We start from the raw sequence: 140379 nt of genomic DNA, 5'->3' as shown, positions 1-140379 counted from the left end.
CCACTGCTCCAAAACTGCCATAAAAAAGCCAGACTACAGTTTGCAACGGCACATGGGTACAAAGATCGTACTTTTTGGAGAAATGTCCTCTGGTCTGATGAAACAAAAATAGAACTGTTTGGCCATAATGACCATCGTTATGTTTGGAGGAAAAAGGGGGACGCTTGCAACCTGAAGAACACCATCCCAACCGTGAAGCCCGAGGGTGGCAGTATCATGTTGTGGGGGTGCTTTGCTGCAGGAGGGACTGGTGCACTTCACAAAATGGATGGCATCATGAGGAAGTAAAATTATGTGGATATATTGAAGCAACATCTCAAGACATCAGTCAGGAAATTAAAGCTTGGTCGCAAATGGGTCTTCCAAATGGACAATGACCCCAAGCATACTTCCAAAGTTGTGGCAAAATGGCTTAAGACAACAAATTCAAGGTATTGGAGTGGCCATCACAAAGCCCTGACCTCAATCCCATAGAAAATGTGTGGGCAGAACTGAAAAAGCATGTGTGAGCAAGGAGGCCTACAAACCTGACTCAGTTACACCAGCTCTGTCAGGAGGAATGGGCCAAAATTCACCCAACTTATTGTTGGAAGCTTGTGGAAGGCTACCTGAAACGTTTGATCCAAGTTAAAAAATTTAAAGGCAATGCTACCAAATGCTAATTGAGTGTATGTAAACTTCTGACCCACTGGGATTGTGATGAAAGAAATAAAAGCTGAAATAAATCATTCTCTCTACTACTATTCTGACATTTCACATTCTTAAAATAAAGTGGTGATCCTAACTGACCTAAGACAGGGAATTTGTACTAGGATTAAATGTCAGGAATTGTGAAAAACTGAGTTTAAATGTATTTGGCTAAGGTGCTGTTCTCCGTGCACCTGACTTTTTGTAGCAGGTTAGGAGAATTAGGAGTTAGGAAATTGGTTAGGGTTAGGGTTAGATAAAATGCTAAAATTGTCCCCGACACAACTCGAACATATAACCCTGAGAACGGCTTGTTTCCACTAATGCGATTCTGCTAACAAACTTGGAAAGACCCGTAGAGATAGATAGATAGAGGACTCATCATGGATATTACCATTGAGGTCTTTCACCGTTTTAAAGTAGTCCACTGGATGAATTTGGAGCAATCAGCCAAACAAGAAGAACATTTTTTACTTTAAAAACAAGATAGCTTCAATGGCGCTGCCCATGCTGTCACAGACACCATGATGGCACAGATACAAAGATGAGTCCTCTATCTATCTCTATGTAAAGACCCTGCCAGGTCCTTTGAATCCACCTGTACACTCATGTTCTACAAATATAATCAAGGTTTGAAATCATTCCGTTTTAGTCAAATATTATATCTGTTTTTATATCTTCTGGCGGTTCATTTTCTGTCTAAAAATGATTTGTGATTCTGTTCCGGTCCCCCAACCATCCGCTGAAGAAAACATTCTGCTCGCTGGCTGAATCCCTGGTCTACATTAATCTACCTCCTTACCTCCTGACCTCCTTTCCTAGAAAACACTATGTTCATGTTTACCTGAGGTGTTTGAGTGTAAATCCTACATCTGATTTCACCCACCCATTGAGGGTTTAAGGCCAACTAATATTAAAATATTGTAAACTTTTTAATTCTCTTGTTAGGGGGGTGTTGAACCTGTAACATTGCATTTATATAAGGGAGTTTGGGGGGGGGCTAGCTTTAGACTGTATATTATTATTAGACCAAAGTTGTGGGTGTTATGAAGAATCTGTCAGTAATTTATATAAAATGTTGATGGTCGTGAGTGAGAAACCATGTTAGCTACCTTGTGTTGAAATATATGAATATTATATTTTGGAGTGTAAATAGAGGACAGACTACGTCATCGACACTCTCAGAATAGCCCTACTTGTTTGTACTATGTTCACATAGAAACATGAATATCTGTTTTACTCTTGTTTTACTTTTTTAAATTATTTATGTACATTATTTTTGTGTTTTTCTTTCTCACCTTTTATTATTTTATTTGCTATGCACTTTGAACTGCATTTTTTTTTTAAATAACTTTACAAATAAAGTTTGATTTGATCGTTTCTGACCTGCGTAAGTGTAGTGGACATGAGTCGGTAATGATTGTTCGTAGTAACGTGATGAGGTAGCAAGCCCTGCATGGGATTTTATGTGGCCCTTTGTCAACAAGGGATTTCCTCTTGGTCTAATGGTTTACACGTTGGTTTCTACTGCGGCAGACCGGGGTTCATAACCCGCCTGGTACATATTTGTCTGTGTTATTGTGTCAGTCCAACACAGGTGGTACAGCATGTGAGCTGTTAACATTTTCATGAAGAACCCCTCCACTGTATTCTAACTAGACTGTAGCTATATGAAGAACCCCTCCACTGTATTCTAACTAGACTGTAGCTATATGAAGAACCCCTCCACTGTATTCTAACTAGACTGTAGCTATATGAAGAACCCCTCCACTGTATTCTAACTAGACTGTAGTTATATGAAGAACCCCTCCACTGTATTCTAACTAGACTGTAGTTATATGAAGAACCCCTCCACTGTATTCTAACTAGACTGTAGTTATATGAAGAACCCCTCCACTGTATTCTAACTAGACTGTAGCTATATGAAGAACCCCTCCACTGTATTCTAACTAGACTGTAGCTATATGAAGAACCCCTCCACTGTATTCTAACTAGACTGTAGCTGTATGAAGAACCCCTCCACTGTATTCTAACTAGACTGTAGTTATATGAAGAACCCCTCCACTGTATTCTAACTAGACTGTAGCTATATGAAGAACCCCTCCACTGTATTCTAACTAGACTGTAGCTATATGAAGAACCCCTCCACTGTATTCTAACTAGACTGTAGTTATATGAAGAACCCCTCCACTGTATTCTAACTAGACTGTAGCTATATGAAGAACCCCTCCACTGTATTCTAACTAGACTGTAGCTATATGAAGAACCCCTCCACTGTATTCTAACTAGACTGTAGTTATATGAAGAACCCCTCCACTGTATTCTAACTAGACTGTAGCTATATGAAGAACCCCTCCACTGTATTCTAACTAGACTGTAGCTATATGAAGAACCCCTCCACTGTATTCTAACTAGACTGTAGCTGTATGAAGAACCCCTCCACTGTATTCTAACTAGACTGTAGCTATATGAAGAACCCCTCCACTGTATTCTAACTAGACTGTAGTTATATGAAGAACCCCTCCACTGTATTCTAACTAGACTGTAGTTATATGAAGAACCCCTCCACTGTATTCTAACTAGACTGTAGTTATATGAAGAACCCCTCCACTGTATTCTAACTAGACTGTAGCTATATGAAGAACCCCTCCACTGTATTCTAACTAGACTGTAGCTATATGAAGAACCCCTCCACTGTATTCTAACTAGACTGTAGCTGTATGAAGAACCCCTCCACTGTATTCTAACTAGACTGTAGTTATATGAAGAACCCCTCCACTGTATTCTAACTAGACTGTAGCTATATGAAGAACCCCTCCACTGTATTCTAACTAGACTGTAGCTATATGAAGAACCCCTCCACTGTATTCTAACTAGACTGTAGTTATATGAAGAACCCCTCCACTGTATTCTAACTAGACTGTAGCTATATGAAGAACCCCTCCACTGTATTCTAACTAGACTGTAGCTATATGAAGAACCCCTCCACTGTATTCTAACTAGACTGTAGTTATATGAAGAACCCCTCCACTGTATTCTAACTAGACTGTAGCTATATGAAGAACCCCTCCACTGTATTCTAACTAGACTGTAGCTATATGAAGAACCCCTCCACTGTATTCTAACTAGACTGTAGCTGTATGAAGAACCCCTCCACTGTATTCTAACTAGACTGTAGCTATATGAAGAACCCCTCCACTGTATTCTAACTAGACTGTAGTTATATGAAGAACCCCTCCACTGTATTCTAACTAGACTGTAGTTATATGAAGAACCCCTCCACTGTATTCTAACTAGACTGTAGTTATATGAAGAACCCCTCCACTGTATTCTAACTAGACTGTAGCTATATGAAGAACCCCTCCACTGTATTCTAACTAGACTGTAGCTATATGAAGAACCCCTCCACTGTATTCTAACTAGACTGTAGCTATATGAAGAACCCCTCCACTGTATTCTAACTAGACTGTAGTTATATGAAGAACCCCTCCACTGTATTCTAACTAGACTGTAGTTATATGAAGAACCCCTCCACTGTATTCTAACTAGACTGTAGTTATATGAAGAACCCCTCCACTGTATTCTAACTAGACTGTAGCTATATGAAGAACCCCTCCACTGTATTCTAACTAGACTGTAGCTATTTGAAGAACCCCTCCACTGTATTCTAACTAGACTGTAGCTGTATGAAGAACCCCTCCACTGTATTCTAACTAGACTGTAGTTATATGAAGAACCCCTCCACTGTATTCTAACTAGACTGTAGTTATATGAAGAACCCCTCCACTGTATTCTAACTAGACTGTAGCTATATGAAGAACCCCTCCACTGTATTCTAACTAGACTGTAGTTATATGAAGAACCCCTCCACTGTATTCTAACTAGACTGTAGCTATATGAAGAACCCCTCCACTGTATTCTAACTAGACTGTAGCTATATGAAGAACCCCTCCACTGTATTCTAACTAGACTGTAGTTATATGAAGAACCCCTCCACTGTATTCTAACTAGACTGTAGCTATATGAAGAACCCCTCCACTGTATTCTAACTAGACTGTAGCTATATGAAGAACCCCTCCACTGTATTCTAACTAGACTGTAGTTATATGAAGAACCCCTCCACTGTATTCTAACTAGACTGTAGCTATATGAAGAACCCCTCCACTGTATTCTAACTAGACTGTAGCTGTATGAAGAACCCCTCCACTGTATTCTAACTAGACTGTAGTTATATGAAGAACCCCTCCACTGTATTCTAACTAGACTGTAGCTGTATGAAGAACCCCTCCACTGTATTCTAACTAGACTGTAGTTATATGAAGAACCCCTCCACTGTATTCTAACTAGACTGTAGCTGTATGAAGAACCCCTCCACTGTATTCTAACTAGACTGTAGTTATATGAAGAACCCCTCCACTGTATTCTAACTAGACTGTAGCTATATGAAGAACCCCTCCACTGTATTCTAACTAGACTGTAGTTATATGAAGAACCCCTCCACTGTATTCTAACTAGACTGTAGCTATATGAAGAACCCCTCCACTGTATTCTAACTAGACTGTAGTTATATGAAGAACCCCTCCACTGTATTCTAACTAGACTGTAGCTATATGAAGAACCCCTCCACTGTATTCTAACTAGACTGTAGTTATATGAAGAACCCCTCCACTGTATTCTAACTAGACTGTAGCTATATGAAGAACCCCTCCACTGTATTCTAACTAGACTGTAGTTGTATGAAGAACCCCTGCACTGTATTCTAACTAGACTGTAGTTATATGAAGAACCCCTCCACTGTATTCTAACTAGACTGTAGCTATATGAAGAACCCCTCCACTGTATTCTAACTAGACTGTAGTTATATGAAGAACCCCTCCACTGTATTCTAACTAGACTGTAGCTATATGAAGAACCCCTCCACTGTATTCTAACTAGACTGTAGCTATATGAAGAACCCCTCCACTGTATTCTAACTAGACTGTAGCTATATGAAGAACTCCTCCACTGTATTCTAACTAGACTGTAGCTATATGAAGAACCCCTCCACTGTATTCTAACTAGACTGTAGCTATATGAAGAACCCCTCCACTGTATTCTAACTAGACTGTAGCTATATGAAGAACCCCTCCACTGTATTCTAACTAGACTGTAGCTATATGAAGAACCCCTCCACTGTATTCTAACTAGACTGTAGCTGTATGAAGAACCCCTCCACTGTATTCTAACTAGACTGTAGCTATATGAAGAACCCCTCCACTGTATTCTAACTAGACTGTAGCTATATGAAGAACCCCTCCACTGTATTCTAACTAGACTGTAGCTATATGAAGAACCCCTCCACTGTATTCTAACTAGACTGTAGCTATATGAAGAACCCCTCCACTGTATTCTAACTAGACTGTAGCTATATGAAGAACCCCTCCACTGTATTCTAACTAGACTGTAGCTATATGAAGAACCCCTCCACTGTATTCTAACTAGACTGTAGCTATATGAAGAACCCCTCCACTGTATTCTAACTAGACTGTAGCTATATGAAGAACCCCTCCACTGTATTCTAACTAGACTGTAGCTATATGAAGAACCCCTCCACTGTATTCTAACTAGACTGTAGCTATATGAAGAACCCCTCCACTGTATTCTAACTAGACTGTAGCTATATGAAGAACCCCTCCACTGTATTCTAACTAGACTGTAGCTATATGAAGAACCCCTCCACTGTATTCTAACTAGACTGTAGTTATATGAAGAACCCCTCCACTGCTATTGCTGCCATGATATCACACAATCAATGTATAAAAGGCTCATTATTTGTTCTGTCTAAAAGCCTGAAGAAATCCAAGACATGAAACATGTTGGTTTTGCTTTTAACAATTAAGAAGCTTTCTTATTAACTTCCACTGTCTTCTAAGAGTTGCTGGATCTCCTTTCTGTCACACAGTCACTGCCACAAGAGAAAAATATGATTAAATGAAGAATCCGAGGTGAAATCAGGTCAGGTTTAGTCTCTTTATTTGGGTTAGGATAGAAGAGGGTGCAGGGTCTGAGTACAAGCTTTTACAGTGACTGTGGCAGAGGTACGCTGCACGTTTCCTTGAATCCTAGAACCCTTGAATCCTAGAACCCTAGAAGTCTAGAACCCTAGATTCCGTTCCCTCTTCTAGCCACGACAACAGACCCACACACACACACACACACATCCGTACCCCCGTAGATCAGAGTCAAAGGAGAAGCACTAGTCGTCTCGTTTTGGGCTGAATTTAGGTTTGAAGAGAAACAGGATGGTTGGATGAAAAATCAATTATGCGAGGGGGAAAAAGAGAGAGAGAGAGAGGGGAATGGAGGGGGCTGAAAATAACAGAGACGGAGAGAGAGAGAAAAAATAGAGAGAATATCTAGCTATCTACCTATCAACCCACCACATCTGGTCTTTGTTGATCTGTGAGTTGTTGTCGTTGTTTATTTACATCAATAGTCTTAGAATCCATTGTTGTTTCGTGGTGTTGACGTATCTGTCCAATCAGGGCGGCTGTACGCCACCAGTCTTACATCTCTCAAACAGGTAGAGGGCGCCGTCTCAAGAGGGGAAAAAACAATTACCTCCCTCCATCCCTCGCTCGCTCTCTCCCTCGCTCTAAAAAAATGTATCTAACCGCGGAGAGGACCACCGGGGGATGAGGGGTCGGATGGAGGGATGGAGGGAGCTGTCTATCTTCCTATAGATAGGGTGCTTTCTTCCTGTCCCTTTTAGCCTTCCCCCCTCCTCCTCCTCCTCTACTATGCCCTTCCTCCGTCTCTCCTCCGCTCACTCTCTTTCTCGCCCTCTGGGACCCTCACTTGCTGGACAAGGTGTAGCAGCCATGCTGGTGCCACTGCATGTCGCGGATACGCCTCACAGACTGGAACTGGGGGTGACGGGCGCCGAACTCGTTGAAGTGTTTGTAGTCACCTTTCTCCAGGAGGTACTGGGAACCACGGTATCCAGGGAACTGGTAACCCACCCAGCTGGAAGAAAACAGCGGAGGAGAAGGGGGATGAGTGGAGGGATGAAGGGATGGAGGGAGAGAGATAGATGGGGGAAGAGAGAGAGAGGAGAAGGGGGAAAGGGGTTTGTGAATGAGAGTTGAAATGGGGGAGAGAGGGAGAGAGATGGGAGAAAGAGAGAGAGGAGAAGGTGGAAAGGGCTGAGTGAATGAGGGCTGGAATGGGGGAAGAGAGGGACATAGATGGTAGAAAGAGAGAGGAGGAAGAAGAGATGAGCAGAGGCTGAGATAGAAAGACGGGGAGAGAATCAATAGTGTGAGACAGAGAGAGGGCAGAAGGGACACGGAGGTAGAGAAATTAACAAAGAAGAGTAAAGTAGAAAAGAAGGCGAGAACCCGAGGGAGAGAACCGACGGAGACAGAGAGAAAAGATGAGAAGCCGACAGCATCAGAGGAACAGGCAGGGGAGTGGGAAGCTGTGAGGGAGAGATATGTCTTGCTAAATAGAGGTATTGATCTGTTTGTCACGTTTTGCCTGTAGTGCCACAGGTACCAGTCTGTCCATTTGATGTTTCAACCAGAGGGGAACATGTCTACTCACTGTGGGCCAAACCCATCTATGAAGGAACTGGACCTATCTCCTCTCTCACTGTGCAGATACACTGGAGAGACAAAGCTCACATGCACACAGATACATACACACACATGTACATGCACGCATGCATGCAGGAACGAACACACACAAACAAACCGTGCTATATAAAACCCTTTGTTCTGATTCTGAAGAGGCTGTTTAAAACAGGAAAGACATCCTGACATCATTCCTGCTGCATTTCTGAAAGTGAATCATAGATCTTCAGGGATGCGTCCCAAATAGTGCCCTATTCCCTATTTAGTACACTACTTTTGACCAGGGCCCATAGTTCATATGAAGGGAATAGGGTGCCATTTGAGAGGCAGACTAGATTCTATTTGAAGTATGTAGACACAGGAAGCCAGAGGGAAACAGAGAGCCTATATATTAAATGATCTTCTAAATGGAACCCCTCTGACAATTAAAACTATTGTGGAAACTTTCGTCATTCCGAACTATTTTTGGAACAGTTGGTTCTGAATTCTATTATTTACATAGAAACGATGGAACGACTCAGCCATTTGAAATGAATGAATAATTTGTACAGTAGATTACAAACGATCTAAGGTATCTAGGTTTGGTGATGCCTGGTTGTTTATGTCATAATGACATCACTGTCTCATCCACTTCCTGCTCTATCGCATCCTATGGCATGTTTGTCTGCGATGTGGGAGTGTCCTGTTGCCGCAGCGAGGACCACTCACGTTCCGCAGCTGACCATGATGCTGCCGACCCTATCGGTGAATCCATAGGAGAACAGAGAGGGAACATCATCATCCATGATCTCCATCTTACGACCCTTGAACTCTCCAACCTCGAACAGGCAGATCTTGTGCTTCTCAGGGTCCTGAGAGAGAGTGTAGAGGGGAGAGGGGGAAAGAGGGGGAAAGAGGGGGAAAGAGGGGAGGGAGGTGGGGGAGAGAGAGGTGGAGTTAAAAACTAACATAACATAACTAACAGATAACAGGCCAAACTGATCAATTTGGATAAATGAATGGATGGATGGATGAATGAATGAACAAATGGATGGATGAATGAATAGATGGATGGATGGATGGATGGGTGGGTGGGTGGATGGATGGATGAACAAGTAGATGGAACGTTACATGAGTAGATGGATGGATGGATGAATGGATGGGTGGATGGATGGATAAATGAATGAATGGATGAATGAGTAGATGGATGGATGGATGGATGAATGGATGGATGGATGGATGGATGGATGGATGGATGGATGGATGGACGGATGGATGGATGAGGAGGTGGATGGATGGATAAATTAATGAATAGATGAATGAATATGGATGGATGGTAAGAGAGATGATTACTAACAGCAGAAATACATGATAATCAGATAAGTGTATGTAAATGTACTCTGGCCAATGACAGAGATGTAGTACTAGGACAGATGGAAGGACAGAGTGATGGGGAGAGACAAAAGTGTGTGACATACCATGCGGATGGGCCTGAAGGACAGCAGGTAGTCGTTCTTCTGACAGTTGCTCCAGGAGTCCCAGCGAGGGTACTCTCCCTTCTCCAGGATGAACATCTCACCACAGAAGTTCATCTGCTCATAACCCACAAAACTGATAGAGGGAGAAAGGGGGAGAGAGAGGGGAGAGAGAGGGGGAGAGAGAGGGAGATGGGAAGAGGAGGGGTAAGGGAGGGGGGAGAGAGAGGGAGAGGGGAAGAGGAGGGGTAAGGGAGGGGGCGGAGAGAGGGGGAGAGAGAGGGAGAGGGGAAGATGAGAGGAAAAGGAGGGGGGAGGAGAGGGGGAGAGAGAGAGGCAGAAACACATTGAGAACCACGGTTGCAGCAACGTTTGATAGGAATAAATGTTAGTTTGTGTGAGATTGACAAACAGGTATGGGTGTGTCATAGTAACGTTAGTGTAAGGAAAAGATTTCACTACAAGTGCATGTGGGGATTACAGTGAGGGAAAAAGGTATTTGATCCCCTGCTGATTTTGTACGTTTGCCCACTGACAAAGAAATGATCAGTCTATAATTTTAATGGTAGGTTTATTTGAACAGTGAGAGACAGAATAACAACAAAGAAATCCAGAAAAACGCATGTCAATAATGTTATAAATTGATTTGCATTTTAATGAGGGAAATAAGTATTTGACCCCCTCTCAATCAGAAAGATTTCTGGCTCCCAGGTGTCTTTTATACAGGTAACGAGCTAAGATTAGGAGCACTCTCTTAAAGGGAGTGCTCCTAATCTCAGTTTGTTACCTGTATAAAAGACACCTGTCCACAGAAGCAATCAATCAATCAGATTCCAAACTCTCCACCATGGCCAAGACCAAAGAGCTCTCCAAGGATGTCAGGGACAAGATTGTAGACCTACACAAGGCTGGAATGGGCTACAAGACCATCGCCAAGCAGCTTGGTGAGAAGGTGACAACAGTTGGTGCGATTATTCGCAAATGGAAGAAACACAAAAGAACTGTCAATCTCCCTCGGCCTGGGGCTCCATGCAAGATCTCACCTCGTGATGTTGCAATGATCATGAGAACGGTGAGGAATCAGCCCAGAACTACACGGGAGGATCTTGGGACCATAGTCACCAAGAAAACAATTGGTAACACACTACGCCGTGAAGGACTGAAATCCTGCAGCGCCCGCAAGGTCCCCTGCTCAAGAAAGCACATATACATGCCCGTCTAAAGTTTGCCAATGAACATCTGAATGATTCAGAGGACAACTGGGTGAAAGTGTTGTGGTCAGATGAGACCAAAATTGAGCTCTTTGGCATCAACTCAACTCGCCGTGTTTGGAGGAGGAGGAATGCTGCCTATGACCCCAAGAACACCATCCCCACCGTCAAACATGGGGATGGAAACATTATGATTTGGGGGTGTTTTTCTGCTAAGGGGGCAGGACAACTTCACCACAACAAAGGGACGATGGACGGGGCCATGTACCGTCAAATCTTGGGTGAGAACCTCCTTCCCTCAGCCAGGGCATTGAAAATGGGTCGTGGATGGGTATTCCAGCATGACAAAGACCCAAAACACACGGCCAAGGCAACAAAGGAGTGGCTCAAGAAGAAGCACATTAAGGTCCTGGAGTGTCCTAGCCAGTCTCCAGACCTTAATCCCATAGAAAATCTGTGGAGGGAGCTGAAGGTCGAGTTGCCAAACGTCAGCCTCGAAACCTTAATGACTTGGAGAAGATCTGCAAAGAGGAGTTGGACAAAATCCCTCCTGAGATGTGTGCAAACCTGGTGGCCAACTACAAGAAACGTCTGACCTCTGTGATTGCCAACAAGGGTTTTGCCACCAAGTACTAAGTCGTGTTTTGCAGAGGGGTCAAATACTTATTTCCCCCATTAAAATGCAAATCATTTTATAACATTTTTGACATGCGTTTTTCTGGATTTTTTTGTTGTTATTCTCTCTCCCTGTTCAAATAAACCTACCATTAAAATTATCATTTCTTTGTCAGTGGGCAAGCGTACAAAATCAGCAGGGGATCAAATACTTTTTTCCCTCACTGTAGGTGTGTGTTGGTGAAACTGAGGTGTGTGTGTGTGACACAAATGAGGTGTGTGTTTGTCGAGGGACAGGCTGGTACTCACGGCCCGCAGTCGACACGCAGGGAGCGGACCCTGTCCATGCCCATGTCACACACATTCATGCACTCATTGGTGATCTCCATACAGCGGCCCTGGAAGTTCTCCTGGTCGAAGACGCACATCTGAAATGGAGAGAGAGAGGGAGGAAGGGAGAGAGAGGGGGGAGAGAGAGAGGGAGAGAGAGGGAGAGAGAGGTAGAGAGAGGGAGGGGGGAGGGGAGAGAGAGCGAGAGAGAGGGAGGGTGGGTGGGTGGGTGGGTGGGAGGGAGGTAAAGGGGGGAGAGAGAGAGAGAGAGAGAGAGAGAGAGAGAGAGAGAGAGGGAGAGGGAGGGAGAGAGGGAGGGAGGGAGAGTGAGAGAGAGAGATGTAAAGGACAGAGGGGAGAGGGAGAGAGAGAGGTAGAGAGGGAGGTAGAGAGAGAGTGAGAGAGATGTAAAGGACAGAGGGGAGAGGGAGACAGAGAGGGATGGAGGTAGAGGGGGAGAGAGAGGTAGCGAGAGAGAGAGAGCGAGAGAGAGAGAGAGAGAAGGGAGAAAGAGATTGGGAAAGAGACAGAAATTACAGTTTAATTCTCACATCTTTTTCTTTGAGGCTGAACTGTGTAATGTAACAAAACAAACACTTTTTGAATCCCAAATGGTCCCCTATTCCCTATATAGTGCACTAGGGCTCTGGTCAAAAGTAGTGCTCTATATAGGAAGTAGGGGGCCATTTTGGATGCAGACACTGTCCTTGTGTGATTCTCTTAGAACGCCTCCACACACACATAGCTATGGCAACTGTGACTTACCACCACAGGCAACTAGAGGCATTGTGTGGAAACAGTGTGTGAGTAGTTACGTACGAGTGTCAAAGTACCAACAATTATATAACATATATGTGTGGCCATCTGCTTTTGTATGCGTGCATTATGTGTGTGTGTGTGTGTGTGTGTGTGTGTGTGTGTGTGTGTGTGTGTGTGTGTGTGTGTGTGTGTGTGTGTGTGTGTGTGTGTGTGTGTGTGTGTGTGTGTGAAGGCGTGCATGTGTGTGTGTGTATATGTGTGCATATGTGTGTGCGTATATGTGTGCGTGTGTGTGTATATGCATGCATATGTGCGTGCGTGTGTGCGTGTGTGTGTGCGTGTGTGTGTGCGTGTGTGTGTGCGTGTGTGTGTGTGTGTGTGTGTGTGTGTGTGTGCGTGCGTGCGTGCGTGCGTGCGTGCATGCGTGCGTGTGTGTATATGCATGCATGTGTGTTACCTTGTAGGCGTTCATGCCCATCTCAGATCTCTTCCCCTGGGCGGCCTTGCCGTCGGTCTGGGAAGCAGATTTAGACTTTTCTCCAGACATGATGACTGGAACAAAAACAGAGGAGGTAAAGGTACGAGGGTTCAACACACTGCTGTTTAATGCTGTTTAAACTGACACAGCTCATTTACCACTTTATCCCATTGAAGTCTACAACTTTTACCCAAACATGTACTGTGTTCTAGACAGTAGACCGTACCCCTGCTTTACTCCTTAGCAGAGCCTGTAATTGATCAACGAAACACAAAAATATGAGTAGCCATCTTGGATGAGGTTTAACCACATGACCGCTACTGGCCACTTAAAATTTTTCCTCGAGTTCCCTTACGATCCAAACATCAGGAAGAACAGAAATTAAGAGTTTGTTGGTTTTTTTTGCCCATGTACATAGCATGTCCACTGAAAAGTAAATGAATCTCCAATGTAAAATAGTCAACCAGATCTTATAGATAACAAGAACCTATAGATTCATTAGACAATCCTTGTGGAACTAGGTAAAACACGTCAATGAAGGAAAATAAGTTATTCATGTGTTCTTTCTAGTTACTATGATGCCGTTTAGAGTGACCTGTATTTGAATTTGACGTTTGAGATACCTAATCTATCCCCCTCTATCCCTCTCTATCCCTGAGATACCTAATCTATCCCTCTCTCATCCCCCATTTTCCCTCATCCCCATCTCTCTGTATCTCTGTGTGCCCGTCTCTTACCTCTGCTCAGTGTGTGGGTACAGGAGTGGGCTCAGGCGGTCAGTGTGTGAGTGGAGAGGGCCCTCCCGCACCTTTTATATGCTGGCGCCCAGAGAGGGGGGATTAGAGTGACAGAGAGAAACCCGCTGAGCTCACAGCCAGGGAAGAATAGAAATCCCCCCATCATCAAAGAGAGAGAGAGAGAGAGAGAGAGAGAGAGAGAGAGAGAGATGTAAATACTGCATGAGTACAGAGGTATGGTGGTTGGTGATTGAAGTGTTGTCATGATGCACAGATCTGTTTGTGAAGTTCTTAAATGTTATTGATTTTGTAAGTGTTTTATTTATTTATTTATAATTAACCTTTATTTAACTAGGCAAGTCAGTTAAGAACAAATTCTTATTTACAATGACGGCCTACCAAAAGGCAAAAGGCCTCCTGCGGGGACGGGGGCCTGGGATTAAAAATAAATAAAAAATACAGTAGAAATATAGGACAACATTTTGGACCTGTTGTTATCAGAAACATGTTTTCATGGAACACTGTCATTTCCTAAACTTTAATACTAAGTCCTTATTCCTTCTCATCAGTTTTATACATCTTTGGATCTACCGTTTCTGTTTGACTCCCACTGGATAGCCAGGTATCCAACAGACTTAGTAGAAACGTGGTAAATATGGCCCCTGGTAATGGAGTAAGGAAACCTGGGCCCATATTCATAAAGCGTGCTGATCTAGGATCAGGTCCCCCGGTCCATCTAATCTTATTTATTATGATCTAACAGGAAAAACTGATCCTAGATTAGCACTACTTTGAGACACTTTATGAATACCGGCCTAAATCCTAGATCTGAGCTAATGGTTATGATTGATATTTGTAAATGTATTTATTATGGATCCCCATTAGTTCCTGCCAAGGCAGCAGCTACTCTTCCTGGGTTCCAACAAAATTAAGGCCGTTTATACAATTTTAAAAACATTACAATACATTCACAGATTTCTCAACATACTGGAGTTGGGGTGGGGACATTTGATCCTAGATTAGTGCTTAGAGGTAACATCTGTTTGGAGAAAGAGATTGGTTGAGAGAGCAAAGATAGAGATAGATGGATCTCATTTGATAAGATTTGATGGATAATAAAAGTGTCTTATGGACATGGAGATACATGTTTGAAAATCATATGGTCTATGGTAGTATGGTAGTATGGTAGTATGGTCTATGGTAGTATGGCAGTATGGTCTATGGTCTATGGTAGTATGGTAGTATGGTCTATGGTAGTATGGTAGTATAGTCTATAGTAGTATGGTCTATGGTAGTATGGAGTATGGTATTATGGTCTATGGTAGTATGGTAGTATGGTCTATGGTAGTATGGTAGTATGGTAGTATGGTATATGGTAGTATGGCCTATGGTAGTATGGTAGTATGATATTATGGTCTATGGTAGTATGGTAGTATGATCTATGGTAGTATGGTCTATGGTAGTATGGTAGTATGGTCTATTGTAGTATGGTCTATGGTAGTATGGTAGTATGATCTATGGTAGTATGGTCTATGGAAGTATGGTAGTATGGTCTATTGTAGTATGGTCTATGGTAGTATGGTAGTATGGTCTATGGTAGTATGGTCTATGATAGTATGGTAGTATGGTAGTATGGTCTATGGTAGTATGGTCTATGGTGGTATGGTAGTATGGTCTATGGTAGTATGGTCTATGGTAGTATGGTAGTATGGTCTATGGTAGTATGGTCTATGATAGTATGGTAGTATGGTAGTATGGTCTATGGTAGTATGGTCTATGGTAGTATGGTCTATGGTAGTATGGTAGTATGGTCTATGGTAGTATGGTCTATGATAGTATGGTAGTATGGTAGTATGGTCTATGGTAGTATGGTAGTATGGTCTATGGTAGTATGGTCTATGGTAGTATGGTCTATGGAAGTATGGTAGTATGGTCTATGGTAGTATGGTCTATGGTAGTATGGTAGTATGGTAGTATGGTCTATGGTAGTATGGTAGTATGGTCTATGGTAGTATGGTCTATGGTAGTATGGTAGTATGGTCTATGGTAGCATGGTCTATAGTAGTATGGTAGTATGGTCTATGGTAGTATGGTCTATGGTAGTATGGTAGTATGGTCTATGGTAGTATGGTCTATGGTAGTATGGTAGTATGATATTATGGTCTATGGTAGTATGATCTATGGTAGTATGATAGTATGGTCTATGGTAGTATGGTCTATGGTAGTATGGTAGTATGATAGTATGGTCTATGGTAGTATGGTCTATGGAAGTATGGTAGTATGGTCTATGGTAGTATGGTAGTATGGTCTATGGTAGTATGGTCTATGGTAGTATGGTAGTATGGTAGTATGGTCTATGGTAGTATGGTAGTATGGTAGTATGGTCTATGGTAGTATGGTAGTATGGTCTATGGTAGTATGGTCTATGGTAGTATGGTAGTATGCTAGTATGGTCTATGGTAGTATGGTAGTATGGTCTATGGTAGTATGGTAGTATGGTCTATGGTAGTATGGTCTATGGTAGAATGGTCTATGGTCTATGGTAGTATGGTCTATGGTAGCATGGTCTATAGTAGTATGGTAGTATGGTCTATGGTAGTATGGTCTATAGTAGTATGGTAGTATGGTCTATGGTAGTATGGTAGTATGGTCTATAGTAGTATGGTAGTATGGTCTATAGTAGTATGGTAGTATGGTAGTATGGTCTATGGTAGTATGGTAGTATGATCTATGGTAGTATGGTCTATGGTAGTATGGTAGTATGATATTATGGTCTATGGTAGAATGGTAGTATGGTCTATGGTAGTATGCTCTATGGTAGTCCCCCTGTTATTTTGTCATTGTAGCTACACCAACAAGAACATCATGTGAATATACTTCACCAAAAGTAGGCCTACTATCTATAATGGGGGTGTAGAAGTCACTTTACCTACACTAAGGAGCCATTTCTGAGAATCCAGGAAGAATATGCTGACAAAAACAACAGCTGAAAAGCTACGTTGTTATGTTCTAACACTAAATATTTAATTCCAACATATTCTAAACCTCAATTTAACCCTGATCTTGATCCACACAACATAAATCATCTCACTGCCCAAGTAGCATCGCCAGTAAATGTACAGCTATTGAGTGAATTGTCATCTCACCAACATGGAAATGTTCATGTTAAATTGATTGTCTTTTTACATTCGATAAAACAATGTAATGACACATTATCAAGTAGCAGGCCTCATGTTAGACACCGCTGAACTATACCAACATGCCAAATATACAAAATACTTCACGACTCTGTGACATGGAGAAGGACCAATTAGACCCTAAATGCTGATCTAAGGTCAGTTTATATGATTTCCCTCCTAATGCTACAGCTTAGAATACGGAGAGGGTAAGCTGATCCTAGATCTGCCTAGAGACAGTTATCTGAATCCTAAATGGCACCCTGTTCCCTATTTTAGTGCACTATTTTTGACCAGAAGCCCATAGGAAATAGGGTGCCATTTGGGACATAATCCCAGTTTCCACCTCATACCGGAGGTTCATGGTGTGTACAGTAGCCATTTTGGATCTGTGCACTCATCACTTCTGAACAGTAGTATGTCTGGATGGGAGGAGTCTGTGGGGCCATTGAACAGGGAGCCGAGTTCAGTGCGATGCCACACAACAGCATGTTCAGATAGATATGTATCAAGTAGAACAGTTGCATAGAATAGGGATTAGAGCAGTGGTTCCCAAACTTGGGGGTCAGGACTCCATGTGGGATCCCTTAAAATTGAAATGGGGTTCCCTGAGAAAATCTGTAATCTCATCAAACAAATGAACACTTTTTCTCTCTTTAAATGGGTATAGAACCTATTATTGTCAGCTAACAGCCTTTTACACTATTAGAATACGCTTTCATGTCATTATTATGTGTTGGGCCAGGCTGCAGGACCTAACATTGGAGTGAATATGATCCATAGAGATGGAAAGAGGTCTCATCTTTGTATCTGTGCCATTATGGCGTCTGTGATAGCATGGGCAGCGCCATTGAGGCTATCTCCATTGTAAATAGTACATTTTCTACTTTTGTGTTTGATAAAACTGTCAAGCTTATAATAGTGATTTATCCTCACCTGCAATGCTGGAGTCCTGAACCAAATCTTGTGTGTCATTCCTTCATTGTGGCCACTAAATTGCGATGATATAGCAAAAGATATTAACAAACCATAGGCAACCCAATTTGAAGAAGACAATGCTCTGATCCCTCCAAACCCATAGGAATCCCCACCCAGGTGACTACTTTAAAATGGTGGAAGCCCACAATGGCAATGTCCATGCTTAAATGGGTTATATCCAAGTTGAGTCCTCTAACTATCTCTATGATATGAACCCACAGCGATAACTTCGGGATAAAACATTTCTAAATGGGGTCCCCTCCATTTTCTAGTGTCAATTTGGGGTCATGTGCAGTAAAAGTTTGGGAACCCTTAGATTACACGTTTTGCGTGTTCCCAACCAATTGTGTTTTTTTGTTCATTTCTTTGCATTGTTTGTAACTTATTTTTTTACTTATTTGTACATAATGTTGCCGCTACCGTCTCTTATGACCAAAAATAACTTCTGGACATCAGGACCGCGATTACTCACCACGGATTGGCAGAATCCTTTTTTTCCCTTAACGAGTCTGACAAGCCCAACATGAATGATATACTGCTCTCCCAGGAACAGGCCCAGATTCCTGTGATTTGCATGAAGAGAAGGCGGAGAAAATGGGGCTAAAGTGCGAGCTGCCTTCTGAGAATTCGTAGGTGATCGAATAAAACCCCACTTCCTTCCATTCTGCTAGCAAACATGCAATCTTTGGAAAATAAAAAATCGATGACCTACGCGGAAGATTAAACTACCAACGGGACATTCAAAACTGTAATATCTTATGCTTCACGGAGTCGTGGCTGAACGACGACACTATCAACATACAGCTGGCTGGTTATACGATGTACCGGCAGGATAGAGCAGCGGTGTCTGGTAAGACAAGGGGAAGCGGACTATGTATTTTTTTAAATAACAGCTGGTGCACAATATCTAAGGAAGTCTCGAGCTGTTGCTTGCCTGAGGTAGAGTATCTCATGATAAGCTGTAGACCACACTATCTACCTAGAGTTTTCCTCTGTACTTTTCATAGCTGTTTACATACCACCACAGACTGAGGCTGGCACTAAGACCGCATTGAATGAGCTGTATTCTGCCATAAGCAAACAAGAAAATGCTCACCCAGAGGTGGCGCTCCTAGTAGCCGTGGACTTTAATGCAGGGAAACTTAAATCCGTTATACCAACTTTCTATCAGCATGTTAAATGTGCAACCAGAGGGAAAAAAAACTCTGGACCACCTTTACTCCACACACAGACGCGCACAAAGTTCTCCCTCACCCTCCATTTGGAAAATCTGACCATAATTCTATCCTCCTGATTCCTGCTTACAAGCAAAAATTAAATCAGGAAGCACCAGTGACTAGATCAATAAAAAAGTGGTCAGATGAAGCAGATGCTAAGCTACAGGACTGTTTTGCTAGCACAGACTGGAATATGTTCCGAGATTCCTCCGATGACATTGAGGAGTACATCACATCAGTCATTGCCTTCATCAATAAGTGCATCGATGACGTTGTCTCCACAGTGACCGTACGTACATACCCCAACCAGAAGCCATGGATTACAGGCAACATCCGCACTGAGCTAAAGGCTAGCGCTGCCGCATTCAAGGAGCGGGACTCTAACCCAGAAGCTTATAAGAAATTCCGCTATGCCCTCAGACGAATCATCAAACAGATAAAGCGTCAATACAGGACTAAGACCAAATTGTGCTACACCGGCTCTGACACTCGTCGGATGTGGCAGGGCTTGCAAACCATTACAGACTACAAAGGGAAACACAGCCGAGAGCTGCCCAATGACACGAGCCTACCAGACGAGCTAAACAACTTCTATGCTCGCTTTGAGGCAAATAACACTGAAACATGCATGAGAGCACCATCTATTCTGGAAGACCTTGTGATCCCGCTCTCCGCAGCCGATGTGAGTAAGACCTTTAAACAGGTCAACATTCACAAGGCCGTAGGGCCAGAAGGATTACCAGGACGTGTACTGCGAGCATGCACTGACCAACTGGCAAGTGTCTTCACTGACATTTTCACCCTCTCCCTGTCCGAGTCCATAATACTAAGATGTTTTAAGCAGACCACCATAGTCCCTGTGCCCAAGAACACTAAGATAACCTACCTAAATGACTACCGACCCGTAGCACTCACGTCTGTAGCCATGAAGTGCTTTGAAAGGCTGGTCATGGCTCACATCAACACCATTATCCAAGAAACCCTAGACCCACTCCAATTTGCATACCGCCCAAACAGATCCACTGTCCTTTCCCACCTGGACAAAAGGAACACCTATGTGAGAATGCTATTTATTGACTACAGCTAAGCATTCAACACCATAGTGCCCTCAAAGCTCATCAATAAGCTAAGGACCCTGGGACTAAACACCTCCCTCTGCAACTGGATCCAGGACTTCCTGACAGGCCGCCCCCAGGTGGTAACGGTAGGTAACAACACAGGGGCCCCTCAGGGGTGCGTGCTCAGTCCCCTCCTGTACTCCTTGTTCATGCATGACTGCATGGCCAGGCACGACTCCAACACCACAATTAAGTTTGCCGATGACACAACAGTAGTAGACCTGATCACCGACAACAACGAGACAGCCTATAGGGATGAGGTCAGAGACGTGGCCGTGTGGTGCCAGGACAACAACCTCTCCCTCAACGTGATCAAGACAAAGGAGATGATTGTGGACTACTGGAAAAAGAGGACCGAGCACGCCTCCATTGTCAACGACGGGGCTGTAGTGGAGCAGGTTGAGAGTTCCAAGTTCCTTGGTGTCCACATCACCAACAAGCTAACATGGTCCAAGCACACCAAGACAGTCGTGAAGAGGGCACGACAAAACCTATTCCCCCTCAGGAGACTAAAAAGATTTGGCATAGGTCCTCAGATCCTCAAAAGGTTCTACAGCTGCACCATCGAGAGCATCCTGACTGGTTGCATCAGTGCCTGGTATGGCAACTGCTCGGACTCTGACCGCAAGGTACTACAGAGGGAAGTGCATACGGGCCAGTACATCAATGGCGCCAAGCTTCCTGCCATCCAGGACTTCTATACCGGGCGGTGTCAGAGGAAGGCCCTAAAAATTGTCAAAGACTTCAGCCACCCTAGTAATAGACTCTCTGCTACCCCACCGGAGCGCCAAGTCTAGGTCCAAGAGACTTCTTAACAGCTTCTACCCCAAAACTGTAAGACTCCTGAACATCTAATCAAATGGCTTCCCAGACTATTTCCATTGCCCCCCCCTCTCCCCCTCTTTTACACCGCTGCTACTATCTGTTGTTATCATCTATGCATAGTCACTTTAATAACTCTACCTACATGTACATATTACCTCAACTAACCGGTACCCCCGCACACTGACTCTGTACCAGTACTCCCCCTGTACAGTTGAAGTCGGAAGTTTACATACACTTAGATTGGAGTAATTAAAAATCGTTTTTCAACCACTCCACAAATTTCTTGTTAACAAACTATAGTTTTGGCAACACGGTTAGGACATCTACTTTGTGCATGACACAGGTAATTTTTCCAACTATTGTTTACAGACAGATTATTTCACTTATAATTCATTGTATCACAATTCCAGTGGATCAGAAGTTTACATACACTAAGTTGACTGTGCCTTTAAACAGCTTGGAAAATTGCAGAAAAGTATGTCATGGCTTTAGAAGCTTCTGATAGGCTAATTGAAATCATTTGAGTCAATTGGAGGTGTACCTGTGGATGTATTTCAAGGCCTACCTTCAAACTCAGTGCCTCCTTGCTTGACATCATGGAAAAATCTAAATAAATCAGCCAAGACTGCAGAAAAAAAATTGTAGACCTCCTCAAGTCTGGTTCATCCTTGGGAGCAATTTCCGAATGCCTGAAGGTACCATGTTCATCTGTACAAACAATAGTACGCAAGTATAAACACCATGGGACCATGCAGCTGTCATACAGCTCAGGAAGGAGACACATTCTGTCTCCTAGAGATGAACGTACTTTGGTGCGAAAAGTGCAAATCAATCCCAGAACAACAGCAAAGGACCTTGTGAAGATGCTGGAGGAAACAGGTACAAAAGTATCTATATCCACAGTAAAACGAGTCATATATCAACATAACCTGAAAGGCCGCTCAGCAAGGAAGAAGCCACTGCTCCAAAACCGCCATAAAAAAGCCAGACTACGGTTTGCAACTGCACATGGGGACAAAGATCATACTTTTTGTAGAAATGTCCTTTGGTCTGATGAAACAAAAATAGAACTGTTTGGCCATAATGACGATCATTATGTTTGGAGGAAAAAGGGGGAAGGCTTGCAAGCCAAAGAACACCATCCCAACTGTGAAGCACGGGGGTGGCAGTACCATGTTGTGGGGGTGCTTTGCTGCAGGAGGGACTGGTGCACTTCACAAAATAGATGGCATCATGAGGAAGTAAAATTATGTGGATATATTGAAGCAACATCTCAAGACATCAGTCAGGAAGTTAAAGCTTGGTCGCAAATGGGTCTTCCAAATGGACAATGACCCCAAGCATACTTCCAAAGTTGTGGCAAAATGGCTTAAGGACAACAAAGTCAAGGTATTGGAGTGGCCATCACAAAGCCCTGACCTCAATCCAATAGAAAATTTGTGGGCAGAACTGAAAAAGCATGTGCGAGCAAGGAGGCCTACAAAGCTGACTCAGTTACACCAGCTCTGTCAGGAGGAATAGGCCAAAATTCACCCAACTTATTGTGGGAAGCTTGTGGAAGGCTACCCGAAACGTTTGACCCAAGTTAAATAATTCAAAGGCAATGCTACCAAATACTAATTGAGTGTATGTAAACTTCTGACCCACTGGGAATGTGATGAAAGAAATAAAAGCTGAAAGAAATAATTCTCTGTACTATTATTCTGACATTTCACATTCTTAAAATAAAGTGGTGATCCTAACTGACCTAAGACATTTTTACTAGGAATACATTTCAGGAATTGTGAAAAATGGAGTTTAAATATAGTTGGCTAAGGTGTATGTAAACTTCCGACTTCAACTGTATATAGTCTCACTATTGTTATTTTATTGCTACTCTTTAATTACTTGTTACTTTTATTTATTCTTCTTATCCATATTTTTTTTAACTGCATTGGTGGTTAGGGGCTCGTAAGTAAGCATTTCTCTGTAAGGTCCCCACCTGTTGTATTCGGCGCATGTGACTAAAATTTGATTTGATTAAGGAATCACATCAGGTCTATAAAAGGCATTTTCATCTGCAACGTCTAAGTAGGATGCCCCACTACAGCACGTTCAGATAGAAATATATCATGTAGAATATACATGCTACTCATTCACATAGGAATCATGTCAGTTTCAAGACATTTCTATCTGCAACATTTGGAAAGAAATAGGCTCGAGGCTCGACTCTCGACTCTCTCGACTCTCGACCACAATTAAAATCTTGACATTTCAGACGTCAATTTGCGGCCTTCATCAACATGATTTAAAAATGGGCAACGTTTCAGAATGTTGCACCCACCTGAACATGAGCCAGGTTGTGAATATAGTGATCTGATATATTGTCCAAAATGAACTCCTAGACCCTTTCCATAGATCTCAAAGGATTGGACTGTCTGGTACAATGGGGGTAAGCAGTATGGTAATATCTCTCTACCTTCCTAGCCCCTCTGGTATGATGGATGTAACCAGTATGGTAATATCTCTCTACCTTCCTAGACCCTCTGGTATGATGGGTGTAACCAGTATGGTAATATCTCTCTACCTTCCTAGCCCCTCTGGTATGATGGGTGTAACCAGTATGGCAATATCTCTCTACCTTCCTAGCCCCTCTGGTATGATGGGTGTAACCAGTATGGTAATATCTCTCTACCTTCCTAGCCCCTCTGGTATGATGGATGTAACCAGTATGGTAATATCTCTCTACCTTCCTAGCCCCTCTGGTATGATGGGTGTAACCAGTATGGTAATATCTCTCTACCTTCCTAGCCCCTCTGGTATGATGGGTGTAACCAGTATGGTAATATCTCTCTACCTTCCTAGCCCCTCTGGTATGATGGGTGTAACCAGTATGGCAATATCTCTCTACCTTCCTAGCCCCTCTGGTATGATGGGTGTAACCAGTATGGCAATATCTCTCTACCTTCCTAGCCCCTCTGGTATGATGGGTGTAACCAGTATGGCAATATCTCTCTACCTTCCTAGCCCCTCTGGTATGATGGATGTAACCAGTATGGTAATATCTCTCTACCTTCCTAGCCCCTCTGGTATGATGGGTGTAACCAGTATGGTAATATCTCTCTACCTTCCTAGCCCCTCTGGTATGATGGGTGTAACCAGTATGGTAATATCTCTCTACCTTCCTAGCCCCTCTGGTATGATGGGTGTAACCAGTATGGGAATATCTCTCTACCTTCCTAGCCCCTCTGGTATGATGGGTGTAACCAGTATGGTAATATCTCTCTACCTTCCTAGCCCCTCTGGTATGATGGGTGTAACCAGTATGGTAATATCTCTCTACCTTCCTAGCCCCTCTGGTATGATGGATGTAACCAGTATGGGAATATCTCTCTACCTTCCTAGCCCCTCTGGTATGATGGGTGTAACCAGTATGGTAATATCTCTCTACCTTCCTAGCCCCTCTGGTATGATGGATGTAACCAGTATGGTAATATCTCTCTACCTTCCTAGCCCCTCTGGTATGATGGGTGTAACCAGTATGGTAATATCTCTCTACCTTCCTAGCCCCTCTGGTATGATGGATGTAACCAGTATGGTAATATCTCTCTACCTTCCTAGCCCCTCTGGTATGATGGGTGTAACCAGTATGGTAATATCTCTCTACCTTCCTAGCCCCTCTGGTATGATGGGTGTAACCAGTATGGTAATATCTCTCTACCTTCCTAGCCCCTCTGGTATGATGGGTGTAACCAGTATGGTAATATCTCTCTACCTTCCTAGCCCCTCTGGTATGATGGGTGTAACCAGTATGGTAATATCTCTCTACCTTCCTAGCCCCTCTGGTATGATGGGTGTAACCAGTATGGTAATATCTCTCTACCTTCCTAGCCCCTCTGGTATGATGGGTGTAACCAGTATGGTAATATCTCTCTACCTTCCTAGCCCCTCTGGTATGATGGGTGTAACCAGTATGGTAATATCTCTCTACCTTCCTAGCCCCTCTGGTATGATGGGTGTAACCAGTATGGTAATATCTCTCTACCTTCCTAGCCCCTCTGGTATGATGGGTGTAACCAGTATGGTAATATCTCTCTACCTTCCTAGCCCCTCTGGTATGATGGGTGTAACCAGTATGGTAATATCTCTCTACCTTCCTAGCCCCTCTGGTATGATGGGTGTAACCAGTATGGTAATATCTCTCTACCTTCCTAGCCCCTCTGGTATGATGGGTGTACCAGTATGGCAATATCTCTCTACCTTCCTAGCCCCTCTGTTATGATGGGTGTAACCAGTATGGTAATATCTCTCTACCTTCCTAGCCCCTCTGGTATGATGGATGTAACCAGTATGGTAATATCTCTCTACCTTCCTAGCCCCTCTGGTATGATGGGTGTAACCAGTATGGTAATATCTCTCTACCTTCCTAGCCCCTCTGGTATGATGGGTGTAACCAGTATGGTAATATCTCTCTACCTTCCTAGCCCCTCTGGTATGATGGGTGTAACCAGTATGGTAATATCTCTCTACCTTCCTAGCCCCTCTGGTATGATGGGTGTAACCAGTATGGTAATATCTCTCTACCTTCCTAGCCCCTCTGGTATGATGGGTGTAACCAGTATGGTAATATCTCTCTACCTTCCTAGCCCCTCTGGTATGATGGGTGTAACCAGTATGGTAATATCTCTCTACCTTCCTAGCCCCTCTGGTATGATGGGTGTAACCAGTATGGCAATATCTCTCTACCTTCCTAGCCCCTCTGGTATGATGGGTGTAACCAGTATGGTAATATCTCTCTACCTTCCTAGCCCCTCTGGTATGATGGGTGTAACCAGTATGGCAATATCTCTCTACCTTCCTAGCCCCTCTGGTATGATGGGTGTAACCAGTATGGTAATATCTCTCTACCTTCCTAGCCCCTCTGGTATGATGGATGTAACCAGTATGGTAATATCTCTCTACCTTCCTAGCCCCTCTGGTATGATGGGTGTAACCAGTATGGCAATATCTCTCTACCTTCCTAGCCCCTCTGGTATGATGGGTGTAACCAGTATGGTAATATCTCTCTACCTTCCTAGCCCCTCTGGTATGATGGGTGTAACCAGTATGGTAATATCTCTCTACCTTCCTAGCCCCTCTGGTATGATGGGTGTAACCAGTATGGCAATATCTCTCTACCTTCCTAGCCCCTCTGGTATGATGGGTGTAACCAGTATGGTAATATCTCTCTACCTTCCTAGCCCCTCTGGTATGATGGGTGTAACCAGTATGGTAATATCTCTCTACCTTCCTAGCCCCTCTGGTATGATGGGTGTAACCAGTATGGTAATATCTCTTTAGCCTCTCTGGTATGTCATGTGGAATTCCTTCCACAATGTTCTCAGTCTAAAATCTGCAACCTCACTGTTCAAATAATGTTGTTGCACATGCAATATACCAAATATGAAGTGTGTGTGTTTAAATGTGTGTGTGTGTGTGTAAACGATCAGCTAACAGCCTGCCATAACCTCCTCAAATGTTCTAGCTCAGAGGTCAAGGGTTAAATGAGGTCAGCAGGGACTGTGTGTGTGTGTGGGGGGGGGGGGGTGCTACCATGACAACAGTGTGAACTCACCAGTACTATGGGCTTGGATAAACAGAACATTCTATTGGTCTAACATCTCTAGTATAGCCTAGCCTACTGCTGAAACCTACTACAATTTTAGTTCACTTTAAAAAAAATTATGGCTATGACTTGACATTTTGCTTCTATAGAATAGGCTATATACACTAGGGTTAGTATATTATGTTATATCAATACTAACATCTAATTTGATTGAAGTCATTGTGATAGGCAAGGCAGCTATTTCATAACATTATCTCTACATTTAACTGAAGTCACATTCTTTGACACTGATTTCTAGTTTCCATAATTTCCAGAAATGTTTTACTCTAAAAGCACACAGTGGTCTGACCACAGCACAGGAGAGGTAAATCCTTGTCATTCTCTACCTACAGCCCGGCCATTGTTAACGCTCTACCTACAGCCCGGCCATTGTTAACGCTATACGATGGCACTGCTGACCTATACGAATATAACGGCGTTCGGTCCAACACTGGGCCCCCCATTCACTCTGAACGGACCGCGAACATCACTGTCCCACCATGCATTCAACCGGCTTAGAACGCCAACGGGGTTGGTACTATATTATCTGCTGAGTCAACAAGGCGCACACCCGACCGCATAGGAAACAAATAAAGTGAGAGAGAGAGCGAGAGAGAGAGAGAGAGAGAGAGAGAGAGGTGGGCGGACTGGTGTATTGCTCACACGGCCGCGCGCACCCATAGGACACATTTACGCACGGACACACAGAATGGTGCCGACATCGAAACACGCGCATGAGCGTGCTCAATTTACCCCCAACTCACTCACACCTCACTCACACAGACATGATGAAACGCGCACACGCACGCACGTTGTCGCCAGTGGAGACGCGCGGGCCACCGTGGACTGTGGTATAAAACAGAAGCGCCAGATTCTCACAAAACTCTATGTAAAAGGATTGGCGCGTGAGAGAGGAGAGGAGACGAACCAGGTAAGCCCCCGGTCCTGGTTGAACCGAATAGCCCATGGTGTTTCAACAGAACGGATTAAGGCCTAGGCTGCCCACCAGCGTAACACTCATAATTGGATAAACATTTTGAGAAGTATTTCTTAGCCTACATTTATAAAAATGTTAAATATCATTGTAGGCCTAGTCCAAATAGGGTTCGTTGTTGGTGATGGAATAAATATTGGCTGTTATTAGAAATTGATAACGTCTAGTTATTGTTTTTGGTGATGGCTTATGTTACAGTACGTTTTAGAAAACGGTTTTAACCAGTTTAAACAAACTTTTTAAGTTTTTGTAAGGATTGTCACAATTTATTTGAGGCTATGCTACAATATGCTACCATGACCTTTTATTAGAGTTGTTGGATGCTGGCAGTAATGTTGGTTGTGGAGGAAGCTGGAAAGGCCCACATCACAATGGAAATAATATCAGAGACATCAGGAACATGAGGACATTTCTAGATATCATCATTAACATAGTTCATAGATTACTGGGAATGCATAAACAATATTAAAGGATTTTAATCCATTGAACTGTAATCTATCCTAGTTTAAATGATGAAACGTCCCTCTCTCTCCCGCTCCATCTCTCTCACATGCCACCTCTCTCTCCCTCCCCTCTATCCCCCCCTCTCTCTCTCTCCCCTCCCCTCTCTCTCTCTCTACAGACATGAATAGAGCTACTAAAACCCACATGACCTCCCCCATGTTTTTCCCTGGCATGGGTATGGCTCCTTTTTTCAAGGTGATCTCTCTCTCACACACACACACACACACACACACACACACACACACACACACACACACACACACACACACACACACACACACACACACACACACACATTTAAATAATGTATTATATGATTAACACAAACACACTAATATCTATCTATCTGTCCCTGTAGGTGACTGTGTTTGAGCAGGAACACTTCCAGGGCAAGTGCCAGGAGTTTACCTCTGAGTGCTGTAACATCCAGGACTGTGGTCTGGACAACATCCGCTCTATCAGAGTGGAGAGTGGAGCGTGAGTCTCTTACCACCCTGGTTGTCTGTGGAGGCTGTGTGTGTGTGAGTGGGGGTATCGGTGTGTGTGTGTGTGGGTGGGTGGGTGTATGATTCTCTGTGCTGTAGCATGTTGTCATGCACGGTCAACCATTGACCACCAGGGTGGGGTGTTGTCCCTTTGTCCTGCTATTGTCTCACTGTATTTTAATCTGTCTCCTTCTCTTTGAATGAAATACAACATGTCAGTAACTCTCTCCCCCTCTATCTCTGAATGTAACATGTCAGTAACTCTCTCTCTCCCCCTCTCTGCCCCCTTCTATCTCTGAATGTAACATGTCAGTAACTCTCTCCCTCTCTCTGTCCCCTTCTATCTCTGAATGTAACATGTCAGTAACTCTCTCCCCCTCTCTGTCCCCTTCTATCTCTGAATGTAACATGTCAGTAACTCTCTCTCCCCCTCTCTGTCCCCTTCTATCTCTGAATGTAACATGTCAGTAACTCTCTCCCCCTCTATCTCTGAATGTAACATGTCAGTAACTCTCTCCCCCTCTATCTCTGAATGTAACATGTCAGTAACTCTCTCTCCCCCTCTCTGTCCCCTTCTATCTCTGAATGTAACATGTCAGTAACTCTCTCTCCCCCTCTCTGTCCCCTTCTATCTCTGAATGTAACATGTCAGTAACTCTCTCCCCTCTCTGTCCCCTTCTATCTCTGAATGTAACATGTCAGTAACTCTCTCTCCCTCTCTGTCCCCTTCTATCTCTGAATGTAACATGTCAGTAACTCTCTCTTCCTCTCTCTCCCCTTCTATCTCTGAATGTAACATGTCAGTAACTCTCCCCCTCTCTCTCCCTCTCATCTCTGAATGTAACATGTCAGTAACTCTCTCCCCCTCTCTCTCCCCTTCTATCTCTGAATGTAACATGTCAGTAACTCTCTCTCCCTCTCTCTGTCCCCTTCTATCTCTGAATGTAACATGTCAGTAACTCTCTCTCCCCCTCTCTCTCCCCTTCTATCTCTGAATGTAACATGTCAGTAACTCTCTCCCTCTCTCTGTCCCCTTCTATCTCTGAATGTAACATGTCAGTAACTCTCCCCCTCTCTGTCCCCTTCTATCTCTGAATGTAACATGTCAGTAACTCTCTCTTCCTCTCTCTCCCCTTCTATCTCTGAATGTAACATGTCAGTAACTCTCCCCCTCTCTCTCCCTCTCATCTCTGAATGTAACATGTCAGTAACTCTCTCCCCCTCTCTCTCCCCTTCTATCTCTGAATGTAACATGTCAGTAACTCTCTCTCCCTCTCTGTCCCCTTCTATCTCTGAATGTAACATGTCAGTAACTCTCTCTCCCCCTCTCTCTCCCTCTCTCTCCCCTTCTATCTCTGAATGTAACATGTCAGTAACTCTCTCCCCTCTCTGTCCCCTTCTATCTCTGAATGTAACATGTCAGTAACTCTCTCTCCCCTCTCTGTCCCCTTCTATCTCTGAATGTAACATGTCAGTAACTCTCTCCCCTCTCTGTCCCCTTCTATCTCTGAATGTAACATGCCAGTAACTCTCTCTCCCTCTCTGTCCCCTTCTATCTCTGAATGTAACATGTCAGTAACTCTCTCCCCTCTCTGTCCCCTTCTATCTCTGAATGTAACATGTCAGTAACTCTCTCTCCCTCTCTGTCCCCTTCTATCTCTGAATGTAACATGTCAGTAACTCTCTCCCCCTCTCTGTCCCCTTCTATCTCTGAATGTAACATGTCAGTAACTCTCTCCCCCTCTATCTCTGAATGTAACATGTCAGTAACTCTCTCCCCCTCTATCTCTTAATGTAAATTGTCAGTAACTCTCTCTCCCTCTCTCTCCCCTTCTATCTCTGAATGTAACATGTCAGTAACTCTATCTCCCCTTCTATCTCTGAATGTAACATGTCAGTAACTCTCTCTCCCTCTCTGTCCCCTTCTATCTCTGAATGTAACATGTCAGTAACTCTCTCTCCCTCTCTGTCCCCTTCTATCTCTGAATGTAATATGTCAGTAACTCTCTCCCCCCTCTCTGTCCCCTTCTATCTCTGAATGTAACATGTCAGTAACTCTCTCCCCCTCTATCTCTGAATGTAACATGTCAGTAACTCTCTCTCCCTCTCTGTCCCCTTCTATCTCTGAATGTAACATGTCAGTAACTCTCTCCCCTTCTATCTCTGAATGTAACATGTCAGTAACTCTCTCTCCCTCTCTGTCCCCTTCTATCTCTGAATGTAACATGTCAGTAACTCTCTCTCCCTACCCCTGTAGCTGGGTGGGCTTTGAGCACCATGACTTCCAGGGCCAGCAGTTCATCCTGGAGAGAGGAGAGTACCCCCACTGGGACGCCTACAGCGGCTCCCTGTCCTACCACGTGGAGCGCCTCATGTCCCTGCGCCCAATCTACTGCGCTGTGAGGACTGTGTGTGTGTGTGTGTGTGTGTGTAGGGGGTGAGTGTGTATATGTGTGTATGTGTGGGAGAGAGAGAAATACAGCGAGAGATGGATACATAGAGAGCGTGTGAAAGAGGGTCAGTATTCTATGTTAGTGTTTACAGAAGACAGTGGGTCAGTATTCTATGTTAGTGTTTATAGAAGACAGTGGTCAGTATTCTATGTTAGTGTTTATAGTGGTCAGTATTCTATGTTAGTGTTTATAGAAGACAGTTCTATGTAAGTGTTTATAGAAGACAGTATTCTATGTTAGTGTTTATAGAAGACAGTATTCTATGTTAGTGTTTATAGAAGACAGTGGTCAGTATTCTATGTTAGTGTTTATAGAAGACAGTATTCTATGTTAGTGTTTATAGAAGACAGTATTCTATGTTAGTGTTTATAGAAGACAGTATTCTATGTTAGTGTTTACAGAAGACAGTGGGTCAGTATTCTATGTTAGTGTTTATAGAAAACAGTGGTCAGTATTCTATGTTAGTGTTTATAGAAGACAGTATTCTATGTTAGTGTTTATAGAAGACAGTATTCTATGTTAGTGTTTATAGAAGACAGACAGAGAGGATAGAGTACTGTGTGTCAGTGTGTATGAGAGAGAAAGCAAAAAGGAAACAGTGAGATTGTTTCCTAGCATTGTGTTTAACCCTCCCACTCTCTCCCTCTATCCTCTCCCCCTCTATCCTCTCTCCCCCTCTATCCTCTCTCCCCCTCTATCCTCTCTCCCCCTCTATCCTCTCTCCCCCTCTATCCTCTCTCCCCCTCTATCCTCTCTCTCCCTCTATCCTCTCTCCCCCCCTCTATCCTCTCCCCCTCTATCCTCTCTCCCCCCTTCTATCCTCTCTCCCCCCTTCTATCCTCTCTCCCCCCCTCTATCCTCTCTCTACCCCCCTCTATCCTCTCTCCCCCCCTCTATCCTCTCTCCCCCCCTCTCTCCCCCCTCCCCCTCTATCCTCGCTCCCCCTCTATCCTCTCCCCCCTATCCTCGCTCCCCCTCTATCCTCTCTCCCCTCTCTATCCTCTCTCCCCTCTCTATCCTCTCTCTCCCTCTATCATCTCTCCCCTATATCCTCTCTCCACCCTCCCCCTCTATCCTCTCTCTCCCTCTATCCTCTCTCCCCCTATATCCTCTCTCCACCCTCCCCCTCTATCCTCTCTCTCTCTCTATCCTCTCTCCTCCTTCTCCTCCCAGTCCCACCAGAGCAGTCGTATGCAGATCTTTGAGACAGAGAACTTCATGGGCCGCAGCGTTGAGCTGTGTGATGATTACCCCTCTCTGAGGGCCATGGGCTGGTGCATGCCTGAGGTCGGATCCATGCACGTTCAGTGTGGCGCGTAAGTCAACATTAAGCACAAACTCACTCACAGATACTGTACAAAAACAATGGCACACACCTCAGGAGGTTGGGCTCGTGGTAACTGCTGGATCAAAATAAGTGGAATGGTATCAAACACGTGGTTTCCATTTGCTCTGATCCAGCCGTTATTATGAGCCGTCCTCCCCTCAGCAGCCTCCACTGACACAACCACACTCCAATCTTGCTATAGTGAGACAATAAAAAGCAAAACATTGAGTGACACAATTCAGTGTCAAGCAAAAGTCCACTCTAAGCCAAACATGTTTCTCCCTCCCTCTATGTCCCTCCTCTCTCCCTCTGCACCCCACCTATCACCTTCTCTCCTTTCCCCCCTCTGCTCCCTCTCTCCTCTCCTTTCCTCCCTCTGCTCCCTCTCTCCTCTCCTTTCCCCCCTCCGCTCCCTCTCTCCTCTCCCTTCCCCCTCCACTCCCTCTCTCTCCATCCCTCTACCTTCCCCCCTCCGCTCCCTCTCTCTCCTCTCTCCCTCCATCCCTCTCCCTTCCCCCTCCGCTCCCGCTCTCTCCTCTCTCCCTCCATCCCTCTCCCTTCCTCCTCCGCTCCCGCTCTCTCCTCTCTCTCTCCCTTCGCTCCCTCTCCCTCTCTCTCCCCACAGCTTTGTGTGCTACCAGTTCCCCGGCTACAGGGGCCAGCAGTACATCATGGAATGTGAGAGACACAGTGGAGACTACCAGCACTGGAAGAACTGGGGCTCCCACTGCCAGACCCCCCAGATCCAGTCTATCCGCCGTATCCAGCACTAACCGGGCCCAGAGCGGACCGTACCCCTAACAGAGCCTCAGGCTTCGGCCTAGGGCTGGGTCTACTGGGGCCTTGTCACAGCACGGCCACCACAAACACAGTCAGTCAGAACCATCCCACCGTTTCTACTAACACATGTCAACTCCGTCACTGACTTCCTCAGACACTCTGGTTGATAACACAACAGGGTGTCAGTCCTACGAGAGGCGACTCGTATGTCAGCGCCGTAACAGCAACGTGAGACGAGTTAAATCATCACCGTAACACATGTTATAGAGGACCGTTATAGTGTAATAACGGTCTAGCAGGTTGTAGTATATATCACAGATATATATCAGGGACTTTGGTTCACCAGCACCAATAACAGCAATAGACAGTAGTGGTGAGAGAGGAGGGAGATCATCACTGACCAATAAACTCATGCTCACCTCAAACCTGGGTCCTGTGTTCTTCTTGGGTACTATATGTTTGTACACATTCACTATATACCGTACTATAAACTGGGTAGTTTGGATACTGGATGCTGATTGGCTAAAACAGCATTCAGCCGTGTGTATGTGAGACCGTATACCATGACTATGACAGTTAGCCTTTTCCCCTTTATTAAAATGGCCACATCAACAATAGTTTGGCATGCCGATGTAGAAAAAAAGCGTTAGATGAATTTGAGGGAAAACAAAACGAAAAGAACACCGTGAAACAAACAAAGTGGGCACTTACCTGATTCACTGACTGGTGTGTAGAAAACGGGATACATTGTGAGTTTGGGAACACAACAAAAACGGAGATGTACTATACATATGTCTTCATACACATATCTACTATATACTGTACTATATGTCTTCATACACATATACTGTACTATAGTCTTCTATATACATATCTACTATGTACTGTACTATATTCTTCTATACACATATCTACTATATATTGTACTATATGTCTTCATACACATATACTGTACTATAGTCTTCAATACACACTACTATAGTGTACTATGTCTTCATACACATATCTACTATATACTGTACTATATATATATATATGTCTTCTATATAGAGACATCGAAATGTCTTCATACACATATCTACAATACATCTACTACGTATATACTTGTATTATACTGTACATCTGTACTGTGTACTCAACATCTATTGTACTATACATAACTTTTGCCTCTGGGGGGTGCTCTTGAGCCAAAAGAGGTCCCTTAAATCAGGGTTTCCCAACCCTCTCCTTGGGTTCCAACAGACATTTCACATTTTCATTTCAACCTTAAACTGGCACGCTGATTTAATTAGTCAACTAATCATCAAGCCTTTGACTAATTGAACCAGGTGTGCCAATTTAAGGTTAAAACAAAAATGTGAAACGTCTGGAGAGGCCCAAGGAGAGGGCTGGGAAACTCTGCCTGAACTCAATGGACAGAACTAGCCCAGGAATGACCTGATTGGAGCACACACAAAGGGGCATACCTCCCCACAGCCATGACTTACAGCTTTTCTTACTAGCCTACTAACGGCTGTGTGGTTTAACGAGAAAAAAATGGATTCATATAATACCATATGTGTCTATGAAACAGTCACCTCTCAAACCAAAATTTGAGTTAAAAATAACTTTTACACTCAGTGTACCTTTAAATGTATGTGTGTGTGTGTGTTGACTGTATGCTTGTATACACATTTAGCTGTTGTCATGGCGTCAGCTCATGGGGATCCAAATAAAGATCAAGTCTTATAAAAAGTTAATGTTTTTTTGTGAATTTTATATATCTTTACGGCTTTCTTACAGTGTAGGAGTGACTTTTTTAATGTTTTATTTAACTAAGCATATAAGGTGTTCACTTTTATGAACTAAGTTTCCATGGTGATATTAGTTGGTCTTCGATAACAGAACACCCACATTAAGAGGCACAAAACCAGCTTTATACTCAGAAAACAACTTCAAAACTCACTTCAGTCATAAGAAAAACAATTACAATCAATATATTCTCATTATAATTCATGACTATAATTACATTTTTTCAAAATCATTGATTGAATAAATTCCTTACAAAAAAAACAACATAAAATGTAGGCCACTCAAAACAGCTGAGCTAGGAACCATGACAACACAGCTGGTTAACAATACAATACAGTGATACTGTTGAAATACAAAGGTTGTGTCCCAGATGGCACCTTATTCCCTCTATAGTGCACTACTTTTGATCAGAGCCCTGTATGTGCCCTGTGACGTACTTAACTGCACATATGTTTCAGGTGTCTATACAGTACGGGTGAGTCCGAAATGGCACCCCATTCCCTATATAGTACACTACTTTTGACCAGAGCCCTAATGGGCCCTGTTCAAAATGAGTGCACTATATAGTGAATAGTGTGACATTTGGGCCACACCCCATGTGATCATGCATCGGAAGGAAACGGGTTCATATTTGAAGTGGAGTAAATAACTTCTTCCCTTTTCAGTTGTGTTATGAGAAACCTTCTAAACTGAATTCCTGTCCTCTCTTCATCCTCTTTCTTTCTGTGTAAAATCCCCCGTTATTCTCTTTCCTCCTGTACAGCTCTGTTTTATCCTCCTGTACCCTTGTTTTATCCTCCTGTACCGCTCTGTTTTATCCTCCTGTACCGCTCTGTTTTATCCTCCTGTATCACTCTGTTTTATCCTCCTGTACCGCTCTGTTTTATCCTCCTGTACCGCTCTGTTTTATCCTCCTGTACCGCTCTGTTTTATCCTCCTGTATCACTCTGTTTTATCCTCCTGTACCGCTCTGTTTTATCCTCCTGTACTGCTCTGTTTTATCCTCCTGTACCGCTCTGTTTTATCCTCCTGTACCACTCTGTTTTATCCTCCTGTGGATGAACCTCTTCAATTATGACTGGGTTTATTATCTATATATGTCAATCCCCCTCTAGGTGCGTGTCAATAGCCTAGACATACAGTATTGTCTGCGTTCCAAATGGGACCTTATTCATAGTGCACAACTTTTGACCAAGGTTAAAGTTCGGGGTCAAAAGTAGGGCACTATGAAGTGAAAAGTGTTACATTTGAGACACACCCGTTTTGTCTCTTCTTCTGATTCAGCTCCTTTCCTTAATCTGCACTGATGAAAGAGAGCTGGACTGGGGAAAGTACCTAGAGGATACCTAGAGCACAGCTAGAGGACAGCTAGAGGACAGCTAGAGGTCAGCTAGAGGATACCTAGAGGATACCTAGAGGATACCTAGAGGTCACCTAGAGGACAGCTAGAGGGTACCTAGAGGACAGCTAGAGGACAGCTAGAGGGTACCTAGAGCACAGCTAGAGGACAGCTAGAGGACAGCTAGAGGTCAGCTAGCGGATACCTAGAGGATACCTAGAGGATACCTAGAGGTCACCTAGAGGACAGCTAGAGGATAGCTAGAGGACAGCTAGAGGACAGCTAGAGGATACCTAGAGGATAGCTAGAGGATAGCTAGAGGACAGCTAGAGGATAGCTAGCGGATACCTAGAGGATAGCTAGAGGATAGCTAGAGGACAGCTAGAGGATACCTAGAGGTCAGCTAGCGGATACCTAGAGGATAGCTAGAGGACAGCTAGAGGATACCTAGAGAACAGCTAGAGGATACCTAGAGGACAGCTAGAGGATACCTAGAGGACAGCTAGCGGATACCTAGAGGATACCTAGAGGACAGCTAGAGGATACCTAGAGGACAGCTAGAGGATACCTAGAGGACAGCTAGAGGATACCTAGAGGACAGCTAGAGGATACCTAGAGGTCAGCTAGCGGATACCTAGAGGATACCTAGAGGACAGCTAGAGGATACCTAGAGGACAGCTAGAGGATACCTAGAGGACAGCTAGAGGATACCTAGAGGACAGCTAGAGGATACCTAGAGGACAGCTAGAGGGTACCTAGAGGACAGCTAGAGTAGAGGATAGCTAGAGGACAGCTAGAGGATACCTAGAGGACAGCTAGAGGATACCTAGAGAACAGCTAGAGGACACCTAGAGGACTCGCGCTCTCTCTGTCTCTCGCTCTCTCTCACTATTTTTCACTCTTTCACTCTTCTTTAAATCTCCTCCCTCTTTCTCTATCCCTCTCCCTCTCTCTATCCCTCCTTCTCTCTCTCCTCCCTTTCCCCTGCTTGCTCGTAATCATCGTCTCGCCTCCTGCGCTGACCCCTAGCCCCTCCCCTCCTCTCCCTGGTCGAATCAGAGCCCTGCGACCCTGCGTCTCCGCCGAAGTCCTCCCTGATCACCTCCTCCTGCTGCTCTTCATCCTCATCCTCATCACTCTCCTCCGAGTTCGACTCGTCTGAATTTTCCTCCTCCAGGTAACGATAACCTTTGACCTGAGGAGGAAGTGACATGGTCAAAATTATATTACATTACAGACCAAACATGTCAATTGATGACTTTGTGTCATTATCGAAGACACTTGATATTGCTCTTTAATTGTCTTTATTGCCAATGCCAAACTTTAAAGAAAGACTTTCATTTCGATGTTCTGTTTGCTTGTCTTTATCGCATTACTAGTGAAGGTGATATGTGATATTTGCTCTTTTCTCTCCAGCCAAATGGTATTTTAAAGAAAAAAAAGCAAAAACATAGCAAAAAGTGAACAGATTGTGATAGGTTACCTTGTGTTTGGGGCGGGGAATGCGAGGCAGTCTGAAAGGCATGTTCTTGGACAGGTGTCGCTCCATCGTCCAATAGCAGAAGCATGCCAGCAGCAAGATGACCAATAGAATGGAGAGTTTGGCCTGAGGAGGAGGGACCAGGAATGAGAAGGAGAGAAAGAGAGGAGTGAAATAGCACTTTAAATTAATCATTTTTACACTTTTTCTAACACACATGGACACACACACGGACACACACACGGATACACACACGGACACACACACGGGAACACACACGGACACACACACGGACACACACACGGGGTCACACACACGGGAACACACACGGACACACACACGGACATGCGTACACACACGGGGACACACACGGACACAGGGACACACACACACCCTCATGATGAGTCCAGTCCACAGGTAGACTATGAAGATGGCGATAGCCTGCCACCAGTGGTAGATGGTGTAGACAAAGTCCAGTCTCTCTTTATCTTCATACAACATACCCAGGAGAACTGACAGACACGGAGAGAGAGAGAGAGAGAGAGAGAGAGAGAGAGAGAGAGAGAGAGAGAGAGAGAGAGAGAGAGAGAGACAGTGGAGAGTGGGGGGCAGGGGGGGGGGGGTGCGGTGGAGAGGGGGGTAGATAGAAAGAGAGCAAGAGAGAGAGGAGGGCAGTGGAGAGGGGGGGTAGAGAGAGAAAGGGGAGGTGAAGAAGGAGATAGGTAGAGGGGAGGAAGGTATGGGAGAGAGAGAGGAGACATAAATGTTTGAAATGATTAAGTCTGAACTGGAAAAGAACAACACTTTTCCAACTAGGAAATAAAAGAGTCCAGTGTGTGTGTGTGTGTGTGTGTGTGTGTGTGTCTAATCAGAGTACTAAAACTCACTGCTGAGTCCAGTCTTATTCAATGCAGACCCCATTCCCCAGAGGGCGATCACCACCAGCAGGTAAGGCAGTTGATCAGGTGAGCGTGGCGCCGGGGACCAGAACAGCAGGAACACCAGCAGAGGACCGTGGATCACAGCGCCCCCTAGCAGAGAGACGTAGCGTGGCAGCCTGAGGAGGGACAGGGACAGGCAGGAGAACAGGGAGCAGGACAGACCATAGACCATCACCAGGAGATACAGCCACTCCAGACCCACCGTACACACACCATACGACTGGGAGGGAGGGGAGACATGAGGGTAGGTTAGAGGAGAGAAAAAGACAGGGAAAGTAGGAGAATGGGGGGGTGAACAGGACAGAGAGAGAGATTGTGAGTGAGTGAGTGAGCAAGAGAAAGAGAGAAAGAGAGAGGAAGAGCATGAGCGAGAGGAGAGAGAGAGAAAGAGCATGATCGAGAGAGAGAGAGAGAGAGAGAGAGAGAGAGAGAGAGAGAGAGGAGAGAGCGAGGAGAGATCGAGCATCATGAATACAGCTTCCCTCCAACAGAATCTAAGTCTACACTAGGTAAAGTGACGCAGTAGGTCTGTGAAAGCTACATGGACAACATTCAGACTCCAGCTACTACAGTTATTAAAGGACTTCCTGTAATGACTACCAGAGTGAGTCCGGTGACAGAGAAGAGTGTGTCCAGTCCACTGTAGATGAAGAAGGGGATGAGGAGTCTCAGTCTGTAGTCTCTCAGGTGTTTGAAGGGCAACTGGAAGATGTTCCCCCAGCCGATACTCCTCAGATCGATCTCCTCTGTAGGGCGGTACGCAGCCCCGCACACCGCCAGGAACTATGGGTAAAACACAGTGAAGGACTGTGGGACAGCAAGCAATGGACTCTGGGTAATCTCGGAGGGTGTTGTATTGATTGTTGGGTGTAATAAAGCTAGGTTTTTAGGATGATCATTTTAGGTAGGTGTGTACAGACGTGTCTTTGCCTGTGTGTGTGTGTCTTACGATGATCATGGAGAGGAAGGCGGCCCCCATGAGAACACTCTCCACCTGGATCAGCGCCAGGGAGCGAGGGAGGCGCTTCAGGACGGTCCTGTTGAAACCCTCGATCATACCACTGCCCTCCGCACCTGGAGGGAAGGGGGAGGAGTTATTAAAACCACCAATCATAGCACTGTCCTCTGAACCCAATAAAGAGAGAGGGATAAAGAAAGTGATGAAACAAAAACCTGTATATTTTTTAAACCATTGATCAGAGAGAGAGAGAGAGGAGGGGGGAGTGGGGAGGGGGGATGAGAGAGATTCAGGTGCATGAAAACAGTGCTATTAAAACCATTGATCAGAGAGAGCGAGAGAGAGAGAGAGAGAGAGAGGAGTGGGGAGGGGGAGTGGGAGGGGGGATGAGAGAGATTCAGGTGCATGAAAACAGTGCTATTAAAACCATTGATCAGAGAGAGCGAGAGAGAGAGAGAGAGAGAGAGAGGAGTGGGGAGGGGGAGTGGGAGTGGGAGGGGGGATGAGAGAGATTCAGGTGCACGAAAACAGTGCTATTAAAACCATAGATCATGCTTCTCCTCTGAGAGTCAGGGTAAGGAAATGGAAGTTAATAACAGACTACTGGTGAGTTTACCACAGTGTTTAACATTGTACAGTGTGTGGTTGTAGTCACTAAGGTACTGGTGGAGGAAGATGCGCTGGGGGAACTCTGCAAACACCAGGCTGAGCTGAGAGACACAAAGAGAAACACAGCCAGACATCAGAATCCTCACACACACGAACACACACACAAACACACAAAAGGCTTAACCGATATCACTCACTGACTGACAAGTGACTCGACCAATGGCAACATACATGGAAGATGATGAAGAACACGGATTGGAAGACGATGACATAGCGATGACACGCCCCCTTGGGTAGTTTCTTCTGTTCCTGAACGTGATCATCCTTATAGTTGACATACTCATAGTACTGTTGGGCCATCCTGAGTGAGTGAGAGAGAGAGACAGAAAGATAAACACAATAAAATACAGTGTGATTAACACTACACAGCAAAACACAACATATCACCGCATAACAATGCATAACACAACAAACACTGCAACCCATACAAGCTAGCTCTAAATGTATTCTGGTCTGTGTGACGATGTGTGTGTGTCTCAATTCTCCACTTCCTAACCTTGTGATGTAGTTCCCTAATGACGCCCACAGCGGGACAATGGCTGCACCAATGGCCACAGCCGATGGTACCAGGGTGTAGTATCGCTCCCAGTAATTGGTTGAGACGAAGAGAGCGTAAATTCCACTGGCCAGAAACATCATCCACTTGGTGCCCAGAAACCTGAAAGAGAGAGACATAGGATGGAGAGGAGAGGGGAGAGGAGAGGAGAGGAGAGGAGAGGAGAGGAGAGGAGAGAGCGATAGCGAGAGAGGAGCGAGAGAGAGCGAGAGGATAGAGAGCGAGAGGATAGAGAGCGAGAGCGAGGAGAGAGGAGAGAAAGAACGAGAAGAAAGTAGGAGTATGTGTGTAGACCTGATTAGTATGGAGGTGTATAACAGGTGTATGTATGTATGTATGTATGTATGTATGTATGTATGTATGTATGTATGTATGTATGTATGTATGTATGTATGTATGTATGTATGTATGTATGTATGTATGTATGTATATAGTATACCTGATGAGTATGGAGGTGTATAACAGGCCTATGATGGGTGTATGTATGTATGTATATATATATATATATATAGTATACCTGATGAGTATGGGGGTGTATAACAGGCCTATGATAGGTGTATGTATATATATATATATAGTATACATGATGAGTATGGGGTGTATAACAGGCCTATGATAGGTGTATGTATATATATATATAGTATACCTGATGAGTATGGGGTGTATAACAGGCCTATGATAGGTGTATGTATATATATAGTATACCTGATGAGTATGGGGGTGTATAACAGGCCTATGATGGGTGTATGTATATATATATATAGTATACCTGATGAGTATGGCGGTGTATAACAGGCCTATGATAGGTGTATGTATATATATATAGTATACCTGATGAGTATGGGGGTGTATAACAGGCCTATGATGGGTGTATGTATATATATAGTATACCTGATGACTATGGGGGTGTATAACAGGCCTATGATAGGTGTATGTATATATATATATATATATATATATATATATAGTATACCTGATGAGTATGGGGGTGTATAACAGTGCAATGATGGGTGTATGTATATATATATATATATATATAGTATACCTGATGAGTATGGGGGTGTATAACAGGCATGTGATAGGTGTATGTATATATATAGTATACCGGATGAGTATGGGGGTGTATAACAGGCCTATGATAGGTGTATGTATATATATATATATATAGTATACCTGATGAGTATGGGGGTGTATAACAGGCCTATGATAGGTGTATGTATATATATATATATATATATATATATATATATATATATATATATATATATATATATATATATATAGTATACCTGATGAGTATGGGGGTGTATAACAGTGCAATGATGGGTGTATGTATATATATATATATATAGTATACCTGATGAGTATGGGGGTGTATAACAGGCCTGTGATAGGTGTATGTATATATATATAGTATACCTGATGAGTATGGGGGTGTATAACAGGCCTATGATAGGTATATATATATATATAGTATACCTGATGAGTATGGGGTTGTATAACAGGTCTATGATAGGTGTATGTATATATATATAGTATACCTGATGAGTATGGGGGTGTATAACAGGCCTATGATAGGTGTATGTATATATATATATATATACACTATACCTGATGAGTATGGGGTTGTATAACAGGTCTATGATAGGTATATATATATATATAGAATACCTGATGAGTATGGGGGTGTATAACAGGTCTATGATAGGTGTATATATATAGTATACCTGATGAGTATGGGGGTGTATAACAGGCCTATGATAGGTATATATATATATATAGAATACCTGATGAGTATGGGGGTGTATAACAGGTCTATGATAGGTGTATATATATATATAGTATACCTGATGAGTATGGGGGTGTATAACAGTGCAATGATGGGTGTATGTATATATATATAGTATACCTGATGAGTATGGGGGTGTATAACAGTGCAATGATGGGTGTATATATATATAGTATACCTGATGAGTATGGGGGTGTATAACAGGCCTATGATAGGTGTATGTATATATATATATATAGTATACCTGATGAGTATGGGGGTGTATAACAGGCCTATGATAGGTGTATGTATATATATATAGTATACCTGATGAGTATGGGGGTGTATAACAGGCCTATGATAGGTATATATATATATAGAATACCTGATGAGTATGGGGGTGTATAACAGGTCTATGATAGGTATATATATATATATAGTATACCTGATGAGTATGGGGGTGTATAACAGGCCTATGATAGGTATATATATATATATATAGAATACCTGATGAGTATGGGGGTGTATAACAGGTCTATGATAGGTGTATGTATATATATATAGTATACCTGATGAGTATGGGGGTGTATAACAGGTCTATGATAGGTGTATGTATATATATATAGTATACCTGATGAGTATGGGGGTGTATAACAGGCCTATGATAGGTGTATGTATATATATATATATAGTATACCTGATGAGTATGGGGGTGTATAACAGGCCTATGATAGGTGTATGTATGTATATATATATATATATATATATATATATATATATATATATATATATATATATATATATATATATATATATATAGTATACCTGATGAGTATGGGGGTGTATAACAGGCCTATGATAGGTGTATGTATATATATATATAGTATACCTGATGAGTATGGGGGTGTATAACAGGCCTATGATAGGTGTATATATATATATATATAGTATACCTGATGAGTATGGGGGTGTATAACAGGCCTATGATAGGTGTATGTATATATATATAGTATACCTGATGAGTATGGGGGTGTATAACAGGCCTATGATAGGTGTATGTATATATATATATATATAGTATACCTGATGAGTATGGGGGTGTATAACAGGCCTATGATAGGTGTATGTATATATATATAGTATACCTGATGAGTATGGGGGTGTATAACAGGCCTATGATAGGTGTATGTATATATATATAGTATACCTGATGAGTATGGGGGTGTATAACAGGCCTATGATAGGTGTATATATATATATATAGTATACCTGATGAGTATAGGGGTGTATAACAGGCCTATGATAGGTGTATGTATATATATAGTATACCTGATGAGTATGGGGGTGTATAACAGGCCTATGATAGGTGTATGTATATATATATAGTATACCTGATGAGTATGGGGGTGTATAACAGGCCTATGATAGGTGTATATATATATATATATATATATAGTATACCTGATGAGTATGGGGGTGTATAACAGGCCTATGATAGGTGTATGTATATATATATAGTATACCTGATGAGTATGGGGGTGTATAACAGGCCTATGATAGGTGTATATATATATATATAGTATACCTGATGAGTATGGGGGTGTATAACAGTGCAATGATGGGTGTAACATTGATCCCCATCAGCATCTTCTTGTCGATGTCCTCCAGACCCAGGTTACCGTACTTCACCTCCCTGTACGTCTCATCATAGTGGAGGATCAGCTGCATCTGCAACAGGCCTGCAGACACACACACACACACACACACACATATAAATGAATGAATACATTACATACACAAAACATGCACAAAATGGAATACAGGCATATATGAATAGAACTGACAGACAGAGACACACAGACAGGCAAGACAGTCAAAGACAGTCAGTCAGTTAGACAGACAAGACAGTCAAGACAGTCAGTCAGACAGTCAGTTAGACAGACAAGACAGTCAAGACAGTCAGTCAGTCAGTCAGTTAGACAGACAAGACAGGCAAGACAGTCAGTCAGACAGTCAGTTAGACAGACAAGACAGGCAAGACAGTCAGTCAGACAGTCAGTTAGACAGACAAGACAGGCAAGACAGTCAGTCAGACAGTTAGACAGACAAGACAGTCAGTCAGACAGTCAGTTAGACAGACAAGACAGGCAAGACAGTCAGTCAGACAGTCAGTTAGACAGACAAGACAGGCAAGACAGTCAGTCAGACAGTTAGACAGACAAGACAGTCAGTCAGACAGTCAGTTAGACAGACAAGACAGGCAAGACGTCAGTCAGACAGTTAGACAGACAAGACAGGCAAGACAGTCAGTCAGACAGTCAGTTAGACAGACAAGACAGGCAAGACAGTCAGTCAGACAGTCAGTTAGACAGACAAGACAGGCAAGACAGTCAGTCAGACAGTCAGTTAGACAGGCAAGACAGTCAGTCAGTCAGATAGACAGAGAGACAGACAGGTGTTACCCATGTAGACGCTGTATATGATCATGCCCCCGACGCTGGCCCCCAGGACATTCTTCACCACGCCCAGCTTCTTCCTCCTGTAATACTTCTTCTCCTCCTCTTCCTCATCGTACTCCGGCTGGGGGCCCAGGAACTCCTCCATCTGGGGAAGGGGTGAGGAGAGAGAGAGGTGAAGGGAGGGGGATAGGGGGAGGACAGGGGAGGGGAGAGGGGTGAAGGGAGGGGGAGAGGGAGAGGACAGGGGAGGGGGAGAGGGAGAGGGAGAGAGAGAGGTGAAGGGAAGGGGAGAGGGAGGACAGGGGAGGGGAGAGAGAGGTGAAGGGAGGGGGAGAGGGGGGACAGGGGAGGGAGAGAGAGAGGTGAAGGGAGGGAGAGAGGGGGGACATGGGAGGGGAGAGGGAGAGGGGAGAGAGAGGTGAAGGGAGGGGGAGAGAGAGAAAGAAAAAGAGAGAGGGGTGAGGGGAGGGGGAGAGGGGGTACAGGGGAGGGGAATGGGGGAGAGGGAGAGAGGTGAAGGGAGGGGGAGAGGGAGAGAGAGGTGAAGAGAGAGAGAGAAAGAGAGAGAGGTGAAGGGAGGGGGAGAGAGAGAGGTGAAGAGAGGGGGAGAGAGAGAAAGCAAGAGAGGGGGAGAGAGAGGGGTGACGAGAGGGGGAGAGGGAGGACAGGGGAGGGGAGAGAGAGGTGAAGGGAGGGAGAGAGGGGGGACATGGGAGGGGAGAGGGAGAGGGAGAGAGAGGTGAAGGGAGGGGGAGAGAGAGAAGTGAAGGGAGGGGGAGAGAGAGAAAGAAAAAGAGAGAGGTGAGGGGAGGGGGAGAGGGGGTACAGGGGAGGGGAAAGGGGAGAGGGAGAGAGGTGAAGGGAGGGGGAGAGGGGGTACAGGGGAGGGGGAGAGGGAGAGAGAGGTGAAGAGAGAGAGAGAAAGAGAGAGGTGAAGGGAGGGGGAGAGAGAGAGGTGAAGAGAGGGGGAGAGAGAGAGAAAGAGAGAGAGGGGGAGAGAGAGGGGTGACGAGAGGGGGAGAGTGAGAGGTGAAGGGAGGGGGATAGGGGGAGGACAAGGGAGGGGGAGAGGGAGAGAGAGAAGTGAAGGGAGGGGGAGAGGGAGGACAGGGGAGGGGAAAGGGGAGAGGGAGAGAGGTGAAGGGAGGGGGAGAGGGGGTACAGGGGAGGGGGAGAGGGAGAGAGAGGTGAAGGGAGGGGGAGAGGGGGTACAGGGGAGGGGGAGAGGGAGAGGGAGAGAGGTGAAGGGAGGGGGAGGGGGAGAGGGAGAGAGAGGTGAAGAGAGAGAGAGAGAGAGAAAGAAAAAGAGAGAGAGGTGAGGGGAGGGGGAGAGGGGGTACAGGGGAGGGGAAAGGGGGAGAGGGAGAGAGGTGAAGGGAGGGGGAGAGGGGGTACAGGGGAGGGGGAGAGGGGGTACAGGGGAGGGGAAAGGGGGAGAGGGAGAGAGGTGAAGGGAGGGGGAGAGGGGGTACAGGGGAGGGGGAGAGGGAGAGAGAGGTGAAGAGAGAGAGAGAAAGAGAGAGAGGTGAAGGGAGGGGGAGAGAGAGAGAAAGAGGGGGAGAGAGAGGGGTGACGAGAGGGGGAGAGAGAGGGGTGAAGGGAAGGGGAGGACAGGGGAGGGGGAGAGAGAGAAAGAAAAAGAGAGAGGGGTGAGGGGAGGGGGAGAGGGGGTACAGGGGAGGGGAAAGGGGGAGAGGGGGTACAGGGGAGGGGAAAGGGGGAGAGGGAGAGAGAGGTGAAGAGAGAGAGAGAAAGAGAGAGAGGTGAAGGGAGGGGGAGAGAGAGAGGTGAAGAGAGGGGGAGAGAAAGAGAGAGAGGGGGAGAGAGAGGGGTGGAAGGGAGGGGGATAGGGGGAGGACAGGGAGAGAGAGAGAGAGGTGAAGGGAGGGAGAGAAAGAAAAAGAGAGAGAGGTGAAGGGGGGAGAGAGAGAGAGAAAGAGGTAAAGAGAGGGGGAGAGAGAGGTGAAGGGAGGGGGAGAGAGAGAGAGAGAGAGGTGAAGGGAGGGAAATACAGGGTTGTTAGTGTTGTAGTTATCATTTTTTTATAATTTCATTTTTAATAATTTCAGAGAATAACTAATAAAACAAGAGAGCACACTATCATAACAAACCAAAAAAGTGTGGAATGCTCCTTAAAAATCACAGGATATTGCATTGTAAACATCGGTAGCAAAGTTGAAAAAACATTGTATTTTCATGTTTTTTGTCACACAACACCTGTCCTTGAATATTCCCCTGAGGACCGTCGGGTAACAGGTCATCAATGTTAATGTCGCCATTAGGGGGCGCAACAGGCGACTCCGCCACAGCCTCACGGTACACGTTCTCTTCCGTGTCGGCCTCCGCCATCTGTCGGACGATACAGTGAACAGCAGTAAGCACATGAAGATTGAATTTCTTTTGACACTTTAATGAAAATAGACTACTAATGAAGTACGGTGTAATAAACGTTTTAGCCATGGGGGAATATGGTTGAGTTGAGCACAGTGGCTTGCTGCTTCTTGATCAATCATTCAAAGATCAAAGAAATAAGAAATACAACTATTATTCCATTATCAATGAATACATATACGTTGATAATTAGATTGCATTAAAACGTTTTGACTTCTAAAACAGTGTGACCAATAAGAACACCATTTTAAATAGTGACCATCTACAATGGCGGACAATACAACTATCTTGAATATATAAATATTTATGAAAACAAACATTTAAATCAATGTCGTATAAAATACGAGTGCGCGATTCAATACATGGAAAGATGCAATACACTCACCATTATTATGTCAGGATCGGCGTCGTTCGGTCGCACTTCAGGTCTATTGTATTGTCATGTGCACGAATAAAACTGCGTATTCTTTCTTGGTACCCCGTCGCGTACTACTGTACTTGCGCTTCTCCTTTCTAGTGTTAAAGCTCAGATCCCAAATTAAAACTTTCATTAGGGAAACGAAACTCCGCTGTGTGGCCACTTCCTCTTTTTAACCCCATCCATAACGTTTGTCTTAAAGCTACAGAGCATGTTTAGTTTCACGTTGTATTAGATTGTCTTAAAAGCGACAGAGTATATTTAGTTTTAAGTTGTGTCAGTTGTATGTACGGGATACGCATGGTATACATCGTCCTACGAAATGTAGGTTCCATCCCGAAAAAGCAACGTACAGTGCATTGACTGCGCTTGTGTGTTGTAAAGTCAATATGACCCTAGAAATTGACAGTTGATTTTATTTGCAATGGGAGGGTGGTTTCAAGAAACTGTGGGAAAAGTCATACAAGTCTACTAAGTAAAACATGTTTGAGATTGAACACCTTATTTTCCTGCAATGTTTAACATTGAATAAGGCATATACATCCCAAATGGCACCCTATTCCCTATATAGTGCACTACTTCTGACCAAGGACCATAGTGTTCTGGTCAAAAATAGTGCACTACATAGGAAAAAGGGTGCCATTTGGAACATAAAAATAAGTACAGTGTTATTGTATTACTGTGAAGAAAATACAGTGTAGATTGCATAACTAAAAACTAAAATATATACCATAACAATATTTATTCAGATTTAAAACGACAAACAAAAAAAGGTTTCTAAAATGTCACAAAAGAAAACTTTGTACAACATTTGTACAGTTTCAACATGAAGAAAATACAAAGCCAATGAACAAACAGACTGATCAAAATGTAAAGAAATAACACTCATATAGGCATGGTCCTCGTATTGACTACAGCAGTGTCTCCATCTATTCCTATGGGACAAGGGCCCGTATTCATAAAGCCTAGATCAGCACTCCTACTCTGAGACACTGAATATGAGCCCAGGGGTGCCCTTCATCAGTTGAGACAGGCATTAGTCCAGGGCTAGAGAAAAAAGGAGCACCTCCCAGGGTCCCCCTAAGGAATGGCTTGAAGAATACTGCACTATGGAACACTGAAAGCGTTTTGATAAACATTATTGGGGGATTTCTCAATTCATCATCACCTTTGATACGCCCACATAACTAAAAAGGGCCAAGCAGCAACCAGTTTACCTAGTTACACACGATGCTGAAAGAGCACTGATTGGCTGAACATAAAATAGTTAACTATGCATATTAGTGTCTTTGCTGTGGTAAAAAAAAGAAATGATCTTGGCTCAAACCACAAGTACAACCAGTGTTCACACAAAATAGGCTTCATCCATCCCAATGTCCGCTCCACAACGTAACCACAAACAAACCTTCCTTACAAGCACCTTGCTCTTTAAACACACCCTACCCCACCCACTGTGGACAGCAACTCCATCCCCTCCATAAGAGTCATATGTTTTTTTAAACCCACCCCATCGCTCCATCCCACCCTATCGCTCTCCCACTCCACCCCCCCTGCACAGAAAGCATGGTAACCCTAGCACTAACCCACCCCCATCACTCCCTAAAAAATATATATTATTGTCCAATAGCGTTCTTCCTCATCATCTCCTCGTCCTGAACGGAGAGCTCGGTGAGCTTGCGGCCCAGCCTCTCGTGTAGATCCAGGTACTTGGCCACACAGCGGTCCAGACAAACCGCCTCCCCTTTAGACAGCTCCGCCTCCTTGTAGTGGGGGGGCACGCACTTCCTGTGGCACGCGTTGGTCATCCTGCGAGGAGGAATATGGAGAGAAAGGTCGTTAAGACATTGTAGGTTACGATAAAGATGAGGGTTGTATCTCAAGTGTGTTCCTGTTTTCCTTGTCAAAACCTTACAAGGCAAGAGAGGAAGGTCAGGAGAGCATTGGGATGAGATCTCCAGTGCTCTCGTCGCTTCCCTCTGATGTTTTGAGAAAAAGGAGAGGAGACAGGAGGCCAGGAATCAAAATCTCCATGTATGTGCAAGGTCATAGAACAGGTCATTCTGATTATGTTATGAAAAGTCAATGTGTGCACTCCTAGCTGGCAACATAGCTAGCTAGCTAAATCAGTTCCATTTGAATGAGCTCTCAATAACATGACTTACTTAGCTAGCTAACTAGGGATGGTCTTCCCTTTGTTTTTGCTTATGCATGTACAGCAATGTAGTCGAGCGCGTGCGTTATAAAAGAGTACTCTATTCTAAATCGATTGATTTGGTCTGACGTTCAGTAGCACGACTGCTAGCTAACGCTATGAAGCTAGCTAGCCTGATAATCCATCTAACATGCTGCTTTTACCTGACCACCAAAAAGCTAAATACGACAGTCAAAATTTGCTGGCTAGCTACATGCAAATGCAGCGTGTTACACTGTAATTAGTACATTCTAGCATTTCAGTGGAGAAAGGACGTTAACAAGCTAGCTAACATTCCATTGCTAGTTAGCCATTCTTACCGATTGTACATATCAGCCATCATTTCCACTTCTAGTTCCGCCGCCAGTTGCTGTGCTTTCTCGGGGTCCATGTCTGCGTTGTGTCCGCTCCAGACCGTACTCTCTCCAAAATCGAACCGTCCAAACGACCACTCTCAGCGGCCAACAAACACACCCGACCACCGGCTAATTTAACCTTCAGATTGAGGAATACACGTGTGTTGTTCCTTCGCTCTCAAGAACCCCTTCCGCTGTCAATAAAGTTGCGCATTCAAACCATTCAAACAGCTGTCAAATCAATGGGACAGTTTTGAATATTTTTTCCAATACATCCTTGATCCTTCACTTTTACCTCATGATTGACACAATAAATCTGACAAGAAAAGATTGCTGTAATCTATTTACAGGAACCCTACTTATCCTGCCATGTTCAGTGAGCAATTTTTCAAGGGAGGTAGAAAATAAGGATGCATTGTTAAAGTATTGGGACTAGTCCTCATAGACAGCATGTGACAGTCCATTCTCATTATGGCCCCAAACGAAAATCAAACAAACTCCTTTTTGTTTGAACAAGGATGGCTTGACTGGGAGGCTAGAACATTGTAATTGAATGTGAGCAAACATTGAGCATAGTAGGCAAAGTTAAATGTTTACTTCAATAGCTAGGTTTAAGCAAATAAAAAATGACCATGCTTGAGAAAACAAATCTACTGGACAGCTGTGGTCAAGAAAGCCGTTTTAATACAACAAAATTATTATATTTAAATGACAGGCCTTAGAAAGAAGGCCTAATTTACAAAGTTATACAAACAATGAAGCTACAAATAAAGAACTTGTCAAAAGTGGCAGATATAAACATATTTAAGTGCTTCTGATTGGACACTGACTGACTGATTCTGAAGGTACAACAAATAACCAGCATGACCACCAGGGCCCAGTATTCACCAAGCGTCTCAGAGGAGGCCGTTATTCATTATGACTTAAAAGGAAAAACTGATCCTAGATCTGCACTCGTACTCTGAGAAGCTGTCAATACGGGCCCTGAAATGTAACAAAAGAGTAGCTGCGTTTGCCGAGTCTCTAGTCTAGGGCTCATAAGGCTGAACTGTACAACAAAAACAACAACAAAATCACAATCAACAAAGGTTTTTTTTTTATATAGCGAGACTCACCCTCATTTTGTGAGTTAGTCTCATCAAGTAAGTGTGGTAGGTCGGGGCTGCTCCGATAGTTAACAGTGTGGAGAGGAGGAGCAGGGAGGTTGCTTAGGAACGGTAGCCTTTCTTCTCAAGAACACACTGTTTAGAATCTGTTGCAAATAATAAACGTTTCCAATGAAGAACACACACATGCAAAGCTAGCCTTTATGTCGAAGAATACACATTTGCGTTCTCCAATGGCAACGTTGTATTATTTTTTATTATTTTAATGGATTCTAAATTATCACGTCCCTAAGAGTACACCCTCCCACTTACTCAGTCCGTTTCCTCTCCCATCACGTCTATCTCGTCTTCCTCGGTCAGTTCTGTGACGCCTTGCTCAAGCCCCGCCCCCCACACTCTTGGTCGCAGGTCCGGCGACCACTCAATAACGTCCACCTCCACGTCCTCTTCCTCCTCTGGCTCCCAGCTTCCTGTTGACCCTGTGGTGACCCTTCGTGATGTCAGCGTGGAAGGCTCTGCCTCCCGAGGGGTCGGGATACTCACGTCGGCAGCGGTCGCCATTTTGATTTTCTGAGGGAGGTGGATGTGGGTGATGCCTCTGAAGCTGGCCATGGTGGAACTCGCTTGGTCCACTTCTCTGGCGCCGGGAACCTCCTGCCAAGCTACGAATAAAGAAACCCATAGTAAACATTTAAAAGACGTAACATAATTGAGACTATTTAAGCTCAAACTAGATTAAAATACGAAAAACAACTGCCAGTAGCTATCTACTACTACACTGACTGTACAAAACATTAGGAACACCTGCTCTTTCCAAGACAGACTGACCAGGTGAATCCAGGTGAAAGCTATGATCCCTTATTGATGTCACCTGTTAAATCCACTTCAAAATCAGTGTAGATGAAAGGGAGGAGACGGGTGAAAGAAGGATTTTTAAGCCTTGAGACAATTGAGACATGGATTGTGTGTGTGTGCCATTCAGAGGGTGAATGGGCAAGACAATATAAGTGCCTTTGAACGGGGTATGGTAGTATGTGCCAGGTGTACCGGTTTGAATGTGTCAAGAATTGTCAAGCTCAACAGCTTCCCGTGTGTATTAAGAATGGTCCACCGCCCAAAGGACATCCAGCCAACTTCACAACTGTGGGAAGCATTGGAGTCAACATTGGTCTAGCATCCCTGTGGATCGTTTGACACCTTGTAGAGTTCATGCCCTGACAAATTGAGGCTGTTCTGAGGGCAAAAAGGGTGCAACTCAATATTAGGAAAGGTGTTCCTAATGTTTTGTACACTCAATGTACGTTTTCCACAAAATTTAAAATTAATTCAGGTTCAAATTGATTTACCTGCATCAGGAGACATTGTTGGACCCATCTCCTCTACATCTATCTCCTCCTCTTCACCACTCACTTCCTCAGTCCCTGCGTAACCCAACGTCTGGTGGACCTCGTCAACCACATCCAACTCCTCGCTGGAGATCTCCATCTCCAAATACCCATCCTCCATTTTCTCCTCCACCTCTTGGATGATCACACTTCTCCTATATGCCTCCACCACGGATCCTTTTCCTTGTTCGGTCTTCTTGTTTGTCTCTGTAGACGAGTCTGTTTCCCTCTCTCTGTTCTCCTTGGTAACCAGATCTCTTCCTTCCTTGTTGCCTTTGTCGGTCCGTTGAGGATCCACCATTTCCTTTGTCCTTGTCATCGATAACATTGACAAGGTAGCCAGCTCCTCTTGGAGTTCGAAAAAGTCTCCTGACGCATCCACGTTTTCCCCGCCTAAAACGTTTTCTGTGTTCTCAAAATGTTCTCTATCCTCAACGTTTTCTCTTTCAGTCTCTTTGTAGATGAGATCGTGATACTCCGTCTCCTGTCCACAAGTGCTGCTGTTGTGTCCTCCATCTTTCTCCTCTGGATGGTCGCTCTCCGTTCGGTTGGTCTGATCGTAATTTTCAACGGTTGGTCTAATGGCTGACTCTCTTTCTAGAGACTGGGAAGGACTTATGTTTTTGTTCATCAGTCTTGATTCATTTTGACCGCTGTCACTTTCATTGGGTTTCAATAATTTTCTTTCACTTTGTTTCTGTCCTTCAGTTTCACTTTTTTCTTTTGTCTCCTTGCTTTTGGTGGACTTCCTCGTCTTTTGGTGCCTGTGCTTCAGGAGTTCTTGGAACTTCTTGAGAGACACAGTGGGTGCCCGACCCTTGGAGGGGGTCCGCTTGACAGCAGGGGGTCTCAATTGGTCTCTGTCTGATTCAGTCTCTCCAGATCTTTCTGGACTGGAGTTCTGTGGCTGACCAGACGGCTGGGGTTGCAGAATGGTTCCTGTTCCTGAACAGTTGGAAGGAACTTGCTCTTCATGGGTACTGGGGGAAGTTGTCTGCGAGCTAGGCTTCTGAGCAACTGTTTTAGATTTAGACAGCACAAGTAGTCTCTGGAACAACTCTGCTCTCTCTCCTTTGCCATGTCCCTCCCTGAGCCTGACCCTTTTCCTGTACTTCTTTTGCTTGTCGTCCTTTACCTGTGGTTCCCCTCCTCCTTTCTCCTTTACCTGTGGTTCCCCTCCTCCTTTTTCCTTTACCTGTGGTTCCCCTCCTCCTTTTTCCTTTACCTGTGGTTCCCCTCCTCCTTTTTCCTTTACCTGTGGTTCCCCTCCTCCTTTCTCCTTTACCTGTGGTTCCCCTCCTCCTTTTTCCTTTACCTGTGGTTCCCCTCCTCCTTTTTCCTTTACCTGTGGTTCCCCTCCTCCTTTTTCCTTTACCTGTGGTTCCCCTCCTCCTTTTTCCTTTACCTGTGGTTCCCCTCCTCCTTTTTCCTTTACCTGTGGTTCCCCTCCTCCTTTTTCCTTTACCTGTGGTTCCCCTCCTCTTCTTCTGTTTTCTCCTTTACCTGTGGTTCCCCCTCCTCCTTTTTCCTTTACCTGTGGTTCCCCTCCTCCTTTTTCCTTTACCTGTGGTTCCCCTCCTCCTTTTTCCTTTACCTGTGGTTCCCCTCCTCCTTTTTCCTTTACCTGTGGTTCTCTTCCATTTTTCTTTCTCTGCGGTTCTCTTCCATTTTTCTTTCTCTTCGGTTCTCCTCCTCCTCTTTCCTTTCTCTTCGGTTCTCCTCTTTCCTTTCTCTTCGGTTCTCCTCTTTCCTGTCCCCGCGGTTCTCCTCTTTCCTGTCCCCGTGGTTCTCCTCTTTCCTGTCCCCGCGGTTCTCCTCCTCCTGTCCCCGTGGTTCTCCTCTTTCCTGTCCCCGCGGTTCTCCTCCTCCCTTTCCCCGTGGTTCTCCTCCTCCCTTTCCCCGTGGTTCTCCTCTTTCCTTTCCCTGCGGTTCTCCTCCTCCCTTTCCCTGCGGTTCTCCTCTTTCCTTTCCCTGCGGTTCTCCTCCTCCCTTTCCCCGTGGTTCTCCTCCTCCCTTTCCCCGTGGTTCTCCTCTTTCCTTTCCCCGTGGTTCTCCTCTTTCCTTTCCCCGTGGTTCTCCTCTTTCCTTTCCCCGTGGTTCTCCTCTTTCCTTTCCCTGCGGTTCTCCTCCTCCTCTTTCCTTTTTGTGCTCAACAGCTTCCGCGTCATGGATGCCCGTTGTCATGGCACTGGTGGGAAATAAACCACCAGCCTGGGAAACCTGTTTTTTTCCTGGTCGTATCTTACGGGGTCTACCACGTTTCCGTTTCGGGGGTGGTGTTGGTGGGATTTGGAGCAGTCCAACTGCTTTGACCAGAGCTTGAAACCTGGAGAAGGAGGGACTGGGAGTTTCAGAAGACATGTTCGACTGCTTGTCTTCTTGGTGAAGTTTTACTGGAGAGCAGCTCCTGGTTGTGGTCCAAACGTTAGGAGGGCGTTTCACATCTCGATCCCTGGCTCGGAGCACCCTTACTGGGTTCCCCGTTTCCCTTCCCAGCATCTTTGTTCCTTCTGGAGGTCGGTTGGCTTCCTCACCAAGGCTGGACAAAGACTGTGTGGAGGTGTTGGAAAGGTACCGTCCTAATCTTTCGCTCGCTAAGACATTGTTGGTTGACAGACTGACAGAGCAGAGACTTATTTTCACTTGTCCATTCTCAGTCTTCGTTCCGTCGTTGATTTTCACCCTTTCAGTCCTCACTAAAGGACTATCTTCTATCTTTGTAGAGACGTTGTGTTTCCTCTTTTTCTGAGGAGGCTCTGGGGTCTCACTGTCCTCTGATTGTTCCTGCTCCACTTTCAAACCCTCTGTTCTCCTCACACAGATTCTCTTCCTGTGGTGACTCCAGGTTTCATCCTCCTGTCTCCTCTGGGTCTTTGCATTTGGTTTCTCTATCCTTGGCCCCTGCTCCGGCTCCAAACCCTCCTTTCTCCTCACACAGATTCTCTTCCTGTTACTGTGGGGCTTCCAGGTTTCATCTCCCTCTCTTCTCTTCGCCTTTGGTTTCTCAAGCCTTCGCCCCGTAGTGGTGGTCGCGACCTTCTTCCTTTTCCTCTCCTCCTCGTCCTCTTTTCCGGTCAGTCTTGCGTTGTTGCTAATGCTAGCCTTGTCTTGACCATCAGTCATCTGCTCGGAGTTGTTGTTGGATTCCCACGGCAGACCAAGGCATTTTTTAGATTCACACAGATTTCCTGGGGAGCGTGGAGAATGTATCATGGAGCTCAGTGGAAATTGTAGTCTTCTCGGAGTGTGGCAGAGCCAAGGTGGTAGCTTTGACAGCGGAGGAATTCTATGGAATGGAGTTACAGGATGCCGGAATGGGGATTTAAGGAAGGGTTTCGCCGGAGATGGTGGGGGTGAATTTAAGGGTGAGAGACATTTTGGCAGGCGTAGCTCTTCCCAATGTGGAGGAGGAGATTGGGAAGGCTGGGTTTCACTTCCTCGAGACAGCAGTGAAAGGAGTTCTGGGAAACGTAGTCCTCTCCCGGGAGAGACATCTGGTGGGCATGCTGGGTGTTGTGGTTCAGAAGCATCAGTTTCAGAGGGGGGGAGGAAACCGGGGGTGACAACCATTGGTTCCTCTTCTTGTGGAACTTCCTGATTCGTACTGGCCTGACTCGGACTCTGACTTGGAATGGCCTCTCCATTCACATGACTTGGGGTGGTCCCTCCATTCACCTGACTTGGGGTGGTCCCTCCATTCACATGACTTGGGGTGGTCCCTCCATTCACCTGACTTGGGGTGGTCCCTCCATTCACCTGACTTGGGGTGGTCCCTCCATTCACCTGACTTGGAGTAGTGTCTCCATTCACCTGACTTGGAGTAGTGTCTCCATTCACCTGACTTGGAGTAGTGTCTCCATTCACCTGACTTGGAGTAGTGTCTCCATTCACCTGACTTGGAGTAGTGTCTCCATTCACTTGACTTGGAGTAGTGTCTCCATTGGTTGACAGACAATCCGCAGAGGACAGATTACAAACATGTTCTCTGTATGTCGACGGAACGCCCGTCTGGGCAGAAAAACCCTTCCAGCACCCTGGATTTGGGTCCTCTTCCCCTGTGTAAAATAGAGAGGCCTGGCTCTGAGGAAGGGACTGGTGGTGGTGGGGAGGCCTTGGTGAAGAGCCTGAGTGGACTGGTATGATGCTGCTGCTGCCACCACATCCAACCACCAGGCTCTTGGAGTTCCGGTTCTGGAGTTCCTGGTTTTGAGAGTTCTGGAACTGTATCAGGAGCTCCTGGTGGTTCTTGGCGTTCTCAGAGGAGCACTGGAGTACACCTGAACAATAGGAGGCCCAGTCAGAGGAGTAATCATTACAGGAGAAGTGGGGGTGAGGATGAAAGAGGGGGGTGAAGGGGTGATAGGTGGAGCATTGGTGAGGGGTCAGAGGTTGTGGGTCCAGGTAAAGGTCAGGGGTAACGGTGCAGGAGGTTATCGTGGTGACGAAATGGGAGGAGGTGATGGAGTGGAAGGCTTGAGAGAGAAAGACAGAGAGAGAGAAAGACAGAGAGAGAGAGAGAGAGAGAGAGAGGTCAGGCTGGTGGTAGCTAAGTGTAGGTGCTAATAGCGATCTATTGTAATGGATGACACTGTGAGATAAGTGCAAGCAATGCCGTGAGGAGTTGAGGAAGGGCAGGCATTTAAAATGTACATGACTTATCATACATTGACTAAGTCAGTGTTTCCCAACTCTGGTGAGTTGGGCTGCTGGGGGTACTGGAGGACCAGAGTTGGGCTGCTGGGGGTACTGGAGGACCGGAGTTGGGCTGCTGGGGGTACTGGAGGACCGGAGTTGGGCTGCTGGGGGTACTGGAGGACCGGAGTTGGGCTGCTGGGGGTACTGGAGGACCGGAGTTGGGCTGCTGGGGGTACTGGAGGACCAGAGTTGGGCTGCTGGGGGTACTGGAGGACCGGAGTTGGGCTGCTGGGGGTACTGGAGGACCAGAGTTGGGCTGCTGGGGGTACTGGAGGACCAGAGTTGGGCTGCTGGGGGTACTGGAGGACCAGAGTTGGGCTGCTGGGGGTACTGGAGGACCAGAGTTGGGCTGCTGGGGGTATTGGAGGACCAGAGTTGGGCTGCTGGGGGTACTGGAGGACCGGAGTTGGGCTGCTGGGGTTACTGGAAGACTGGAATTGGGCTGCTGGGGGTACTGGAAGACTGGAGTTGGGCTGCTGGGGGTACTGGAAGACTGGAGTTGGGCTGTTGGGGGTACTGGAAGACTGGAGTTGGGCTGTTGGGGGTACTGGAAGACTGGAGTTGGGCTGTTGGGGGTACTGGAAGACTGGAGTTGGGCTGTTGGGGGTACTGGAAGACTGGAGTTGGGCTGTTGGGGGTACGGGAAGACTGGAGTTGGGCTGCTGGAAGACTGGAGTTGGGCTACTGGGGGTACTGGAGCACCGGATTTGGGAAACACTGACCTAAGGCGCTAGAAAGCCTTACAACATAGTTAACAAGGAGCCTGGTTCAGATTCAAGGCAGCAGGTAGCCTAGGGTTAAGAGCGCTGGGCCAGTAACCCAAAGGTTGCTGGTTCAAATCCGCAAGCTGACTAGATGGAAAATCTGTTGATGTGCCCTTAAGCAAGGCACTTAACCCTAATTGCTCTGGATAAGAGCATCTGCTAAATGTAAAGATAAAGTCTTCTCAAATGTAGATACAACAGTAGAGAACGGTGGTCAATCACATAACATGTTACAAAACATACCTGTTTCAGTCGACGACGCATCATCACTTCCTGTCGCGTAGCCATGGGAACACACGCAACGAGAAGCCGAGCCAACGGCGCTGTGCATCCCACAATGCCTTGCGTGGACGGGATGATGCGAGCAGGAGCAGGCCGACGGTCTGTCGTGGCTTTGGAGATGGTGGTCGCAGTCCCTATCCAGAACCACAGGGGGCAGTATGTTCAACCCCATCATGATGTCTTCCAGCATCTTCTCAATCTGCTCGTCCGATTCCTCTACCTGCCGGCCAAAACAAGAGAATCACAACGGAAATACGTTGTTAAACGTTTTCTGTGTTAACCTGGATCATTTTCAAATGTGTGGTTGAATTTTTTTTATATATTTTTTTAATCGTCAAATAAATGAAGATACCGGAGGCTGGGGCAAGGCGAGCTGCGGTTCATGTGCTGGGTGTGGGGTCGGATGGTGGGCGGAGCTGCAGTGGTTGAGGGAGGTTGACTGGGCGGTGGTGGTTTTGGAGGTGGGGTGGGGGCGGGATCGGGGTGGAGGGGGGAGGTGGAGGTCTGGTGGAAGGGTGAGGAAAGCTGTGTCGAGGGGAGAGCACCGGGGGAGGGCTAGGGACTGGGGTGGGGGGAGAGGCTGGCGTGGTAGTTGTCTTGTCCTCATGCGATCTGTATTCTGTCACGACAGGAAAAAAGGAGACATTTTAGAACCCTTAGAGAAGACGAGCCGCATGGCTCCGATACATTTATATACCAACGTTTACACACCTATTCTGTCTTCAGCAGGGTTTCATCTGAACAGGGTTTCAAAAGTCATGTTTAGGAAATATATATTTTAACTGTTGTGCTGCTGTTTTGACAGCTCAGATTAACTTGAATAATGGACAGGGTATTCAGAAACCCCTCAATGGCTTACTAACATGGTAATGGATATTCACTGTATCAAAACTAATGGGCAAAAATGTTCTAGAGTGAAAACGTAGCCCTCAAATTCATCACTTATTTTGCTGACAACAATCAGTCAGAATGGAATTGGAAGTATTAGAACGTTCATCGTTACTGTGCCACTCACCTTCTTCAGAGCAGCGAGGACCAACTGCCTCTGACCAGGTGAGACGGTTCCGTCCCTCTCCTGCCTCTGACCAGGTGAGACGGTTCCGTCCCTCTCCTGCCTCTGACCAGGTGAGACGGTTCCGTCCCTCTCCTGCCTCTGACCAGGTGAGACGGTTCCGTCCATCTCCTGCCTCTGACCAGGTGAGACGGTTCCGTCCATCTCCTGCCTCTGACCAGGTGAGACGGTTCCGTCCATCTCCTGCCCACTGACCAGCTCCCAAACCTGTTAAACAATCAGTCAATCAAATGTATTGATAAAGCAGTTTTTAGATCAAAAGAGTGAGAATAAGGGTTTTTACAGTAACCCGGCCTGGACTCCAGACTGCAAGCAGAGGCACACATTAGCAAAGAAAAACTCAACATCCAAAATGGCACCCGATTCACTACACAGTGCACTACTTTTCACCAGGGTCCAGGTCAAAACTAAGGCACTATTTAGGGAATCGGGTGGCATTTTGGACACCCCACCTACCTGTCCCCTGGTCCTCCTCCTCAGCTTGACCTTGATGGAGATCTGAGTGTTCTCCAGCCTCTGTCCGGTCAGCCACTTCCTCCCAACCACACCTCACAATCACATCACATCTTATTTACAACGCAGTTAAAAATGTCAACACACTTTACAGTACATGACACAGATACAAATAAACAACATGCTAAATATGAGGTTCATAAAATAACTATAAAACCCCAAAGGATGTGAAAAATAAGTCAAATGGTTGATTCAAGGCCCCAGGGTTTGAAAGATGACTTAAAAACCTCAACTGTCATCCCCTCATACCTCTCCTCTCCAGACACTCCCCTGTTCCTCCTTCCTCTGCTCTCCCAGAGTGTGGTGTCAGCTGCTGCTCCCTCATCTTCTCCATCCTCTCCGTCACACCGTTCTCCGCCACAGAGCATTCTGGGACGGCACTCTTCTCCCGGGGTGTCGTGGGGTGGTCCGAATCGTCACTCGGGGCGACTATGTCACCGCTCAGGACAACAGAGGACGATGAGAGGTTTGTGACCTCCGGTTCGGAGGTCCGAGGGTGGGTTCTAAAGGGAGCTGTTCCACAGCTGACCGTTGCTTTGACGCTGGGTGGGGTGGAACTGGGGGTCATAATCTGGGGACTCTGGGAAGGAGGTGCCGTGTGAGTTGTGTGCTGCTGCCCTTCACTGCTGCTCTGGACTAATAGGAGGGGTGGAGGTGAGGGTGTGGATGTAGGGAGAGCATCAGGGAGGGGACTGAGGAAAGTCATGTAAATACCTCCATTACAGTCCACAGTCTGTGTCCCCGTCTCCACCAACGCCCCCACGTCCACCTGTGTCTCTCCTCCCTCCGTCTGCACCCCCACGTCTCTAAGACTGCACCTCCTCTCCCCCTCTCCCTCCCTCCCCCGGTCCTTCCACCCCTCCACCAAGCGGCCTATGCCCAGCTTACAGGCAGCGGCCATAACCTCTTCTTGTTCCATGGTGCCCTCTCCCTCCAGCTCTCCGGAGTACAGGAGATCCACCAGCTTCAGCAGGGTCTGGGCCTTCACAGCCTGGAGCTTGAGTGGCCATCTCTGCCCAGTCGGGAGGGGGGATGACTGGTTGGACAGGGCCTTGGACAGGTAGGGGCTCAGGGCAGCCAGGACGCAGCTGTGGGCCGGGACTGACAAACCTGTGGGAAGAGAGAAATGTGACATCATTAGCTACATGTATAATGCAGGTTAGGAAATGTGATGTAGGCTTAATGGGGTTTAGGTTTGAAATAAGGGCATGTGGAAGGAGAGGAAGAATGGCAGTTGGATTTGATTGATCCCTTTACTATCCTCAATCTAAACCTCATTATGTCTCCCTAACTTACATCAATCATTTGGCTACTTTCCATCATGTCATTACTGTCCGTCCCCCCCCCCCCCTCCCACCATCAGTCTACAGCAGGGTATCCCAGTAGAGACCAGTGGAGGCTGGTGGGAGGCTAATTGTAATGACTGGAATGGAATGAATGGAACGGACTCCAACATGTGGTTGATACCGTTCCATTGATTCCAGAGTATGTGAGCGGAGCGGACCCAATGTGACTGGAGCGAGATTCCCAGCGGCTGGAGGGTCGGCCTCCTCGCCCGCTCCACTTTCTCTCCAGTAGCGCTCACTTCACCAGCTCACGCCCCGCCCCGCCCCGCCCCGCCCAGCATGCATTTGTAGTCTACTTGTGTGCTGCTATAGCCCCTTGCTTTAGCTACTGTCATGAAGTTCACTAAATATTGTCATAAAGACACTGATAAAACACACAGGTGCTAAATCAAGTTGACTTACAAAGATGAAGAGCAAGAGCAGAGAGGGAGAGCGATGACGTTCTGTCCACAACTAAAGAATCATTGTGGAATCTGAAAAGACACATATCCTGAAAGCATGATGGTGTACTTACTACGAGCACATGCTAACAGAAAGGAACGAGGTGGGTAGCTAATTACGTGTGTCATTGTAGTGAAATATTTATAAACTACAAATCACTGTTGGGTAAGGGCTTGTAAGTAAGCATTTCGCGGTAAGGTCTACACTTGTTGTATTCGGCGCATGTGACAAATAAAGTTTGATTTGAGTTCTCTTAAAAGTTTAGTTCATTTTGGTTCTATTATCTATACAATAGGCCATAACTGATTTTGGCAGAATAGGCCTGGCATATTCCCACCTTCAAAGAGCTTTCCATTTTGATTGCGTTATTTTGCCTAAAAACCTTTAAGCTTACCTATAGAAAAATGTATAAAACAACTCTGCCCAGCCTGGAAAGAGTGGCCAAAAGGGTGTTTATCATCCCCAGTGGCTCTGCAGGTGTGGAGAGGATGTTCTCCACTGCTGGTCTGCTCTCCAGGCACCATCGCATGAGCCTGAAGCCACAGACTGGCCAAACTCAACATTTTCAAAAGGCTCTAATAAGTCAGTTATCATTTCATTTGTATTTAATTCTAAGTAATTCACAGCCGATATGCACAGTTTATGGACTATAATTATTTAATACAATAAAATGTTGATTAAATGCTTTATGTCCATACCAGCCTATTGTGTCACACTCGCAAATGCTTCACAATGTATTTCTATGTAGACTATAGCCTTGAAATAATATAGCCTAATTCATTCATTTCCGTTCCTTCTTAGGCTCCCGGTCTGGCTCCTGACCTATTTAGAGTGTTTAGATGACATGTAGCCTATTTGAAATGTTTATTCAAATACTTTTCATTTAAATCCATATGGTTTGGTTTCAATACTTAAAAACCAATTGGTAGGTCCAGGTAGTCACAAAAATAGATGGACGTTGGTTAAATTGTGATTTTAACGAATGGAACGAATTTGGAGCGGCAGTTTTTTTTCTTCCTGTGAGTGCGGAGTGGTTTTTAGCTGAGCGGTAGGAAAGGACATGGCGCGCTGGAGCGCTGCGCAACATGAGCGATGAGCGGGATTTTCCAACCGCTCATCTCTGCTCATATGCTCTGATTGATTCCATCCCCCCTCCTCCCTCAGTCTGTAGTAGGGTATCACAGTAGACTGCAGTCTCTCCATCACTCCCCTCCTCCCTCACCATCAGTCTGTAACAGGGTATCACAGTAGAGACTGTTGTGCTTCTGTCTCTGTAGTTCCTCTAGGAGCCTCAACTCATAGCCAGGCAGACGGTACCTCCACATGCTCCTCTTCTTGGCCTCCACCCTGAGAGAGAGGGAGGGGTGGGTTGGGTAGAATGGAGGGGGATAGAGTGGAGGGGAGACAGAGGGAAAATGGATGTGGGGAAAAGGGGGGGGGCAGTGGGTAGCAAGGAGAGAGGGATGGAGTTGTGGGGGTTAGAGGACAGAAAAGAAAGGGATGTAGGGGAAAATGGGGGAGAGATTTAAATGACTGCAGATTGATCTGACGGTATACAGCATTTGACGAAGTGAAACAATAGTAAAACCTGATTTTCATACATTGTCTCAAAATGTCGTGCTTGGAGAAGACGGCTGAAAAGACAAGGTGTGAAGTTGGTTTTGAGATGCTACGGGCAGCAACAATGTCATACTCGTTTGGACCAGACAGCATCAGATAGATGGCCTACACGTAGAGAGACAGAGGGGCGCTGTTTCGCTCGCTCGGATGCTTTCTCCTGTCAAAAACATTCAGCCTCTTGCGAATTGAAAGAAAATTAAGAAACAGAGAAATACGAAAATGTTTATTTAATTTTTTCTTGGTACATTTTTTGGGTAATCCTGGCTTCCCTTGGCATCCATAAATACACACCACTGGGGTGAGTGGCTAGTACTTTACATTTGGGACTCCGTGAAAACCTGCCAATTGTCATGTATTAGTGAACACATTCGTCCCATGACTAGAAGAAAAAGGTTCAGCCAGTCGTATCACTTGTTAGTCAGTGCTTTCGTTAGAAAAGACAGCTTGTTCCGTTGGAACGCTCGCAAGAGCCATGCAATTCAAAGCGTGTTGTGGACGACCTCCACTTATCAATAAGACACACTGACAATAGGCCTACAATCAAACACACAAATGTTCATGTGTTGCATTAGTGCACATTAATTTAGTTTTCAAATAACTGCAAGTGTGGTACAGCTTTCTAATTAGTTTCATTTGTATACTTTTCAGCACACTCGTGCTGGGGGAGGAACTGGAAACGAAAGTCTGGTGACGTTAGCTAAATGTGTTAGCTAACGTTAGCTGGACGGCTAGCTGATGCACATGCTTACCTTTTCGATGCCAGTCAGGGCTTTTTCTTGTCTATTGGCTTGCTTTGTCAAAAATCAGTATATCGCCAACCAATTTGTTTCAAATAGTTAATGTTGACATATTCCCTACTTGATCGATTCCCACAACGTGGCCAAATGCACGGACTGACGTCACACTTCAGAAAGGAACTCTCAACGTCAAAATCGCGAGGGGCGATCGTGCGCGCGCATGCGTAGTTAACGTGGGAAAAGCCGAGATGGAATCAACTGCATAATCGAATCATGGGGTCATTTCGGCTCGTCGTTGATCGACTTGTTGTTCCGCAGCCAGCGGCAGAGCCATTTGATGTGATCAGTTGCAAACCTGTTGGGAAGTATTCTGTTGACTTTAGCCAATCAGAGGCGTGCGTTACTTCACCCATTGATTTCAGCGTCTCAACACTGCATGACACCGTATGATGACTTGTGTTTATGAAGAGTACAACTGTACAGCGAGAACAACTAACATTTACTATAACACATGCATTTCTCAAATCACACAGAGCTAGAGAGAAAAAGTCAAGGCCAGTGTTGAAAAAAAGCACTTTTTAATTATAAACCGTATTGCTTGTTACATATTCCATTCATGAGAGAAATGTGCAACATTAAGAGCCAAGGCATAGAATTAGAGATGAAGGTTTTCACCCAGAATCACATTTTAGATCAGCGTTCCAATAATAAACTGATGACAGAAATTGAGAGTTGGACTGTCTCCTAAATGGCCCCCTATCCCCTATATAGTTAACTACTTTCACCCATAGCCATATCGGGCCATTTAGTAGTGTACTATATTGGAAATAGGGGACCATTTGGAACGTAATATTGATTTTACATTGCGTTTTGCTTGTTTTATCTTTACTTAAAATATATAAACCATAAATGTTTCTCAATTAAAAAATAAACCGATTGCATATGTGTTCACCCACAATACCTGCAAGACGAATAAACCCAAATCATAAAATATAAAAAGAAAAATACATAAAACCATTACAATTAACAAATATTTATCTTGTATATAGTTAAATTTGCTTTTTTTATTATTTTTTAAAATAGCATCTAGAATCAATCTGGTCTTTGCACTCATTCAAATCTTGCTAATTTAATTTTATGCTCCGCCCCTCTTTAGTCCCACATTCCCATTGGATTCCACTCCCACAATTTCCTGTATCAGTTCTAGGTCTATATCTGGTTACAAGACAACTATTTACATTTTTCTGAGACTGACCATTTGTAGTGTTGGATTGGCATGAAAATAATCAAAGGAACCAAGAACCGCTTTTACCCCTAGTGCTTTAATCTACTCAGAAAATATCTACATCTTACTCTGCACTGAGAATAATAATGCTGTCTACGGTACTAAAGGAACTCTGTCTGGGGGAAAACAACCAGCTAAATGTGTCCTCTCCCCTCTTAGTGTTCTGTGGTCTCCATGGACACCAGCCAGGCCAGCAGGGTAGATGGACACCCAGGCGTAGGTTCAGTAGGCTGGAACACTCCAGTCTGATGTGGAATGTATGGCACTAGAATGGTTCTCTCTGTTCCATATGCAGAGCATCAATCATATCAACTCTATACATTCCATTGTGTTATTATGCGGAACACAAAAAAAACAACTGTTCTAAACATTCCATTTGGATGCAATGTTCTGGAATGTTGCTGCTAGTGAATGATATCCCCAGGGCAAACCCCCATCCCACCTTAAAAACACCAATCAACGAACGAGGCACTCCAGTTAGCCATAAGCCACACAGACGTAGTTGAAGGCGATCACATATTTACACATTCATATATATATATAGAGAGATTTGCAGATTGAAAGAAATGCAGTCACTGGATCAACAATCAAATCTGTGGTTTCTCCCATAGCTTCAGGAGAACCATTAGAACCAGAGGGAGTTGAGAAAGGGGGTATAACAATGACGCTAAAGAGCCACACAGATAGAAATGTATTGAATAGAGCCGAAACGGTTCACTGGTCTATTATACACGGCTGAAAATCATAGAAATATACTCTACAGAACAGACTATCAACAATGTTCTGTGACGCAAGACCCATGTGTAAAATGTTAGGGGTCATCAAGCTACTTACTTTCCCACAATCCTTTGCCACAACACTGCCCAATGGCACACCAGTGCCTGTCTGACATCACCCAATGATGTCATATACACTATAACATCACAACAGATGGCTGTGAGAAGAGAAGTAGTGTTCAGAAAGACTCTGTAGTAGAAAGTTACTGCAGTAGTGGTGTGTAGTTTGGCACGTGTTCATCAGTGTAGTCAGAACCACAACTCAGCAATCACACTTCAAACAAAGACCAAAGCAACACCGGCAGTAGATCAACAAACATGGATTCTTTGTTGGGAAACAGAAGTTTAGTGGTAATTAGTTATCACAAGAAAAAAAAAAACATTGACCGGAAATCTTCACAATCACTTCTAGAAATGCAGTTTTAACCATTCCAGTAAAAAAGGGGATTTGTCAGTTTAAGTTCAGTTACAGTTTGAATCCCATTCCAACAGTTCCCTTTTGATTAGCTTTGCTACTGTGGTGGTGAACGTTCCCAGTTCCCAGATGAAGTCACAACTGTCCCTATTGTGGTGGGAGGAGTTAGTAAATTAGAAGTGGTTTATGTCATAGTAGTGTGGACAGGTAGAAGAGGGATGTCAGTCATAGTAGTGTGGACAGGTAGAAGAGGGATGTCAGGAGGATGTCAGTCATAGTAGTGTGGACAGGTAGAAGAGGGATGTCAGGAGGATGTCAGTCATAGTAGTGTGGACAGGTAGAAGAGGGATGTCAGGAGGATGTCAGTCATAGTAGTGTGGACAGGTAGAAGAGGGATGTCAGGAGGATGTCAGTCATAGTAGTGTGGACAGGTAGAAGAGGGATGTCAGGAGGATGTCAGTCATTGTAGTGTGGACAGGTAGAAGAGGGATGTCAGGAGGATGTCAGTCATAGTAGTGTGGACAGGTAGAAGAGGGATGTCAGGAGGATGTCAGGAGTCCATAGTGTTCCTTTAGTGGCTAAAAGTCTGTCTGAATAGAGGAATGAGGGAGAGCTAGGGAGGGAGAGATAGGGAGGTGAGGAAGGCTGAAGGTCATGCAAGTGGCTTATGTCACAGAACCCGAGAGATAAGAGGGAAAGAAGATTAAGAAATTGAAAGATAGAGCGAGGAAAAAGAGAAAGAGGAGAGAGGAAAAAGAGAAAGAAAAGAGAGACAGAAGGAGAGCGAGTCCAGTCCTAGTGGAGTCAGTGGTCCCTCAGTGAGTGTCCAGAGGTTCAGCAGGGGCAGTAGGCCGGTAGAGGCTGCTCTCTTCTAGTGATGCACACTATCAGTTTCTCTGTGGGAACACCAGGACAGAGAGAGAGACAGAGACAGACAGAGACAGAGAGAAGGGTTACTACCATGTGCAATATTTGTTGTAAGAGTGCAACTCATAAAACAGCCGTATAAACTTAAAGGATTGAGAGGACACAGAGCCTGCTAGTGAAGACAATATCGGTCACAGCCTAAACATTACCAATCAATACATGAGACACACAGACAACATGAACACACACAGACGCTTGAAAAGAGATCAAACACACACGACAGAATTCCATATGTATACAGACATGAAACAACGAAACAAACATCAAGACCAACAACATACTACATCAAATATACAAATCCCCAGCAGAGGGAGCAAGAAAAACACCAATACAATGGGGGGGACACACAGAGAGAGAGAGAGAGAGAGAGGTTAGTCAGGCCATGCGGTTTAGTGAGAGAGGCAGGTGTTCAGTCGGTGGACACACATACCATGCGCTCACATGCAGTGTGTGAGGGGGTGTGGCCTAACCGTCATAAGAGTCCATGAGAGGAACAGAGTCCCGCCTCTCCTCATACAGCCCTCCCTGAGAGGGGGAAGAGAAGAGGGGAGGACAGGAAGAGAGAAGGGGGAGAAAAGGGTGGTAAGGAAGACAGGAGAGAGAAAAGGGGGAGGGAGAAGAGGGAAGAAAGGTGGTGGGTTAAAGCAGAGTGAGAGAAAAAAGAGAAAGAGAGAAGGGTGTGTTCAGAACGAACAATATGAAAACCAGTAGAATCAGATAATAGAGAGAGGGGGGACGAGAGAGAGAGAAGGGGACGAGAGAGAGGAAGAGAGACAGAGGGGAAGAGAGAGTGTTGATAAAGTGGGTTAGTGTCAGAAGTTAAGTGAGAAATCGTTTGTGAGAAAAGAAGCTAACCACAGTAGTGAGACATGCGAGAACATGCTCTGTGTGTGTGTGTACCTGTGCTGTGTCTTTGTCAGCAGGCTCGAGTGTTCCATCCAGAGTGTTCTTCCTCCCCCTCTGGTCCAGTGTGGAGTAGGCATCTGGAAGACAGCCAAGGCCTGTTAATAACTGTGTGTAGGCGTGTGTGTGTGTGTGTGCGTGTGTGTGTGTGTGTGTGTGTAGGTGTGTGTGTGTGCACAGACATACCTGGTCCCATATCATTTAGTGGAATCATGTCTCTCTTGTCTCCCCCTCCTGACAAACAAACACAGTCACAGGATGAGAGACAGCTAGTGTGTAGGTCATAGTGTGTGGGTCATAGTGTGTGGGTCATAGTGTGTGGGTCATAGTGTGTGGGTCATAGTGTGTGGGTCATAGTGTGTGGGTCATAGTGTGTGGGTTACAGGCCAGTGGTCGGGGATTGTAGTGAGGTGACTGGGTCCCCACATAAACAAATACAGCTTTTTTGGTTTTAATTAAGATTACAGATTGGGAGAATATATAAACTCTGAGAAATGTTATTTTATTGTGTAAATGTATTTATCAGAGAGATGAAAATGTAATGAATAAAAGGTTGATGTAAAAATCTAAATTGACAAATTTCAGGGTCGTGTCATTATATTGGTGGTGGGGGTCGTGTCATTAGATTGGTGGTGGGGTGGGGGTCGTGTCATTAGATTGGTGGTGGGGGTCGTGTCATTAGATTGGTGGTGGGGGTCGTGTCATTAGATTGGTGGTGGGGGTCGTGTCATTAGATTGGTGGTGGGGTGGGGGTCGTGTCATTAGATTGGTGGTGGGGGTCGTGTCATTAGATTGGTGGTGGGGTGGGGGTCGTGTCATTAGATTGGTGGTGGGATGTGGTTGTGTCATTAGATTGGTGGTGGGGTGGGGTTGTGTCATTAGATTGGTGGTGGGGTGGGGTTGTGTCATTAGATTGGTGGTGGGGTGGGGTTGTGTCATTAGATTGGTGGTGGGGGTTGTGTCATTAGATTGGTGGTGGGGTGGGGTTGTGTCATTAGATTGGTGGTGGGGTGGGGTTGTGTCATTAGATTGGTGGTGGGGGTTGTGTCATTAGATTGGTGGTGGGGTGGGGGTTGCGTCATTAGATTGGTGGTGGGGTGGGGTTGTGTCATTAGATTGGTGGTGGGATGTGGTTGTGTCATTAGATTGGTGGTGGGGTGGGGTTGTGTCATTAGATTGGTGGTGGGGTGGGGTTGTGTCATTAGATTGGTGGTTGGGGGGTTGTGTCATTAGATTGGTGGTGGGGGTTGTGTCATTAGATTGGTGGTGGGGTTGTGTCATTAGATTGGTGGTGGGGTGGGGTCGTGTCATTAGATTGGTGGTGGGGTGGGGTTGTGTCATTAGATTGGTGGTGGGGTGGGGTTGTGTCATTAGATTGGTGGTGGGGTGGGGTGGTGTGTCATTAGATTGGTGGTGGGGGTTGTGTCATTAGATTGGTGGTGGGGTGGGGTTGTGTCATTAGATTGGTGGTGGGGTGGGGTTGTGTCCTTAGATTGGTGGTGGGGTGGGGGTTGTGTCATTAGATTGGTGGTGGGGTGGGGGTTGTGTCATTAGATTGGTGGTGGGGTGGGTGTGTCATTAGATGGGGTGGGGTGGGGTTGTGTCATTAGATTGGTAGGGTGGGTGGGGGTGTTTGTCATTAGATTGGGTGGTGTGGTGGGGTTGTGTCATTAGATTGGTGGTGGGGTTGTGTCATTAGATTGGTGGTGGTGTTTGTGTCATTAAGATTGGTGGTGGGGTGGGGTTGTGTCATTAGATTGGTGGTGGGGTGGGGTTGTGTCATTAGATTGGTGGTGGGGTGGGGTTGTGTCAGATTGGTGGTGGGTGGGGGTTGTGTCATTAGATTGGTGGTGGGGTGGGGTTGTGTCATTAGATTGGTGGTGGGGTGGGGGTTGTGTCATTAGATTGGTGGTGGGGGTTGTGTCATTAGATTGGTGGGGGGGTGGGGGTCGTGTCATTAGATTGGTGGTGGGGTGGGGGTTGTGTCATTAGATTGGTGGTGGGGTGGGGGGTTGTGTCATTAGATTGGTGGTGGGGTGGGGGTTGTGTCATTAGATTGGTGGTGGGGTGGGGGTTGTGTCATTAGATTGGTGGTGGGGTGGGGGTTGTGAGATATTCTGGGGGGGGGGGGGGGGTCCTATCACAGAAAACCACTGAATACAACCGCTATAGGCTATTCAGAGCCATGGTCTGGTCCATCAACTGTAGTTATAGACCAGAGACCTGTGGCAATCAAACATGGATCCAACCCAGACCCCAGGGACAATTTTACACTCAGACACTTAGTTCCAGAGTCAGGTCTCAGATATTGGGGTAGACCTGTGAAGACCTTAGGTGTGTGTGTGTGTAGCTAGATGTTATTGTCTGTCTCACCCCTGTCTATGAGCGGTAGCGTACTGTCTTCATATCCTCCGTTGACCCGGGGCTGGGTGCTGTTGGGAGGGTTGAGGTTCACCATGAAGTCAGTCTTCTTCCAGCCATCCTTCTCCAGGGTCTTCCTCAACTCCTTATAGCCCCAAACTAACTGGAGTATCAGCCCTGCACCACGCACCTCTCGCTCTGACCGGTTCCTATCAGGAGACAGAACTAGAGGACTCAGAGAGAGAAACAGCATCAAACAGAAAGAGGTGATTCAACTACACACCCCCAGTCCACCCCAGGGGAGGTCAACTTCACACCCCCAGTCCATACCAGGGGAGGTCAACTACACCCCCAGTCCACCCCGGGGGGAGGTCAACTACACACCCCCAGTCAACCCCGGGGGGAGGTCAACTACACCCCCAGTCCATACCAGGGGAGGTCAACTACACCCCCAGTCCACCCCGGGGGGAGGTCAACTACACACCCCCAGTCCAGGGGAGGTCAACTACACACCCCCAGTCCACCCCAGGGGAGGTCAACTACACACCCCCAGTCCACCCCAGGGGAGGTCAACTTCACACCCCCAGTCCATACCAGGGGAGGTCAACTTCACACCCCCAGTCCACCCCGGGGGGAGGTCAACTACACACCCCCAGTCCACCCCGGGGGGAGGTCAACTACACCCCCAGTCCATACCAGGGGAGGTCAACTACACCCCCAGTCCACCCCGGGGGGAGGTCAACTACACACCCCCAGTCCACCCCGGGGGGAGGTCAACTACACACCCCCAGTCCAGGGGAGGTCAACTACACACCCCCAGTCCAGGGGAGGTCAACTACACACCCCCAGTCCAGGGGAGGTCAACTACACCTCTGGAGGGACGTGGCTCTTTTGGTTTTTCTTTTCAATTAGTGTCTAACTGATCAGTAAAAGGGAGAAACCCTGCAGGCCCTCAGCCCAGAAGAGACTGAGTTTGACCCTCCTGTTCTACATCATCCTTACTGATGGATAGACACACATGCACCTCTTTTTGTCACACACACACACCAGCTTACCCGTCCTTATTGATGAGCACCAGTCTCTCGATGCCCTGCGAGGCTCTGAGGATCTTGGCAGCGTCCAGGCTGGAGCCCAGAACCTCATGAAGGGTGCTCAGTACAGACACCACCGTCTCCTCTGACAGAGCCCTCACAGGCTGGCTCTGACCCCCACCAGGCAGGTTGGATACCAGGTGGGGAACTGCATGTTTACCTACAGAGACAAGAGGTAGAGATATATAGCTATAGTATTTAATAACACAGGTCGGCTCAAAGAGAGCGCGAGAGAGGGAGAAAGAGAGGGAGTGGTAGAGAGAGAGAGCGAAATAGGGAGAGGGAAAAACAGTTCCACAGAAACAGGACTAACCGAGCAGGTCTCTGTTGCGAGCGTCGATAGCCAGGTTCCTCAGAGCTCCAGACATGGCCCTGACCACCCGGTCGTTACCATGGGCCAACAGCTCTGTCATCATGGGAAGACCCTTCTCCTGACGCAACAACGCACGGATATACCGCCCATACTGAGACAGAGGGGGAATACATACAGATCAATGGTTATTCTAGTGTATCTGCGTTCAGGAAATGGACAGACTGTTTTGAGTAGTAGACTGTGGTTTAATAAGGGTCTAGAAAGGCAGTGTCTTGGTTGGAGGTGGAGTTTGTGATTATACTGTGGTTGACTTACAGTCCAGGTGTAAAGGGTTTCTGTTAGAGGTCAAGTAAGGAGGCTGAAAGGGATGTGTGGACCCGATGGTGGTTGTGTTAAACTAACAGGCCGTGCTGTCTCAAGGTGTGTGGTGGTGTTGGGCCTGGTGGTGGTTGTGTTAAACTGACAGGCCGTGGTGTCAAGGTGTGTGGTGGTGTTGGGCCTGGTGGTGGTTGTGTTAAACTAACAGGCCGTGCTGTCTCAAGGTGTGTGGTGGTGTTGGGCCTGGTGGTGGTTGTGTTAAACTAACAGGCCGTGCTGTCTCAAGGTGTGTGGTGGTGTTGGACCTGGTGGTGGTTGTGTTAAACTAACAGGCCGTGGTGTCAAGGTGTGTGGTGGTGTTGGGCCTGGTGGTGGTTGTGTTAAACTAACAGGCCGTGCTGTCTCAAGGTGTGTGGTGGTGTTGGACCTGGTGGTGGTTGTGTTAAACTAACAGGCCGTGGTGTCTCAAGGTGTGTGGTGGTGTTGGGCCTGGTGGTGGTTGTGTTAAACTAACAGGCCGTGGTGTCTCAAGGTGTGTGGTGGTGTTGGGCCTGGTGGTGTTTGGGTTAAACTGACAGGCCGTGGTGTCTCAAGATGTGTGGTGGTGGTGTGGTTGACTCACGGTCCAGCGTCCGGCACACAGGTTCTGCACAGCTCCGGCGGAGGCTTCCAGCACGGTGGGGTTCTTACTCTCCTTCAGCAGAGAGGTGTAGACACGCACCACCTCCGGCTGGAACAACAACTCATAACCTGGACGGACACACACAGAGGGAGAGGTGTTAGACACGTCTCCTTGTCTTCTCCTTTTCACCTGCACTGTTGCTGCATTCATAAATCTGTGGGGGGGGGGGTCACCTTGAACGGTCATCCAACTAGGAATTCCAAGTCCGAAACTCGGGCCTCCTCATAGAGCTCGGAGTTTCAGACCTGAAGATCACTGACATGATTTGACCTCGTTTCCCAGTTGTCTTGAAAGCACCATGAGTGAAAACAATGTGATGGAAGCTCATCAGGCTGGCTTAGCTTCACCTGGTCACTTGTTTCAGATCAGTACAATAGAGGAGTGGACAGGAGAAACATCATATTCCAGTCTACATGATGCCACTTTATACTGTGTTACCTTTGGCAGGTGTAGTCCTCTTTGGAATGTCAATCATATCTGTTCCGTCCTCATTTCTCCCTGCAACAGAACATCAGAACACTCAGGAACAGACGCAAAGGACACTCAATAACCCCCCGCCCACACTGCGGCGCTCTAGAACCCCCTGCCCGCTATGGCGCTCTAGAACCCCCTGCCCGCTATGGCGCTCTAGAACCACACACCTCTGTGAGCCACTGAAAAAGCCGCTAGGTAGGAGCACACATGCTAACAAACACTCTCTCACACACATGCTGCACACTGCCTCTCTTACACACATCGTCCTCTAGGAGACGGCAGAGAGCATGACAATGCATGCACAGAGTTAGGAGACTGACACATCATTAGCCAGTCCTAATCAATGCTCTAACCAGCAGACAAGCAGAGGTCAGAGAGTCAGAGCTTACCTTTAGAACACCAGTCATCTGTTCCACAGCAGAGAGAAGGAGAGCAGAACGAGGGAGGAATAAATGATAGGAGAGAGGAAGATGATTTGAGTCAAGCGAGAACAGCAGCAGTGACCCAGCCACCCAGACACCTCCTCCACCAAAGCACCAGCATTGATCAAATGTAGGATTAGATTAGAAACTATCGCAGAAAACACACACCAACATGCACGCCAGCACAAAGACAAACCATCAAAAACAAAATGTCTGTTCACAAATAGAGAAACAAATCATTTCCATCACAGACTGACATCAGACATTAAGGAGTGAGACTGAACATTCTTTAGGATGGGGGTAAATAGTATTCAACATCCCAGGCCAACCACTAGTTCTCTGCTGTCTCTCTTTCCTGCTACACTGTCACTATACTGTGTACACACACACACACACACACACACACACACACACTAAAGTCAACAACTGCATCACTCTCACTCTGCCTTCCTTCCACTGACAGATAATATAAACACTCTCTCACACACAAACCAGACAGACAGACAGGCACCCGCGCACACACACACACACACACTGACCTTTGCCCCTGCGGGAGCTGAAGCGGTTGGTCTTTCCAGTGGAGGGGGCGGGGCCCTGGTTGAGGGACATGGCTTCCTGGTAGCGCTCAGCGCCCGGCACCTCCCGGTGAACCTAAGGTCAAGTCAAGTTAAATCATACAGTATAATATTGCTTATTTAAAGACATGCTGCAAAACGTTGGTGCCTACTAAGTATTTCCTTTACCCCTCCGGCTTTGGGCTGATGTGTCAACATGTTGTTCATACAAACATAATCTAGGAGCAGAACTACTGTCTTACATCAATTAGCCACGAAATCCCTAGTTTGAAAGCAACTTTTTCTGGGAACTATACTGCTTCATTTTCCCCCGTGTGGGCCAGCCCCTAGCAATTCAAGTTCTAGCCAGTGAGCTTCAGCCCCTCGCCATTTGAGTGACAGCTAGCAAGATGCAGAGTGAGCACTGACGTTGTGTGCATATCTATACATATGTGACGTAGTACGCAATTTTCAGGGACCACTTTTGGCTCGTGAGCACTACTTTCAGAACTGTGAACAGTGTTGTCACGATGGTAGAATTTCGACTTCGATACGGATACCAGGTTAAGTATCACAATACTCAATACAGTACTAAAACAATACCATGGCCAAAGTCACAGAATGGCACTTGATCCAGACAGATCTTTGAGGTTTATTTTAAATGTATGCGTTAATGAATGAATTATACAATCAATTTGACTTCATTTTTTTACTAATCTAACTACATAACATCATGATAATAATGTATTTGAACAATAAATCTCAATTGATAAACTGGGTAAATCAAGATGTAGCCTAGGTGTATTCACAATGCAGGTGAAGGCATATTCAACAGCAGCGTGAGCATGAATTGAGTTCGAGCTTTCTGGCTGATTTCATGGTGCTACAGATGAAAAACAATTGTTTCCCTTCCATTTGAGACTTATTTTATTGTACTGATCAACAACATTTGCATAGAAGAAGTAATCTCTTATTTTATAAAAGTGTGTCTCTTTAAGACCCATGACATTATTCACACACACAGCCAGTTCAAGGCTCGAGCAAATAGGATCTTGACTGGGACAGACGTGAGGCGGGAGAGACAAAGTGAATGAATAAAGGTTTTGGTCACAATCAGTGTTTCCTCAGAACAGGCGAGTGCTAGCCATGGGGAAGTGGAGCAGGCACCGTGCTCTCACGCCATAAGGGGACCTCAGCTGTGCTGATAAACAAACTCGATCCTCTCTCAATCAGTAGATGACGTGACACTCATTTGACAGAAGCACCAAACGTTTTTTTTTGTTTTTATCTAGTACCGAACCGTTTGTCATGTGCTGGTATTGGAAGAAGTACAGAAGTTTGGGTATACCATGCAACACGAAGAACTACCGGCTAAAAAGTCTACAGAAATACCAGAGAATCTCTTTAAAGTACAATTCAAAAGGTCACAACACATTACTAAAAGGCAGGATGAAACACTGTAGAAAGAAACAGAAAGGAGAACAATGTCAACTACAACAATACCTGATAGGACAGATTCCTCAGCAGACACATACTGTTCTCTATCAGCTGGAGACAGAGGGCGAGAGAGAGGCAGAGAGAGGGGGCGAGAGAGGGGGCGAGAGAGGGGGCGAGAGAGGGGGCGAGAGAGGGGGATCAGACGAAGGAAAAGGAGAACAGGATTAAAATACATGCGGACACACAATCAAAGTTCAGGATCACATGAAAAACAGCAGTGTGTGCGTGCACACCTTGTTGTCCACGTCTTTCAGGTTGATCTGTGATTGGACAATGTACATGAGCGAGTCGACCAATCCTGTGCACTCTCTCAGCTTCCTCCTGGCCTCACTGCGCTCTGAGCTCACGTTCCTGTTTTAGAGAGAGCGGGAGAGAGGGGGGGAGGGGAGGGAGAGAAGGGGTGTGAGAAAGTAAAAAAAACAAGCAATACAGAAACAGAGGAGGACAGAATAAAATGGGCAGAGAGAGAGAGAGAGAGAGAGAGAGAGAGAGAGAGAGAGAGAGAGAGAGGGAGGAATGAGAGTGGCTACAATCAGTGGCCACATAAGGATTCCAGCACACAACCATTAGTAATAAAACACTGAGTGGTCCTATGTCAGTGTGTTGCTTTCAGAGACTGAAAGACTGAAAGGGTATGGCCACGTCCCAAAAAGCACCCTTTTCTCTATGTGGTGCACTAATGTTAGGGATGCCCATATAGGGGATAGGGGGCCATTTAGGACGCAGCCTGTGGTTGTTAAACTCCAGTATAGTGAGGGGACAGTGAGATCGTAGATCAGGTTACTGGGCCAGTCATTGTGTTGTAGCCTGCCTTTAACAGAGACAGACACACCCACTGGAGAACACAGCACATTCCCACTCTGCCCTACCTTCTGGGAATTCCTCAGGCACACCTGTACAGACATGCACATACACACACAGCACTGCAAGACCAACACACAACACACCAGTCACTCATGGACTATACATTACTGTTTTAGGGCTGGCCGATACATCTTCAATACTGGTATGTATTTTTACAAAATCTTCTATCATGATATTTTCATACAGTGCTAAGATGAATGAAAAGTTTGACAAACTGGACGACATCACAGTCAGTTTGGTCCTAGCTTGGTTGAGTATAAAACCATCAGAATGGAAAAAGACCCATAAAATCATTAAGAATTCATTTGTTGCAATTCTACAGTCAATGTTGAAACATATTTACAACTTTTATTATTCAGAAACTTTAAAATACCGTAAAAAATGAGAAACATATTGTGATATGATATTATGGCCATATCACCCTCCTCGTTTTCCTCTCACTGTACAATCCATCCCTCTCCCTCTCTCTCTCCCTCCCCCTCTCCGTACCTCAGGCAGCCAGCGGTGTTGGTGAGGGACGTCTCCCACTCCAGGTGTCGTGGTTTGAGGTTCTCCTCTCCTCCTGCCTCGTTCGCTCTCTCCCAGCCCGAGTGAGCTACCATCACCTCGTCTGAGAGGGCGTGCAGGGCGTGGTCAACGATCTCCATCTTCACTGAGTCGTGAGACGACAAGTTCCACAGCGTGCCTGAGAAAGAGGGTGACGGATCATCATCACACACTACCATCTCCCACTTACCGCAGCAGTACACTGGTAGTAACCGCAGCAGTACACTGGTAGTAACCGCAGCAGTACACTGGTAGTAACCGCAGCAGTACACTGGTAGTAACCGCAGCAGTACACTAGTAGTAACCGCAGCAGTATTACCTGTGATAGTATCGGTCAGGTCCTGGTCTCTGGTCTTCCTCAGCAGTCGGACCAGGGCCGGTACTCCATCACAGTTCTTGATGGCGATCTTATTGTCAGGGTCTCGTCCGTAAGAGATGTTTTTGAGCGCTCCGCAGGCGGCGTGGTGGACCTCCTTCTTAGGGTTGTCTAACATGGACACCAGGGATGGGATACCTTTCATACGACGGACATCTGTCTTCACCTGGAGGGGAGAGAGAGGACGAGAGGAGAGGGAACGAGGGCGAGAGGAGAGGGAACGAGGGCGAGAGGAGAGGGAACGAGGGCGAGAGGAGAGGGAAAGGGGAGAGAGGAGAGGGAACGAGGGCGAGAGGAGAGGGAAGGGGGAGAGGGAAGGGGGAGAGAGGAGAGGGAAGGGGGAGAGAGGAGAGGGAAGGGGGAGAGAGGAGAGGGAAGGGGGAGAGAGGAGAGGGAAGGGGGAGAGAGGAGAGGGAAGGGGGAGAGAGGAGAGGGAAGGGGGAGAGAGGAGAGGGAAGGGGGAGAGAGGAGAGGGAAGGGGGAGAGAGGAGAGGGAAGGAGGGAGGGAGAAGGTGTTAGTGGTTGTGTGTTGCTCTCATTCTGACATGAAAGACAGTAGCTAGGTAGCCTGCAGCATGGCTGTGTTTATGACTAGATAAAGGGTGTGTGGGTAATCAAATCTAATTTTATTCATCACATGCTTCGTAAACAACAAGTGTAGACTAACAGTGAAATGCTTACTTACGGGCCCTTCCCAACAATGCAGACAGAGAGAAAATAGAAAGAATGATAGAAAAGTAACAACACTTAATAACAAAAGTATATAAACACATAAAAATGATAACATGGCTATATAAACAGGGTACCAGTACAGAGTCCATGTGCAGGGGTACCAGGTAATTGAGACAGATATGCAAGGGGCTTTAAAGCTGTCGGTGTGAAGGTGAGGTGCTGCAGGTTCTGTTTGTATATATAAAGTAAGTGTGTATAGATAAAGATATGACCTTGTTGTTCTTAAAGATGAGGTGCTATAGGTGTATATATTACCTTGTGTGTATTAAAGCCAAGTGTGTGTGTGTGTGTGTGCACACACGAGTGAGTGAGTGAAGTGGGGGATGTTCTGCCCATCCAACCTAGATTGCTATGTAGCTAGTAGTGTTTGTAGTTGAGTGAGTGACTGACTGACCATGAAAGAGAAGTGGGAATGTATTTCCGTGTCAAATAAAATAAATGTTTATTAGTCACATGATTGGGGTAATGTCACGTCTACTCGCGCTCCTCCTCTCTGGCGCTCGTTGTCACCAGTGTAGTCATCATTACGCACACCAGCCACCATCGTTACGCGCACCTGCGCTTCATGAGACTCACCTGGACTCCATCACCTTCCTGATTACCTCCCCTATCTGTCACTCCCCTTGGTTCTTTCCCCAGGCCTTATTGTTTCTGTTTATGTTCCATGTCTGTACACTACTCCTGTTTCTTGTTTTGTTCCATGTTTGTTTATTTATTCAATTCACTCCCTATACCTGCTTCCTGATTATTAGCGTACACGTTACAGGTAAACAGCAGGTGTAGACTAAGTGACATGCTTACGGCCCTTCCCAACAATGTAGACAGGGGAAAAATAGAAATAATACAAAAATGTGTGCTTATATTTGTCCAAGACAGGTTACAAAAATACATGACATGGCCGTCTATAGTTATCAAATATCTTAATATCAAACATGATCCATTTACAATACTAGTAAAAGTGTGTGTGTGTTCACGCATGCATTTCAATGAGTGCAGGTTGTGTGTGTTATAGAAAGTGTGTTGATATTAGTTGAACATGTATTGACTAGAGTAGATTATGACGATGACTGACTTCAATTATTATTTATTGCTATTCGTCTTTTCTGATGAAAAACATCTAGTGCTCATTGTCAAGATCTGCAAGGAAACAGTCAGCTCAAAAAGGAGCTTGTAACCAACATGGGAGAAGGCGTGTTTGCAGAAGAGCATGGTTTATATAGCTAGATAGCTACTCTACTGGTGCCAAAATGTGACTGTAGGTTTTCAGCAAATATAATTAGAGTTTAACCTATTCATCTATGGCAAAGATACTTATACGTTTCCCCTTTCATCCGTGTCTGGTGTTCGCTAGTTACTGGCTAGCTGGGTCTTCAGTCAGCATGGAACAAAGGGGGGGGGGGGGGTCCTCTTTCAAACATCTGTCAGTGCTGCTGTGAACCACATCACAAAATACATTCTAAACAGGAGATGTATATAAAAATATATATATAAATATATAATTGATGCAATATTGTTTGAGGTTCTTTGTGTTTCACCACATTTGCTTGAGGTGATTTTACTGCAACACTGCATCCAAGTTGCTTGACAAAGGCTTTTCAAAGAGCTGTCAGTCAAGGCCAGCTCATGAATATAAGCTCCACGCCCACTCAGCCTGTCTTTTCAAACTTCCTGGTATTTAGCCAGGAGAGAAAAAGTGCTTTTCAGAATGACCGTTGAAGACCTTTAAATAATTGACTTTCTGGTTTCAGAATTTCTGCAGACAAGCTGACTGCAGTGCTAACGTTCTAGAAGGTGTGGCTCCAAGGAAGAAGAGGTGTGCTGGTTGTATCGCCAGCAAACAGGTGCCGTCCTACGACGACATTCAGCGAGTCATCCAATACATCAACAATTTGGCAAATGTCCACACGATGCCGCTCCCAGGATGGAGCCCTGGATTTGAGGCCAGACATCCGAGTGATACCGACATTTCAGACCTTCTGTGTGGCCCAAGTGCAAAACTTTGATACGTGATCATGGAGAGTGCTTTCCTAAATCTTGATACTTATATTTGTATGGAACGTTCAACAGCTCAAACCAGTGGACCAGCAGCAAAGACTAACCAAAGCCCACATGAATCAGACCCAGAGAGATGGTCAGTCCATACTTTGGTGACGTGCGGTCATATTGTCTTTAACGTTTCTCCTTTTAGTTGCTGCTTAGAGAGACCAGAGATTACTCTGACCCGTATTACCTCTCACACCCCCCCCCCCCATCCCCTTCTCTGGTTTAGCTATTTTCATATGTTTACTCTGTGTGACTGTCATGGGTGTCAGGTCCTTGGTTTGTGAGAGGGTCGTTTGGACACATCGGCATGTGCTGTCCCCAGGGACGTGTCACACGGGGAAAATGTGTTTGAATATAGCCTATACACATTCTCTGTGAAATGAAACTATAAGAGATATTATTTAACGTGGTAACTGATTCATTATTTATCCTCCCAAGCCGCTCCGAATGGAATCTGACTTGGAAAGACTACGGGTCACAACCATAATATGTGCAGGGACTACATGGGATGTGCACATGTTCAAACACGTGCACACCACATGTAGTCTTTGCACATATGGTTGTGACCTTTAGTCTTTCCAAGTGTTTTTTCTCTGTCATGCATGTACACATGTGAACATAAGTGAATGCAGCCAATGCATTCTGTTGCTTGTATGTGTACAAATGTGGCCACGTATACATGTGTATGCAACACCGATGCAGACACTGTCTGTAGAGTTACTGGATTTCATGTTATGCGTTTCCGTATTCCTTATTTGAATAAAGGTCTTAAACAGTAACTACAAACTTTGACCTAGTTTCTCTCAAAAACATGGTGTGGGGACTCAACATGTAATGACATGTAACTCGTTGGATATTTGGAGTAGAGAGATCATGTTGGCCTCATTACAAAGCTACCATTCTCTTCTTTCCAGCACTGTCTAAAACTCCAAATGGTTTTGGGGTCAATGTGACTGATTATCATAGAGCAAGTCACATATTACCTTGTAGTTCTTAAAAGGGGCGGCAGGTAGCCTAGCGGTTAGAGCGCTGGACTAGTAACCGAAAGGTTGCAAGATCGAATCCCCAAGGTGACAAGGTAAAAAACAAATCTGCCGTTCTGCCTCTGAACAAGGCAGTTAACCTTTCGGTTACTAGTCCGTCATTGAAAATAAGAAAAATTTGTTCTGACTTGCCTAGTTAAATATTTTTTTTTTTTTTAAAAGAAGTTAGTGTATTGGTCGCATTCCCCTGCTCAGACGTCGCTTCCATCAAACAATGGTTATGTGCCACGTCATCGACTGACAGATTGCTATAACATATTATGTGGTTAACCGATACATAAAATATCCAGTCGTTGTAAGATCTGTCAGGCCTCAGCAACACCTGGTAAGAAGAATGCGCCCATTACCTTGTCGTTCTTAAAGGTGAGGTGCTGCAGGTGTATATATTACCTTATCGTTCTTAAAGGTGAGGTGCTGCAGGTGTATATATTACCTTGTCGTTGTTAAAGGTGAGGTGCTGCAGGTGTATATATTACCTTATCGTTCTTAAAGGTGAGGTGCTGCAGGTATGCGGCAGCGTTGCTCTTGACGGGGTCCAGTCTGTAGTTGAGCATGGCGATGACCTCTGGCAGCTCAGGCTGTCTCCAGGAAGTGGCAGGGCCTTTCCTCAGGGTGCTGGCCAATCAGGTAAGAGAATATATACAACACTTTCATCCAAAGCGACATACAGTAGTGCAGGCAAATTCCAAATCTGGACCTTGAATCCAGTACCACTGTTGAATATCATTCTTCCCCCTCTAATTAGGGACTGACTTAGACCTGGGACCCCAGGTGGGTACAATTCATTATCAGGTAGAACAGAAAAACAGCAGTGGTCCGGACCAGTCCTAAAATTAACTTTTTTGTCCACCAGCCACTGTGGCAGGTAGATTTAAAGCTCTACCAGCCACTCAGTTTTTTTTACAATCCAAAATATTTCCTTCCCTAAAATTACACTAACAAAACAAAAAAACAGATGAGCATGCTTTGTAATGTTTCTAAAACAAATGTATTACTGTTAAGAAGTAATGTGGTATATTGTTTAATTTAATTTTTTGTGACCTGAAACTTAACAAAAATGATCCCCTGCCCCTTTAAGGATGGGAGGTTACCATGGTAACGTGACTCGAGTCATGTTTATCTTGTGAGACAAGCAGCAGGGTTGTCTTCTCTTCCCTAGCAGTTGAAACTCAAACATTGAAAAACAACCTAACTTGTGAAGAAAACAAATATAAATAGCCAAGAAACACAAGGACAAAGGCTTACTTCAGTGGACTTCATCTTCAAGTAAATTAGACCAACTTTTATGTCTGTGCACAAAGCTTCTAAAAATGAATCTTTCACTCAACTCCAGACACTGTGCGAGGTGGGATAGGCTATAGGATTCCTAGTTCTTTGACTTTGTGGGATTAATTTACCAGCTATGAAACAAAAACTGCAGAAATACTTTGAAAATAGCTACTGCAGCATTTAATCACACTTGATTATTTTTATTCACAAATGTGAGTGAAATGCTGGCACTGTGGAGCCCTGGCCACCCACCAACATGGCTGGTGAAACAGACATCTGACCCACCAATGACAAAATGTACCCGCGTTTGGCAGGTGGTGGGTGTTCATTTTAAGCCCTGGTCTGGACCTGCAGGCTTGGATGTGAATACCCCTGATATATCTACAGTACGCCACCAAGGAGTCTCACCTGTCCAATGAGGCCATGCTACCCCTCTCTCCCTGGGCCAGGGGTGCACCTCCCCAGTAGTACATGTCCCCTGCTCCACTCATGTCTCCATCTAGAGTCCCTTCATAGCTCCTGGGAGGGGAGAGAACAGGTAAGGGGTTAGTATGGAGTGAACACTACTCCTGTGATGGAGTAGACACTACACTGGTAGGGGTTAGTAGGGAGTGGACACTACACCGGCAGGGGTTAGTAGGGAGTGGACACTACACCGGCAGGGGTTAGTAGGGAGTGGACACTACACCGGCAGGGGTTAGTAGGGAGTGGACACTACACTGACTGAATAAACAATCAGGGATACAGAGAAGGAGACCAGAAATTACTGCACAAATATACCAACAGAAATGTCACACACACAACCTCGTCCCCCTCACACACTCCCTCCACACACACTGGGGCATGTACCCTGTCCTGCGGGGCGGTCCGTGGTTGAAGGCTTGTTGGTTGCGTGGTACTGTTCCGTAGTGGATGGCCGGTCCCATGCCGTAGTCTGCCTCGTCATATCCCACACTCCTCTGGTCATCCTCCAGACCGTACGGCTCCGGGACAAACCTCTGCATCCCAGACAGCTCCAACGCACTGCCCATACGACCCACCTGACAATACAATATCATCACGTTAATACACTCTGCAGTCCTGACAGCAACACACTGCCCATACGACCCACCTGACAATTCAATATCATCACGTTAATACACTCTGCAGTCCTGACAGCAACACACTGCCCATACGACCCACCTGACAATACAATATCATCACGTTAATACACTCTGCAGTCCTGACAGCAACACACTGCCCATACGACCCACCTGACAATACAATATCATCACGTTAATACACTCTGCAGTCCTGACAGCAACACACTGCCCATACGACCCACCTGACAATACAATATCATCACGTTAATACACTCTGCAGTCCTGACAGCAACACACTGCTCATACGATCCACCTGACAATACAATATCATCACGTTAATACACTCTGCAGTCCTGACAGCAACACACTGCCCATACGACCCACCTGACAATACAATATCACCATGTTAATACACTCTGCAGTCCTGACAGCAACACACTGCTCATACGACCCACCTGACCAATACAATATCATCACGTTAATACACTCTGCAGTCCTGACAGCAACACACTGCCCATACGACCCACCTGACAATACAATATCATCACGTTAATACACTCTGCAGTCCTGACAGCAACACACTGCCCATACGACCCACCTGACAATACAATATCATCACGTTAATACACTCTGCAGTCCTGACAGCAACACACTGCCCATACGACCCACCTGACAATACAATATCATCACGTTAATACACTCTGCAGTCCTGACAGCAACACACTGCCCATACGACCCACCTGACAATACAATATCATCACGTTAATATACTCTGCAGTCCTGACAGCAACACACTGCCCATACGACCCACCTGACAATACAATATCATCACGTTAATACACTCTGCATCCCAGACAGCTCCAACACACTGCCCATACGACCCACTATATTTAACACACACGCCATATGACCCACCTGTGGCTGTGCTACGTATGGGTCCAGCTGGTTCCTGCTGATGGCTCTGTATCCTGAGTCCAGGGTCCGGTACCCATCAGCTGGCCTGGAGGAGAGAAGTAGAGAGGAGAAGAGGGGGGAGAGTTGAGGAGGGAGAAAGGAGAGAATATACCCGTTGTCTCCCAACTCTACGTCTATGGATAAAGAGACAACAGATCCATCTGTTCTACCTGTAGCGGTCGTCCATGCGTGCTCCCCTGCTCAGGCTGGCGTAGGTCTCCCCTATGGAGGGAGGGCCCTGGCGGTAGTCCTCGTACCCCCCCGGGGGTCCGTAGTGGTAGTTTCGGGGCACGGTGTTGGTGGGGTAGTCCATGGGAGGACCAGGCTGTCTGTAGACCCGCTCCATGGGGGTGGTGTAACCCCCTACACCTGTCATAGACCCCCCTCCATCCAGGGAGAGGTTGTCAGACACAGAGGGGATGACTGTACGAGTCATGGTAGTCTTCACTACCTTCTTTACCTGGGGAGAGGGAGATGACATGAGTCAGGGGAGAGAGGTTAGTGTCAGACATGGAGGAGGTGACATGAGTCAGGGGAGAGAGGTTAGGGTCAGACATGGAGGAGATGACATGAGTCAGGGGAGAGAGGTTAGTGTCAGACATGGAGGAGATGACATGAGTCAGGGGAGAGAGGTTAGGGTCAGACATGGAGGAGATGACATGAGTCAGGGGAGAGAGGTTAGTGTCAGACACGGAGAAGACATGAGTCAGGGGAGAGAGGTTAGTGTCAGACATGGAGGAGATGACATGAGTCAGGGGAGAGAGGTTAGTGTCAGACATGGAGGAGATGACATGAGTCAGGGGAGAGAGGTTAGGGTCAGACACGGAGGTGACATGAGTCAGGGGAGAGAGGTTAGGGTCAGACACGGAGGTGACATGAGTCAGGGGAGAGAGGTTAGTGTCAGACATGGAGGAGATGACATGAGTCAGGGGAGAGAGGTTAGTGTCAGACATGTAGGACATGACATGAGTCAGGGGAGAGGGGTTAGTGTCAGACATGGAGGAGATGACATGAGTCAGGGGAGAGAGGTTAGGGTCAGACATGGAGGAGATGACATGAGTCAGGGGAGAGAGGTTAGGGTCAGACATGGAGGTGACATGAGTCAGGGGAGAGAGGTTAGGGTCAGACATGGAGATGACATGAGTCAGGGGAGAGAGGTTAGGGTCAGACATGGAGATGACATGAGTCAGGGGAGAGAGGTTAGGGTCAGACATGGAGATGACATGAGTCAGGGGAGAGAGGTTAGTGTCAGACACAGAGGAGATGACATGAGTCAGGGGAGAGAGGTTAGTGTCAGACATGGAGGTGACATGAGTCAGGGGAGAGAGGTTAGTGTCAGACACCGAGGTGACATGAGTCAGGGGAGAGAGGTTAGTGTCAGACACCGAGGAGATGACATGAGTCAGGGGAGAGAGGTTAGTGTCAGACATGGAGGAGATGACATGAGTCAGGGGAGAGAGGTTAGTGTCAGACATGGAGGAGATGACATGAGTCAGGGGAGAGAGGTTAGTGTCAGACATGGAGGAGGTGACATGAGTCAGGGGAGAGAGGTTAGGGTCAGACATGGAGGAGATGACATGAGTCAGGGGAGAGAGGTTAGTGTCAGACATGGAGGAGGTGACATGAGTCAGGGGAGAGAGGTTAGTGTCAGACATGGAGGAGATGACATGAGTCAGGGGAGAGAGGTTAGTGTCAGACATGGAGATGACATGAGTCAGGGGAGAGAGGTTAGTGTCAGACATGGAGGAGGTGACATGAGTCAGGGGAGAGAGGTTAGGGTCAGACATGGAGGAGGTGACATGAGTCAGGGGAGAGAGGTTAGTGTCAGACATGGAGGAGATGACATGAGTCAGGGGAGAGAGGTTAGGGTCAGACATGGAGGAGGTGACATGAGTCAGGGGAGAGAGGTTAGTGTCAGACATGGAGGTGACATGAGTCAGGGGAGAGAGGTTAGTGTCAGACATGGAGGAGATGACATGAGTCAGGGGAGAGAGGTTAGTGTCAGACATGGAGGTGACATGAGTCAGGGGAGAGAGGTTAGTGTCAGACATGGAGGTGACATGAGTCAAGGGAGAGAGGTTGGAGAGGAAAAGGAGGAGGTGACATGAGTCAGGGGAGAGAGGTTGGAGAGGAAAAGGAGGAGGTGACATGAGTCAGGGGAGAGAGGTTGGAGAGGAAAAGGAGGAGGTGACATGAGTCAGGGGAGAGAGGTTGGAGAGGAAAAGGAGGAGGTGACATGAGTCAGGGGAGAGAGGTTGGAGAGGAAAAGGAGGAGGTGACATGAGTCAGGGGAGAGAGGTTGGAGAGGAAAAGGAGGAGGTGACATGAGTCAGGGGAGAGAGGTTGGAGAGGAAAAGGAGGAGGTGACATGAGTCAGGGGAGAGAGGTTAGTGTCAGACATGGAGGAGGTGACATGAGTCAGGGGAGAGAGGTTAGTGTCAGACATGGAGGAGGTGACATGAGTCAGGGGAGAGAGGTTAGTGTCAGACATGGAGGTGACATGAGTCAGGGGAGAGAGGTTGGAGAGGAAAAGGAGGAGGTGACATGAGTCAGGGGAGAGAGGTTGGAGAGGAAAAGGAGGAGGTGACATGAGTCAGGGGAGAGAGGTTGGAGAGGAAAAGGAGGAGGTGACATGAGTCAGGGGAGAGAGGTTGGAGAGGAAAAGGAGGAGGTGACATGAGTCAGGGGAGAGAGGTTGGAGAGGAAAAGGAGGAGGTGACATGAGTCAGGGGAGAGAGGTTAGTGTCAGACATGGAGGAGGTGACATGAGTCAGGGGAGAGAGGTTGGAGAGGAAAAGGAGGAGGTGACATGAGTCAGGGGAGAGAGGTTGGAGAGGAAAAGGAGGAGGTGACATGAGTCAGGGGAGAGAGGTTGGAGAGGAAAAGGAGGAGGTGACATGAGTCAGGGGAGAGAGGTTGGAGAGGAAAAGGAGGAGGTGACATGAGTCAGGGGAGAGAGGTTGGAGAGGAAAAGGAGGAGGTGACATGAGTCAGGGGAGAGAGGTTGGAGAGGAAAAGGAGGAGGTGACATGAGTCAGGGGAGAGAGGTTGGAGAGGAAAAGGAGGAGGTGACATGAGTCAGGGGAGAGAGGTTGGAGAGGAAAAGGAGGAGGTGACATGAGTCAGGGGAGAGAGGTTGGAGAGGAAAAGGAGGAGGTGACATGAGTCAGGGGAGAGAGGTTGGAGAGGAAAAGGAGGAGGTGACATGAGTCAGGGGAGAGAGGTTGGAGAGGAAAAGGAGGAGGGGAGAAAAAGATAAGTGAGAGAAAGTAAGGGGTGTGGAGGCAGAAAAGATCAGTCAATTAGCTAATGTCATTCACAATCCTCAAGTGTCAACTGTGTGTGTGTGTGTGTGTAAGTAAAGGAAGTACCGTAGTTTCTGTGCGGCGCGTGGTGCCATCTTCGCTGGTTTCCACAGAGATGACGGGGGGCACCTCGTGAGGGTCCTCCTCCACGGTAACCGTCTCCTGGACGACTTGACCAGGCTCCATCCTGTACTGAAGAATGGAGACAGACACCGTTACAGACAGACAGACACCGTTACAGACAGATAGACACCGTTAGACAGACACCGTTACAGACAGACAGACAGACACCGTTACAGACAGACACCGTTACAGACAGACAGACACCGTTACAGACAGACAGACACCGTTACAGACAGACAGACACCGTTACAGACAGACAGACACCGTTACAGACAGACAGACACCGTTACAGACAGACAGACACCGTTACAGACAGACAGACACCGTTACAGACACTGTTACAGACAGACACCGTTACAGACAGACAGACAGACAGACAGCTTACATGTGTCCCGTTGACGTATCCCTCGTTCAGTGTGAGCCTCTCTATGTCCGCATCACAAACACGCCCATTCTGTAGAGCGGAGGGGAAGACAGGAGTTGTTTACACAAGTGGGCAGTGTATGTGTGTGTGTGTGTGTGTGTGTGTGTGTGTGTGTGTGTGTGTGTGTGTGTCAACCGCAGGGCCAGTGGCCAAGGAGGAGCAGAGTTATTCCAAACATTCAGAGGAGCAGGTTAACGCAGGACACAGAGAATGTCATGACATCACAGCCCCAGGCTCCTTTCACACACACAGGCAACACCACTATACCATTCAGTCAACCCCAGACATTTAAGCAGAAATACACTAAGTACAGAGTAGACAAATAATTCAACAAATGAAGAAGCGAATGAAAAAACCATGAATGGATGGACAGAATGGGTGAGTCATGGAGGAGGATGAGAGACCGGTTCTGAGCAACAGGGCTGCCAGCAACACAGAAAGAGCCTCAGAGAGAGCAGGGCGTGTGAGAACCTGTCAGTGGCTTGTCAGTTGGCTGTGTGTGTGTGTGTGTCTGTCTCAGTGGGGTTCTCAGTGTGTGTGTGCCTGTCAGCTATGTAAACAGGGTGAAGACCAGGCACATTCCAACCCTGTCTGTTCTCCAGAGATACAACACTGACCGACCAGACCAACCATGTCTGTTCTCCAGAGATACAACACTGACCGACCAGACCAACCCCGTCTGTTCTCCAGAGATACAACACTGACCGACCAGACCAACCCTGTCTGTTCTCCAGAGATACAACACTGACCGACCAGACCAACCCTGTCTGTTCTCCAGAGATACAACACTGACCGACCAGACCAACCCTGTCTGTTCTCCAGAGATACAACACTGACCGACCAGACCAACCCTGTCTGTTCTCCAGAGATACAACACTGACCGACCAGACCAACCCCGTCTGTTCTCCAGAGATACAACACTGACCGACCAGACCAACCCTGTCTGTTCTCCAGAGATACAACACTGACCGACCAGACCAACCCTGTCTGTTCTCCAGAGATACAACACTGACCGACCAGACCAACCCTGTCTGTTCTCCAGAGATACAACACTGACCGACCAGACCAACCCTGTCTGTTCTCCAGAGATACAACACTGACCGACCAGACCAACCCTGTCTGTTCTCCAGAGATACAACACTGACCGACCAGACCAACCCTGAGAGAGGAGAGGAGACTACGTGTTTTACGTGTAGTGTGTTTCTAAAATGCCTGAGGGTTGTAAAATGACACACCTCAGTGTGTTTGCTTACCAGACAGTGTGTGTGCGCGTGCGTTCACAAGTAATCTAAAGCTATGCGGTCACTACGTCCAGATAGGGAAGCCTGACACAGTCAGACACTAAGCAGGAAGTAGACATGGTAAACAGTAACCTAGACCAGGGATTGGACAAAACCCAACCAAGCGGTATACTATTTGTAAAAATAAAGTTTATTTTTCCTCCTCTGTTCTCCCTTCTGCTCAGTGTACACATGCTGCTCTTCCTTGAGAAAAGCACCAAAAATGACATTCAGTAGCTACTAGCAGTGCTTGTATAATGTTGAGCTGGATTTGCCTCTTTGCAATTGGTTTATGTTCATTTTCACACGTTAGCATTTAGCTAACATTCTCAAACTAAATACTGCCATTCTACTATCTGAACGATCTGTAATATTCTGAAACCTTCCTGAACTGACCAGAACACAGGATCAGCCATGGACTGGGATCATTAACACTGAAAATAAGGTAGAATGTTTTATCACATATGAGCCTTAGGAATGTCTTCTAGCCAGATTTATAATATGACATTTCTCTCTAGCCTATATGAGAATTTCACATGTCAACACCGAACGGCCACAAAAACAATTGTACCACAAGTCTGCTGCAATGCGTAACTGCAAAAACAACCAGATGTGGCACCAGGCTACCTTGACATGGCATGCACATCCACAGAGATGACCTGGGGGGAGTTAGACAAGGCTGTTTCCACCATGGCCTGGGACAGAGGCCAGGCTGACAGCATGAGGGATGGAAGTGGACGGTCATGATCGGGCAGATCAATGATGGCTACAGGAAGGGTTGCCCAATGATGGCTACAGGAAGGGTTGCCCAATGATGGCTACAGGAAGGGTTGCCCAATGATGGCTACAGGAAGGGTTGACCAATGATGGCTACAGGAAGGGTTGACCAATGATGGCTACAGGAAGGGTTGGCCAATGATGGAACGAGACGGGACGACGGTAAGCCGGTTTGTGTGAGGCAATGGGTGACACCGTGGGGGCTAGGATTGCAAAATTCTGTGAATTTCATGAAAAATTCCACAGGTTTTCCGTAAATCCTCCAATTTCCTGCTTATTCCCTCCTGGAAGATATCGGAATGTTGCAACCCTACCAGCAGCTATGGAGGTGACGGCATGGATAGTTACAAGGACGGTTGAACGGTGATGAAACAAGGGAGGATGAAATGATGGCTATGGGGGTGATCCCATGATGGCTATGGGGGTGATCCCATGATGGCTATGGGGGTGATCCCATGATGGCTATGGGGGTGATCCCATGATGGCTATGGGGGTGATCCCATGATGGCTATGGGGGTGATACCATGATGGCTATGGGGGTGATACCATGGGGGCGAGGCGTTACCTGTAGATTGGGGGGAGGGCGTGGGAGGGTGCCTCCGCACCTCCTCTCCTCCTCCAGAGCGCGAGTCAGACGCTCAAACTGACGCTCCTGCTCCCGCACGGAGGCCAGGAGAGAGGCTGCACTCTCACACTGCTCCATTCACACTGAGTAGAGAAGACAGGACAGGGTTCAACCACCCAGCCCCACACTGAGTAGAGAGGACAGGGTTCAACCACCTAGCCCCACACTGAGTAGAGAGGACAGGGTTCAACCACCTAGCCCCACACTGAGTAGAGAGGACAGGGTTCAACCACCCAGCCCCACACTGAGTAGAGAGGACAGGACAGGGTTCAACCACCTAGCCCCACACTGAGTAGAGAGGACAGGGTTCAACCACCTAGCCCCACACTGAGTAGAGAGGACAGGGTTCAACCACCTAGCCCCACACTGAGTAGAGAGGACAGGGTTCAACCACCTAGCCCCACACTGAGTAGAGAGGACAGGGTTCAACCACCTAGCCCCACACTGAGTAGAGAGGACAGGGTTCAACCACCTAGCCCCACACTGAGTAGAGAGGACAGGGTTCAACCACCTAGCCCCACACTGAGTAGAGAGGACAGGGTTCAACCACCTAGCCCCACACTGAGTAGAGAGGACAGGACAGGGTTAAATCACCTAGCACCACACAAAGAGGAAGGACAGAGTTAACCTGGCACACACAGAATAAACCGTTTTTAAACCACATTCCATACTCTGTTATATTCACACACACAGAGACACAGACAGAGACAGTTAACCCACAAACACACATTACAGTGATGCTGTACAGAGAAGCAGCAGGGCGACAGGATGCTAATCACCTCCACACTTAGAGATGAACAGCATGAGAGAGAGGAGGAGAGGAAGAGAAGGAGAGAGAGAGGGGGGATAGGAGAGGGAGGTTGAGGAGATACAGGAAAGAGAAGAGTGGGAGAGGAGAAGGAGGAAGAGAGGAAATATGTCGAGTTACAATAGGAGTGTGATGGGGGGGGAGAATCACATGTTCTTAGGGAAGGGCTGTGGCAGGTGGTGCTCGTTAGCACCTCTTGTCTTCCACAGAGGCAGGTGAGAGCGAGATGAAGAGAGGAGAGAATGAGAGAGTCAGAGCGAGCACCACAGGTTCTAGAAGTCTATTTCTGGGCCCAGAGTTCACACCCATCAGCTCCTGACTGAGCCCAAAACAGAACCAGAAAGTGGAACGACAGTAAAAGACGGAACGGACCTTAAAGACAGTGCAGTGAGAAACATGATTTTACTGTGTTTTATATTCACACTATGGAGGTTGAAATAATACTGTGAAAATCATAATGCCCTTTTAGTGGAAGAGCTGTTTGAAGACTGCCTGGAATTTCAACCTGTTTTGGTGGGATGGGGTTTGTTAATAGACCAATAAAAAACCCTCTGCCAATAAGAGCTAGTTCTGCGTTTCCCCTCCCCACTCAGACCACTCCCAGACAGCCCGCGCTACATTCTTGCTTGAGAAATTACTCTTAGCTAACAAGCTATTTTTTTTCTGTTTGACCATTTTAATTGAAAACAATCACAGCAAGGTACTTCATTGTTACCCACAAATTATTTAATATTGAGAAAAACAGCTGCATTGGACCTTTCAACTTTAACAAAACCCAGATCCACAAGCAAAATGTTAGGTTGTCGAGGAACCAAACGTAGCTAGAGGATTCAGGACAGAAAACTTGGCTTAACTGGACCAACCATAAACCGACAGAGATTAACTTCCTGGTCAAGTCTTGGGGAAATCTGTAAAAAATAGGAGTGGGGGTCTGAAATAATTTCACTACTCGAATAGCATCATGAATCTTTGTCAGATATCCGGATATTCAAAATACATGCGTTTTCTTTTTAAACATACGTTTTTAACCTGAGCTCTTCTGCACGAGGGTGACAGCAGCAATAGAGTGCCAGCCTGCTGCCGATGGGCCGGTTAGTAACGTATGAGAAGGGAGCGAGCAGACGGAGGAAGAGGAGAGACACCAAGGCAACTCAGCTACAGCCATGACTAGCTAACTGGTAGCAGTCACAATGTTATTCATCATACAATGTATCATCATATAAGTGGCGGTCTTGAATAGAGTAGCCTAGAGAAGAGCCAGCTTTACACTGACTATACAAAACATTAGGAACACCTTATAATATTGAGTTGCACCCCTCCCCCACATTGATGCCAATGCTGTCAAGTTGGCTGGATGTCCTTTAGGTGGTGGACCATTCTTGATACACACAGGAAACTGTAGAGTGTGAAAAACCCAGCAGCGTTGCAGTTCTTGACACATACCGGTGTGCCTGGCACCTACTACCAAACCCTGTTCAAAAAGGCACTTAAATCTTTTGTCTTACCCATTCACCCTCTGAATGGCACACATACACAATCCATGTCTCAATTGTCCACTCCCTACTAACCCCTATCAGGCTTCTTTAACCTGTCTCCTCCCCTTCAGCTACATTTACGTCATTTAGCAGACGCTCTTATCCAGAGCGACTTACAAATTGGAGCTACACTGATTGTATCAGATTTAACAAGTGACATCAATAAGGGATCATAGCTTTCATCTGGATTCACCTGGTCAGTTTGTCATGGAAAGAGAAGGTGTTCTTAATGTTTGGTACACTCAGTGTAGAAAGCTAGGCTAATGCTGTGGCCACATGCTACACTTTCACCCCAAACCCCATTCAGATAAAACAGCCTACCTGTTGGTTGCTGGTTGTAGCTTTCTCCCTCTCATTTGGCTAACTTTTAAATTGGGTAATTTTATTCCGTCTAGCGTTGCATTAGTGAACCCTCGCTCCACATTGAGCCTCTTTGATTGGCCAACATAAACAACAAGCTACACAGTGAAGGCTACCGGTCGACTACCAGTCTGTGGCGTCATAAAAACTGACCTACATAAAAAGTGTTTTATTCAACTAAGAATCTGAAATGTCATGGTATATTCTTGTATGTAACAATGTCACATGGATATTAAAATATAATTTAGAAAAAGTCCCCCCCCCCATGTTAAAATGGCCCCCCCCCAAAAAAAGTCACAAAATGTCATACTCACAAAAGTACTTCAATCCTAACGTCCGTTTGGATATTTGAATATTGGAATAACCGTTCACATACCTAGTTCAAAACATAACCGATTCAGAACCACATTAGCCTACATGGAATCAGATCCTTCTTGAGCTCTAGTCATGCCGGAGGACCAGTCATCCAAATCATTTTCACCCTTCAATCCTGTCTCCAGTCAGCCACTGACAGTATTCATTACCGTACAGTAGCAACCCCACCACCCAGTCTGCAGCTGTCTGTGGAGAGTGGATGAACAAAGAGACGTGTATTACAGTAGGTCTGGTATCTGGTCATGGTGACATGAGCTTTATCCTTGAAAACTAAAAACAGAACATCAAGTTTCAGTGAACTTGCTTAATCTCTTCACCCACCTCTTCTCTTTCCGCTTCACACACCCCTCTCTCTCTCTCACACACACACACTCTGTCTCCCCCCCTCACACACACACACACACTCTGTCTCCCCCCCTCACACACACACACACACTCTGTCTCCCCCCCTCACACACACACACACACTCTGTCTCCCCCCCCTCACACACACACACACACACTGTCTCCCCCCCTCACACACACACACACACACTGTCTCCCCCCCTCACACACACACACACTGTCTCCCCCCCCTCACACACACACACACTGTCTCCCCCCCTCACACACACACACACTGTCTCCCCCCCCTCACACACACACACACTGTCTCCCCCCCCTCACACACACACACACTGTCTCCCCCCCCTCACACACACACACTCTGTCTCCCCCCCTCACACACACACACACACACACACACACACACTCTGTCTCCCCCCCTCACACACACACACACACTGTCTCCCCCCCTCACACACACACACACACACACCTCCGTCACACATTCCAACGGGAGTTCTGGCATGTCACATCCTGCCTCAGCTGTTCAGGTTGTCTTTGTGGATTATCCTTCACCTTTTCATTTATCCACTCATCGGTCCCTCTCTCTCTTTCTACCTCTCTCCCTCTTTCTCAGCCCTGGAGTGGTTGCAAGGGGACTTTCTTTCCATTCCTCTAATGAATTCATATCTCAAATCAAATGTTAGTCACGTACACATTTTGCTGATGTTATCGCGGGTGCAGCGAAATGCTTATGTTTCTAGCACCAACAGTGCAATAATACATAACACAATACACTAATCCAAAAAAAATAAGAAATAAGAACTAGAAAGAATGATAAAAGTTGGCCTCATTTATCAGCAAAACATATTTTCAAGGTACCTCTAAAGCAAGCTAATGCATTTAAATTGGGCTCATAGGTTTACACTGACAGGGACAAAACACACTTAACAAGGCAGGACAGGTTCAGATGGGTAGCCTTGTACCACATACAGGCCTCAAATTTCCCAGCGGCATCGACATCCCCCTTGTGTGGCCGCAACGCCCCCCGAAAATCCTTGCCTTGCAGCCAGAGTGTCCGTTGTGCCCTTGGGCTGAATATAATCATTATAATTCCCTTCTCCCGGCTGCCAATCGCCGTGCTCCAAAGCACCTCTCACTCACATGGCTCTCTCATATCTCAATTGTTATTAGCCAACGCCAGTCTCGTGATCAGGTCCTTCTCACAGGCATCTCAGCTCTGAAGTAGGCTCAGAGTGAAGACGGACACGTCAGGGATGCTACGGTGATCCTCCTTCTTATCCAATTCTGAGGATGTTAGAAGAACTGTCCACATTCACTTTTCATCAGCCAACAAGATGAGTAACAAACAGCAAAAGCACTAGCCTATGTCAATATACTATCCCCACAGTCCAAAAGTTCACCTATTCTATTGGTCAGATTGGAATATTTATTTCTTGCACAGAACAGATAAATAGCCAAATAATTTATTCACATTATAAGCACAGCAATGCGCACACAGCAGTAGGCCATAAGCGCGAACATTCTAAAATCCAATTAGCGCGAAAACTGTTTTCCAAAGTGCACCGAATGGTTTCATATGACAGATGAAAATATCCTTCAGAAATTCAGAAAGAGGGAAGATGGCTCAACTAGCATGGGTTGTTAATAAGACTAGGATTATCATCAACTAGCATGGGTTGTTAATATGACAAGGATTATCATCAACTAGCATGGGTTGTTAATATGACAAGGATTATCATCAACTAGCGTGGGTTGTTAATACTAGGATTATCATCAACTAGCGTGGGTTGTTAATAAGACTAGGATTATCATCAACTAGCGTGGGTTGTTAAGACTAGGATTATCATCAACTAGCGTGGGTTGTTAATAAGACTAGGATTATCATCAACTAGCGTGGGTTGTTAATAAAACTAGGATTATCATCAACTAGCGTGGGTTGTTAATAAGACTAGGATTATCATCAACTAGCGTGGGTTGTTAATAAGACTAGGATTATCATCAACTAGCGTGGGTTGTTAATAAGACTAGGATTATCATCAACTAGCGTGGGTTGTTAATAAAACTAGGATTATCATCAACTAGCATGGGTTGTTAATAAGACTAGGATTATCATCAACTAGCGTGGGTTGTTAATAAGACTAGGATTATCATCAACTAGCGTGGGTTGTTAATAAGACTAGGATTATCATCAACTAGCGTGGGTTGTTAATAAGACTAGGATTATCATCAACTAGCATGGGTTGTTAATGACTAGGATTGTGTCTTTGGCTGCTGGATAATGAAAGAAAGTTGAGAAGATGAGAAATACTAATATCACATTTACAAAAGTATTCAGACCCTTTACTCCATACTTATAGTTGAAGCACCTTTGGCAGTGATTACAGCCTCGAGTTTTCTTGGGTATGACGCCTCCAGCTTAGCACACCTGTATTTGGGGAATATCTCCCATTCTTCTCTGCAGATCCTCAAGCTCTGTCAGGTTGGATGGGGAGCGTTGCTGTACAAATATTGTCAGGTGTCTCCAGAGACGTTCGTTCAGGTTCAAGTCCGGGCTCTAGCTGGGCCACTCAGGGACATTCAAAGACTTGTCCCGAAGCCACTCCTGCCTTGTCTTGGCTGTGTGCTTTGGGTCGTTGTCCTGTTGGAAGGTGAACCTTCACCCCAGTCCGAGGTCCTGAGTGCTCTGGAGCAGGTTTTCAAGGATCTCTCTGTACTTTGCTCCATTCATCTTTCCCTCGATCCTGACTAGTCTCCCAGTCCCTCCCGCTTAAAAACATCCCCACAGCATGATGCTGCCACCACCATGCTTCACCGTAGGGATGGTGCCAGGTTTCCACCAGAAGTGACGCTTGGCATTCAGGTCAAATAGTTCAATCTTGGTTTCATCAGACCAGAGAATCTTGTTTCTCATGGTCTGAGTATCTTTAGGTACCTTTTGACAAACTCCAAGTGGGCTGTCATGTACCTTTTACTGAGGAGTGGCTTCCGTCTGGCCACTCTACCATAAAGGCCTGATTGGTGGAGTGCTGCAGAGATGGTTGTCCTTCTGGAAGGTTCTCCCATCTCCACAGAGGACCTCTGGAGCTCTGTCAGAGTGACCATCGGGTTCTTGGTCACCTTGCTGACCAAGGCCATTCTCCCCTAATTGCTGCAGAAATGTTTTGGTACCCTTGCACAGAACTGTGCCTCAACACAATCCAGTTGTCTCGGAGCTCTACAGACAATTCCTTAGACCTCATGGTTTGGTTTTTGCTCTGACATGCACGGTCAACTCTGGGACCTTATATAGACAGGTGTGTGCGCCTTTCCAAATCCTGTCCAATCAATTGAATTTACCACAGGTGGACTCCAAGTTGTAGAAACATCTTAAGGATGATCAATGGAAACAGGATACACCTGAGCTCAATTTCGAGTGTCATAGCAAAGGGTCTGAATACTTGTAGATAATGTATTTCTGTATTATATAATTGTTTTGTTGCAAAACTGTCTAAAAACCTGTTTTGGCTTTGTCATTATGGGGTATTGTGTGTAGGTTGCTGAGGATTTATTTTATACATTGTAGAATAAGGCTGTAACGTAACAAAGTGTGTGTGTGTGTGTGTGTGTGTGTGTGTGTATGTATGTATGTATAGAGTGAACAAAAACACAACAAAGTGTTGGTCCCATGTTTCATTAGCTGAAATAAAAGACAGCAGAAATTTTCCACAGGCACAAAAAGCTTATTTCTCAAAACAAATGTACATCCCTGTTAGTGAGCATTTCTCTTTTGCCAAAATAATCCATCCACCTGACAGGTGTGGCATATCAAGAAGCTGATTAAACAGCATGATCATTACACAGGTGCACCTTGTGCTGGGGACACTAAAAGGCCACTAAAACGTGCAGTTGTGTCACAAAACAATGCCACAGATGTCTCAGGTTTTGAGGGAGTGTGCAATTGGCATGCTAACTGCTAACTCCATCAGAGCTGTTGCCAGAGAATTTAATGTTCATGAGACAAACTATTTGCACCCCGCTTGTTGGAGAGAAAATGTTGCTGGTTTAAAGCTTATTTTCTGCAATTATTCACATTCTGTCATTGAAATGTTCTCTGCACACACTTTTATAGCTCATTTTCTTGCAATTCTATACATTGTGCCATGTCTAATGTGTATTCATATGATATTTGAGTGATTAAATCTATGTGCTAAAAAAAAGATGACATGGACTAGTTATAAGATTTTAAATAGCTCTCTGAGGTATGCAATGACTGACATGACAAGAGGATAACTGATGATGTACTACCCAATATCAAAATTTCACCTTGTGCATTCTACTATTACAACTTTTAAGAGTAAGTTGAAAGCCGGACTGAGTTTCTTAAAATTAAAATAAAACCACTGCCCTGGCAGATGGCCTTGGTGCCCTGGCAAATTGAACACCTTTTGAAGCCAAATGGCCATGCCCCTAAAATCATGTGCCAGATTTCTAGGATTCTAGGTCTGCGTTCAGACAGGCAGACCAATTCTGATGTTTTTCCCACTAATTGGTATTTTGACCAATCACATCCGATCTTTTCAGAGCTGATCTGATCAGATTGGTCAAAGGACCAATTAGCGGAGAAAAAAATATCAGAATTGGGCTGCCTGCCTAAACACAGCCTTAGACTGTGTTGTGAGACACAGAGACAGCAGCTGTTCAGAGACCAGAGGTGAGACAACAGTGATATAAGGCTCTGTCACCCTCAATGTGCTGCATGTAATGTTGACCTCACTCAGCATGCCAGGTAGGGTTCTAGGATATTTCTATCAGCTGTTGAAAGACTGAAGGTGACACCAGTTGGCTAGGATTCTAAGTTCTTTGTAGAGTGTGTTGTAAGACACACACAATGGCTACTGAAACAGACAGCAGTGATATCACGCTGTCGCCCTAAAGGCTGTTGAATGAGACAGCAGAGATATCACGCTGAGTCAACCTAAAGATTTGCTTACCACCATGTATGGCTGTACCGTGGTGTTGTGTTTCTGTGTTATATTACATTACTTACAGGCTGTGGAAATCATTTCCCTTTTCAAGGAGAATAAAGTATCTAGCCTAGGCTGTATGCATATATGGAGATCTGAGCATCAGGCTTCGTCAGTATTTCTAACAGGTCCAGCACAGGCCTTAAGTGCAGGTGGAGGCCATCGTTGGCCCTCCATTATTAAAGCAGTTAGCCCAGTGGTGAATCCTGTGTGTCCACTGATGGGATAGCATGGGTATTAGACAGCTAAGCCATTTACTGCTCCCGACCCTACACAGTTCTCACACACAACTAACCCGCCAATGTGCATGATGCATTCTCAGTCAACACATGTAGGATTGTAGGTAAATACTACTAACTGAGCTAGATCAATGCCAGCAGCATACCACCCTGTAACCCAATGCTGGCTTGCCCCTGAAGCTAAGCAGGGTTAGTCCTGGTCAGTCCCTGGATGGGAGACAAGACTCTGTTGGAAGTGGTGTTGGAGGGCCAGTAGACGACACTCTTTCCTCTGGTCTGAAATAAAATATCCCAATGCCCCAGGGCAGTGATTGGGGACATTGCCCTGTGTAGGGTGTAGTCTTTTGGATGGGATGTTAAACGCGTGTCCTGACTCTGTGGTCACTAAAGATCTCATGGCAATTGTCGTAAGGGTTGTTAGCCACGGTGTCCTGGTTACATTCACAATCTGGCCCCTCATACCATCACTGCCACCTAATCATCCCTAGCTTACAATTGGCTCATTCATCCTGTCTCCAGGTCATTGCTATAAATGAGAATGCATTCTCAGTCAACTTACCTGGTAAAATAAGGGTTAAAAAAATAAAACACATCTGACGAAAATATCAAAAATATAATAAAATAAACCATTTCTTAAAAAAAAGAGTCTCAGTGTGACCAGTTATATCTCCAGATACAAAAGTCACCTCACTCAGAAGCAGTTAGCTTCCACTGACATGAGGCCTGATCCCTATGTTTCCATACTACATGGAAATAATAGTTTTATAGTGGTTTGGTAGTAATATGCAAGGACCACACACAAACTTGATTCCCCAGTGTTTACCGAGTGTCATGGCTGCTGTGTAGTAAAGTATTGTTGTGGTCTGGTCGTGTGTGGTAAAGTCTTGTTGTGGTCTGGTCGTGTGTGGTAAAGTCTTGTTGTAGTCTGATCCCTGTACTGGTGCTATGTGGTAAAGTCTTGTTGTGGTCTGCTCCCTGTACTACTGCTGCTGACTCAGACACATTTGAATGGCTGGTGACAGAAACGGGCAGTTGGTGTGTGTGTTTTAACCTTGGTCTCAGTCCAAACACCACCAGTGCCACTCCTAGACTTCCGCCTATGTAACACTCCCCGCAGGAAAACTAAATACTGGCCAGAGTATGGTGGCCTTTGACACACACACAGTAGAGGCACATTGAGCAGTGCAAGACAGACCTTCCAAGTTCCAAGCAACAGTACAAAGTTAGACATGTTAATTCTCTGACTGGGGAAAAGGGAGTCAGATACACAGCAGCATGATGTCATGCTCAATCAAATATATGGAGGGAAGAGAATGTGAAATAGCCACACCCGTTGTTTACATACAGGTAGAATGGAGTCATGCACAACCAGTAAAGGTGACCAGGAAATGAAATGGCTGACATGTTCACTCTGAAAACCAATGGCAAATGATTGCATTTATTTTTTTAACACCAAGTTAACAGTTCAAATATAAACACACCTCAGGTGTAGCACCAAACCTAGAAAGGTGCAAATCCAGTAAAAGCAGACTTCCGTGTGTCTGTGCCACACCCATAGCATGACTTGAAAGGCTGTCATTACAGAGGTCCATAAATGATACTCCTGGCATAAACAGCATCGACTGTGTGCTGGAGCTAGGCTACTACATTGCTAGGCTACAACTCAAGTCACTAGGAACTCAACGACAGTCATTTTTACCCGCAAATGTAATTTGTGAGATGACTTTCAATTTGGTGAAGTAAACTACAACTACTGAAAAGAGAGCATGTACTAAATCGTCTCCTCTCCTTCTCCCAAATTTCAACTGGTCAATGTTGCCAACTGTCAAACATTTGGCCGTGTTGCGCTGGAACCCCCCAGCTGACAGCTAAGATAGTTTGACATGTGTATGTATGGTGCTCTTTTTAATCAATAGATACTGGTAGTGAGGAGCGACAAACCACAGAACTGTAGCATACAATATAAAAGCAGAACAAACCAATGCATGGCCCTGGTCACGTCTGGTGGAGACCCTGCATTGAAATAGTGTGAACTGAGAAGGTGGCAATGGCATCGCCGTTAGACTCTTAAGTCTTTGTACATACCACATGAGAGTGCAAATGAAACAACCACGCCTGACTCTACCCCACCCATTGGCAGGCAGCCTAGCGGTTAGGAGTGTTGGGCCAGAAACCGAAAGGTTGCTGGTCCAAATCCTGAGCCGACTAGGTGAAAAATGTCAATGTTCCCTCGAGCAAGGCACTTTACCCTGATTGCTCTTGTAAGACACTCTGGATAAGAGCTTCTGCTAAATGACTATGTAAACCCATCCTATTCCAAAACGTGGCCAAGACCCACAAAACAGGTTCTTCTCTTCATCTCCCCCCCACCCCCTTTCTATCTTGCTCTCATTGTGAATATATCAAAGAAATCCAAGACATGAAAAGAGGGAGCCACCCCTTCATAACAGAAAAGGAGAAAAAAAAAAAACACGGATGGTGTTGGACAATTATTACTGTACACCACCGTGTAATGTTACAGTAGTCGTTAGTACACTTTGCAGCTGTTTCATGCCTTCACAACGTACATCTAGATATATCTCATCCTTTCCACAGGCATTTCTTACAAAGAGTCTTGGCAAATATGACAGGAGATAAAGTTTAGGCCAGAGCAAACACTTCCTAAACAATGTAACGTTAGTTAGCTACCTTGGCCAGTCGAGAACAACTTCTCACAAGAGTCATTAACGCTACACCACTGCTACACATCAACCGCATTAGAAAAAAAGACAGCTAAAAGTCCCTCTAGACATGATGGTGTAATAGAGACCTGTGATAAAATGATTAACGTGGACTTTGACTCATATTTCGTGAGCGTGCTGGCCAACGTCCATGTACCTGGTAGCTCACTCTCCCGAAGGGCTTTGACCTAACGACTACAGTGTGCCCAACTTACTGTCTGCCGGGAGTCAGTAAAACACATGGAACTTAAGTCCAGAAAATGCTTGTTAGGTAGACAATTTTGTAAACTTCACATATATCAATTGCTTGTTGGGTAACGTTAGCTAGGTGACAAACGTTAAACTCGCTCTCAAAAAAACGTTAGTTCGTTGGCTGGTTCACTAGCACAAACTAACTAGCGAGCTAACGACGATTGTTTCACGCTAATGTTAGCTTATTAATAAGTAACTAAGCAAGTCGCTATTATTGGACAGTAGTACAATGAGTGCAAAACAAATACAGCAGAATACTGTAGCTATATTATAGCTAAGCTACAAATTCACTAATAGTAAACATCTAACGTTAGCTAACCAAACTACAACACCGCTAACGTTAGCTAGTTAGCAAGCGGTCGCTAGCTAACGTTAACTCTTTTTTATATACGTTCAGACACTTAAATAAAATGATTGAAAAAGAAATGTACTGAATTACCAATTTCGGGTGGTTCTTTTGTTGTTTTCATGCAAGTCCCCAGACGTTGTTTGAACAGGGATCCAGGCCTATCGCAACACACTCAAATTTCCAACTGCTGCGGTAGCAAGTCGTTGCAATTCCAATTCTGGGCGTTCTTGCCCCACTGCACGACCGAGTAGCAAAGTCGAATCTCCACTATTCACCAAATAGCTTTACCTAGATTACATAAACATGGGTAAACTAACGCTGAAAGTGAATAGCTAAGCAGCCATTGACTGTGTACTCTTTTAGGACCAACCTAGAATAGATAATAGGTATGTTCCTCGGCTTGTTCACTGCTCTTCCTCCCAGACAGTTTTCCTATTTTCCCTTCCCTGAGTGCGAGATGACGAGCACACACACAGGATCGGGGCTGGGTTCTTTACCGTAATTACCATTGTTGCGCATTGACCCAACACCAACATGCATTGTAAAGTAAGGTGGTTTATTTGATAAAAATACAACACACACGAATTAAAGTTTTATTTTCTGAATTAGTTAAATGTTTTCTGTAACATCAATGACCTTTTCTTTACCAGATAGGCCAATCAATGAATACAAGCAAAGCATTCAGGATATGCATAACATACAGTATGTCCTATGTGGTAGTTACCATCATCTGTAGCTAATATAAAAAATTTAAAAAACTAGTAACATCAATATTAAAGTAAATATTAATGAGAAAATGTATAATCGGAAAATGTACAGTTTACAGTAGCTGTATAGTCTTACACTTGTACAAACTCATATGAGTGTACTATGCACTGATAACATAGTTTATTTGATACAAAAAAAACACATATTATTTACACAAGCATGAATTATTTTAGTGCACTTTCCATACATACTGCACTATAGGGCACTGGTCAAAATAGGGTGACATTTGCAACACAACCATACATTTGTAAAAACACAGGTTATGGGATATAGGATACATTAATTATGCAAAGTAGCACCAAACTGCAACATGTGTACAAATCTGTAATTCAAGAAAAGAGCTATGAGTAAATATTGATGAGAAAGTTGCCAAAATATGAAATTAAAATCACGTATCATTTTTTTCCCACCATTAATATTTTCTCTACACCTTTCTTTCTCACACCCCCACCAGTCCCAGCTAGTATCTGATCAGGGTTTTATATGCAGGAAATGAGTCAGGACATACTGTACTCAGAACTGTGGAAATTACCTATATCTTTACATTGATTATTCTGAAGATCTGTGTGTGTGTGTGTGTGTGTGTGTGTGTGTGTGTGTGTGTGTGTGTGTGTGTGTGTGTGTGTGTGTGTGTGTGTGTGTGTGTGTGTGTGTGGACAAACTGGAGAGATATTAAAAGTTAGAAATGCAGCACCCAACCAAACTCATGTCAATTTCCTAATTTTGTGGAAATTACTCAGAATTTAGTCAACGGAAATGACCTATATCTTAGATAGCTTATTCTGGAGATTGTGTGTGTGTGTGTGTAACCTGATCTTGGCCAGTGTGTTCAAAGACTTGCCTCCTGCTCGTCCTCTTCCTCCTGTCCTCTGGGCTGCTCTCCCCTCTCTCTGCCAGCAGCCCTCCCTCCTGGGATGCAGGGGCAACCCCTCCACGCACCTCTATCCAGCTCTCTGTTGACACCTACTGACCTAAAGAGACAGCACCAGGAGACTACTGTTTACCGAAAGGAATATCAATACACACACGCAAGCACGCACGAATGCAAGCACACACACACACACACACACACACACACTATCTCCCAGCTAGTTCATATTCGACCTCTATTACCTGGCTCTTGACTTGCAGAGCAGAAACATAGCGGTGATGGTCAGCAGCACTATGACCAGTCTGATGATGACAGCTGGCAGAGGAGAGGCTGGAACAGAGACACGTATTGGTTAGCATCCTAGTGATTAGCATCAGAACCATCTGTGAATCAGAGTCTGTCAGTTAAAGTTACGTCTGGTTCATGTTCAGATACCTGTTACGGTTAGAGAGAGGAGCTCACTCTCAGAGGAGAAGTTATGAGAGAAAACATCATTCTTATAAACACAGCTGTAGTTTCCTTGGTGGGAGTTGTCTGCAGCAGGGAAGAGGAATGCAGCAGAGTGATTGACAGCTGGCTGGGTCTGGGTTCTGTTGATCCCGGGGAGCGTGAGGAGGAAGGAGCCTCCTGGGTACTGTGGCTGAGTGGAGCAGGTGATGGTGAAGCTGTGGCCCCATAACAGCTCGGGCCCCGGGTAGCCCCTGGACACCCCTTCCGTTGAGACATTCAGGGAGATATCAGGCTGGACCAGGAGATCTGGAGAAGAGGATGGAACATCTAATGACTTTCCTCATTTAGATGTGATGACATCATCGATGTGGAAGTAAGTGTAAGTGATTAATAACACCCTCCCTCACAGACCAACACAAATAGATACCTACCATGTTTATGAGGTTTATTGTTATTCTATTTCAAAGATGAAGGGCCTACAGCAACTTACAGACTTTAAAATACAATAGCAGTTCTGTTGATCCCGGGGAGCGTAAGGAGAAATTGAGGATTTCTATTTGATTAATTAGTCATGATTTAATGCAATAGTACAGTTTTTCTGATAGTTTAAATGGAGCCAAACTATCACGGAAATAGTCAAACACACAAAACAAATATGTTTCCCGAGTATCAATACAATGCTAGAACCTGAAACCTGAAAAGTGTCTGTGAATGTACTATCAAAGGAAACTTCTCCTCCTCACTTCGGAAAGTTGTTACATCATGTACAACAAGAGTGACTCAGTAAAAAGACAAACAACTCCACACCATCTAACCAACAAGTCTTACCTGAACAGACCACACCGGCATCGTCTCCGTCGTGAGAAAAGCTTCCGAAGCCAGCGTATGAGTATGGGCATCGACGCAGTTCAGACTCTGATCCTCTGCATGAAAAAGACATCTGTGTGACTAATCCAGATCCTCTCCCAAAGTAACTGTCTCGTGTTGCTGAAACTGCAGAACCACAGTCCAGCTGTCTGCACACCACAGTTGCTTCATTGATGTCCCAGTCAGTGCCCGCTATTGTGGCCCCGCCCAAATGATGTAAAACCACTTTCCCTGCGCACCTACTCCCTCCCTGCAACAGACCGAGTAGTGTAGCTAGACAGAGAGATAGAGAAAGGGAGAGTCAGAGAGAGAGCGAGAGTCAGAGAGAGAGTCAGAGAGAGAGAGCGAGACAAAGAGAGAAAGAATGTGTGAGAGAGATAGAGAGAGTCAGAGAGATGGAGAGAGAGAGGGGTACATGTACTGCTCTGAAAGCAGAAAAATAAAATAAGCAACAACATAGTGTTGTTTGATTTGTGACATCTGAAAGAAAGACTCCTTTACTTGAGCAGTTGAGTCCCACATCATTTCCATGTGTGCAGGTCTTCTTTTCTCTGGCTGCGGTGCTGCAGTCCAGGAGAAGGGACTCATTGCCTTTGCACTGGAACTCTTTATCCCAGGTCTGACCCTCACCTTCTCCATAGAGCCCCCCCTGTAGATCAGAAAGATCTGGACAGAGAAGCTCCCGACAAACTACCTCTGCATCCTGCCAGTCAAAGTCAGCTTCACACACTGAGGCCCAGGACTGATTGGACTTCACCTCCAATCTACCAGAGCATGCATTCTCTCCACCCACAAGCCGCACAAAGTCTGAGGAAAAACAGATGAAGGAACAATCGATCAGTTGTGTTGTTGATTCTGTTATCCGCAGGTTGTCAATCCGCTAACACACCTGTGATTTCTAATCAGCTAATTCTTGATTGGCTGAATGTGTGTAGTTTGTGTGTGTAGTTTGTGTGTGTGTCAATGAAAACCATTTTCTTAGAAATCAAGAGTGCAATGATTCTCTCTCTCTCTCTCTCCCACTCTCACTCTCACTCTCAATAACTTCACAGTTGTATACTTGCCCCCTTACTCCATCTGATTGAGGAATCATTTTTGGCTTGGCGTTGGAAAGTGTATGACCGCCAATCACATGCCTGCCTGCCTCTTCTGCAGCAATGGAAGAGGCATGCGGAGACATTGAGGTGGGGTCAGTCCAGGGTTGGATAAGGCATGCAAGGCGATATTTTCCCCATTGTCTAGGGATGGCATTGCTTGTGATGTGGATGAGGTGATGTGGCCTGACCCTAACTGAAGGTGGGATCCATAAATTATCCACCCCATCCCTTACAATACTATTTTTTGTTACTGTAATTATTTTTGTTTCCGTGAGTTTACCGTAACATTGTATTGATTCCTGTACTGTAATTCTACTTTTCTTTTTTTGTAAAAACCTGCAATGCCATAAAAATAAGCTGTATATATTTTTTGCTGAAGCCTTTTATATTTTTGTGTTCATTGAAATGTGAGTAGATGTACTGTACTGGAACAATCTTTCACAGAACCCTGTATGAGAACATTAAAAAGGTATACAAAGTACTAAAGACAGCAGTGTTTTGTATAAAGTACATCAGTGTGTTGTTGCTGCTTTGAAAGAGTAATTCAAATGGTGCGTGTGTATTATTTTGTTGCAAAAATGCCATTTTGAAAAATGATTGTTAGGTTTTGATTGCAAAGTTTCATTTTGACATAGAAGTGAGATGTTGTCCAAGTTGTCCAAGTCTTATTTGGCTTGTGTGTAGAGTTTTTGACACAATGAGTCAAATTCCGCAGCAAGTGTGTAAGCAATCGCAAAAAACGGACGTCTTAAACAGAATACACACAGATGGCCAATAGAAACTAGAACAGCCTGACTTATTGAGATGAAATACCTGAGAATCACTCACCTGAACAAGCTACACCAACGTATGAGCAGCGTTCAGCTTCTGGGCTGACTAGACACTCTCCAAGTGTAGACTCATTACCTGAGCACTTTACAGCTTGCCCTCTAAGCCCAGACGACGATGAGTATCTGTGTAAAGGGTACCCACAGTCCATTTGTTTACACACCACTTTCACCTCGTCTAACAGAGAATCCATAGAGTCACACACTTTCCTCCATTCTCCATGGAGGAAGAGCTCCACTTCCCCATGGCAGCTGTTGGACCCACCCACCAGTCTGACTGGGACATCAGCTGTGTACACTAGGGACAGGACAGAGGACGGATGTTACATTTAAACATGTTAAAGGTGTGTGTGCTTGTGCATGGGTTTGCATGCGTGTGTGTGGGCGTGCACGTGTGCCTGTACGTGTGTGTGTGTGTGTGTGTGTGTGTGTGTGTGTGTGTGTGTGTGTGTGTGTATGTGCAGAGCAATTAACTGAACACAGACACAGTCCATAGGTTAAATCCAAATGGAATCCTATTCCCTATATGATGCACTACTGACCCACTGGGCCCTGCTCAAATGCAGTGCACAATATAGGAAATAGGGTTCCATTTGGGACGCACTGATAATATATAATAAACAGAATTGAACTACCTGAGCTCCAGTACAGGATAATCAGCATCAAGATAGGTGTCATATCGTTTTCAAACTGGGGCTCCACTGGGCTACAGCCTACAGGTCTACTGTCTAAATACTGAGCTGTAGCCTACAGGTCTACTGTCTAAATACTGAGCTGTAGCCTACAGGTCTACTGTCTAAATACTGAGCTGTAGCCTACAGGTCTACTGATCAGGCCCTACACCCAAACAAGGGCACTGCGTTCATCCACCTCTGGCCTGCTCGACTCCCTACCTCTGAGGAAGCACAGCTCCCGCTCAGCCCAGTCAAAACTGTTCGCTGCTCTGGCACCCCAATGGTGGAACAAGCTCCCTCACGACGCCAGGACAGCGGAGTCAATCACCACCTTCCGGAGACACCTGAAACCCCACCTCTTTAAGGAATACCTGGGATAGGATAAAGTAATCCTTCTACCCCCCCCCCCAAAAAAGATTTAGATGCACTATTGTAAAGTGGTTGTTCCACTGGATATCTTAAGGTGAATGCACCAATTTGTAAGTCGCTCTGGATAAGAGCGTCTGCTAAATGACTTAAATGTAAATGTAATGTAAATGTAAATACTGAGCTGTAGCCTACAGGTCTACTGTCTAATTACTGAGCTGTAGCTTACAGACTGAAGAGTGAACTGAACTTGCAGCACTTCTATCATATGACGCCCTTCTTCAGTCTCACTGATATGGCATCCTCCTGTTTTTTACCTCCGCCTCTCACCGTTAAGTTCTGATCCGTTTTAGAAAGCAAAAGACAGGAAGTTGCTCAGAGCACAGCCCTGTGAGTGGAATTTACCCATATCTTAAATCACTGACATCAAGATCCATAGATTATTGACGTACTAGTTGTCCTCAAGATGATGAAATGGACATAAATTGGGTTAATATCTCTCCAGTTTGTTACGCAATGACACACACACACACAACAGCTATTCATTACTTGTTTACAAAGTCTAAAATTATAAACAAACATATCTCATGAGGCATTAATAAGTTATATTATTCAAGAATCAATGGTTTATACTGAATCTGATTTACTGTAATATCATTAGTTAACATGTCCATTAAGCAGTAGCCTGTTGTATATTTGGTATACTGAGTCTGATTTACAGTAATATCATTAGTCAACATGTCCATTAAGCAGTAGCCTGTTGTATATTGGGTATACTGAATCTGAGTTACAGTAATATCAGTAGTTGACATGTCCATTAAGCAGTAGCCTACTGTATATTGGGTATACTGAATCTGATTTACAGTAATATCAGTAGTTGACATGTCCATTAAGCAGTAGCCTATTGTACAGTTGAAGTTGGAAGTTTACATACACTTTAGCCCAATACATTTAAACTCTGTTTTTCACAATTCCTGACATTTAATCAGAGTAAAAATTCCCTGTCTTAGGATCACCAATTTATTTTAAGAATGTGAAATGCCAGAATAATAGTAGAGAGAATGATTTATTTCAGCTTTAATTTCTTTCATCACATTCCCAGTGGGTCAGAAGTTTACATAACTTCAATAAGTATTTGGTAGCATTTCCTTTAAATTGTTTAACTTGGGTCAAATGTTTCAGGTAGCCTTCCACAAGCTTCCCACAATAAGTTGGGTGAATTGTGGCCCATTCCTCCTGACAGCTGGTGTAACTGAGTCAGGTTTGTAGGCCTCCTTGCTCGCACACACTTTTTCAGTTCTGCCCACAAATTTTCGATAGGATTGAGGTCAGGGCCTTGTGATGGCCACTCCAATACCTTGACTTTGTTGTCGTTAAGCCATTTTGCCACAACTTTGGAAGTATGCTTGGGGTCATTGTTCATTTGGAAAACCCATTTGCGACCAAGCTTTAACTTCCTGACTGATGTCTTGAGATGTTGCTTCAATATATCCACATAATGTTCTTACCTCACGATGCCATCTATTTTGTCAAGTGCACCAGTCCCTCCTGCAGCAAAGCACCCCCACAAATGATGCTGCCACCCCCGTGCTTCACGGTTGGGATGGTGTTCTTCAGCTTGCAAGCCTCCCCCTTTTTACTCCAAACATAACAATGGTCATTATGGCCAAACAGTTCTATTTTTGTTTCATCAGACCAGAGGACATTTCTCCAAAGAGTACGATCTTTGTCCCCATGTGCACTTGCAAACCGTAGTCTGGCTTTTTTATGACGGTTTTGGAGCAGTGGCTTCTTCCTTGCTGAGCGGCCTTTCAGGTTATGTCGATATAGGACTTGTTTGACTGTGGATATAGATACTTTTGTTTCTGTTTCCTCCAACATCTTCACAAGGTCCTATGCTGTTGTTCTGGGATTGATTTGCACTTTTCACACCAAAGTACATTCATCTCTAGGAGACCGAACGCGTCTCTTATCTGAGCAGTATGATGGCTGAGTGGTCCCAAGGTGTTTATACTTGCATACTATTGTTGGTACAGATGAACGTGGCACCTTCAGGCATTTGGAAATTGCTCCCAAGGATGAACCAGAGTTGTGGAGGTCTATAATTGTTTTTCTGAGGTCTTGGCTGATTTCTTTTGATTTTCACATGATGTCAACCAAAGAGGGACTGAGTTTGAAGGTAGGCCTTGAAATACATCCACAGGTACACCTCCAATTGACTCAAATTATGTCAATTAGCCTATCAGAAGCTTCTAAAGCCATGACATAATTTTCTGCCATTTTCCAAGCTGTTTAAAGGCACAGTCATCTTAGTGCATGTAAACTTCTGACCACTGGAATTGTGATACAGTGAATTATAAGTGAAATAATCTGTCTGTAAACAATAGTTGGAAAAATGACTTGTGTCATGCACAAAGTAGATGTCCTAACCAACTTGCCAAAACTATAGTTTATAACAAGAAATTTGTGGAGTGGTTGAAAAACAAGTTTTAATGACTCAAATCTAAGTGTATCTAAACTTCCGACTTCAACTGTATATTGTAGACTAGGTCTACCTAAAGAACAAAAACAGTGATGTCTCGCAAACCCTAGTATAGGCCTACTCCATTCGATTTGACAGAGATAAGAACGAGGTAGGTTATTCACGTATGTAGCCTAGTGATATGAATTTGAACGTAAACCAAATGAGACTATATGGAGGTGAATATTTATTAGGCTACTTTATGATGCTAATTTAGCTTTACTGATGTTTCCAAATACCTGTTTGCAGGATTTCAACTAGGCCTACAGTAGTCTACCTCAAACCAAATGTTTTTCAAAACTGCAAATGTATATGACATTGATCATGACATCTATTATCAACAGCTGTTATTGTTTCAATATGCATTAATGTCCCTTACAAAAAAAGATTGCCGTTTTGAAACTGCAGTAAAAGTGCAGTAACGGCAGTCGACTGTGGTATTTTGGAGGCAGTAATTACAGATAACTGCAGTTACACTGCAAAATTATTGCATTAAAAAAACTTATTTTGGATGCAGTGTTGGCAGAATACTTCAGTTATACTGCACTCTGACTGGGGGTGTGTGCGTGTAAACACATTTTGATTTGCAGTTGGGGGAATTATTGAGATAAAGATTCTGTGGTGGTAAATGATTGTGTTAATATGATGACATTTTTGAGGACATACCTCAACCACCAGAGCTAGGTGTAAACAAGCAGATGCTATGGACCAGACCTAAAGGTAAACAAACAGATGCTATGGACCAGAGCTAAATGTAAATAAACAGATGCTATGGACCAGAGCTAGTTGTAAACAAGCAGATGCTATGGACCAGACCTAAAGGTAAACAAACAGATGTTATGGACCAGAGTTAGATGTAAACAAACAGATGCTATGGACCAGACCTAAAGGTAAACAAACAGATGCTATGGACCAGAGCTAAATGTAAACAAACAGATGCTATGGACCAGACCTAGAGGTAAACAAACAGATGCTATGGACCAGAGCTAGAGGGTAAACAAACAGATGCTATGGACCAGAGCTAGAGGGTAAACAAACAGATGCTATGGACCAGAGCTAGATGTAAACAAACAGATGCTATGGACCAGAGCTAGGTGTAAACAAGCAGATGCTATGGACCAGACCTAAAGGTAAGCAAACAGATGTTATGGACCAGAGCTAGATGTAAACAAACAGATGCTATGGACCAGAGCTAGATGTAAACAAACAGATGCTATGGACCAGAGCTAGAGGGTAAACAAACAGATGCTATGGACCAGAGCTAGAGGGTAAACAAACAGATGCTATGGACCAGAGCTAGATGTAAACAAACAGATGCTATGGACCAGAGCTAGATGTAAACAAACAGATGCTATGGACCAGAGCTAGAGGTAAACAAACAGACGCTATGAACCAGAGCTAGAGGGTAAACAAACAGATGCTATGGACCAGAGCTAGATGTAAACAAACAGATGCTATGGACCAGACCAAGAGGTAAACAAACAGATGCTATGGACCAGAGCTAGATGTAAACAAACAGATGCTATGGACCAGAGCTAGATGTAAACAAACAGATGCTATGGACCAGACCTAGAGGTAAACAAACAGATGCTATGGACCAGACCTAGAGGTAAACAAACAGATGCTATGGACCAGACCTAGATGTAAACAAACAGATGCTATGGACCAGAGCTAGAGGTAAACAAACAGATGCTATGGACCAGAGCTAGAGGGTACACAAACAGATGCTATGGACCAGAGCTAGATGTAAACAAACAGATGCTATGGACCAGACCTAGAGGTAAACAAACAGATGCTATGGACCAGAGCTAGATGTAAACAAACAGATGTTATGGACCAGACCTAGAGGGTAAACAAAAAGATGCTATGGACCAGAGCTAGAGGTAAACAAACAGATGCTATGGACCAGAGCTAGATGTAAACAAACAGATGCTATGGACCAGAGCTAGATGTAAACAAACAGATGCTATGGACCAGAGCTAGATGTAAACAAACAGATGCTATGGACCAGAGCTAGATGTAAACAAACAGATGCTATGGACCAGAGCTAGATGTAAACAAACAGATGCTATGGACCAGAGCTAGAGGTAAACAAACAGATGCTATGGACCAGAGCTAGATGTAAACAAACAGATGCTATGGACCAGAGCTAGATGTAAACAAACAGATGCTATGGACCAGAGCTAGAGGTAAACAAACAGATGCTATGGACCAGAGCTAGAGGGTAAACAAACAGACGCTATGGACTAGATCTAGAGGGTAAACAAACAGATGCTATGGACCAGAGCTAGATGTAAACAAACAGATGCTATGGACCAGAGCTAGAGGTAAACAAACAGATGCTATGGACCAGAGCTAGAGGGTAAACAAACAGACGCTATGGACTAGATCTAGAGGGTAAACAAACAGATGCTATGGACCAGAGCTAGATGTAAACAAACAGATGCTATGGACCAGAGCTAGAGGTAAACAAACAGATGCTATGGACCAGAGCTAGAGGGTAAACAAACAGATGCTATGGACCAGAGCTAGATGTAAACAAACAGATGCTATGGACCAGAGCTAGAGGTAAACAAACAGATGCTATGGACCAGAGCTAGATGTAAACAAACAGATGCTATGGACCAGAGCTAGAGGTAAACAAACAGATGCTATGGACCAGAGCTAGAGGGTAAACAAACAGATGCTATGGACCAGAGCTAGATGTAAACAAACAGATGCTATGGACCAGAGCTAGAGGGTAAACAAACAGATGCTATGGACCAGAGCTAGGTGTGAACAAAAAGAACTAAAACTAACGTAAACCTTTGTAACGTTAACCTGTTAGCTGTTATTTCTGACAGCGGCTAGTAGACGAGACGACCTCTGACCTTGTCACAGCTCACAGCACTCCTCTGGTCTGGTTGGACTGTTGTGAAGGCAGACAGAGGACCTGTATGTGTGTCTGAGAACAGGATCTTTGGGGACATGGACCGTACAGCCACAGACAGACACACCACTGGGAGGAGCCAAAGCAGTCCAATGAACTAATGAAAGCCTAAGTAGAGGATGATTGACACACTAAAGCCCCCGCCCCCCTCTATCCAGCCACTGCCAGTAATGTGCCTGATAAAGCCTCAGACTTTTCCTCTGTCAGCCTGCACAACCAGGACACAACCTCAGTCAGTGACTCTGCATAAAACTGCCTTCTGGGACACCAGCCAACATGGAACATGCTGAGGCGTTCTCTCCAGCCGACAACATGGACTTTGGAAACCTGGCTTCAATCGGTGCAATTTAAACCAGTGATCCAGTTAGAACCAGTGAGCCAGTTGGAACCAGTGAGACAGTTAGAACCAGTGAGCCAGTTGGAACCAGTGAGCCAGTTAGAACCAGTGATCCAGTTAGAACCAGTGAGCCAGTTAGAACCAGTGAGCCAGTTGGAACCAGTGAGCCAGTTAGAACCAGTGATCCAGTTAGAACCAGTGTGCCAGTTAGAACCAGTGAACCAGTTGGAACCAGTGAACCAGTTAGAACCAGTGAGCCAGTTAGAACCAGTGAGCCAGTTAGAACCAGTGAGCCAGTTAGAACCAGTGAGCCAGTTGGAACCAGTGAGCCAGTTAGAACCAGTGATCCAGTTAGAACCAGTGAGCCAGTTAGAACCAGTGAGCCAGTTAGAACCAGTGACCCAGTTAGAACCAGTGAGCCAGTTGGAACCAGTGAGCCAGTTAGAACCAGTGAGCCAGTTAAAACCAGTGAACCAGTTAAAACAAGTGATCCAGTTAAAACCAGTGAACCAGTTAGAACCAGTGAGCAAGTCAGATGAGTTGAACCAGTGAGCAGACAGAGAGAACTATGTGGTACTATAGAGACCAGAGAACTACGATGAACACTTTGTTCTGAGAGAGAAGACGACAGAGGCTTCTACAGGTAGAGAGTGTGTGTGTGTGTGTGTGCATAGTATGCATCTTGTGAGTATGTTTTCTCTTGTGCCCAGTGTATCTGGGTTAACAGTGTATTTGCTGTTACATAGCAATACTATGTAACAGAGTTTCAGGAGCAGTGCCCTCTGTGTGTGTGTACTGTGTGTACTGTGTGTACTGTGTGTGAGAACCTAGTGCTATAGTGCCAGATGTAATGAAAGAAAGGTTAAGGTTAATACTAGCTTTTTAATCCTGCTGAGTTCCTAATGGAACCCTATTCCCTATTTACTGTAGTGCATTACCAGGGCCAGGGCTAGGGCTGGTCAAAGGTAATGCACTATATAGGGAAAAGTGGGACACAGTTGTAGTAAACATGACAGACTCACCTGTGTTCTCTAACAGGCTGTCAGTAGTTCTATTCAAGTTCTACTAGTTTGTGTTCATGTTCTACTAATTCTAGTCAATGCAGATCAACACAGTGAAGTGTGAGGTAAACTAGCTACAGGGGGGTTCACTGCCCTCATTTCTTTTAGTACTTCATGTTTTGGCGCTCGTCCCGCCTCATCTCGTCTTACTTTCCAAAAATACCCCTGGGGCTGAACGGGGGCACCGATGGTTTGGTCAGAAATTGAGGGACCCACCACCACTACTGCCGAGCTTCACCACCACCCCTCTGACCAGCAACACAAAGTTCCACAGGAGGAACCCGAAAGTGAAGCAGGAAGTAAGCGGAAGTGGCAGCAGAGAGCATGCTGGGATGTGGGGGCGGGGCCAAGCTGCGCCACAGTTTGACGGTGGCCTCGGGATTCGTTGAAAACCTGTGTTTCTCAGGGATAGCGTACGGCTGGGCGTCGCTGGTGTTCATCCTTAAGAACGACGGCTACTTCAGTGACCTCTGTGACATCACTGCCAACGCCACTGACCCCGGTGACATTATCACGTTGACAGGGGAGCATCCCCGTGATAACATCATACAGTCAGGTGAGTCGTGAGCTTGCACACACACTTTCTCTCTCTCTCTCACACACACACACACACACACACACACACACACACACACACACACACACACACACACACACACACACACACACAACCTCTTTCTCACACACACACAAAAGCGACTGAAGCTCACAAAAGCTCTCTCCCCCATCCCTCCTCTCTCTCTGAGACACCAGTAGACAGGATGAGCAGTTCTCTCTGGTCTCTCCATCCATCTTTCTTTCTCGCCCTCTCTCCCATCCCAGCCCTCCATCTCTCTCTCTCTCTCTGTCTCAAAATGTAGTAGACAGGAGACAGGATGAACAGTTCTCTCTCTCCCCTATCCCTCCATCTCTCTCTCTCTCTCTCTCTCTCTCTCTCTCTCTCTTTCCCCCCATCCCTCCATCTCTATCTCTCTCTCTCTCCCCATCCCTCCATTTCTCTCTCTCTCTCTCTCTGTCTCAAAATGTAGTAGACAGGAGACAGGATGAACAGTTCTCTCTCTCCCCATCCCTCCATCTCTCTCTCTCTCTCTCTCTCACCATCCCTCCATCTCTCTCTCTCTCTCTCTCTCACCATCCCTCCATCTCTCTCTCTCTCTCTCCCCATCCCTCCATCTCTCTCTCTCAGACTGTAGTGGCCAGGATGAACAGTTCTCTCTGGTTTTCACCGTCGCCTCCTTCTCCATGAACTTCCTGCGTTTCCCTCTGGGCTTCCTGTTCGACCGCTTCGGCACCATGGCGACCAGGCTCCTGGCCACGTGAGAATGTTTTATTATTGTTAAAAAATATATATTGATACCCATCATTTATTTTTGTGGGTCAACTAACTGGTGAGTGTCGTTTTTGCAACAATGGCTTTGTCTGAAATAGCACCCTATTCTCTATAGTGTACTACTGTTGACCAGAGCCCTACGGTATGAGACCCGGTCTAAAGTAGTGCACTGGGACAGGGTGTGAAAGGAATTTCCAGGTGAACCTAAAGGAGAGCAGTCATTGATAAAAATCAATAAAAAATGTATCCAGTTTATTACAAGAATTCAGGGAGAACATTTCCAGAACAGAAGCAGAGAACATTTCTAATGTTAATCACACATCACTGAAGATTCTGGAAACACCAGCCTGAGAGGCTTGTAGGAATTCTCATCATCAGCTGCTACAGAATCAGAGTGTCACAGAGACACATTGTGTCTGGCGTCAAACTTGAACCACATTCAACACCAGCAGACATTTATACTGGCAGTTAAACAGGTCAAAGGTTGGAACGTCCCCACTGGGCACAGACGTCAGTTCAACGTCTAGTTTTGATTTATATTTGGTTGAGTTGTCAACTGACGTGAATCCAACGCTAAATCAATAACAAGAAAAATCATTGGATTTAAGTAAAATGTTTGGGGGGGAAAAAATATGAAATACCCTTACGTTGATGACTTTGCAAATACAATTCATTTTCCACGTTGATTCCACGTCAATTACATAGATTTTTTTGGCTTGAAATGATGTGGAAACAACATTGATTCAGCCAGTTTTTGTCCAGTGGGTCAGTACCTAGTTCCAACTGATAATTATACAGTCGCAGCCAAAAGTTTTGAGAATGACACAAATATACATTTTCACAAAGTCTGCTGCCTCAGTTTGTGTGATGGCAATTTGCATATACTCCAGAATGTTATAAAGAGTGATCAGAGGAATTGCAATTAATTGCAAAGTCCCTCTTTTCCATGCAAATGAACTGAATCCCCCAAAAACATTCCCACTGCATTTCAGCCCTGCCACAAAAGGACCAGCTGACATCATGTCAGTGATTCTCTCGTTAACACAGGTGTGAGTGTTGATGACGACAAGGCTGGAGATCACTCTGTCACGCTGATTGAGTTCGAATAACAGACTGGAATCTTCAAAAGGAGGCTGGTGCTTGGAATCATTGTTCTTCCTCTGTCAACCATGGTTAACTGCAAGGAAACACGTGCCGTCATCATTGCTTTGCACAAAAAGGGCTTCACAAGCAAAGATATTGCTGCCAGTAAGATTGCACCTAAATCAACCATTTATCAGATCATCAAGAACTTCAAGGAGAGCGGTTCAATTGTTGTGAAGAAGGCTTCAGGGCGCCCAAGAAAGTCCAGCAAGCGCCAGGACCGTCTCCTAAAGTTGATTCAGCTGCGGGATCGGGGCACCACCAGTACAGAGCCTGCTCGGGAATGGCAGCAGGCAGGTGTGAGTGCATCTGCATGCACAGTGAGGCAAAGACTTTTGGAGGATGGCCTGGTGTCAAGAAGGGCAGCAAAGAAGCCACTTCTCTCCAGGAAAAACATCAGGGACAGACTGATATTCTGCAAAAGGTACAGGGATTGGACTGCTGAGGACTGGGGTAAAGTCATTTTCTCTGATGAATCCCCTTTCCGATTGTTTGGGGCATCCGGAAAAAAGCTTGTCTGGAGAAGACAAGGTGAGCGCTACCATCAGTCCTGTGTCATGTCAACAGTAAAGCATCCTGAGACCATTCATGTGTGGGGTTGCTTCTCAGCCAAGGGAGTGGGCTCACTCACATTTTTTCCTAAGAACACAGCCATGAATAAATGGTACCAACACATCCTCCGAGAGCAACTTCTCCCAACCATCCAGGAACAGTTTGGTGACGAACAATGCCTTTTCCAGCATGATGGAGCACCTTGCCATAAGGCAAAACTGATAACTAAGTGGCTCGGGGAACAAAACATCGATATTTTGGGTCCATGGCCAGGAAACTCCCCAGACCTTAATCCCATTGAGAACTTGTTTGTCAATCCTCAAGAGGCGGGTGAACAAACAAAAACCCACAAATTCTGACAAACTCCAAGCATTGATTATGCAAGAATGGGCTGCCATCAGTCAGGATGGGTCTCAGAAGTTAATTGACAGCATGCCAGGGCGGATTGCAGAGGTCTTGAAAAAGAAGGGTCAACACTGCAAATATTGACTCTTTGCATGAACTTCATGTAATTTTCAATAAAAGCCTTTGACACTTATGAAATGCTTGTAATTATACTTCAGTATTCCATAGTAACATCTGACAAAAATATCATATCAACAGTAAATTAAATACAAGAAAATAATTACTCCAATAATTTCCCATTACAGGGTGTCATTTCAGATGCAGACAGTGTGTTTATAGATTTTTCAGCTGACAATGATGACAACGGTGATGGTATTTTCCACATTTTGTTACGTTACAGCCTTTCTCAAAAAATTGATTACATTGTTTTTCCCCCTCATCAATCTACACACAATACCCCATAATGACAAAGCAAAAGCAGGTTTTTAGACATTTTTGCTAATTTATTCTAAATAAAAAACTGATATCAGAACTTTTACTCAGTACTTTGTTGAAGCACCTTTGGCAGCGATTACAGCATTGAGTCTTCTTGGGTATGTTGCTACAAGCTTTGCACACCTGTATTTGGGGAGTTTCTCCCATTCTTCTCTGCAGATCCTCTCAAGCCCTGTCAGCTTGGATGTGGAGCGTTGCTGCATAGCTTTTTTCACGTCTCTTCAGACATTTTCGATCAGATTAATGTCTGGGCCACTTCACAAGATTTAGACTTGTCCCAAAGCCACTCCTGCATTGTCTTGGCTGTGTGCTTAGGGTCATTGTCCTGTTGCAAGGTGAACCGCTCCAGTCTGAGGTCATGAGCACTCTGGAGCAGGTTTTCATCAAGGATCTCTCTGTACTTTCCTCTGTTCAGGTTTCCCTCGATCCTGACTAGTCTCCCAGTCCCTGCCGCTGAAAAACATCCCCACGGCATGATGCTGCCACCACCATGCTTCACTGTAGGGATGGTGCCAGGTTTCGTCCAGACATGACGCTTGGCATTCAGGCCAACATTTTGATTCTCATGGTCTGAGAGTCTTTAGGTGCCTTTTCGCGCACTCCAAGCGGGCTGTCATGTGCCTTTTACTGAGGAGTGGTTTCCGTCTGGCCACTCTACCGTAAAGGCCTGATTGGTGGAGTGCTGCAGAGATGGTTGTCCTACTGGAAGATTATCCCATCTCCACAGAGGAACTATAGAGCTCTGTCAGAGTGACCATTGGGTTCTTGGTTACCTCCCTGACCAAGGCCCTTCTCCCCCGATTGCTCAGTTTGGCCAGGCGTCCAACTCTTGGAAGAGTCTTGGTGGTTCCAAACTTATTCTATTTAAGAATGAAGGAGGCCAATGTGTTCTTGGGGACTTTAATGCTGCAGAATTGTTTTGTACCCTTCCACAGATCTGTGCCTTGACACAATCCTGTCTCGGAGCTCTACGGACAATTCCTTCGACATCATGGCTTGGTTTTTGCTCTGACATGCACTGTCAACTGTGGGACCTTATATTGACAGGTGTGTGCCTTTCCAAATCATGTCCAGTCAATTGAATTTACCACAGGTGGACTGTAATCAAGTTGTAGAAACATCTTAAAGATGATCAATGGAAACAGGATGCACCTGAGCTCAATTACGAGTCTCGTAGAAAAGGGTCTGAATACTTATGTAAAAAGGGTATTTAAAAAAATATATATTTTAGCAAACATTCCTAAAACCTGTTTTCACTTAATCATTATGGGGTATTGTGTGTAGATTTCTGAGGATTAAAAAAACTATATATTTTTAGAATAAGGCTGTGTGGATAAAGTCAAGTGGTCTGAATACTATCCGAAAGCACTGTATCTCTAAATCAATGTTATGACACCAAACCATCACAAAACTACCCATGCTCATACCCTCCCTCGCCCCTACCACCCTTCCTCCCTGCCTGCATCTTCTTTTCTAGATGTCTATACACCACGGGGACCTTGTTGATAACTGTCTCCAGTCCAGGTATTTTTATAACATATTGAAATGTCAGTTAGCGTGTCTAGACCTTTGGTCATTAATTTACGTTTTTTTTTTTTTTATAGAGGAATTTGTGCTTTGTCCTCCCCCCCCCCCCCCCCCACCCCCCACCTCTCTCTCACACACACAGAGCAGTCAGCGTTGCTGTTTCCTGCCATCTCGTGCCTGATCACATCTGGAATGTTGTTCTACACAACCAACGCTCAGGTTGGTCTCTTTCAAAGCCACAGTCTGTCATTTCTATGTCATGACATGCATTTGGTCAACCAATGGTCAACTTGTGGTCATCTCTGTACCTCTTTCTTCTTCAGGTGGGGAACCTGTTCGACAGCCACCGTTCCACGGTCATATCAGTCTATGCCGGGGCCTTCGACTCCTCCGCCGCTGTCTTCCTCATCGTTAAGGTAACACAGCATCTTCCTTATGACTATCCTTATGACTATTCCTCAATGTGGGACAGGTTTACTGAGGGTTTGAACTGTTGAAAACCTGACTTCCTGAATATTCCTCAGTGTGGGACAGGTTTACTGAGAGTTTATACTGTTGAAAACCTCCTGACTTCCTGAATATTCCTCAATGTGGGACAGATTTCCTGAGTGTTTGAACTGTTACACAGTCAGCACCTGCTGTTTTCAGAAGGGACTACAACTCAAATGTAGCATCTCTAGATGAAACATGAATCTAAACGGTCATTAATGATTTGCTTCTCCTTAATCTGACCTTTGACTGACTGCTTTAGTCCATTGTGACAGATGCAAACTTAGCTCAGACAAAAACACTAATGATTGAAGTAATCACTGATAATCAAAAGCGGGGAAGTAAGGATTCATACATGCTGTATATAACCTCTCCCTCTTTCCCTCTCTCTCTCTCTCTCTCTCTCTCTCTCTCTCGCTGAAGTTTTTGTATGAAAGAGGGGTCTCTTTCCACTCCTCCTTCCTCGTTCTCTCCGTCTGCAGCGTCATCCACGTCTTCCGGACGTTCTTCCTCATGCCCAGGACCCACATCCCCTACCCACTCCCCGACAGATACGCTTACGGGTCAGAAGAACTATGACTCCCACGATGCATCACCACACCATACAACTAGACTAACAGTCACCATGGTGACCGACCACTGTGGAAGCCAAACAGGACTGTCATCGCCATGATTTTAAAGCGGTGACTCTGACTCAGCTCTTTGTGACAGGGTGAGCTGCGGTGGTCGGCGTTGGAAGAGAGGGGGAGAGAGAGGAGAAAAGGAGGGAGGAGGAGGAGAGAGACAAGGAGATGTGAATGCAAAATATCAGAAGAATGCAGTGTTACAGAAGGCCGAGAGTGCCCCGCTGCAGTTGCAGGACAAAGCAGTACCGTCCAGACCCGATCAGCCTGAGAGAGGTAAGAAACCTGGTCATCCCAGTCAATTCAATTAAATATAAAGGGCTTAATTGGCATGAAATAGTCCTACATATTGTAAAAGTTAAAAAAGCACTGAGCAAGTGAGCACCGTCATTCACTCACAGACACCTCATACATCCACACAAGCATCATAGAATATTGCCCCAATCAACACCCAATCTCTGTCCTCCTCCCTTCCTGTCTCTCCCTCTCTCTCTGTCCTTCACCCCATTCCTTCTCTCTCTCTCTCTCTCTCAGTGGCCAGTTTTAGGAGTTGTGTCCTGTCCTGGTTCTTCCTGTGGCACCTGGTCTGGGTGGCTGTCATGCAGTTCTGTCACTTCCTGTACATCGCCACGGTGAACCCCATGCTCAACCGGCTGGCCAACAGAGACCAGACCCTGGGTAAAAACTACCAAAAAAACACAAATACAACTATTTTTCTGCCTGTGTAGACTACTTCTCTAATTTAGAGAAGGTTATCAATGCTGTCTTTTCTCTCTATCTCTCTCTCTTCCTCTGTCTGTCTCTTGTTCTGTATCTCTACACCCACCTTCTCTCTCTCTCTTTCTCCCTCTCTCTCTCTCTCTCTCTCTCTCTCAGTGAGTCAGTACACCAATGCCTTTGCCTTCACCCAGCTGTGTGGGGTCCTCTGTGGTCCCTGGAACGGCCTCATCATGGACAGACACAAGGGGAAGCCACTGGCTCCAGGTGGGTGACATCATAGACATTAAGGGCAGGTGACGGTGTGGGCATTAGAATCAGAATCACCTTTATTAACCAAGTACATTTACACATAGTCACAATGTTACCTGGTGATATGGTGCTGCTAGTGATAGACAACATTTAGAGACAGAATACAGACAATGAAGTTTAAACAAAGTTTAAATACATTACATTATAAACTGGGTGGTTCGAGCCCTGAATGCTGATTGGCTGACAGCCGTGGTATATCGGACCGTATTCCATGGGTATGACAAAACATGTATTTTTACTACTCTAATAACATTGGTAACCAGTTTATTACAGCAATAAGGCACCTCGGGTTTGTGGTATATGGCCAATATACCACAGCTAAGGGCTGTATCCAGGCAATCCCCGTTGCCGCGTGTATAAGAACAGCCCTTAGCCGTGGTATATTGGACATACAGTGAGGGAAAAAAGTATTTGATCCCCTGCTGATTTTGTACGTTTGCCCACTGACAAAGAAAGGATCAGTCTATAATTTTAATGGTAGGTTTATTTGAACAGTGAGAGACAGAATAACAACAAAACTATCCAGAAAAACGCATGTCAGAAATGTTATAAATTGATTTGCATTTTAATGAGGGAAATAGGTATTTGGTGGAGAGTTTGGAATCTGATTGATTGATTGCTTCTGTGGACAGGTGTATTTTTTACAGGTAGCAAGCTGCGGTTAGGAGCACTCCCTTTAAGAGTGTGCTCCTAATCTCAGCTCGTTACCTGTATAAAAGACACCTGGGAGCCAGAAATCTTTCTGATTGAGAGGGGGTCAAATACCTATCTCCCTCTCTCACCTCCCTCCCTCTCTCACCTCCCTCCCTCTCTCACCTCCCTCCCTCCCTCTCTCACCTCCCTCCCTCTCTCACCTCCCTCCCTCCCTCTCTCACCTCCCTCCCTCCCTCTCTCACCTCCCTCCCTCCCTCTCTCACCTCCCTCCCTCTCTCACTTCCCTCCCTCTCTCACCTCCCTCCCTCTCTCACTTCCCTCCCCCCTCTCTCACCTCCCTCCCTCTCTCACCTCCCTCCCTCCCTCTCTCACCTCCCTCCCTCTCTCACTTCCCTCCCCCCTCTCTCACCTCCCTCCCTCTCTCACCTCCCTCCCTCTCTCACCTCCCTCCCTCCCTCTCTCACCTCCCTCCCTCTCTCACTTCCCTCCCCCCTCTCTCACCTCCCTCCCTCTCTCACCTCCCTCCCTCTCTCACCTCCCTCCCTCTCTCACTTCCCTCCCCCCTCTCTCACCTCCCTCCCGCCTCCCTCTGACACACTCTCCCTTCTCTCTCCCCCTCTTTCTCTCCCCAAAGGAGACGAAGTAAGAACCCGACCTGCACTCCTCCTCTCTCCCTCTCACCTCCCTCCCTACCTCTCACCTCCCGACCTCTCACCTCCCTACCTCTCACCTCCCTCATTCTCTCTTCCACCTCTCTCTGACACACTCTTGCTTCTCTCTCCCCCTCTTTCTCTCCCGAAAGGAGAGACGAAGCAAGAAGCCGACCTGCGCTCCTCCTCTCTCTCCCTCTTCCTCACCTCCCTCCAGTGCCTCCTCTTCTACGTCTGCTTCTCCTCTCCTCTCCTCCCTCTCCAGTACCTCACCTTCATCCTGCAGGTCCTCAACAGTGCCTTCATCTATGGTGGACACCAAGCCTTCCTCACCATCGCGTACGTTCATACTGTGTGTGTTTTGTCTCCTATCCTAAAGCACCCACCCCACCATTTAACCCTAACTCTACCACCATTACTACTATTGTTTTTACCATCGAAGACCACTTTGGAAATAAGCATTTTAATGAATACTTTCAAGTGATATCCTCTGGGTCCACATTGTACAGTATGTCTGTTACCCAAAATAAATTAAATTCACTAAAAAATTCCACTAGTCATCCATTTGTTTAATCCGTCTGTCTTCTTCTTCTTCTCTTCCTCTCCTCTTCCCACCAGGTTTCCCGGCTGCCATTTTGGTAAGTTGTCTGGTCTGATAACATCTCTGTCAGCTGTGGTTCTGCTGCTCCAGTTCCCTGTTCTACACCTCATCAGAGAGTTCCTGCATGGAGACCCTGTCTATGTGAGTCAGCCAGTCAACTTCTTTATCCTACAGAAAACAGTAAGGGCCTCATACCTGTGTAATGAACTTATATACCTTTGAGTGTTTACCAAGCCTCTCATCGAGTACCCGCTGTTGTTCTACGTATTTGGTGTATTCCAGAACTAGCACAACTGTTTCAACTAGTGAGGGGCTTGGTGAAGACTAGATTGATGGAATCAGATGTGCTAGAACTGTAATACATTAAGTAAGTAGAATGGCTGTAGTACTGGAGAGGATGTTTGGGAAACAGATAGACCACAGGCTCTGCACAAGGGGGGCTCAATCTTTGTTCTTCTTCCCACCTCTCCTCTCCTCCAGGTGAACGTGGGTCTGACCCTCCTCACCCTCCTCACCTTCATCCACCCCCTCCACGTACACCTCCACTGCCACTCTCTAGCCAATCAGAGGAGGGCTAGGGCCAAACAGGAAGTGACAAACTCAGGGTCAAAGGTCACGTGGAACAGGCTGGTGGGGATGTGACGACAAACCAACAACAGCAGTGGTGCGTCTCAATAGTCTAAAGTCGCTTCCTCTCCTTGTCTCCTTTCCTTTGATAACATTGATCTGATAAAATTGGACAGGTGGAAAACAGGGACTGTGTCCCAAATAGTGCCCTATCCCATACATAAGGCACTACTTTTGATGGGACCTGGTTAAAAGTAGTGCACTATATTAGGGAATAGGGTGCATTGGGGCACAGACAGGTGCCTCTGTAGGATGCCTTCCCTTCACCATCTTGCATTCACTTGTCCGATGTGGGTGAAGGAGAGGAGACGAGGAGAGAAAGCATCTTTAGACAGTTGGAATGCATCCAGGACAATTGACACTGCATCATGGACAATGCCACTGACTGTTCAAGGCAGGGCAAAGAAGGACAGTGCCAAAGTGAAGACCTACTGTAATGTGTGTGTTAACCTGTCTGATTGTAATAAAGAATACAACTAAACTGTGAAACAACAAAGTCCAAAATATAGTTTAATTGATAAGTTTGAATGGTCAAAATATAAATCACAATGGGTTATATATGTGGCTCCCAAGTGGCGCAGCGGTCTAAGGCACTGCATCTCAGTGCTAGAGGCGTCACTACAGACCCTGGTTTGATCCCGGGCTGTATCACAACCGGCCGTGATCGGGAGTCCCATAGGGCGATGCACAATTGGCCCAGCGTCCTCTGGGTTAGGGGAGGGTTTGCCCGGGGTAGGCCGTCATTGTAAATAAGAATTTGTTCTTAACTGATTTTTTTTTTTTTTAATTGAATTTAACTTATTTATTTATAGGCCAGCCTGTAGAGCAGTTCTCAGCATGCGCCCCCAAATGGTTATGCAACTCTCTCATGTACTTACGGTAAATTGAATGAGACGTCATCACGTCATGTTACATTGTTATTATTGTAGACACAGGAACAGGGATTTGTAAATCGCGATGATCTGGGGTTTAAACTACCCAACCAAGTGTCCACTTACAGGCCACAGTGTTTAAACATATTAAAAATCAACATCGTAATTTTTCCCTTTAAAGATTGCCATTATCAATATCTAGCTGGCTAGGCTATTCTAGCTAGAATGTCGGAGACCGTAATGTTTCAGACGCAGTTGTCGTCCATCATGGAAGCTCTGTCCACCGCCGCCATGGCGGAGATAACCAAACTAGTGGACGAGTACTCCGCGTTTTTACGAGGGGAACTGTCACGGAAAAAACACGATAACGAAATCCTGATGAAAAAGCTGAAAGTAGTTGAAAACCGGCACCGGAAAAGGACATCTACGATTGAACACAGCGGGGACGGAGTTGGCACTGTGCTGCGCGAGAGACTTTGGAACGGGGGTTCCCTACCGCACCACACGCCCCGTACGTGTTTATGTATTTCATTTTAAATGCTTGGTGCTTTTAAATCGACAGTCGAAAATGAAGTAATGTGGCCCCTTCTCTTTCCATGCAGAAACCAACAGAGAACACAAGCCCAACCGAGTCTTTACGCAGGAGGGATGCAGCAGCGAGTGGAGTAATGGACCCGCGGCGCGGGTAGGACTAAGGACGGACGAGGTAGTGTAACCGCTACACATTACACTTTTTTGTTTTATCAGCAGTAAAATAGTTAATCGTTGGCATGGCATTGATATTATTTTCAGCTGAATTATACGGTATAATAATAAGGACTGATAAAACATTGTCTATAATAGGCTAGAATAGGATAAGTATAGGATAAAAGTATTCATGCATTTCACAGGCATACGTGCAAGTAAGTGTATATGTAATTCACCTCCCAAATAACAATGCATTGATCACACTATCACCGTGTCTCCCGTCTGTCCGTTCACAGACCACTGTAACAGACAGGACGGCTGAACCAGTTACCATCAAACAAGAGAGACTGGAGGAGGACGGCCCAGGGGAATGTGGTGCTCCAAATGAACTGAGGATGAACGGTGAGAGAGACAAACCACGTTTTTATACAAGGAATGGAAAGTCATACCGAACATTTTTTTATCACGACAGCTGTGATGGAAACAGGAAGTTTCGGTACAATTTTCTAAATGCCAACAGATCATTTGTTCATTCGACACGGTGGGACCTTTTTGTCTAAAATGAATTATGCGAGAAATGGAGATTGAAACGCCTCTATGCGCATATATTGATATTATAACCGTCATTATCGAGGTAAACTTTGGAGTCACGTGATATGGTATGGAAGCCTGGCTACTGAGAGAGAAGGATAGAACTTAAATGAAATGAGTTAGGAAGGGAGACCAAGTTCAAACATCCAGCCAGAAAAATGCAATATTACGTGGTGGTGGTGGTGGTGGTGGTGGTGATGATGATGATGGTGGTGATAGTGATGATGATGATGATGACATTGCCTTCTGTTCTCTATTCCGTGTTGTCCCCTCTCCTGCATGTAAGCTCCTGAGCGTTCCACCACTTCACTGGTCGCCCGGCAACCGCATCCCACTGATCAGAGCTGTTTTGAGGAGGACTGGGGGTTCCAGAGTACCACACCAGGGGGTAGAGATGAACTCACTGACTCTATGGAACACAACTTAGAAGTGGAACATAGAACTATGGAACACCTAGAACTGGAATATAGAACTATAGAACACTTAGAACTGGAACATAGAACTCTGGAACATGACCTCAGTAGCAGCTCTCACTGCCTGGACCAGGACCAGCCTGTAGTAGTGGAGGAGATCCGCCTCAAGAGGGAGCCAGAGAGCCCATGTCCAGACCTCAACCCACTACCGGGAGGAGAACCAGGCCTGGAGGTCGACCAGGGGGATCTGGGCCAAACGTACCCCGAGTATGCAGCACTGAACCTGGGGTACGGTGGCTACACAGACACCTCTGGTCTATTTTTCACCTACTCGTCAGAAAACCAACTACAACAACACACTTCCTCCTCGACAACGACCACAGACGATTACGCATCGTTCCCGGGGAAACACTCCGTCACCGTCATACCTGGTCACCATGGAGACCAAAGAGGAAATGCTGGAACTGTCAGAACTCGAGCTCCCCTCAGTAAAGAGAAGGAGGGGAGGTTCGTATGCAAACATTGTGGGAAGGGTTTCCCCTACATCAGCTGCCTTAAGCGGCATGCCCTCAACCACACGAGAGAGAGGACGCATCACTGCTCCGTGTGTGGGCGGAGCTTCATCAGACCCAGTCACCTGAGGAGGCATGAACTGCTGCACACGGGGGTCCGACCCTTCGCCTGCGCACTATGTGGACGCCACTTCTCGCATGGCGCACACCTCCGAGCTCACATGAAGACACACACGTGATGGAAGTGCCCTGTGTGTGTGTGTGTGACGTAATTGATGTGTGTGTGTGACGTAATTGACTTCTTGTTTTACATATGATCTAAAGTTTTATGTGGAAAGACTTGGACCAGTTTTAAAAAGGGGTGATTCCACATAAATTCAAGAGTTCAATACATACAGTAGACATCTGTTCTGTGAATTGGCCTTTATTGTCGCCTGCTGTGTTGCTAGGCAGTTTCTGAGTAAAATGCTGATGGTTGAGATGGCTGCTTTCATTGGTCAAGTTACTTTTTCATTCCAGGAGATGTATTTTATTATTGCTGTCAAATCATATTCCAAGTTTGTATTTCCATTTTACAATTAATTACATTATCATCAGAAATCCCACACAGCTGTCAGTAGCTAGGCCTACTTTTAGAGTATATATTTAAGTAATAAGGCCTGAGGGGGTGTGGTATATGGCCAAGGCTAAGGGCTGTTCTTAGGCACAACATGGAGTGCCTGGACACAGCCCTTAGCCGTGGTATATTGGTCATATACCACAAACCCCCGAGGTGCCTTATTGCTATTATAAACTGGTTACAAGTGTAATTAGAACAGGAAAAATACATGTTTTGTCATACCCCTGGTATATATCTGATATACCATGGCTTTCAGCCAATTAGCACTCAGGGCTCTACCACCCAGTTTATAATTAGATATAAGCAACTGGAGACAACTCACCACTCAGATATATTTTGGTCCATGGCCATGGTTCCAACATGGCCATTTAGCCTAGTCCCCAATGCCTGGCCAAGGTTTGCGTCGCGTGCACGCGCGAAATGCAGTGCAGGTGGAAAGACAGACAGCGAATGGACAGGCACATCGCGGCGCCTGCGCGTAATGGAGACGAGTTTCTGTTTAGAGTTCCACCACAAATCAACAAGAGGATCGACATTAAACTATGTGGGATCATGAAACAAGGTGAGTGGCTGGTATATAGGCTAATATCTGAATGTATAGGCTACAGCCTATGTATGGCATAGTTTTCATAGCGTACGATTTATGATTATTGCTGCATGGTTGGACTGTGGCCAGTGTAAATATTGTCATAAAAGTTGCTCTACCATAGCCATACATGTTTTTATTGTTTTATGACAGCACGGTGTCGTACACTGGCCAACGTCCCGCTATAACCGAACTATTTTACTGTCTATTTTGAGGCGTTTTGGCACCATGCTACAGATTGCGCGCAAAGAAAACACAGTAATGCAATGACCGCATGGCAGATTAGTCTGTAGCTAATCTGATGTGGATTACCGTTATAGGGCGAGTGTACTGTATCTGTTGTAGTCTTCCGCACTGCAATGTAGGCAACAGCTCAGTACGCATTCTCATACCATTAGCGGATTTATTACGCATTAGACCGCTGTATTATTCCGATTTCCGACCTTGTATTATAATTATTTATCCTTAAAGTGTTTGATGGGCACTATGTATTATTATTAATTGTTATTGTATTATTACACCTGACACGTGTTGTGATGCCTCTTCACTTGTATATTTTAGGGGGAAGATGAACAATAGCCTCTCTCTCAAAGCAAATGACAGGATCATTTATGAAATGGCAACAAAGGAATGAACAAAAGTCACGAGTTACACACTGAAGAAAAGAGGGAAATAAACACAAAGTAGAACAACGAGGAAGGGCTGAAAGAAAGAGGAAGAGAAACATCTGCAGACAGAGGGGCTGTTTGAGCAATCATTCATCAGTTTACACTGCAGGTTGAGAAACGTCCACACTCCTCCTGGGTTTAACCACTAGGCCTACTATTATGACAACTCATGTTGGTGTGCTATGAACTCAAATTCTACTGCTATTATTTCTACTATGGCCACCACTACCACTTAAAGTCTTAGGTGTTTGAAACCTGTCATAAAACGTGTTATCTCTAACAGCCATTGATTGAGAAGAAGGGGAGTTAACCAGTATATTTTCTGATAAGTGCAGTTTGAATTGGAATGCCAAACCTTATCTCTCCCACCCAGCACTTCTTTCTAGTGGTACAGCTACTTTTGGGCCAGTTGCTCTCAAACACTCAAAGCAAGAATCAAGAGGGATATAAAGGATAGAGGGAGAGAGCGAGGGAGAGAAAGAGCGAGGGAGAGAAAGAGCGAGGGAGAGAAAGAGCGAGGGAGAGAAAGAGCGAGGGAGGGCGTATAGAAAAGTCAGAGGATAGAAAAGGGGTCTCTTTGAATACAGTCACCCATTAACTTCACATTAATAAGAACAGTCCTTTGAGTAACAGTTAAACAGGCAGCCAGACAGAGTCAGAGCAGGGAGTCAGTCAGCCAGGCAGGTAGCTAGTCAGCCAGCCAGGCAGTCAGGCAGTCAGTCCGTTAATCAGCGAGGATGCTGGGATGCGAGGGGGGAGGGGTGGGGTTGCGCTACAGGCTGACCCTAGCCACAGGGCTGGTGGAGTGTCTGTGTTTCGCCGGCGTGGTCTTCGGCTGGGCATCGCTGGTCTTCGTCCTGAAGACAGACGGATACTTCACTGACCTCTGTGTCAATCTGACTACTGGACCCAACAGTACAGTGGAAACAGGTGAGTAGTTCAATATGACATAGAATAGAATAGATTGGAATAGAATAGAATATGAAGCACATCTGAGGAGTTCATACTAAAAAACTGAAGGACCTGGATCTCTACTTCTATCTTTCTCCCCCTCTCTATCTCTCTCTGTATTCCTCTCTTTCTGTATTCATCTCTTTCTCTGCCCCATCCCCCCTCCCCACGCTATCTCTCCTCATCCATCCCTCCATATCTCTCTCTCTCTCTCTCTCTCTCAGACTAGTGGACAGGATGAACAGTTCTCCCTGGTCTTCATCATCACTAATCTCCCATCCCTCCATCTCTCTCTCTCTCTCTCTCCCCATACCTCCATCTCTCTCTCTCTCAGACTGTAGTGGACAGGATGAACAGTTCTCCCTGGTCTTCACCGTCACCTCCTTTATGAACAACTTCCTCACGCTTCCCAACGGATTCATCTTCGACCGCTTCGGCACCATGGCAACGAGGCTTCTGGGAATGTGAGTCTTTTTTAAACTACAGAAATCCAGGCTTCATTGCTAGGGCCCAGAATTTTTCCTGCCCTGATCAGGTAAGGATGGCGATATACCCATATACAATGTGATATATGGCATATCCATTGCAAATAATTCTTACAATGTCAACATTTAATGAATATAACTAGGTCCTGACCTCTGACCAGTATTTCCAGGACATCCGCAGAGTTTATTTACACATAGTCAATTAATTACAATTCTTTAGTACGTTTATGCCTAGACGAGAGAGAGAGAGAGAGAGAGAGAGAGAGAGAGAGAGAGAGAGAGAGAGAGAGAGAGAGAGAGAGAGAGAGAGACAAAAGGGGGTGGGAAGGTGAGGGTCCGTTCCTGGTTTACTCAGTCATTGTTTTTGTAGAATGTGTATGCATATTTTAATCTAAGTTCTACAGGTTTATTGAGGTTGTCTTCTGACCCACTGAGAAATGTGTCACCGACTAAAGTTTAACAGACCGTAACAAACTGTGTGGCACCTCTTGATCTATCTGCTCTGTGTTTCCCTCAGATGTCTCTACACCACTGGTACACTGATGGTTGCCTTCTCCAGTTCAGGTAAACATAGACTCTACAGTAGAACGGCTGTTATTCAATCAGAACAGCTCTTGATATTTGTGTATTTGATAAATGAACAAAGACAATCAATCAAATGTATTTATAAAGCCCTATTTACATCAGCAGATGTCACAAAGTGCTGTACAGAAACCCAGCCTAAAACCCTAAACAGCAAGCAATGCAGATGTAGAAGCACGGTGGCTAGGAAAAACTCCCTAGAAAGGCAGGAACCTAGGAAGAAACCTAGAGAGGAACCAGGCTCTGGCTGTTTCCGGTGGAAATGATAAGAGTACATGGCCATTAAGGCCAGATCGTTCTTCAAGATGTTCGAACGTTCATAGATGACCAGCAGGATCAAATAATAATCACAGTGGTTGTAGAGGGTGCAACAGGTCAGCACCTCAGGAGTAAATGTCAGTTGGCTTTTCATAGCCGAGCATTCAGAGGTCGAGAGAGAGGGTTGAAACAGCAGGTCCAGGATAAGGTAGCACGTTCCTATTGTAGGATGTTGGATGAGTAGATATTCGACTTGGCCTATGCTGTCTCTCTCTCTCCCTCTAATAGCTCTGTCCATGCTGCTGTTCCCAGCCCTGTCCTTCATCGCAGTGGGAGGTATATTGTTCCTCATCACAAACATACAGGTACAGCAGCATGCCATGACTCCTCAGTTTCAACACAGTTCCAGACAGTACAAACAGTATTCATTACATCTGTGTAACAGGTGTATGTCACACACTATTTTGTCTGACACATAAAACTGATATTTATTCAGTAAATACTGTATTTATACTGTTATATATGGATACTGTATTTCTACTGTGTACTATATGGATGGATGTATTCTTGGATGAATGTCCACACTTGTTGAACTGTTGTTCGCTACTATAGGTTGGGAACCTGTTTGGCTCCCATCGTTCCACCATCATCACCCTCTATAATGGAGCCTTCGACTCTTCCTCCGCTGTCTTCCTCATCATCAAGGTATCACAGAACTCACACATACTGTAGCCTACAGGACAGAGGCCTCTGAGAGAAAAATGTTCTGCTCGTCAGGTTACTAGATAACTGCCTTAAAAAGGCCAAGTGTATAAAACAGATGAATTTGATTATATATTGTAGAAATATCCCATATAATGATTATATTTGTATATATTGTAGATATCCCATATATTGATTCTATTTTTTATTATATGTAGTCATGGTCGTCTAATAGCTATCCATTGGTGGCTCTGCTTATCCATCTCTCCCTCCGTCTCAGGTGATGCATGAAGGAGGGGTCTCCCTCCGCTCCTCCTTCCTCATTCTCTCCGTCTGCAGTGTCATCCACCTCCTCAGGACGTTCTTCCTCATGCCCAACACCCACATTCCCTACCCACTCCCCGAGGGCTTCACCTATGGGTGAGAACTACATCCAACTCCGACCCACACCACCTACCCACTCCATGAGGGCTTCACCTACGGGTCAGAACTACAACTCCCACACATACGACAGTATTAATCTGACCAGGCCCTATGATACATAATTCCATAGTATGTATGGGGGTTGTAGTTGTCACCTGAGAGAACTACAACTCGCCTGGGGGTTTTCCAGACCATGGAGTGTTTCCTTGTCAGATTACTTGGGCAGGAAAAAGTCCTGTACATGTTCATAGATAAATGCAAAACGAAATTAAATAATTATTTTTGTTTGGCATTTAACAAATGGTATTGATTTGTAAGGTTTGTCTCAATGACAAAACATATTTGATGATACCCTGATGCCTCCTTTTCAACAGCGTAAGCCCTGGAAAGTCCAACAGCTACAACGTCGAGGAGTCTGAGAAGACGCCAGCTGAGACCGACGACATGCCCCTACAGCCTGATGATGGGCAGCAGTCGGAAGACTCTGGGAAAGGTGTCCTTTGGCCAACTACAATCTTTAATCTGGCTGGGGAATGGAAGGTGCATTTTGTTGACTCAAATGTTTTTTTTTTCTCTCTCTCACTCACACTCACAGTGGCCAGTTTCAGGAGCTGTGTGCAGTCGGGGTTCTTCCTGTGGCATCTGGTGTGGCTGTCTGTCATGCAGCTGAGACACTACCTCTTCATCGGAACACTGAACCCCATGCTCAACCGGCTGGCCGACAACGACTCAGCCCTGGGTAAACTACACACATGCACACACACACCAAAGCATAGGATCACTGAATGAATCTAAATACTGTCTCTCCCCTTCTCTCTTTCTCCACCCTCTCTCTCAGTGAGTCAGTACACCAATGCCTTTGCCTTCACCCAGCTGTGTGGGGTCCTCTGTGCTCCCTGGAACGGCCTCATCATGGACAGACACAAGGGGAAGCCTCTGGCTCCAGGTGGGTGACATGGCTCTAGCTTAGTAACAACAGGATGGTGTTCAATAGAGCACAAAGTAGCAAAATGTTAAGCAATTAAAGACAAAAATGGGTATCCTTATTTGTTAAGGTAGTAGGCCTACCTTCTGTTTCAGTCTAGAATATATCTTTTTTAATCCTATTTCATGCCTAATGAGCATGGCCATGGTTCTGGTGTGTGTGTGTCCATCATCATCATCATTCTCACCCAACCTTTCTCTCACCTCCTCCCTCTATAGGAGAAACAGATAAGGAGGCAGACCTGCGCTCCTCCTCTCTCTCCCTCTTCCTCACCTCCCTCCAGTGCCTCCTCTTCTCCATCTGCGCCTCCTCTCCTCTCCTCCCTCTCCAGTACCTCACCTTCATCCTGCAGGTCCTCAACCGCTCCTTCCTCTACGGAGGCAACGCAGCCTTTGTCAGCATCGCGTGAGTGAAAGAGGGATAAAGAGACAGATAGTGGGGGCAGAGTGGCAGATTAATAGTGAGATCTGACAGGAAGGAAATAAAAAGGTCGATTATAGAAGGAACAAGGGACTCAAAAATAAATAGACAATAGACTTGACATTTTAAAATGTGAAAATACAGTTCAAAGACTAAAGTTTACAATAAAGGAAGGTGACAGTGCTACTCATTCATACTTCCCTCAGTTGATGCCTGGCTCTCCTTTCTTTTCTCCTTCCTGCCCTCTCTCACCAGTTTTCCTGGGGTCCACTTTGGGAAGCTGTATGGTTTGGTGATGTCTCTGTCTGCCGTGGTGTCACTGCTGCAGTACCCCTGTTTCGCCCTGGTCAAAGGAGCCCTAGGTGGAGACCCCTTCTATGTGAGTGGGTCATACGAACATACGCTCACTAGATGACTAACCTCCCCAGGCTCAGTTTCTATCGCGAGAGAGCCGGCAGGGTGGACGAGATTAGTAGATGTACTGTACTTGCCAAAAAGTAAATATTGAAATGTCTTTGTTGAACCTCACAGCTCATAACATAATAACCGTGTAACTTGCTGTTGGCCTACTTTGCAGACATGTAAGGTTAAGGCTGCTCTCTCAAAAGGGCTGGCTTTGTCGTCTTTCCTCCTCAGGTGAACATCGCTCTGACTCTCCTCACTCTGCTGGCCTTCATCCATCCAATCAACATCTTCTACCACTGCAGGAAACTGACCAATCAGAGGGAGGATATGGCCGGCGGTGCTGCCATCACATTGGCTGAGGCCAAAATGTAGGGGACATTACATGAGGGTCCTGAGCCAAGGGAAACAGGAATTGTCTTATTTCTAATTGTTTAAAGGGAATATGTGAATATGTAAAATAATAATAAAAGCTTTTTTATACTTATGTTTTACAGTAATCCCATATATTCCATCAGTATGTTTTGTTGGATAGTTGTCAATAAAAATGATTATCCATTATTGTGTCCTGATTTAAGCGTAATAGGTCATGGCAGAGTACGTCACGCCGGAAGTCGTCATTGAAAACAAACTGGTTTCCGGTCAAATTGAGTCACGCAGTCCAAAACAAACCAGTTGGCGATCACATATCAATTTAGCCTGATAAAGATTGGTATAAAAAGGTTTTCGTCTCGTGTAGGCAGAGTTGAAACTGCCGAGGTACACCCAATATCCCGAGTTTCACAACAGCTTTAGAAATGAAGGAAACCACGTTTAACTACAATATTATTCCGAGACGAACGGTAGATGAAGTAATCGTCTGATGCGATCTAGTTTTACACAACTTCAAAAACAACTGAACAAATCTTTACATATGTCAGAGGAAGTCGTGGCTTTATTTCTGTCCATCTCGGAAGTGCCGTTGGCTCGTTGTATGGGTTCTCTGCAAAAAACGTTACTGGCGGAGAGCCAAGCTGTCGAAAAGTCATGTCGCCGACGTTATTCTTACAGTGAAAGGTCCAGTACCGAGAACGGAGAGAGCAGAGTACTTCAGTTAGCGGCAGAAAAAGCTGAAAATGAAGATGTCAGTTTCGACAACGATGGCACAGACACAGGTAGTTCATTCCACACACACTGAATCAATATAACATACAAAATATTGTCCAATATGTGTGTAGCTTACTGCTGTATAATTGATTGCAATCTAACACACAGTAGAGGTCTTTTGATCAAGTTTGGGGGTTAATTTATGAAATGTAGCCCATAACAAGTCAGGAGATAAAAATCGGTTCAAGTTATTGCCAATGTTGACGCTTGCCTTACTTCCCCAACAACAACAGGTCACATGTAGACCACAGTGATACCAAAGCAGACCCAGATCCATCATACTGTGGCAGTGGATCAAGCCTCCACCACACCCCTCCACACATGCAGCCTGTGGCCATATGTTCAGGACAGGAGGATGATGCCTGCACCGTGTCCACACTGGAGAGAAGCCTTACTCCTGCTCCGACTGCAACAAGACCTTCCACAGACAGGTAGGTACTGGGTAGAAGTAGCAAAACGTGATTTCAGCTTGTGGTAAGAGTGAGCTCTTTGGAACTAGCTACTCTGAGTGCCAACCTACCCATTCTGTTTTTATTTGGCCGACAGGAATCTAACAACACAAACTACTACACCAAGGGGGGGAGGCCTCTGCCTGCCCGCACACCTTCTTCCGTTCTGACGGACGCAAGCAACACATGCTCACCCACCAAGAGGACAGGCCCAAGCCGTACATGTGCTCGCACTGCGGCAAATACTTCTCCAACGCCACGGCGGTCGCCGCACACGGGAGAGCAGCCGTTTCCGTGCCCGTACTGTGAGAAGACGTTTGCGACCGCCAGTATGATGAAGGCGCACGCCCTGTGCCACCTGAGTGAGCAACCTCGCCCGTGTACCCAGTGTGAGAAGAGCTTCAGAACAGTGCATGATCTGAGTCTTCAGCTGGTGACAAGGCCCTTCCTGTGTGAGAAGTGTCCCAACGCCTTCAGGACAGCCAGGATTCTGCATAACCACAAGGTCAGTAAAGGTAGGTTGACAGGACTGGTCCCTGGTTTTGCTGTCAGTATACATGTAGGTAGGAAACACTGTTCATAAGGGTTTGGGGAAGTGTAGGAGAGATGCAGACTCCTGTAATTACTCTTCACAATACTACACAAAGGTATACTAGAGATGTGCTTTGAGAAGGGTTGTTTTTTAAATGAATTAGAATATATTACAGTATAAAAGGACTGCCATTGAGAATGAGCATAGCTAAATGGGCAGCGTGAAACTCAAAAACATTGTTCCCTGTATTAGGTCCACCACATGGAGGACTGTGACCACGCCTGTGACCACACCTGTAAGGACTAGAACAAGACCTTCAAGACACCCCATCACCTGTGAGGACTGCAACAAGACACCATCACCTGTGAGGACTGCAACAAGACACCCCATCACCTGAAGCTCCACTCGGAGGACACGCCCTACGTCTGTCCCGACCGCCTCGCCCTCCACTGCCGTACCCACGTTGCAGAGCCCAAGTCCAGGAAGACGCACCACGAGTGTTCCATGTGCCTGCGGGCGTTCACCAAGGAGAGACACCTTAATGTTGAGCACAGCGTCGAACCGTCCACCCCCCGGGTCAAGGTCAAAGTTGAACTGTCATCTGGATTGGAGGCGAAGACTAGGACAGGTCAAACCCAAACCGCCTTGGTTCAGGTGTAACCTGTGTCGGGTTAGTTTTACAGTTCTGAACCAACTGGATAACCACATCTGTGACGAGGAGAGACGGAGTCAGAGACACAGACAGTTACAGCAGAACGAGGATCACAATGAAGAAGTCAGAGCAGAGTTTGGTGTTGAAAGAAGAAAACGTGTTCCTGTCTTATAGACTACTTCTGCCAGTGTCTAGTAGTACACTCCATAGACACCAGCTTGTGTCAGGGAGTGCTGTAGCAGGGAATACAGGTCTAGGAACTGTTAGAATGCAGCGTGTGTCCGGGTCAGCAGGAAGAACAAGTCCCAGGCCTGTTTTTATGATTGTAGCCAACCAGGGAGTGGGACAGCCTCTGACCTTGTGAGCCTCACTACAGGTGCTTGGAACAACTCCTTGTAGTCACAGCACCATCTACAGGCCAAACAGTGAAACAGCAACACCCTCTGTGACTAGTTTACATGCCTGTGGTATCATCCACAGCAACACCCATAGCCAGACCAGTAGCAGCAGTATAGTATC

At 45.5% G+C, this 140379-nt stretch overlaps 10 protein-coding genes across 23 annotated transcripts; 4 read left to right on the top strand and 6 right to left on the bottom strand.

Annotated features, from left to right (window-relative positions):
• Window positions 1-6682: 6682 nt before the first annotated feature.
• Window positions 6683-13952, bottom strand: LOC115202465 (beta-crystallin B1). The gene is made up of 6 exons (XM_029766625.1): window positions 13885-13952; window positions 13127-13221; window positions 11890-12008; window positions 9758-9890; window positions 9009-9151; window positions 6683-7692 (listed from the first exon to the last, which is right to left on the bottom strand). Exons 2-6 carry the CDS (start codon window positions 13214-13216, stop codon window positions 7521-7523), a joined length of 657 nt encoding a protein of 218 aa, XP_029622485.1. The 5' UTR covers window positions 13217-13221; window positions 13885-13952; the 3' UTR covers window positions 6683-7520.
• Window positions 13953-27656: 13704 nt separating this feature from the next.
• On the top strand, window positions 27657-33789 carry LOC115202466 (beta-crystallin A1). The gene is made up of 6 exons (XM_029766626.1): window positions 27657-27752; window positions 28438-28514; window positions 28678-28796; window positions 31062-31203; window positions 32431-32573; window positions 33210-33789. The coding sequence occupies exons 2-6, from the start codon at window positions 28440-28442 to the stop codon at window positions 33355-33357; spliced, it is 627 nt and encodes a 208-aa protein (XP_029622486.1). The 5' UTR covers window positions 27657-27752; window positions 28438-28439; the 3' UTR covers window positions 33358-33789.
• Window positions 33790-35258: 1469 nt separating this feature from the next.
• On the bottom strand, window positions 35259-48328 carry LOC115202451 (protein unc-93 homolog B1). Of its 5 annotated transcripts, none has more exons than XR_003879972.1 (14): window positions 48102-48328; window positions 47543-47674; window positions 45329-45470; window positions 44452-44605; window positions 41039-41200; window positions 40714-40843; window positions 40490-40583; window positions 39865-39989; window positions 39516-39698; window positions 38862-39135; window positions 38368-38486; window positions 37978-38100; window positions 37019-37689; window positions 35259-36985 (listed from the first exon to the last, which is right to left on the bottom strand). XR_003879972.1 is itself a non-coding variant. In XM_029766603.1 (13 exons), the coding sequence occupies exons 1-13, from the start codon at window positions 48102-48104 to the stop codon at window positions 37447-37449; spliced, it is 1884 nt and encodes a 627-aa protein (XP_029622463.1). In that variant the 5' UTR covers window positions 48105-48328; the 3' UTR covers window positions 35259-37446. The 5 variants fall into 5 exon arrangements, 1 of the variants encoding a protein (XP_029622463.1); XR_003879971.1 differs by having other exon boundaries at window positions 35259-37260; window positions 37299-37689; XR_003879973.1 differs by having other exon boundaries at window positions 35259-37183; window positions 37321-37689.
• A 1415-nt stretch (window positions 48329-49743) lies between these two features.
• Window positions 49744-50862, bottom strand: LOC115202467 (mitochondrial import inner membrane translocase subunit Tim10). Its single transcript, XM_029766627.1, has 2 exons — window positions 50646-50862; window positions 49744-49940 (listed from the first exon to the last, which is right to left on the bottom strand). The coding sequence occupies exons 1-2, from the start codon at window positions 50714-50716 to the stop codon at window positions 49748-49750; spliced, it is 264 nt and encodes an 87-aa protein (XP_029622487.1). The 5' UTR covers window positions 50717-50862; the 3' UTR covers window positions 49744-49747.
• A 486-nt stretch (window positions 50863-51348) lies between these two features.
• On the bottom strand, window positions 51349-64769 carry LOC115202450 (uncharacterized). 2 transcript variants are annotated; one of them, XM_029766602.1, is made up of 9 exons: window positions 64655-64769; window positions 63508-63632; window positions 60748-61608; window positions 60442-60533; window positions 59929-60192; window positions 59266-59532; window positions 58875-59133; window positions 52100-52449; window positions 51349-51933 (listed from the first exon to the last, which is right to left on the bottom strand). In XM_029766602.1, exons 2-8 carry the CDS (start codon window positions 63608-63610, stop codon window positions 52100-52102), a joined length of 2196 nt encoding a protein of 731 aa, XP_029622462.1. In that variant the 5' UTR covers window positions 63611-63632; window positions 64655-64769; the 3' UTR covers window positions 51349-51933. The 2 variants fall into 2 exon arrangements, with proteins under 2 accessions (XP_029622462.1, XP_029622461.1); XM_029766601.1 differs by having other exon boundaries at window positions 51349-52449.
• A 432-nt stretch (window positions 64770-65201) lies between these two features.
• Window positions 65202-104558, bottom strand: LOC115202447 (catenin delta-1). 5 transcript variants are annotated; one of them, XM_029766598.1, is made up of 23 exons: window positions 104183-104558; window positions 89383-89451; window positions 88941-89066; window positions 85740-86029; window positions 85531-85615; window positions 84383-84573; window positions 83942-84052; window positions 82741-82879; window positions 78390-78612; window positions 78014-78209; window positions 76894-77011; window positions 76667-76711; window positions 75149-75260; window positions 74577-74594; window positions 74152-74211; window positions 73654-73781; window positions 72714-72864; window positions 72365-72560; window positions 71322-71518; window positions 69135-69182; window positions 68946-69028; window positions 68516-68570; window positions 65202-68014 (listed from the first exon to the last, which is right to left on the bottom strand). In XM_029766598.1, exons 3-23 carry the CDS (start codon window positions 89058-89060, stop codon window positions 67953-67955), a joined length of 2628 nt encoding a protein of 875 aa, XP_029622458.1. In that variant the 5' UTR covers window positions 89061-89066; window positions 89383-89451; window positions 104183-104558; the 3' UTR covers window positions 65202-67952. The 5 variants fall into 5 exon arrangements, with proteins under 5 accessions (XP_029622458.1, XP_029622457.1, XP_029622453.1 ...); XM_029766597.1 differs by having other exon boundaries at window positions 88941-89061; XM_029766593.1 differs by lacking the exon at window positions 104183-104558 and adding an exon at window positions 92044-92186.
• A 111-nt stretch (window positions 104559-104669) lies between these two features.
• Window positions 104670-115486, bottom strand: LOC115202456 (scavenger receptor cysteine-rich type 1 protein M130-like). 3 transcript variants are annotated; one of them, XM_029766612.1, is made up of 8 exons: window positions 115404-115486; window positions 108974-109270; window positions 107550-107855; window positions 107010-107321; window positions 106167-106487; window positions 105974-106061; window positions 105702-105831; window positions 104670-105182 (listed from the first exon to the last, which is right to left on the bottom strand). In XM_029766612.1, exons 2-8 carry the CDS (start codon window positions 109164-109166, stop codon window positions 105144-105146), a joined length of 1389 nt encoding a protein of 462 aa, XP_029622472.1. In that variant the 5' UTR covers window positions 109167-109270; window positions 115404-115486; the 3' UTR covers window positions 104670-105143. The 3 variants fall into 3 exon arrangements, with proteins under 3 accessions (XP_029622472.1, XP_029622473.1, XP_029622474.1); XM_029766613.1 differs by lacking the exon at window positions 115404-115486 and having other exon boundaries at window positions 108974-109373; XM_029766614.1 differs by lacking the exon at window positions 104670-105182 and having other exon boundaries at window positions 105475-105831.
• Window positions 115487-115683: 197 nt separating this feature from the next.
• On the top strand, window positions 115684-127421 carry LOC115202453 (solute carrier family 43 member 3-like). 2 transcript variants are annotated; one of them, XR_003879975.1, is made up of 13 exons: window positions 115684-117416; window positions 118047-118176; window positions 122203-122249; window positions 122395-122471; window positions 122576-122668; window positions 123165-123304; window positions 123453-123640; window positions 123899-124042; window positions 124241-124348; window positions 125682-125689; window positions 125850-126036; window positions 126316-126439; window positions 126779-126918. XR_003879975.1 is itself a non-coding variant. In XM_029766604.1 (12 exons), the coding sequence occupies exons 1-12, from the start codon at window positions 117185-117187 to the stop codon at window positions 126938-126940; spliced, it is 1632 nt and encodes a 543-aa protein (XP_029622464.1). In that variant the 5' UTR covers window positions 116987-117184; the 3' UTR covers window positions 126941-127421. The 2 variants fall into 2 exon arrangements, 1 of the variants encoding a protein (XP_029622464.1); XM_029766604.1 differs by lacking the exon at window positions 125682-125689 and having other exon boundaries at window positions 116987-117416; window positions 126779-127421.
• Window positions 127422-127763: 342 nt separating this feature from the next.
• Window positions 127764-130481, top strand: LOC115202458 (zinc finger and SCAN domain-containing protein 12). Its single transcript, XM_029766615.1, has 4 exons — window positions 127764-128308; window positions 128400-128503; window positions 128781-128886; window positions 129362-130481. Exons 1-4 carry the CDS (start codon window positions 128023-128025, stop codon window positions 130237-130239), a joined length of 1374 nt encoding a protein of 457 aa, XP_029622475.1. The 5' UTR covers window positions 127764-128022; the 3' UTR covers window positions 130240-130481.
• A 2108-nt stretch (window positions 130482-132589) lies between these two features.
• On the top strand, window positions 132590-137640 carry LOC115202455 (solute carrier family 43 member 3). Of its 2 annotated transcripts, none has more exons than XM_029766610.1 (12): window positions 132590-132803; window positions 133159-133288; window positions 133827-133873; window positions 134438-134514; window positions 134762-134854; window positions 135132-135271; window positions 135649-135767; window positions 135870-136013; window positions 136113-136220; window positions 136478-136664; window positions 136935-137058; window positions 137316-137640. In XM_029766610.1, exons 1-12 carry the CDS (start codon window positions 132611-132613, stop codon window positions 137454-137456), a joined length of 1503 nt encoding a protein of 500 aa, XP_029622470.1. In that variant the 5' UTR covers window positions 132590-132610; the 3' UTR covers window positions 137457-137640. The 2 variants fall into 2 exon arrangements, with proteins under 2 accessions (XP_029622470.1, XP_029622471.1); XM_029766611.1 differs by having other exon boundaries at window positions 132684-132803; window positions 133049-133288.
• The last annotated feature ends 2739 nt before the right edge of the window (window positions 137641-140379 follow it).

This window comes from Salmo trutta, chromosome 11 (genome assembly GCF_901001165.1).
Source record: "Salmo trutta chromosome 11, fSalTru1.1, whole genome shotgun sequence".
NCBI lineage: Eukaryota > Metazoa > Chordata > Actinopteri > Salmoniformes > Salmonidae > Salmo > Salmo trutta.
This window is presented reverse-complemented; position numbering and strand designations above follow the sequence as displayed.

What these genes read in the sequence shown, in the direction of transcription:
- LOC115202465 (XM_029766625.1), bottom strand. Translation starts at nt 13,216, where the DNA reads ATGTCTGGAGAAAAGTCTAAATCTGCTTCCCAGACCGACGGCAAGGCC. An exon ending in CCTTCAGGCCCATCCGCATG is followed by an intron (nt 9,152 to 9,757) that starts GTATGTCACACA and finishes ACTCTCTCTCAG; the next exon opens with GACCCTGAGAAGCACAAGAT. An exon ending in ATCATGGTCAGCTGCGGAAC is followed by an intron (nt 7,693 to 9,008) that starts GTGAGTGGTCCT and finishes GTTTTCTTCCAG; the next exon opens with CTGGGTGGGTTACCAGTTCC.
- LOC115202466 (XM_029766626.1), top strand. Translation starts at nt 28,440, where the DNA reads ATGAATAGAGCTACTAAAACCCACATGACCTCCCCCATGTTTTTCCCT. An exon ending in GTATGGCTCCTTTTTTCAAG is followed by an intron (nt 28,515 to 28,677) that starts GTGATCTCTCTC and finishes CTGTCCCTGTAG; the next exon opens with GTGACTGTGTTTGAGCAGGA. An exon ending in ATGCACGTTCAGTGTGGCGC is followed by an intron (nt 32,574 to 33,209) that starts GTAAGTCAACAT and finishes CTCTCCCCACAG; the next exon opens with CTTTGTGTGCTACCAGTTCC.
- LOC115202451 (XM_029766603.1), bottom strand. An exon ending in AGGGGAATATTCAAGGACAG is followed by an intron (nt 45,471 to 47,542) that starts GTGTTGTGTGAC and finishes CCCCTTCCCCAG; the next exon opens with ATGGAGGAGTTCCTGGGCCC. An exon ending in TACACCCCCATACTCATCAG is followed by an intron (nt 41,201 to 44,451) that starts GTATACTATATA and finishes TCTCTCTTTCAG; the next exon opens with GTTTCTGGGCACCAAGTGGA.
- LOC115202467 (XM_029766627.1), bottom strand. Translation starts at nt 50,716, where the DNA reads ATGGACCCCGAGAAAGCACAGCAACTGGCGGCGGAACTAGAAGTGGAA. An exon ending in ATGGCTGATATGTACAATCG is followed by an intron (nt 49,941 to 50,645) that starts GTAAGAATGGCT and finishes TCCTCCTCGCAG; the next exon opens with GATGACCAACGCGTGCCACA.
- LOC115202450 (XM_029766601.1), bottom strand. Translation starts at nt 63,610, where the DNA reads ATGTGGAGGTACCGTCTGCCTGGCTATGAGTTGAGGCTCCTAGAGGAA. An exon ending in TCCTCGCTGCTCTGAAGAAG is followed by an intron (nt 59,533 to 59,928) that starts GTGAGTGGCACA and finishes CTGTCGTGACAG; the next exon opens with AATACAGATCGCATGAGGAC. An exon ending in TGCGTCGTCGACTGAAACAG is followed by an intron (nt 52,450 to 58,874) that starts GTATGTTTTGTA and finishes CTTTATTCGTAG; the next exon opens with CTTGGCAGGAGGTTCCCGGC.
- LOC115202447 (XM_029766593.1), bottom strand. Translation starts at nt 92,181, where the DNA reads ATGGAGCAGTGTGAGAGTGCAGCCTCTCTCCTGGCCTCCGTGCGGGAG. An exon ending in GATACGTCAACGGGACACAT is followed by an intron (nt 89,067 to 89,382) that starts GTAAGCTGTCTG and finishes TCCATTCTTCAG; the next exon opens with TACAGGATGGAGCCTGGTCA. An exon ending in CATACGTAGCACAGCCACAG is followed by an intron (nt 84,574 to 85,530) that starts GTGGGTCATATG and finishes TTGTATTGTCAG; the next exon opens with GTGGGTCGTATGGGCAGTGC.
- LOC115202456 (XM_029766612.1), bottom strand. Translation starts at nt 109,166, where the DNA reads ATGGATTCTCTGTTAGACGAGGTGAAAGTGGTGTGTAAACAAATGGAC. An exon ending in TGCCGGTGTGGTCTGTTCAG is followed by an intron (nt 106,488 to 107,009) that starts GTAAGACTTGTT and finishes CCTCTTCTCCAG; the next exon opens with ATCTCCTGGTCCAGCCTGAT. An exon ending in CCTCTCTCTAACCGTAACAG is followed by an intron (nt 106,062 to 106,166) that starts GTATCTGAACAT and finishes TCTCTGTTCCAG; the next exon opens with CCTCTCCTCTGCCAGCTGTC.
- LOC115202453 (XM_029766604.1), top strand. Translation starts at nt 117,185, where the DNA reads ATGCTGGGATGTGGGGGCGGGGCCAAGCTGCGCCACAGTTTGACGGTG. An exon ending in GCGACCAGGCTCCTGGCCAC is followed by an intron (nt 118,177 to 122,202) that starts GTGAGAATGTTT and finishes CTTCTTTTCTAG; the next exon opens with ATGTCTATACACCACGGGGA. An exon ending in GGGGAAGCCACTGGCTCCAG is followed by an intron (nt 124,349 to 125,849) that starts GTGGGTGACATC and finishes CTCTCCCGAAAG; the next exon opens with GAGAGACGAAGCAAGAAGCC.
- LOC115202458 (XM_029766615.1), top strand. Translation starts at nt 128,023, where the DNA reads ATGTCGGAGACCGTAATGTTTCAGACGCAGTTGTCGTCCATCATGGAA. An exon ending in CCTACCGCACCACACGCCCC is followed by an intron (nt 128,309 to 128,399) that starts GTACGTGTTTAT and finishes CTTTCCATGCAG; the next exon opens with AAACCAACAGAGAACACAAG. An exon ending in AAATGAACTGAGGATGAACG is followed by an intron (nt 128,887 to 129,361) that starts GTGAGAGAGACA and finishes CCTGCATGTAAG; the next exon opens with CTCCTGAGCGTTCCACCACT.
- LOC115202455 (XM_029766610.1), top strand. Translation starts at nt 132,611, where the DNA reads ATGCTGGGATGCGAGGGGGGAGGGGTGGGGTTGCGCTACAGGCTGACC. An exon ending in GGTTGCCTTCTCCAGTTCAG is followed by an intron (nt 133,874 to 134,437) that starts GTAAACATAGAC and finishes TCCCTCTAATAG; the next exon opens with CTCTGTCCATGCTGCTGTTC. An exon ending in GCAGCCTTTGTCAGCATCGC is followed by an intron (nt 136,665 to 136,934) that starts GTGAGTGAAAGA and finishes CTCTCTCACCAG; the next exon opens with TTTTCCTGGGGTCCACTTTG.